We start from the raw sequence: 144,179 nt of genomic DNA on the forward strand, positions 1-144,179 counted from the left end.
AGCTTACCTAGCTAAAATAAAGAGAAATGTACCTGTGAAATAAATCCTAACCTTAGTTACAATTACACCTAACACTACACTATACTTTAATAAATTATTCCTATTTAAAAATAAATACTTACCTGTAAAATAAACCCTAAGATAGCTACAATGTAATTAATAATTATATTATAGCTATCTTAGGATTTATATTTATTTTACAGGTAACTTTGTATTTATTTTAGCTAGTTAGAATAGTTATTAAATAGTTATTAACTATTTAATAACTACCTAGCTAAAAGAAATACAAAATTACCTGTAAAATAAATCCTAACTTAAGTTACAATTAAACCTAATACTACACTATCATTAAATTAACTAAATAAACTACCTACAAAGAACTACAATGAAATACAATTACATAAACTAACTAAAGTACAAAAAATAAAAAAAGCTAAGTTACAAAAAATAAAAAATTAAGTTACAAACATGTTAAAAATATTACAACAATTTTAAGCTACTTACACCTAATCTAAGCCCCCTAATAAAATAACAAACCCCCCCAAAATAAAAAAAATCCCTACCCTATTCTAAATTACATAAATTTCAAAGCTCTTTTACCTTACCAGCCCTTAAAAGGGCCATTTGTGGGGGCATGCCCCAAAAAGTTCAGCTCTTTTGCCTGTAAAATAAAAATACAACCCCCCCCCAACATTAAAACCCACCACCCACATACCCCTAATCTAACCCAAACCCCCCTTACAAAAACCTAACACTAATCCCCTGAAGATCATCCTACCTTGAGTCGTCTTCACTCAGCCGAGCCACCGATGGAACTGAAGAGGACATCCGGAGCGGAAGAAGTTAATCCTCCAAGCGGCGCTGAAGAAATCTTCCATCCGATGAAGTCATCATCCAGGCGGCGCTGAAGAAGTCTTCGATCCGGCCGATGTCATCTTCAAAGAGGCGCTGAAGAGGTCTTCTATCCGGGCGAAGTCATCTTCCAAGCCGGGTCTTGAATCTTCCTTCCGCCGACGCGGAACCACCTTCTTCACCGACGGACTACGACGAATGATGGCTCCTTTAAGGGACGTCATCCAAGATGGCGTCCCCTCAATTCCGATTGGCTGATAGGATTCTATCAGCCAATCGGAATTAAGGTAGGAAAATCTGATTGGCTGATGGAATCAGCCAATCAGATTCAAGTTCAATCCGATTGGCTGATCCAATCAGCCAATCAGATTGAGCTCGCATTCTATTGGCTGATCGGAACAGCCAATAGAATGCGAGCTCAATCTGATTGGCTGATTCCATCAGCCAATCAGATTTTCCTACCTTAATTCCGATTGGCTGATAGAATCCTATCAGCCAATCGGAATTGAGGGGACGCCATCTTGGATGACGTCCCTTAAAGGAGCCGTCATTCGTCGTAGTCCGTCGGTGAAGAAGGTGGTTCCGCGTCGGCGGAAGGAAGATTCAAGACCCGGCTTGGAAGATGACTTCGCCCGGATAGAAGACCTCTTCAGCGCCTCTTTGAAGATGACATCGGCCGGATCGAAGACTTCTTCAGCGCCGCCTGGATGATGACTTCATCGGATGGAAGATTTCTTCAGCGCCGCTTGGAGGATTAACTTCTTCCGCTCCGGATGTCCTCTTCAGTTCCATCGGTGGCTCGGCTGAGTGAAGACGACTCAAGGTAGGATGATCTTCAGGGGATTAGTGTTAGGTTTTTGTAAGGGGGGTTTGGGTTAGATTAGGGGTATGTGGGTGGTGGGTTTTAATGTTGGGGGGGTTGTATTTTTATTTTACAGGCAAAAGAGCTGAACTTTTTGGGGCATGCCCCCACAAATGGCCCTTTTAAGGGCTGGTAAGGTAAAAGAGCTTTGAAATTTATGTAATTTAGAATAGGGTAGGGATTTTTTTTATTTTGGGGGGGTTTGTTATTTTATTAGGGGGCTTAGATTAGGTGTAAGTAGCTTAAAATTGTTGTAATATTTTTAACATGTTTGTAACTTAATTTTTTATTTTTTGTAACTTAGCTTTTTTTATTTTTTGTACTTTAGTTAGTTTATGTAATTGTATTTCATTGTAGTTCTTTGTAGGTAGTTTATTTAGTTAATTTAATGATAGTGTAGTATTAGGTTTAATTGTAACTTAAGTTAGGATTTATTTTACAGGTAATTTTATATTTCTTTTAGCTAGGTAGTTATTAAATAGTTAATAACTATTTAATAACTATTCTAACTAGCTAAAATAAATACAAAGTTACCTGTAAAATAAATATAAATCCTAAGATAGCTATAATATAATTATTAATTACATTGTAGCTATCTTAGGGTTTATTTTACAGGTAAGTATTTATTTTTAAATAGGAATAATTTATTAAAGTATAGTGTAGTGTTAGGTGTAATTGTAACTTAGGTTAGGATTTATTTCACAGGTACATTTCTCTTTATTTTAGCTAGGTAAGCTATTAAATAGTTAATAACTATTTAATAGTTATTGTACATGGTTAAAATAAATTGAAAGGTACCTGTAAAATAAAAATAAATCCTAAGATAGCTAGAATATAATTATTATTTATATTGTAGCTATATTAGGGTTTATTTTAAAGGTAAGTATTTAGTTTTAAATAGGATTCATTTAGTTAATAAGAGTTAATTTATTTAGATTTATTTAATTAATATTTAAGTTAGGGGGGCGTTATGGTTAGGGTTAGACTTAGGTTTAGGGGTTAATCATTTTATTACAGTGGCGGCGGCGTAGTGGGGGGCAGGATAGGGGTTAATAAATTTATTATAGGTTGCGGCGGGTTCATGGAGCGGCGGTTTAGGGGTTAAACTATTTATTTAGTTGCGGAGAGGTGCGGGATCAGCAGGATAGGGGTTAATAATTTTATAATAGAGGGCGACGGTATAGGGGGGGCAGGATAGGGGTTACTAGGTATAATGTAGGTGGCAGCGGTGTCCGGGAGCGGCGGTTTAGGGGTTAATACATTTATCAGAGTTGCGGCAGGGTCTAGGAGCGGCGGTTTAGGGGTTAGTAACTTTATTGAGTTGCGGGGGGCTCCGGGGGCGCCGGTATAGGGGGTAGAACAGTGCAGTTTAGTGTGAGTGCTTAGTGACAGGCTAGCAATAAAGCTGGGAAAAAGCCGAAGGGCAGCGAGATCGGATGAGTGATAACTGTCACAGTCCGCTGCTCATCGCCCCGCGGCTTTTTGACAGCTTTATTTGATAACTTAGGCGTATTTTTTCAGGTCCGCGGCGGCGAAGGTAGGCGAGCTTAGGCGGACGTATTGGGCCGGCGAAGCCAGAAAAGTAGACGGCTTGATAACTAGCCCCCTTAGCATTCAATCTCCAAGCAGTCAGCTTCAGAAAGACTAAATTTGGATGGAGGAAGGGACCCTGAAGTAAAAGATCCTTCTTCAGAGGCAATTTCCATGGGGGAAATTACTACATCCTCACTAAGTCTTGGCTCACCTGATGTGTTCATCTATTGCCCAGTAGAGTACTGAATCTCTGGACATTTGCAGGGGACTTTTTGCACTTTTATGTCCTAAATTCTCTAAAAGTTGTTCATTATTAGAGGTTCTGTGTTTTGTTTGTGGTATGGGCTATTGTATTTCTTTATAATGTTTGTAAGTGTGACTATTCACAAAAAAGGCTCATAAATACTGTTATGTTTGTATTTATTTTGATTTATTTCAGTTTAATTAAAGTGAACAACAGAGTGCATTAAATAGATAGAAAAATCAAAATTAAACGTGCATGATTCAGATAGAGCATTTCATTTTAAGATACTTTTAAATTCACTTCTATTTTCAAATGTGCTTCTTTCTCTTGGTATCCCTTGTTGAAAAAGAATACGCGCATAGCCTACACTAGTGGGAGCTAGCTGATGATTGCTACTTGCACATATTTGACTCTTGTGATTGGCTAACTAGATGTGTTCAGTTAGCTGCCAGTAGTGCAATTATGTTCCTTCAGTAAAGGATAATAAGAAAATGAAGCAAATTCGACAATAGAAGTAAACTGGAACATTGTTTAAACACATTATTTATACTTACCTGATGATAAATTACTTTCTTTCCTGGCATGGAGAGTCCACAAATCCATTCAATTACTAGTGGGAATTCAACTCCTGGCCACCGTGGGGAGGCAAAGAACACCCCAGCAAAGCTTCAAGTATCCTCCCATAACCCACAATCCCCAGTCATTCAGCCAAGGAATTATGGAAAGAGAAGACACAAAAGGTATAGAGGTGCCTGAGGTTTAAAAAAATGACAAAAAGCCATTTTAAAAAAATGCAGGTCACGGACTTTCCATGCCAGGAAAGAAAATAATTTTTATCAGGTAAGAATAAATTATGTTTTCTTTCCAATGGTATGGGGAGTCCACAAATCCATTCAATTACTAGTGGAAACCAATACCAAAGCTAGATTCCACAGAATGGAAGGGAGGGATACACAAGACAGGTGAACCTAAACAGAAGGCACAGCCACTTGAAGAACTTTCCTCCCAAAAGAAGCCTAAGTTGAGGCAAAAACATCAAATGTATAACATTTGGAAAAAGTATGCAATGATGACCAAGTGGCCGCCTTGCAAATCTTTTCCATGGATGCATCATTTTTAAAGGCCCAAGAGAAAGCGACAGCCCTAGTGGAGTGAGCCGTAATTTTCTCTAGAGGCTGCTGTCCAGCTGTCTCATAAGCCAACCGAATAACACTTCTCAACCAGAAGGAAAGAGTAGAAGAAGAGAGCTTCTGACCTCTTCATTTACTAGAGAAGACAACAAAAAGAGCAGAAGATTGATGAAAATCTCTTGTAGCCTGTAAATAGAACATTAAAGCATGCACAACATCCAGATTGTAGAATAAGCGCTCCTTCTTAGAGGAAGGATTAGGACAAAATGAAGGAACAACAATTTCTTGGTTAATATTGCGTTTCAAGACCACCTTAGGTAGAAATCTTATTTTAGTAGGGAGAACCGCCTTATCCGCATAAAGAATAAGATAAGGAGAATCAGACTGTAGAGCTGAAAGCTCCGAAACTCTACGGGCAGAGGAGATTGCCAGCAGAAACAAAACCTTCCAGGACAATAACTTGATATCAACAGAATGCATAGGCTCAAATAGAGCCTTCTGCATAACTTTAAGAACCAGATTAAGACTCCAAGGAGGAGCAATAGACCTAACCACAGGCCTGATTCTACCCAAAGCCTGGAAAAAAAGATTGAACATCTTGCAAAATTGCCAGACTCTTCTGCAGAAGAATCGACAGAGCCAAAATCTGACCCTTTAGGGCAGTGTTTTTCAACCAATGTGCCTTGGCACACTAGTGTGCCGTGAGAGATCCTCAGGTGTGCCACGGCAGACTGACAACAGTGTGACATATTTTTTAAACTTTGCTTGTTTTTTACTCCCAGTGCAGGGGTAGTTTGTAGGAGGCATGGCATAACAGCACAATACATACAGTATGTGTGTGCTTGTGTGTATGTGTATATATATATGCTGTATTAGGCTACGTGTGATTTTTTTTAAATTTTGGGATGGTGGTGTGCCACAGGATTTTTTTATGTAAAAAAGTGTGCCACGGCAAAAAAAAGGTTAAAAATCACTGTTTTAGGGTACTGACTGATAAACCCATCTCCAGGCCCTCCTGAAGAAAGGACAGAATATGGGGAATTCTCACCTGATTCCAAGAAAAAACCCTAGTTCCGCACCAATGAAGGTATTTATGCCATACCTTATAATAAATCTTGCGAGTAACAGGCTTACGAGCCTGAATCATAGTCTCAATAACTTTCACAGAAAAACCTCGCCTGGACAATACTTAGCATTCAATCTCCAAGCAGTCAGCTTCAGAAAGACTAAATTTGGATGGAGGAAGGGACCCTGAAGTAAAAGATCCTTCTTCAGAGGCAATTTCCATGGGGGAAATTACTACATCCTCACTAAGTCTTGGCTCACCTGATGTGTTCATCTATTGCCCAGTAGAGTACTGAATCTCTGGACATTTGCAGGGGACTTTTTGCACTTTTATGTCCTAAATTCTCTAAAAGTTGTTCATTATTAGAGGTTCTGTGTTTTGTTTGTGGTATGGGCTATTGTATTTCTTTATAATGTTTGTAAGTGTGACTATTCACAAAAAAGGCTCATAAATACTGTTATGTTTGTATTTATTTTGATTTATTTCAGTTTAATTAAAGTGAACAACAGAGTGCATTAAATAGATAGAAAAATCAAAATTAAACGTGCATGATTCAGATAGAGCATGTCATTTTAAGATACTTTTAAATTCACTTCTATTTTCAAATGTGCTTCGTTCTCTTGGTATCCCTTGTTGAAAAAGAATACGCGCATAGCCTACACTAGTGGGAGCTAGCTGATGATTGCTACTTGCACATATTTGACTCTTGTGATTGGCTAACTAGATGTGTTCAGTTAGCTGCCAGTAGTGCAATTATGTTCCTTCAGTAAAGGATAATAAGAAAATGAAGCAAATTCGACAATAGAAGTAAACTGGAACATTGTTTAAACACATTATTTATACTTACCTGATGATAAATTACTTTCTTTCCTGGCATGGAGAGTCCACAAATCCATTCAATTACTAGTGGGAATTCAACTCCTGGCCACCGTGGGGAGGCAAAGAACACCCCAGCAAAGCTTCAAGTATCCTCCCATAACCCACAATCCCCAGTCATTCAGCCAAGGAATTATGGAAAGAGAAGACACAAAAGGTATAGAGGTGCCTGCGGTTTAGAAAAATGACAAAAAGCTGTTTTAAAAAAATGCAGGTCACGGACTTTCCATGCCAGGAAAGAAAATAATTTTTATCAGGTAAGAATAAATTATGTTTTCTTTCCAATGGTATGGGGAGTCCACAAATCCATTCAATTACTAGTGGAAACCAATACCAAAGCTAGATTCCACAGAATGGAAGGGAGGGATACACAAGACAGGTGAACCTAAACAGAAGGCACAGCCACTTGAAGAACTTTCCTCCCAAAAGAAGCCTAAGTTGAGGCAAAAACATCAAATTTATAACATTTGGAAAAAGTATGCAATGATGACCAAGTGGCCGCCTTGCAAATCTTTTCCATGGATGCATCATTTTTAAAGGCCCAAGAGAAAGCGACAGCCCTAGTGGAGTGAGCCGTAATTTTCTCTAGAGGCTGCTGTCCAGCTGTCTCATAAGCCAACCGAATAACACTTCTCAACCAGAAGGAAAGAGTAGAAGAAGAGAGCTTCTGACCTCTTCATTTACTAGAGAAGACAACAAAAAGAGCAGAAGATTGATGAAAATCTCTTGTAGCCTGTAAATAGAACATTAAAGCACGCACAACATCCAGATTGTAGAATAAGCGCTCCTTCTTAGAGGAAGGATTAGGACAAAATGAAGGAACAAAAATTTCTTGGTTAATATTGCGTTTCAAGACCATCTTAGGTAGAAATCTTATTTTAGTAGGGAGAACCGCCTTATCCGCATAAAGAATAAGATAAGGAGAATCAGACTGTAGAGCCGAAAGCTCCGAAACTCTACGGGCAGAGGAGATTGCCAGCAGAAACAAAACCTTCCAGGACAATAACTTGATATCAACAGAATGCATAGGCTCAAATAGAGCCTTCTGCATAACTTTAAGAACCAGATTAAGACTCCAAGGAGGAGCAATAGACCTAACCACAGGCCTGATTCTACCCAAAGCCTGGAAAAAAGATTGCACATCTTGCAAAATTGCCAGACTCTTCTGCAGAAGAATCGACAGAGCCAAAATCTGACCCTTTAGGGCAGTGTTTTTCAACCAATGTGCCTTGGCACACTAGTGTGCCGTGAGAGATCCTCAGGTGTGCCACGGCAGACTGACAACAGTGTGACATATTTTTTAAACTTTGCTTGTTTTTTACTCCCAGTGCAGGGGTAGTTTGTAGGAGGCATGGCATAACAGCACAATACATACAGTATGTGTGTGCTTGTGTGTATGTGTATATATATATGCTGTATTAGGCTACGTGTGATTTTTTTTAAATTTTGGGATGGTGGTGTGCCACAGGATTTTTTTATGTAAAAAAGTGTGCCACGGCAAAAAAAAAGGTTAAAAATCACTGTTTTAGGGTACTGACTGATAAACCCATCTCCAGGCCCTCCTGAAGAAAGGACAGAATATGGGGAATTCTCACCTGATTCCAAGAAAAAACCCTAGTTCCGCACCAATGAAGGTATTTATGCCATACCTTATAATAAATCTTGCGAGTAACAGGCTTACGAGCCTGAATCATAGTCTCAATAACTTTCACAGAAAAACCTCGCCTGGACAATACTTAGCATTCAATCTCCAAGCAGTCAGCTTCAGAAAGACTAAATTTGGATGGAGGAAGGGACCCTGAAGTAAAAGATCCTTCTTCAGAGGCAATTTCCATGGGGGAAATTACTACATCCTCACTAAGTCCACAAACCAAGTCCTGCGAGGCCACACTGGAGCTATTAGAATCACCAAAGTCTGCTCCTGTTTGATATGAGCTATCACCCGAGGAAGGAGGGCAACCGGAGGAAGCAGATAAATTAGACTGAAATCCCATGGCACTACCAGGGCGTCTACCAGAACTGCTTGAGGATCTCCTGATCTTGCTCCATATCTTGGAAGCTTGGCATTTAGATGAGATGCCATCAGATCTAGCTCTGGAACTCCCCACTTGAGGGTTAATATTGAGACACTTCCAGATGGAGATGAATGAAACGTCTGCCTGCTCAGATAATCCGCTTCCTAGTTGTCCACTCCTGGGATATGAATGGCAGAGAGATGACAATTGTGAGACTCTGCCCACTGAAGAATGCAAGTCACCTCCTTCATAACTAACAAGCTCCGAGTTCCTCCTTGGTGGTTGATATATGCCACCGAAGTGATGTTGTCCGATTGAAATCTGATTAACTGGACTAAACTCAGTTGAGGCCAAGCTGATAGAGCATTGAGAATTGCTCTCAATTCTAAGATATTTATAGGGAGGGCAGACTTCTCCTGAGTCCAAAGTCTCTGAGCTCTTAGGGACCCCCAAACTGCTCCCCACCCTAACAGGCTGGCATCTGTGGTCACAATCTCCCAAGATGGTCTCAGGAAACAAGTGCCTGAGACAAATGGTCCTGGGAGATGCACCAAGACAGAGACATCCTTGTCTGAGTGTCTAAAAAATCCTCTGAGAGAGCTCCGAGTGGTCTCCATTCCATGGATTGAGCATACATAACTGTAGAGGTTTCAGATGGAAGCGAGCAAACGGAATAATGTACATGGATGCCACCATGAAACCAATTACTTCCATGCATACAGCCAACGGTGGACGAACAGAGGACTGAAGAGAACGACAGGCCTCCAGAAGCTTACATTTTCTGACCTCCATCAAAACATCTTCAATACTGAGTCTATGATTGTCCCCAAAAAACATACCCTGGTACTTGGCACCAAGGAACTTTTCCCTAGATTCACCTTCCACCCATGAGAGCAGAGAATAGCTAACAGAGAATCTTTATGGGATCTTGCTAACTGAAAATATGGTGCCTGGACCAAGATATCGTCCAGGTAAGGAGCCACCGTAATCCCAAGAGATCTGGCCACAGCCAAAAGAGCCCCAAGAACCTTCGTAAAGATTCGAGGAGCAGTGGCAAGGCTGAAAGGCAGGGCTACAAATTGGAAATGTTGATCAAAAAAAGCGAACCTCAGGAACTTAAAATGTTCACTGTGGTTAGGCACATGAAGATATGCATCCTTTAGGTCTATAGTGGTCTATTAAGTTTACTAGCCCATTTTAGGAGCCTCTGCAACAGATTCAGAGTCATCCAAAGTAGCTAAAACCTCCTTAAAAAGTAAACAGAGGTACTCCAGTATAAATATAAAATTAACCCACTCAGAATCTATAGTACTAGGAATTCTGAATCAGCGATCTCGCCCTCAGAAGCTGCAGAGGAATAATCCTCGCTAAATAACTAAGAAAGACTAACCAAATCAGTCTTGGTGGAATCCGAGCCCATGGAAATGTTCTTAGATTTCCTCTTCCCTTTACCAAAACTAGGTAAAGCACTTAGGACTGCAGAAGTAAACTGCACAGCAAAATCTTTAGGCAAACAAACACTTCCAGAGACTGACTGAGAAGAACTGCAGGGCACTGCATGTGAATATGTCAAAGACTGGGACATGTTAGCAGAAGGCTGAGAAAACCCCTGAACAGCATTATCCGGATAAAAAGAAGGCTCAGATAAGGAATCCTTATCTTTAGATAATAAAACCTTATTAAGGCAAGGGGAACAAAATTGCACAGGAGTTATAACCTGGGCGGCTGCACAATAAAGACATTTATCAAATCACAGAGAAAGCTTGGGATCGGCTTCCATAGAAAATAAAATAGCCCTTTATTTCCCCAATACTCTAATTTGAATAAAATTCTAAGCATAAATAAATAATTATTAAAACCAGCACCTCTACACCCCAGCCACGCTGGAGAGACTCACCCAATCAGGAATCCAATCCACACCAGCAGATAAATCCTGTTTAAACTGCAGATCCTAGAAAGCTGCAAACATTAGAGAGAAGCGACAGGAAGAAAAAATTATCTAATGCTAAAAAATCTGGTCTGTCTCTTTGAAAATCCGGCTACCAAACAGCCGGCTAGAAACAAACTGTTGAAGCACTCGGGAAGTAACAGAGTGGTCACATGATCACAAATTCAAAAGTAAGGTGTGGCCCAACAACTTTCTTAAAGAGATATTACCCAAACTAAATAAAAGGTAAACTTCTACAAACAAATCCCCAAAGCCAAAAAAAAAAAAAAAAGCCTTCACATGACAGAACAGTGCCCTGAACTGGTGCCCAATAAATCCCCAACCTTTAAATGGGATATGCAGTCCCATAAGGATCCATTTTTTTTTTAAAAACAAGGAACTCCTAAGTGCTGCATCCTTCTCAACTAGAAGGTAAAAGCACTTACCTGTGGATCCGCTGTAGGGCAGGTACAGCAAACAGGTTTGACAGAATCCTCACTGACATAGACCTGTAGATAAAGAAAAAACAGAGTAACCAACCCTGGTTTTCTATAAAGGGGTAGCAAAACTGTTGGAAGGTAAACAAAGATCACCTCGCCATCTTCCAACTGCTAAAAGTCACCATTACTCTTGCTAAAGAGAATTACATGGACACCAATCCTTGCTTGCAGGGAAAAGTACCCATTAAAGGTTGAACAACTTGATTTCTTCAGACACCTTCTTCGCACATCACCTACAATGTTACACAGCAAAGAATGACTGGGGATTGTTGGTAATGGGAGGATACTTGAAGCTTTGCTGAGGTGTTTTTTGCCTCCACCTGGTGGCCAGGAGTTTAATTCCCACTAGTAATTTAATAGATTTGTGGACTCTCCATGCCATTGGAAAGAAATTGTATGCTCTATCCGAATCACAAAAGAAAATGTTGGAGTTTCCTGTCCCTTTAAATAGTTTATTTATACAATATATGCTGCTGTTTCTCTATATCATAACAAGTTTAGGAATACTTATTTTACATTATATTTCATATAAAATTCAATATAAATAATACACATATGTATTCTTTATCTTGATCAAAAGGCTCTATGCAGTACATTGTTATTGTAAAGTGTTTTATAGGTTTGAATGGCAATAATATGAGGGAGCGTCTAGTTGAATTCTCTAAGCAAGGTGCAATACCAAACTACAAACAATACATTTTCACACACATTCATCTTGCAACTGTTTCATTATAGAGATGAAAAATCATAAAAACATTTTCAGATTACAAAATAGGCTCATTAAATTGCAAAAGCCCAGTAGAAATATATATGTTTGCCATGTGCTTTGAGAATCTGGTTTTTAATGTCCTTCCAATGAGAGACCAGTTTAATAAAATGAATAAATACATAAATAAATATATAAACCACAGCAGGTATTCCCCTAAGAATGAGGGTACAAGACCTAACAAGGGGGGGTCACAGACACACCCATAATCCTGCCCACTATCCATCTGCGAACACACAGCTTCCCATCACAGTACCGCCCACAAAACAGTGACGGCCCCCTTAACCTCCTGGTTCCCTAATACCTAGCCACAAATATTGGGAGGTAAACTATTACAATATTAGAAGAGGGGTAGGCAAACTACAGCCATTCATGAGGCCTGTCGTGTGATTGTGTATTGCCTGCAAGCTGAGAATGTTTTTTTTATGTTTTTAAATACTTGAAACAAATCAAACGAAGAGTAATATTTTGTGACACGACAATTATATGAAATTCACATTTCATTGTCCATAAATAAAATGTTATTGGAACACAGCTATGTTTATGTATTTTCTATGGCACATGCGGCACCTTTATTACTTTGCTCTGCTGCTCGGCGCTCTACAATATACGTCAACACAATATTCCCAACTGAAAGGCAAGCAACAGTCAAAAAAAAAAATGAAAGCGGAATCTCAACAACGCAGATTTTCTTTACAAAAATAAAAGGGAAAATGAGGCTGCCACTAAAGTAAGGTTCCTATTGGCTCATTTGTTTGTCATTTATTTTTAATTTAATTTTGTGAAATTAGTTTTTTCTCTTGTTATAAAAGTACCTGAATAGGCCTAGATTATATATTATTATTATATATTATTATATATGTAAACATATTAGTGCTATTGTGCACTACCACTGTTCAGGTTAAATCAATAAGACTTTTATTTTTGCTCTTATATTACATATTATGCAGCTTTTTTGCCCCTGTCAATGAGGATGAAGTTTCTGCCCTTATACTGTCCTCCCACCTCACTACCTGTCCACTCGACCCCATCCCCTCACAGCTACTCCCCTCCCTCTCTTCTACCCTCACCCCCATACTTACACACATTTTCAACCTCTCCCTCAGCACTGGTATAATTTCCTCATCTCTAAAACATGCACTGGTCACACCTATCCTCAAAAAACCTTCCCTCGATTCAACCTCCCCTTCCAATTACCGCCCTATTTCCCTACTCTCTCTTGCCTCAAAGCTCCTCGAAAAGCTAGTTTACGCACGTCTATCCCATTTCCTTACACTAAACTCTCTTCTTGACCCACTGCAATCTGGATTTCGTTCCCATCACTCTACAGAGACAGCAATTGTCAAGGTTACCAATGACCTACTTACAGCAAAATCCAAAGGCCACTTCTCTCTGTTTATCCTCCTTGACCTGTCTGCAGCCTTTGACACTGTTGAACACCCTCTTCTGCTCCAAATCCTCCAATCCTTTGGCATCTGTGACACAGCTCTCTCGTGGTTCTCTTCCTACCTGACTAACTGTACATTTAGTGTAGCCTTCTCCGGAGCATCCTCTGCCCCATTACCACTTTCTGTTGGGGTACCTCAAGGCTCTATCCTTGGTCCCCTTCTCTTTACAATCTGCACGTCGTTACTAGGTTCCTTAATAAAGTCCCATGGGTTTCAATACCATTTGTATGCTGATGACACCCAAATCTACCTCTCTGCACCAGACCTACCTCCTTCCTTACTAACCCGTGTTGCTAACTGTCTTTCTCACATCTCATCTTGGATGTCACCTTAAGCCAAATCTCTCCAAAACTGAACTCCTTATTTTTCCCCCTTCTTCCAATGTCTCCACCCCCAAAATTTCTATAACTGTTGATAATTCCATCATTACCCCTACCCCGCATGCCCGATGTCTTGGGGTCACACTTGACTCAGATCTTTCCTTCACTCCTCACATTCAGTCCTTGGCTAAAGCCTGCCGCTTCCACCTTAAAAACATCGCTAATATTAGACATTTCCTTACACAAGATACAACCAAGATTTTAATCCACTCTCTCATCCTCTCCCGCCTCGACTACTGCAACTCCGTCCTCTCTGGTCTACCTAGCTGCCGCATAGCTCCTTTACAATCCATTATGAATGCCTCTGCCAGGCTCATCTTCCTTACTCGTCGCTCTTCATCTGCTGCACCTCTCTGCCAATCCCTTCACTGGCTTCCTCTTGCCTCTAGGATTAAACATAAAATCCTCACCCTGACATATAAAGCTCTCAATTTGCACTGCTCCCCCCTACATCTCAGAACTTGTCTCTAGATACTCTCCCTCCCGTCCCCTTCGATCAGCTCAGGATCTCCTCCTCTCCTCCTCTCTTGTTACTTCTTCACATTCCCGCTTATAGGACTTCTCCAGACTGGCCCCCAACTTGTGGAATTCCCTGCCTCGCTCCATAAGACTCTCCCCTAGTTTTAACAGTTTCAAGCACTCCCTAAAAACTCTACTATTCAGGGATGCATACAACCAACACTAACCTTTCCTAACTCCACTGCTTTCCCCTTGAGCCCCTTAGAGTGTAAGCCTATGGGCCCAGCTGTTTACAGATCGCTTCATAAGAGCCGACTACAAAAGTGAAACTCTCGCAGGGCCCTCTACCCACTTGACCCCTACAAAAGCTATCCTGTACATCGACTATGTTTACAGCGATGCGGAATCTGTTGGCGCTCTACAAATACCTGTTAATAATAATAATAATAATAATAATATTACAAGTTCAAAGTAATATATTAGCGCTTGAACAAAAGTCTGGGGCGCACTAAAATCTGCATGTCAGATAGTGTGAGCTAAATCCCTCACATAATAGACTTATATTGTGGGTGCACTGAAAAACTCAACTATCACATGAGTGCTAAACCGAGGGAGCTCTAAGTTGATGGTGCGCTCAGCCAAAGGTCAAATAGTAGAGTTCTTCACTAACTTTAAATTTGTGGTAAGGAACTGAAATATATATTGAAAACACTGCTCACACACATATATACATGCACACTTATACATGAGCACACACACACACACATTATTAAAAAAAAAAATTTCAATTAGTAAACCTTTATTTTACATTTAATATGTATAAATATAAGTGAAATAGTTTTTTTCCATTTAATTTACAGGCGTTTTGTGTGTATTCAAGTGTTAACGCTGTAATTCAGGTCTCCAAAAATACTACATATTTCAGCACTATTCTTTGCTGTGCTCAAGTACAACACTTAACTCACCACTTGTAATATCTGGCTCATTACAGGAAAAGTTTGCGGTATTAAAATAGCCCTTTTTATTGATTTTTGTAGACTTTACAAAAAAGGGGGGCAGTCCAAAATATAGAAAAGAAAAAACAGTACACCTGTGGTTTTCTAATAGTTCCTGATTACTGTGCACTTTGAAAACCCATCAGATACGTTGCATTCACTAAGATCAGCAGAATTCCAATAAAAAAATAAATATTTTTCAAATAATTTTTTTCTCAATTATTGGATTTAACATTTAGCCAAAGTGAGCCAATGACAAGAAGACTGTATGGCTATCAGCAGCTAGCTCCCAGTCTTGCATTACTGCTCTTGAGCCTACCAAGGTATGTTTTTTCAACAAATGATATAAAAAGAATTAAACAAATTAGATAATAAAAGTGAATTAGAAAGTTTATAAAATTGGGGTTTCATGCCCCTTTAACTTAAAAATAATAATTTAGCTGTCCCATAAAGTGAAAACAAGCACATGTGCACCCATCATCAATATGAGCATGTTTAATTGTTTTCTTTTGTACTGGCTGTGCATACTATTGGCTAGATTTATCAAAACTGAGGCATACAGGGTCGCGTATACGCGCCCCTGTATGCCTCAGCTTGCCTGTGGCGGGGCGAAATTACCCGCAGGTAATCACCATTGCACATGAGCACAATTTTGCGCTCTCATGCAATCCCGCCCCCTGCCCGTGCACAGCCAATCATGTGCGGGCAGGAGCTGTCAATCTCCTTGGTCAGACTCGTCCGCAGAGATTGAATTTCGCCACCTTAAAGGTGGCCAAGAGGTTAGGGAAGCGGCGGTCTGGTGACCGCTGCTAGTTAAATTACGGCGAGCAAGTTCTTGTGAGAACTTGCAGTCGTAGGGTTTTGATAAATCGAACCCTATGGTCCATAGTTATCAAGTTCTATCGGACCTGATCCGACAGTGCGGATCAGGTCCGACAGACCTCGCTGAATACGGCGAGCAATACGTTTGCCGTATTCAGCATTGCACCAGCAGCTAACAAGAGCTGCTGGTGCAACGCCACCCCCTGCAGACTCGCGGCCAATAGGCCACCAGCAGGGGGGTGTCAATCAACCCGATCGTACTCGATTGGGTTGATTTCCGGCGATGTCTGTCCACCGGCTCAGAGCAGGCGGACAGGTTATGGAGCAGCGGTCTTTATGACCGCTGCTTCATAACTGCTTTTTCTGTCAAGCCTGCAGGCTCGCCAGAAACACGGGGCATCAAGCTCCATTCAGAGTTTGATAAATATGCCCCTATGTCTCTGTGTAACCAGAGTCTGACATATCTCAGAGAAAACCCAGTAAAAAGTCTGCAAAAAAACGTCATATTCTTTTCTTTCTCCTAATTGTATACAGAGTGGCTGGGAGGTCTGATCACTGTGTCTCCTGCATCTCCCTCCTCAGGGCAATTGTCCCCGCTTCTAAACTACCCCAGCTCCGCCCATGGCAAACAATGACTCCACCCAATCCCACCACAACATGCTCTAGTCCAATCTATGTCAAACCTGCAGCCCCGCCCCGCCTATTGCAACTCCAGCCAACAAACACAGTGATCCACTGCCTTTCGCCTCCCTGTCCTTAAAAGCCTGAAGTGTCCTTATTTATTGCAGATATCATTTATTCAAACACCCATGCTTCTAATGTAATAGAATGCCATAGAAAAGAAAGAAAAAAACATTTAAGGTGATTTCAAAGATTTGCATGGCAAATACTAATAGGCTGGAATGGGGCAGAGGTTATGGCTGCGGCAGCATATGAATCTATGTTAATTTAATTCCCAGTATTATCTAGTTAGGTAAGTGTTGGAACACCCACCTCCCACGCGCCTTACTTGTTCCCTGTGTCATCACTTTTTATTTTTATTTTTTTACTAACTCCCAATGTGTCGGTTAGAGGTTTGTGGTTTTTCAGTTTCAATATAAATGACTTGCTTTAAAGGGACACTCAAGTTAAAATAAACTTTAATGATTGAGATAGAGCACGCAGTTTTAAGACACATTCTAATTTACTTCCATTATCAAATTTTGCACTTTTTATATTCACACTTTATGGGGAACACGATCGTGCTGAGCATCTGCACAAGCTAACAGGGTAAATGTATACTAGTCTGTGATTGGCTGATGTCTGTCACATGATATAGGGGGCCAGAAAATGTGAGGAAAAAATACATTTGTCAGAAAAAATCTACTGTTTATTTGAAATTCAGAGTAGGTGTTAAATTGTTGTCTTTTTATTATGCATGTGTTAATTATGCAATTCTACTGCATTGAGTGGTAAATATTATTATATGTATTTTGCCTATAAATACATGGTAAACACATAGTAAATCACTATTAATTGTACATTTCGGAAAACAAAATGAGCATATAAAGTAAAAACATAACATTTCAAGAAAGTTGTTTTCTAAGTATGAGATTTAGGTGTAAGAATTTCAGATTAACCTGAAGGTGCATAAACTCTTGCGCGCAAGAGATAAGGGGTTTATTGCAAATTTTTGCACTCGTCAGGTTTACCACTGGTATTACGAGTTGAAAGTAAACGTGATCACTTGCACCTAACTTGTAATACCACCTCACATTTGCGCTCCACTTGTAATCTGGCCCCTATTTGTACACAGATCTTTTGCAATGTCATTATTTAATTTCTGAGGAATATATTCAAGAATACTTTATGTTCAGTTTAAAGGGACATACAAGCCGAAATAAGACTTTCATGATTCAGAAAGAACTTGCAATTTAAGAGATTTTTCATTTTATTTTATTGTCATATTAACTATGTTCTTGTAGGTATGCTATAAAAGGTATGCAATAATCTAGCCATCATTATATTGCTCACAGCTAGAGGTTTGTATGACGACCCATTCTCATAATACTTATTGGAAGTGGTTAAATGTACTTCACATAACATAAACCACATTCACTACAGCATTTTTCCAATATAAATGGTAGATTTCTCATTAGACCTCTCTGTGAGGGACATGTCTGCTTTGAATTAATACTGTTTTTTTTATTTATCTAGGGAAAGTTTATTAATCATAGGATTTTCAGTGTAAATCTGTGACGTGCAGCTTTCTTTTAACATAGTAATGAACACTGTGGTGCACTGGAATCCAATAATTCCATTCATTAAATCATTTCATGTTATGATAGTTCAATATAACGAAAAGAATTCTGTGCTCCACCAAAAAAATCCATCTCAATAGCCACAAATTGATGCTGCAATCCCAGCTTTGGCAAATAGTCCATTAATGAATAAGTCAAATCAACAGTAACCGAACTCTGTAGTTCACATCCATAAGGAAATAATTACAGTTGTTTTTAGAAGAGGTTTATAGTACTCATTGCATTGATTCACCTTTTTTTTTGCTGCAAATCATTTGTACATTGAAGCTATAATTCACTTCAAATAAATGAGGTTTTCTGTCTGGCTTATAGCTTCATATTAAAGGGGCATTGAACTCTCATTTAATGTGTTCCCAATGGTCCATTTTAGCTTCTGGAGTGTATTTAATTGTTTGCAAAAAAAGCTACATTACCTGTATTTGTTATTTGAAATAGCTTTAGTCTGTAGTATCCCCCCTATACAGAATATATGAGTAACAAACATTTTCTCTGTAGAAAAGCTATCTAAAGAGAAGACTAATTAATCTATCATTGGAAGGTATGAGGGAGACAGATATTTTGCATGTGAAATACCTGGTTGTGCTTTTTCAAGCCCCCTAGCCATAATTAGAATTTCAGTACCTAACATAAATACCATTAACAGGTCTGTTTTACTGGCAGGCTCAGCCCATTATTATGGGTACTGTATGTCTTAGGTGATGATTTTAATGACAAAAAAACTATTTCAAATACAGAAATAAACACAACGGAACAATTAATACTCTGTATTAGGTATAAAAAGACATTAAGGGTAAACAAATGTTATAGTTAAGTGTCGCTATAATAGCAATTGCACAATGCTTACGCTATAGATCATTAAAGGAAAAGTGTTAAACCTCTTTGGCTGCAAAGCACTGTAGGGATGAGTGGACGTTTGACATTTAAATTTAAATGAGTGGAATAAAATCTGTCCTGTCATTTATATGTTTCTTTAAAATAAATGCTTTTTTTTTACATTTGCCTAGATTTCATAAAATGTATATTCTATTGGGCCTACTAGAGCCAAAAGCATATAAATCTGTGTGACTTTTTGAATACTCCCACAACAAAATAATCCATAAAACAGAAATGACTTTTAGTTTCTTGGATTTGCTAAACAAAATAATACATCTTACTTTCAAGTAGATTCTATCTGAAGTATAAAAGCTCCTTGATAATTCATTAGTTTTGTGAGTCTGTAGCACTGTTTTATCCCACACCTCTGCTAATTGTCTGCATTTGTTTGACATCAGGAATTCAACAGTTGACAGGGGGATTTTGAATCTCAGCTGTAAGATATTTTATAAGCATTTTCTTCCCTTACTCTTTTCCCAAATAATTTATTTTTAATTTACGGAGAAGTTTTTTTCTTGGAAATATGGAATTTGAAGAACATTCCAAGAATTGTGAGTTTCTTAGCCATAAGTGTAAGAACAAAACATATTTTTCTATCATTAGTTTTATTTGATTGTAATATGAGGATATTACTATGTAGTTAGTTCACTTTAAAGGGACATGAACCCCATTTTTTTGTCATGATTCAGATAGGGCATACATTTCTAAACAATTTTACAGTTTTCTTCTATTCTCTTGGTGTCCAATCTTGAAGATGCAGCATTGCACTTTAGGGAGCTGTACACATTGGTAAGCCAATCACAAGAGGCATATATGCATAGCCATCAATAAGCAGTAAGCTCCCAGCTCCTTATCCTACCCAGGTATGCTTTTCAACAAATGATACCAAGAGAATGAAGCAAATTAGATAACATCAGTAAAATGGAAAGTTGTTTAAAATTGCATGCTCTATCTGAATCATTAAAGAACAATTTTGGGTTTCATGTCCCTTTAAGCTGAACATGTAATTTCATATTAAGGAGTTGATCCCATGTGCATGTGTTTTTTTGCAGAGAATTATATTTTAACTTTGTCTAGTGTGTTTTTCCAGTTATTACAATCCCAAAATGCTTCGGATGTTAATGCCCTAAATCTCCCAAAAACAACACAAAGGGCCAGATTACAAGTGGAGTGCTAAATATTGGTTTCTTTAAAACGCTAATGTGCGCTGGTATTACAAGTTTGCATTGCTGGGAAGTATTGTGCTCACGAGAGCGCGCTTCCAAAGGGTCCAATTGGAGCCTCATTCTGATGCCGTCATACATGGCACAGAACCAAAGCGCAGCAAAGGGGGTAAGTAGCGCAGCGATGGCAGCTAGTAAATATATATGTATATGCTTATATACATATATATTTATGTGTTAATATGTCTATATACACATATTAACAGATAAATACAGGTAGCCCTCAGTTTACGCTGGGGTTAGGTTCCAGAAGGAATGGTTGTAAATCGAAACCGTTGTAAATTGAAATCCAGTTTATAATGTAAGTCAATGGGAAGTGAGGGAGATAGGTTCCAGGCCCCTCTCAAAATTGTCATAAGTAACACCTAATACATTATGTTAAAAGCTTTGGAATGAAGACTTTAAATGCTAGACAGCATTATAAACCTAATAAAATAACCACACAACACAGACTTCACTTGCATTTTTCTTGAAACAGTTCTTTCTATGCATTCCAATCTGGACTGATTTATAGACAGGAAGATCTTGTTCCTCTGAAATTTGCTTGATAGCTCAGATCTGGATAAACTGATTAATTTCAGCTTGCCCTGCTTTGCTGCAGCACAAGCTGACAGCTCCACCTACTGGCTATTTTAGTAAATGCACTGCTTCTCAATGCTTTTCAATAGCAGTCACATGACTGGAAAAAAAGGTTGTTATTCTGAAATGGTGTAAATTGAACTGTTGTAAAACGAGGGCCACCTTATATATGTATATATGTTTACTGGGAACACACAGTTCCCATAGACCGCAATGTAAAGGCACTTTTCATTGTCGTTTTATTTTCTAACACCCCATTCCCGCCACCTTTACCCCCCAAATACTTCCTAGTGTAGATATTTAATTAAAAATAAAAATGCTACAATTTGTATTTTTTAATAAAATACACTACACTGTATTTTGGGGGCATTTGGGCACATTTATAAAATTAACCAGAGATCTGATCTCTGGTTAATTTTATAAGCGCTAATTGCTACTGGGAGCTCTCGGTAGCAATAACCAGCCACTTGTAATGGCTGATTATTTATTGTGCGCCCGCAAAAAGGTCAAATTTGCCCGTTTGCGGGCTCGATAAATTAGCGATCCACTTGTAATCTAGTCCAAAATCGTTATTTACCTTGTTAATCTTGAAGTTGTTTCATCGAAAAATAAAATGCCCATAATTAATGAAAAACAAAATGGCGATTTCATCTGTATAGAGATTTCATTGCAGAATGATAGGCCCTTATGTTAGCTGTTGTATTTCTTAGGAGAAAAATAACCCTGTAAAAGTGTAAGGTTTAGGTAAAAACATTTGTGATCACTATCATTATTTATTTTGCTTGCTTTTCCTGCAATTTACCCTGAAAACTGTGTGTTTTTTCACTCCCCACTTAATGCATTCTGCAGGATTCAGAGCCCTTACTCTATAACTTTGCATACAGTGATTTAATGGTAAGTGCAAGTGCTTATTATCTGTCTTGAGCTCATACTTCTCAATATTTCCTGAACAGAAAAGTTACAGCCAACCCCTGTTTTGTGGGTAAAGCCATGAGAGGGTAGGTCTGTGCCATAGGCAGAGTTGGGCTGAGTTGTAGTTTCACTGGTTGGACCAGGGCAGTCCATGTAAACTGGTGCTTTTGCCCTATCCAGGGAAGCTATGGAGGGGGCAGCGGGTTGACTTCCCAACCTGTGACTATACTGCAAGATCCTGGAAAGATTAGAGAAATGCCTTAATTGGCCAGAGCTTTATTAGTAGCATGGTGGATTCCCAAAATGGCAGGGTGGTACCACCCTGCCATTTTCAGACTCCACCGGGATGCAGCTTCACTGCATCCAGGTGAATTATTTTGGCTGCGCACGCAGCCAACATTCTGTTGGCTACCTCGCTCTGCTAACATTCCATTGAGGATGCATGCGCAACTGCGGACATTACAAACGCAATTATAGTATAGATAAATACACGTGTACACGTATATAAACATATATACATACACATGTACACATATTTAGACACATATATATATATTTATATTGTATACATTGGAGCCCTTTCCAGTCAAACACCTTGACATATACATATATCCCTTTTAACCCATTTCAAAAAACATTTTTTTACTAATATTTAAATTATATGAATGTAATATGTTATTTGAATTTGTTTTTGATGTGTTTTATGCATTTTTTTTTAACCCTTACACTTTACTTCTGGTCTAAAGCTGTGCAATATATTCTAGCGCAATTTTGGCTTTCAATCAAGCGCAAACTATAACTTTCAACTTGTAATCCATTGAAAGTATAGGTTGCGCAAAAGCGTTGTCGGCTGTACTAGAACATCTTTGGTAAATGTGATTTACCATGAACTTGTAATATCAAGCTGCACTATCATTAGATCGCCACTTGTAATTTAACCCTTAGTTAGAAGGTAACAATCTCTTTTTTTTTTTGTTACTGTATTTTTTAAAACCATAGACTTTATTTTATGTTCCATTAAAACAAAAATAATCATAATAAAAATAAAAGGGAGAGGGTGCCCTGCAATTAAATATATCCCTCATGGTTTATAGCAAGAATCAGAGGATAAGTTAACACTACTAGCACTAAGACCTAGCTCACATCCTGCAGTTTAAGTAAATGAAAACAGACAGAGTCCCATATATGGATACTAGGATTTTTCCCTTAAAATGTCTTAGTTCCTGTTCAGAAGTTTCCATTGACGCTTCTCCTATAGGGACAGCAAGCAACAGTGATGAATGAATTTAAGAAACTTACAAAATTATTTCTTCAAAGATCCTGGAAAGAAACAAACTTCTATTTTAGATAAGGTAAACCTATAATTTCTACTTGCATTGTTTTATAGGACAAATGTAAAATAGTGATTTCAATAACTTCTTTGAATTCTTAAAATACCTTCCTGAACCATGAAACCAATAGATTTTTTTATTGCTGTGATTGTTGTGGTATATTTGTATGGTGATAAATATAGATTTTATTATAGTGAGCTGAAATAAATTACAAAAAACACACATATATTCATTTTACACTGGATGCATTTTTGGATCAGCCAAAATATAATCAATGTATTTCTTGAAAGTGCACTGTGAAATGAAATGTGTTGTAACTGGCAGCAAAGTGGTTAATGCCAAACATCAAAATAAAATGCATCAGTCTAGCGCAAGAGACGACCACTAGTTGCTATCAGAGATAAATGCTGATAAGATGTCTAAGTGTATCATGTTGTTTTATATATATATATGTTGGTATAATATGGTTTTATTTATTATATGATAATATACTTGCATTGTTATATTTTAGTAACTAAATATAAAACATAGTGTACAAAGAGATTGAAGGGGACACTAAACCCAATTTTTTTCTTTTGTGATTCAGATAGAGCATGACATTTTAAGCAACTTTCTAATTTACTCCTATTATCAAATTTTCTTCATTCACTTGGTATCTTTATTTGAAATGCAAGAATGTAAGTTTAGATGCCGGCCCATTTTTGGTGAACAACCTGGGTTGTTCTTGCTGATTGGTGGATACATTTATCCGCCAATAAAAAGTGCTGTCCAGAGTTCTGAACCAAAAAAAACCACTTAGATGCATTCTTTTTCAAATAAAGATAGCAAGAGAAAGAAGAAAAGTGATAATAGGAGTAAATTAGAAAGTTGCTTAAAATTGCATGCTCTATCCGAATCACAAAAGAAAAAAATTGGGTTCAGTGTCCCTTTAAGGGAAAGAAATTGAAAATTGGCCTTGTCCTTAAGGGGTTAACATTGAAAAAATAGGTTATTTTATTTGTTTGAATCCTATAATGTAAGATTTTTTGTTTATTTTAAAGGGATACTGAACCCAATTTTTTTCTTTCATGATTCAGATAGAGCATGCAATTTTAAGAAACTTTCTAATTTACTCCTATTATCAATTTTTCTTTTCTTGGTATCATACAAGCCGGCCCATCTTTGGTTCAGCACCCTGGGTAGCGCTTGCTGATTGGTGACTGCATTTATCCACCAATCAGCAAGTGCTACCCAGGTGCTGAACCACAAATGGGCCGACTCCTAAGCTTACATTCTTGATTTTTCAAGAAGATAACAAGAGAACAAATAAAAATTGATAAAAGGAGTAAACTATAAAGTTGCTTAAAATTGCATGTTCTATCTGAATCATGAAATAAATATTTGTGTTCAGTATCCCTTTAATTGTCTATATTAGTTGTTCCCATTGGAAATAATGGTAACAAAGCAGAATTCAATACTTGTCCAAAACTGAATATCTGCATGGACAACATTCGGACAACAGAATGTCTTACAAAATCCAAAAAAAAAATTTCCCCCGTGCACATGTCTATTAAAAAGATTGTTACAACCACTGCTGTCATATAGTTCTCAGGACACATGCCCACACCTGAGCCTATGTATGTTCTTCAGGATACTATAAAGCTGATTTGATAAGAAAAGGAAAAAGGAAAATTGTTTACAACTGCATGCTCTATCTGAATCATGGCAGATTTATTTTGAGTTTCATGTTCCTTTAAATTGGCACTATTGGATTGCACTCTGTAAAATAAAGATCTATGAATTACTGTTATCCTTTGAAATCATCATAAAAGTTGAAATTCTGGAATTCCAGATTTGTTTGTTTGTACCAACATTGTTAAATCCAAAAAATATTCTTTCACATTAATAATAATAAATAAGTGTAATCTTCCTTTATAATAACAAAAATGTAATAATAATTTGATTATTAAAGGGGTGATTTTTTTATATTGCAGTAGATTTTTTTTATGTCATCAGTTATTAAAAGTATTGGTCACTAGAAGAGCTTTTTGAAGGAGAACTCTAGTTTAATAGTAAACTGCTGTAATTTGCTTAGCATTTTATTATCCTAACAAAAGCTCTTTGCTTTGTGTATAACTCGACACATAGTTAAAGTGACATTGTACTAGAAAATGTTCTCCTGTTTAATGTGTTCCCAATAATCTATTGTACCTGCTGGAGTGTATTAATCTATTACAAATAGCTACATTATCTTTATTTTGTCATTTGAAATAGCTGTTTTTGTTTGTTGAAAACTGTAACTATACTGAAAATTCCAGTGCTTCAGTATTGGTTATAGAAAAACTATGTAAGCAAGAGGAATCAGCAGAAATCAACCTCAGCGAGAGTGGGGGAGAGAGACTGCACCTCTATTGAAATGATGTTCTTGCAAGAGCTTTGAATATAATGAAGTCTTATCAGCTGCTTACCTTGATACATTTTCCTGCATTTCCACTAATAAACAAGAAATGATTGTTCAGTGAATAGGGAGTGGCATATGCACATACCCACCTATTACTGCATGTGTTTTCAGGGGTGGCAATGCATTGCTCTTAAAGGGACATGAAACCCCCCAAAAATATTTCATGATTCAGATAGAGCAGGTTTAAATAACTTTCTAATGTATTTCTATTATCAAACTTTATTTGCTCTCTTGGTATCTTTTGGTAAAAAGCAGAAATGTAAGCTCAGGAGTGTGCACGTGTCTGGAGCACTATATGGCAGCAGTTTTGTAAGAATATTATTGATTTGCAACAGCAATAGATAGCAGCACTATTTCTGCCATGTAGAGCTATAGACGCCTACCTAAGTATCTCTTCAACAAAGAATACCATGGGAACGAAGCAAATTTGATAATAAAAGTAAACTGAAAACATCTTTATAATGTTATGCTCTGTCTGACTCACTAAACATCATTTTTGGGTTCATATCCCTTTAAAGTGACACTGAACCCAAATATTTTCTTTTGTGCTACAGATAGAGCATGTAATTTTAAGCAACTTTCTTATTTACTCCTATTATCATTTTTTCTTCGTTCTCTTGCTATCTTTATTTGAAAAAGAAGGCATCTAAGCTATTTTTTTGGGTTCAGACCATGGATAGCACTTTTTTATTGGTGGGCGAATTTATCCACCAATCAGCAAGAACAACCCAAGTTGTTCACCAAAAATGGGTCGGCACATAAACTTACATTCTTGCATTTCAAATAAAGATACCAAGAGAATGAAGAAAATTTGATACTAGGAGTAAATTAGAAAGTTGCTTAAAATTGCATGCTTTATCTGAATCATGAAATAAAAAATTTGGGTTCAGTGTCCCTTTAAGGACCAGGGCTATTTTTACATTTCTGCGGTGTTTGTGTTTAGCTGTAATTTTCCTCTTACTCATTTACTGTACCCACACATATTATATACCAATTATCTCGCCATTAAATTGACTTCCTAAAGATACCATTATTTTCATCATCTCTTATAATTTACCATAAAAAATTATAAAATAGGATGAAAAAATGGAAAAAAACACACTTTTTCTAACTTTGACCCCCAAAATCTGTTACACATCTACAACCACCAAAAAACACCCATGCTAAATAGTTTCTAAATTTTGTCCTGAGTTTAGAAATACCCAATGTTTACATGTTCTTTACTTTGTTTGCAAATTATAGGGAAATAAGTACAAGTAGCACTTTGTTATTTCCAAACCATTTTTTTTTTTCAAAATTAGCGATAGTTACATTGGAACACTGATATTTGTCAGGAATCCCTGAATATACCTTGACATGTATATATATTTTTTTTTTTAGTAAACAACCCAAAGTATTGATCTAGGCCCATTTTGGTACATTTCATGCCACCATTTCACCGCTAAATGCGATCAAATAAAAAAAATTGTTCACTTTTTCAAAAACTTTTTCACAAATATTAGTTTTCTCACTGGAATTATTTACAAACAACTTGTGCAATTATGGCACAAATGGTTGTAAATGCTTCTCTGGGATCCCCTTTGTTCAGAAATAGCAGACATATATGGCTTTGGCGTTGCTTTTTGGTAATTAGAAGGCCGCTAAATGCCGCTGCGCACCACATTTGTATTAGGCCCAGCAGTGAAGGGGTTAATTAGGTAGCTTGTAGGGTTAATTTTAGCTTTAAGGTAGTGTAGTAGACAACCCAAAGTATTGATCTAGGCCAATTTTGATATATTTCATGCCACCATTTCACCGCCAAATGTGATCAAATAAAAAAAATCGTTCACTTTTTCACTAACTTTGGGTTTCTCACTGAAATTATTTACAAACAGCTTGTGCAATTATGGCACAAATTGTTGTAAATGCTTCTTTGGGATCCCCTTTGTTCAGAAATAGCAGACATATATGGCTTTGGCATTGCTTTTTGGTAATTAGAAGGCCGCTAAATGCTGCTGCACACGTGTATTATGCCCAGCAGTGACGGGGTTAATTAGGTAGCTTGTAGGGAGTTTGAAGGGTTAATTTTAGCTTTAGTGTAGAGATCAGCCTTCCACCTGACACACCTCAATATCGAGGCATCACTGCAATACCTTGAAAGCGACTGGAAGCGATCAGGATTGCTTCCACAGCTGGAAACCCTTAACAACGTACAGGGTACGTCACTGGTCTTTAAAGACCAGTTTATGTAAGACGTACCCTGTACGACATGCGTCATTAAGGGGTTAAAAGAATTTATAATTCCTGTATGATTAAATCCAGCATTTAATGCCTGAACATCTGTCCAGGGGACATTGGATAAATAAATGAGAAGACCCCCCTGTACATCATTACAAACCAAGGAGCTTATTAGACAAACAATATAACTCCTTTCCCAATTCCTGCACCTTTTTTGGTGCCAAACAGTATAAATGAATGAACAAATCAATTTCATCTAGCAATCATTTGCTTTTCAGCTGTTTTATCCAATAATGTATTTGGCTGTTTGTATAGCAAACAACTTGACAAATTAGCATAATTCCGACAAATTTGTATTAATTCCGCCCTAAACACTCAACAGAAACTGCTCTTGCTAAAGTAACAAATGACCTGTTATCAGCTAAAGCAAAAGGCCATTACTCCTTACTAATACTTCTTGACCTGTCCGCAGCTTTTGACACAGTTGACCATCCTCTCCTCCTAAAAATACTACATTCATTTGGCATCCCAGACACAGCCATCTCCTGGTTTGCATCATATCTGTCAACTGCTCATTTTCAGTTTCCTTTAACAACATATCTTGTGATCCTATGCCTCTCTCAGTTGGAGTACCGCAAGGCTCTGTCTTGGGCCCCTTGCTTTTCTCTCTTTATACATCCTGCCTTGGAAAACTTATAGCCTCCTTTAGATTCCAGTACCACCTATATGCTGATGAAAACTGAACAAAAACTTGAGAAGCACTCGAGCGGCAGCAGTTTAGTGCATTTATTCAGAAATTCCAGTTATGGACAAAACGAAAATGGTGCTAGAAGCAACAACATAAGGGTAGCATAACCCAAGTAAAACAGAGTTTGTTAGAACTGGAGTGTCAAAGTGAACGGCTTACGCGTTTCGGCCTAAGCCTTACTCATAGCCATTTTAAAATAAGCACGGATTTTGCGTGCTTTAAAACCTCACCCCAGTGTTGATATGCCATCAGGATCCCCACCTGTATTTACTGGCCAATCAAAAGGTCAAACATGTACACACCCCCACTCCAATCACTCGGGTAAACGAACTCATGCGCACGCTAATCACCTAAGGGAAATGCAGACAGCCCACTGTAACCTAACAACCGGGAGTGCATTCCCACGTGTCAAAAACATTCAGCCTCTCAGTCTCTCCGCCAAATGCTGTTTATTGAACAGCCCATAAGTATAGAGGATCTCCAGGATCGCAGCATACTATTAGTCAAATGTTAACATAGTACTTACGGCGCAACAAGGTGACTGAGAGGGCGAATGTGTGGAGATAGAATGTGCATAATGGCAAGTAAATTAACACCCTCCAAGATACGGTGAAAGAAAAGCCTCGAGATAATAGTAGTCTAGTTCTCACATACCAAAAGGAACATTGCAGACATTCACATCTAGTGCCGAAGGGTAATATCTGTCCAAGTGCACATGAAGGGAAAGGGGTGCAAGAATACAATCCTCATGCAACGGAAGAAACCAAGGATTATATGTGGCTGTGGGGGGAGAAGAATGTCAAAGATGTGGATATATAATGCAGCTCAAGGGTACTTAAAAAGTCAATATTGGCTCAAGGCCTGAGTAATTAGGCACTCTGAATGCCCTTATACTATAAGTATTCAATATTTGAGTGGTTTTGATTGATACTTTCCATTAGGATTCCCTTCTGTGCAACACTTTTTTGACACAACCCGTTTTGGACTGTTTCCACACCAACTATTTCTCCCTCTTCATTTTTATTGTATATGCTGATGATACCCAAATCCTCTCCTGATATCTCTCCCTCTTTACTCAACCAGATTTCTGATTGCCTCTCTGCAATTTTCTCTTAAATGTCTTCACACTACCTCAAACTCAATCTGTCCAAAACTGAGCTGCTTCTTATCCCCCCTCTTCGTGACATCCAACACCTGACATTTCTTTGATGGTTGGAGACTCTATTCTCAACACCTCCGCTGCCTTGGGGTCGCACTAGACTCAGAACTCACATTCAACCCACATATACAAGTGCTTACCAAATCCTGCCGTTCACACCTATGCAACATTTCCAGAATTCGTCCCTTCCTTACTCTAAAAACTGCAAAAATACTTATTCATTCCCTCATTTTGTCATGCATTGATTATTGCAACCTACTCCTAAATGGCCTTCCAAAACACCGCCTCTCCTCCCTCCAATCTATTATGAATGCTTCTGCTAGACTCATTCACCTAAGTCGACGATCTACATAAGCTGCTCCGCTCTGCCAGTCTCTACACTGGCTCCCCATACACTCCAGAATACAATTTAAAGTATTAGCCCTAACCTACAAAGCACTCAACAGTCTAACTCCCAACTATATTTCCTCTCTCATCGTGAAATATTCCCCATCCCGTCCTCTTCGATCAACCTCTGACCAACGTCTCTACACTCCTGTTATCTCTACGTCCCACTCCCGCCTCCAAGACTTTGCATGTGCTGCTCCTGTCCTCTGGAACTCTCTACCCCACTCCATTAGACTGTCTCCAACCTTGTATAGCTTCAGACGCTCCTTGAAAACCCACCTATTCAGAAAGGCTTACCATCTCTCCTCCATCCCACATCCGAACCAAACTAATACATGTGCATGAACTGCCTGACTCACTGCTGCAAATACAACCGATGTAACAAGCTACCCCAACCTTATGTCTCTGCACCCTAAACCTATAGACTGTGAGCTCTCCGGAGCAGGGCCCTCTTCCTCCTGTTCTAGATTTGTTTCGTTTTGTTATGTTTTGTATTTTATCACAAATCTTTGTCATTGTATACCCCTATCACTGTACCCAGCGCTACAGAATTTGGCCGCGCTTTACAAATAAATGATAATAATAATAATTAATCCGAAATCCAAATGCACATCTCTACTTTTTTTTAATGTTTTACATTGTCGAACACTTGAGGGCAGCTGTGGTTTCAGCAATATATTAATTTTTTTAAAATATTGTTTCACACACTGCTGAGATCATCTAGGTATTTAATCTTGGGTATTAGAGAATACCATTAGATCAACATTAAATTGATCATTTCATTACTTTGTAAAGCTATTTAAAATTGCATGTTGTCTCTGAATCCTGAAAATATCATTTTGACTTTCATGCCCCTTTAATAAATATTATCCCTGGTAACAGTAAGAAGGACAATCCACAAGGGAAGACAGCACCACTCTCAAAATTGGGGCACGGAAATGGAAATTAGCTTGACATGACTAAGAACCAATTGCTGGTTTGAAACAGTGTTGCTGTATTATGGACCCTGTTTAAGTTAATAAAGTTTTTTTAATTTGTTCATTGGAGGCTGGAAATCTTTGATTGATGACAGTAAGAAGGCACAGGCTTGATAATGCATTAATAAAGTCTAAACACAATGCTTTGAGGTTGAATGATCACACTGATATCTGACCTCCCTTTTATATAAGGAGAATGCTTACTCATCTGTTCAATATTAGCAGAACTGTCCTACATTGTGACCCAGTCATGCTGCCCTCCCTGTATGCGCTTCCTTGAAAAAAAAAAAAAAAAAAATCTGCTGGCATTCTGGTCAATGTTTTCTTTGGTTTTAAATTATGTTTCTGTACTGCATACAAATAAAAATTCACACATACACACACATATATATAATAATACATCCATAGAGTTATTGTATAGACAATTAGCACATCTAGGCAAGTATTCCTGCTAGGTTTTCCTCAGTAGTAAGATATGCAAATTAGATATACAATATCTCATGCTTTTTGCATCCAGTACTGTTTTTAAACTAGAATGAACCCCTTTATGGGGTAGGTGCCTTACAAACAAACCACTTCTGGTCAGCTGTTTCGATTTTTTTTTATTTTTTATTTTTTTTAATATTTTTATTGAGGTGTTAAAGTGAAAACAAAAAGAATACATGGTACAGGTAAATAAGACTTGGTTTTGAAAACATAGGGTAATCACTACACGGTTGGCCTATTAAATTTCACAATGTTCAAACAGATAATCACTCAAATATACCAATATAAGATAACCTCAGATTTTTGATTTAAGGAGAATCCCCTTAAAATATAGTATGCAATCATAAACAATGGCTTCCCTCCATGATAAATAGAGGCCTCTCTTGGACCTCCTGTATATAGTTAAAAACTTAGTAGGGAACAGTTAGGGGATACAAAGAAAATAACTGAATGGGCCACTTTTGGACCCCAATTGCAAGCAGTTGGTTTGGGGAATAGCAAACTGTAAGCACATTTAATGACTATGGAAATGCAATCAATTAGTCTCATATGAAGGAACTATAGGTGTACAAGACATATGGGCATGGATAAGATAAGTAACATAGCAAAATAAGTGTAGGGGTGCATGGGTCAGGGAGATGTCCTGGCTATTCCTATCAAAGAGTTAATTCGGTTAACGGCAGAAGGAGTCATTTGCTATAAAGGATAAGGGATTCTTAAGGGTACATAACTGTGGTATAATATGCAGCAGGTGTTGCTGTTGTGGAGGCGTTCAGGAGAAAGATTATAACTTAAACTTAACTAACGATTATGTAATGGTAGTGGTAATTAGGAATACACAATCAATTGACAAGAATAATAAAAATACCAACATATAAGATTCACTGGACAATCCCTATAAAATGGCTAACAATAATGTAATGCTAGTGGATCAAGAGTATGATGGCTTCCTTGCCTAGATCAATGCTGCACTAATAATCTGTAGGAAATAGTTTGTATAATAGCTACCAACATTCTGAACTTGATTATTGGCAAGGAGGCTAGTAAACTAAAACAAGGATTATGGCAAGGCAATGTTAAGAAAACAGCTGCTATTAGATAAATAATTTACCCCTGTGGAAGTATATACAGTAACTGTTAGACTTAAGGTACACAAACATCATAGTATCAGCAGAAGAACACATGCAACATAAGCCAATACAGTAAAACTTAGCAAGATAAGAGAATACAACCGTTGGGGCTTAAACAAAGCATTGGGACATAGTTGTTCAAACCCAGTTATAAAGAAATGAGTAATCATATACCCCGCATTTAAGCAGCAATAACATCACCCGGTTTAGCCCACGCCAGTCTTATAGTCTTTCACGTTGCCGCATGAGCCAGCCCGGTTTCCACGGCTGAGAGGGGAGACAACATGCTGTGAACGTCCCATTCCCTTCTGGTCAAAACTGTCATTGTCGGTAAGCATCTCACCCTCTGTAGAGTAGATGGAGCATTTAGTCTGTGGGCTGATCGTCAGAGATTGTCCGTTGTTAGTAGGGCCCCAGCTTCCCTGAGGCATCAGGAACTCAGAAGGCAGTGTCGATTCAGCTCCGATCATGCCAGTATGTGCTACATGTTGTAAGACCTGTCTGTATACTGTGGGTTCGGTCGGGTGCAAAACTTTGAGACTGTGCTTACCCTCCACAATCCAGGTCGCTCGTTCCGGTCTATCACTGGACTGTTCTGGCTGATTATGGGGAGTCCAAAGTACGTCCGCAATCTGGGAGACCTGCTGGTCCACTTTCACAGCACAGTAGTGGGGGGCCAAAGATGGCGAGTGGCGGGGCTCCAAGCAGTCATCACTGATATGAAGTGTCTTATCCAATGCGTTGCACCCGTTATGTATAACTTTCCGAACTGAGTTATAGGCTTCATGCAGCATTTCTGTGAAGGCTGCCTGGTGAGAATCAAGGAGTGCGCTGAGTTCCTGTAAAACTATCTCCATCGCCGCCATTGCTGACACTAGTTCCGTTCTCAGGCTCTTAGTTTAAAGTGCTGAGGTAATGTTTAGAGGTAAGGTTAAGGAAAGGATAGGGTGAGGGCAACAATAATATGCTGCTATTAACCCAGAATCAATAGAATCCCGGGGGGGGTCATAAGTGCGGCAGCCTTGACAGTACAGATTAACTGAGTCACAGTGCAGGCCTGCTTGCCACGCAGTCAGCTTCTATGCAGTCTAGCTGAAGAGCATAGGAAGGTCCGTCTATATAATAATGTCTCACCAACTCCACCTGGCAAACATCAGGGCACCTAACATACGGTGCTAGGCACGAAAATTATATTTTTGGAAGGAAATATTATAGTTAAATCCAAGTTGGAGTCAGGAGCTCTGCATATACACGTCTTTCCGCAACAGCTGTAGGCTCCGCCCCCCAGCTGTTTCGATTTTATTAACTCTCATCAGCAGAATATAGGTTTGGTTTCCTGCTTGCTGAAGCTTATTTCCAGGGAAAAGGCAATATTCATTTAACTTATGGTGGAGATAAAAGCATCAGATCCAATTCTTCCATACTTGCCTAGATGTGCTAACTTGTGTCTATACAATAATTCTATAACCTTTGCCTTTATAAAATGAAGGGTTTTAATTTAATCCTTTTGTCTCCACCATAACTTAAATGAATATATATATATATATATATATATATATATATATATATATATATATATATATATATATATATATATATATATGTAAAAAGGAGTTGGTATATGCACTCTCACCACCGTCCTGCAGCTGCCAGGGTGCTATTGGTATTGCTATTTGGGGCCACAGAAGTCAGAAGAAGGGATGTCTGTGGTCCTGAAATGTCACAAATAAAGTATTACTTTGATGTCAGAAGTCCAGTGATTGCTTTTCCTCTCATTTGATATATTTATATATACACACATATATTTACCTTATCAGATGGTGAATAATCAAGTGGCAAATTATTCACAAACATTTACTTCCTATTAGTTTCAAAATTAAAATAAGCATTAACCTATTCTTTTTTTTATGGAAAAAAATATTTTTTAACATACTTAAATCACATCCCTTTTGTAATAGTGTCAAATTCACACTCTTTCCAATTTAAACCCTGTCCCCTTTAACTCGGTTATACAATCTTCTCAACTAGAGAAGTGAAATAGTGTAGCAGTATCTACTAAATATAAATTAAACTCATTGCATATGTCAGTAATTAATTTACCACTGTCATTTTATACATTTCTTGAAAAACCTATGTTTGTGTTTTTCACACAGCATGGGACAGTAAAAAAAAACTACATTTAGCCACCAATAAGCAAGTGTAACCCAGGTTCTGAAGAACAAATGGGCCGGCTCCTAAGCTTTACATTCCTGCTTTTTACATAAAGATAGCAAGAGAATGAAGAACGTTACTAAAAGGGACAGTATACACCAATGTTCATATAACTGCATGTAATAGGCACTGCTATAAAGAATAAGATGCACAGATACTGATATAAATATCCAATAACTGTTTAAAAACTTACTTAGAAGCTCTCATTTTAGCTCTGTTGAAAAGGTAGCTGGAAAGCCCACTGCTAGTGGGAAATAAGACCCTCCCCTCCCTCCCCCTTCTTTTGCATATGAAAAGACCCTTTACACAAACGGGAGCAAGCTGGAGAAGGTAGCTGACGGTATTCTCCTAAAATTTTGGGGCTTGTTTAGGAGACTAAAAATCAGAGCAATGTTATTTAAAAATAAGCTAAACTATACATTTTTAAAAAAAACTTTATTGGCTATATAAATAGATCATCTACAAAACGTATGCAAAGAAAAAATGAGTGTATAATGTCCCTTTAAAATTGCATGCTCTTTCTGAATCATTAAAGAAAAAAAATTGGTTTAGTATCCCTTTAAGCTAACATAAAATTAATTCATGTTGTATACTTTATTCCTCTAAAGACCCTTGTTATATATGAGTGTGTGTGTGTGACGTGCTATGTCATTGCAATAACAACTAGTGAAAGTGACTGTATATCTCTGAATTTCACTAAAAGACAGATTTCTGTTTCAACATCTTGCAAATGGTCTGTTAACATCTGTTAATCGTTGCAAAACAAGGCTTTTTATGTTAGATAATTACTTTCATTTGCTTAATCTTTAAATGAGTAAAGTTCAAAAGCAAATGAGATTTTAATTATGCTTCTGAACTAGATATGATAAGGCTTTTGGAAAACACCTAAAACATACTGCTGGGATTAGTTTCACACTTCCATAATTAAACCTTTTCATTCATTAGTAACAGAAAGAAAAACTGAATTAACAGTAACATAGTTTTCAATTAAGTATTTGTTTCAAATAGGACTTTTTCATGATGTATTTTGCCTTAGGACACACACCACAAAGAGAAAGTATATCAGACGTTCACAAATAGCAGGCAAACCCTAACTGAAAACTCACAAACTATTCTCATAGGGGCATAAGAGTCAAGGTTAATGATTCAGATAGAGCTTAAAATTTTAAACAACTTTCTAATTTACTCCTATTATCAAATGTTCTTTATTCTCTTGGTATCTTTATTTGAAATGCAAGAATGTAAGTTTAGATGCCGGCACATTTTTGGTGAACAACCTGGGTTGTCCTTGCTGATTGGTGGATACATTCATCCACCAATAAAAAAGTGCTGTCCAGAGTTCTAAATAAAAAAAAAAAAGCTTAGATACCTTCTTTTTCAAATAAAGATAGCAAGATAACAAAGAAAATTGATAGGAGTAAATGAGACAGAGCATACCATTTTAAGAAACTTTTCAATTTATTTTTAATTTCAAATTTTATTTGTTTTTGTTGAAAAGTGTATCTAGGTAAGCTCAGGAGCTGCAATGAAGTACTGGGAGCTAGCTGGATACACGCGCGTGCCGTTTGTTACTAGCTCTCTAAGGACTCCATTATCTAAAGCTCTCTGGGCTGGTGAGATTATTTAAAGGGACACTCAAGTCAAAATAAACTTTTATGATTCAGAAAGAGCATGCAGTTTTAAGACACAATTTTGCACAGTTTTTTTTAATATTCACACTTTCTGAGGAACAAGATTCTACTGAGCATGTGCAGAAGCTCACAGGGTATACATAAACTAGTCTGTGATTGGCTGATGTCTGTCACATGATACAGGGAGCTGGAAAATGGAGGGAATGCATTTTCCAGAAAAAAAATCTACTGCTTATTTGAAATTCAGAGTAGGTGTTATTGAATTGTCTTTTTATTATGTACTTGTTAATTATACAATCCTACTGCATTAATGGTTCTTTAAGAATGCTCGCCAGTTCTTTTATTTCCCTGGTGGAGACCCATAAAGATACTATTTACCCTCATAACAGGGCGACTCGCTAAGGGGCGTATACTGCATTTTCTTATGGGAAGGAGATGCCTACATTACAAAAGTGCACAATGAAAATCATTATCTTAAAACTCATACAAAATTAATAATTGAAACATTCACGCAAAATATACTGAAAAAAAAACTGTATTGTTAAGGTGCATCAAAAATCGTAACAAAATTGTTAACCAAAAATCGTATTTTTCAGAAATGTGAAATTTGTATGTAAATTACACAGGAATAAATTGTATTAAATATGAACAGTATACATTTTTATTTACTTACACTGGATGTGCAAAAAAACACATAGAAATTTGTACTTATAAGCACAAAATAGAAAGTGTAATCATAAAATGGGCTTAACATGGGCGTTCCATGGGCGTTTATAAAATTGCCTCTCAAATCCAAGAGAATTTATCTAAATATTCCTTCCCTACAGATCTCACAGTTTTTTCTTGCAAACTAAAAGGTGGGGAAGTTGTGACAAAATTCGCAAAATACTTAATACCCTAATAAAAAAACACATGTATACAAAAATAGAGAAGGTCAGTTGTAAGATTCTATATGCAGAAAGCAGCACAATGTGATTTGTTTTTGATGCAGAATTTCATTTTTAAAGAGCGCCCCCTGCTGGCTCCTAACTTCGCTCTACCCAGTGAAGTTTCCTTTTCTAGCGAGCTCCATTGCTTTCTATAGCAGACATCTTGCCACTTGCAGGAACTGCCCCTTTTTAAGATAATTCACAAGGACAGCAAGGGTTGGTGCAACAAACCTTGTCTGAACCGAAGTTTAGATCAACAGTCACTAGCGATAATTTAACATGTGCCTGATGAGCAGATTCGCCCATTTATGGGCACATTTAAAAATTTGCGCTCCAAAAGTTAACCAGAGGTAAGACCAGAGGTAAGACCCCTGGTTAATTTTTAAAATGTCCCCCAATTGCCCCCATTTAAAAATATAGCTGCACAAAGCAGTGAGCGGGAGTGGGGTGTTAGAAAAAAAATGGCACTGAAAAGTGCCTTTATATTGCGGTCTATGGGGGCTGTGTTATTCCTATACATATACTGTATATATAGTATGCATATGCTTATATACATATATATATATATATATATATATATATATATATATATATATATATATAATATGTGTGTGTGTGTTAATATATGTGTATACACATATAAACACACACACACACATATATATATATATATATATATATATAATAGTAAAAATATATTGGTCAAATCAGCTCAAAGATCCACCTGGATTAATGATGTAATAGAGAAAACCTATACCCCTGAGTGCTTTCAATGGATGTATTTCTATTATGACAGTTTTAGTTTAATATATTATGACTGCTGTTTATTCCCCCTACCATGGCCTTGGTTTTTGTTATTTTAATGTTTAAGGGGTGTTGCTATATTTAAATTAAATATTTAGATAGTCCAATAAATTATTCACTTTTCTGTATCAATCTAGTGCATTCTGATTCTTTGCCTGTTGGTGTGGTTTATTTTGGACTACTGGACACCTATTTTCTGATATAATTGTATGGTATTTATATGAGAAGTGCTGGTTAAAGGGACAGTCAACCATAGAATTGTTATTGTTTTAAAAGATAGATAATCCCTTTATTACTCATTCCCCAGTTTTGCACAACCAACACAGTTATATTAATGTACTTTTTACCTCTGTGGTTACCTTGTATCTAGGAACCTTCTTCCATCCCCCTGATCACATGACTGTGACTGTTTATTATCTATTGTCTTGCAGATAGCATTGTTTTGTGCTAAATCTTAAATAACCCCCTGTGCCTGAACACAGTGTTATCTATATAGCCCACGTGCACTTTCTGTCTCTTTGTGTTGAAAAGAGATTTAAAAAGCCTGTGATAAGAGGCAGCCCTCAAAGGCTTAGACATTAACATATGAGCCTACCTAGGTTTAGTTTAAAGTAAGAATACCAAGAGAAAAAAGCAAATTTGATGATAAAAGTAAATTGGAAAGTCGATTAAAATTAAAAGTCCTATCTGAATAATGAAAGTTTAATTTATACTTGACTGTCCCTTTAAGGAATCCTTTCTCTTTTCTTTATCTTTATCTTTTTCTATCAATTTCACTTTCCTGTATTCATATACATATATATTTAAAATTTGCTACACATCACTGCGCTACTTACCATGTCTGACGGCATCAGAACAAGGCTCCCATTGGAGCCTATCGTATCACCCTCTGGTAAACGAATAGCTACCACCTCGTGTTTGCAGTGCGCTCAACTAGTAATACCAGCGCACATTTGCATACACCTGTATTACTGAGTGGATCGCAAATTTGCGCTTTTCTTGGAATCAAGGCCTAATTGTGTTCAGCTGGCTTACAATAATGCTTTGCTTCTCTGGAGATGACTTTAAAGGGACAGTCAACCATAGAATTGTTATTGTTTTAAAAGATAGATAATCCCTTTATTACTCATTCCCCAGTTTTGCATAACCAACACAGTTATATTAATGTACTTTTTACCTCTTTGATTACCTTGTATCTAGGAACCTTCTTCCAGCCCCCTGATCACATGACTGTGACTGTTTATTATCTATTGCCTTAAATTTAGCCTTGTATTGTGCTAGATCTTAAATAACCCCCTGTGCCTGAACACAGTGTTATCTATATAGCCCACGTGTACTTTCTGTCTTTGTGTTGAAAAGAGATTTAAAAAGCATGTGATAAGAGGCAGCCCTCAAAGGCTTAGAAATCAGCATATGAGCCTACCTATGTTTAGTTTAAACTAAGAATACCAAGAGAAAAAAGCAAATTTGATGATAAAAGTAAATTGGAACGTTGATTAAAATTCCTATCTGAATAATGAAAGTTTAATTTATACTTGACTGTCCCTTTAACACTTTAACCTTTGCAGGGGATAAAGACATAATTATGCCTAAGCAATAGGTAAATAATAACATACTGTTTCTCAGAGTACTTCAAACTTTTTCCCCAAGACCCAGTGCCATGATACCACATACCGCCGTGACTCTATTTTTATGCTTGGTCTGAACATTTCTGCAGTAATATACATCATCTAGATAGCTGCAATTTTTGGCAAATTTACTAAAATGTGTGTACTGATTATAGTCAAACTTGAAAGTGTTGTAAAAGTTAATAACACACACACACACTCATGCAAAACACACCACACACACTCATACAATATACACACACAACACACACATCACACACACTTTCATACAACACACACACAACACACACTTAACACACACTCTCATACAACACACACACAACACACACTTAACACACACTCTCATACAATATACACACACAACACACACTTAACACACACTCTCATACAATATACACACACAACACACACTTAACACACACTCTCATACAACACACACACAACACACACTTAACACACACTCTCATACAATATACACACACAACACACACTTAACACACACTCTCATACAATATACACACACAACACACACTTAACACACACTCTCATACAATATACACACACAACACACACTTAACACACACTCTCATACAACACACACACAACACACACTACTAGGGTTGCCACCTCGGCCATGGTTTCCTGGACACTTATGAGTTATACATGCTGCAGGGTGTGCAGGGAGGGACATGGATACTGCTGTCCAGAGTCACTATTAGTGTGCTCTCCAGGTGTGCAGTGCATGTTCCCCTCAGCATACCCTGCAGCATGTGTAACTTATAAGTGTCCAGGAAAACATGGCTGAGGTGGCAACCCTACACACTACACAAACTCATACACCACACACACTCATACAATATACACACACACACCACACACTCATACAACACACACTCATAAAACACACACATCACACACACTCATACAACACACACCACACACACACTAATACAATATACACACACACACCACACACTCATACAACACACACACCACACACACACACCACACTCACTCATACAACTCTCACATACACACCACATATATTATCATACAACACAATATCATACGACACACTATCATACAATACACACACACCACACACTATCATACAACACAATATCATACAACACACTATCATACAACACACACACACACATACAACACACACACACACACCACACACACTCATACAACACACACACAACACACTATCAAACAGAACAAGCACACACCTTACACTATCATATACAACACAAACACTCATACAACACACACACACCACACACACTCATACAACCCTCAGACACACACACCACACACTATCATAATAACACACACTCTCATGTAACACACACACACACTCATATAACACACCCACAATCTTGTAAAACACACTACACACTCTCATACAACACACACTGCACACTCTCATACAACACACACTGATACAACACACACTAATACAACACACACATATCACACGCACTCATACAACACACACAGACTCTATTTTTGAATTTTTTAATTAGTTATATACAATGGGTTAATAGGGATTGCACTTACAAATACAGTGTAAGCTGCTGAACCAGTTCCAGAGATTTTTGGAACAATTCACTGAAACAAAGGCATGTTAACCGATAATCACAATAATAATCTCTAGGAGTTGTGTTTTTGCAATTGTCTGCTCTCTTAATCATTATATGTGGGTAGTTATTAGCCACAGAATGTTACCACAAATAGGACTTTGTTATATTCTCTGATACTGTCTTTGTAGTTGAAGGAAAACAAGTTATGTGTTCAAGCTTGGAAAATCCCAGCGTGTATGTGTATTGTACGTAAAAAAAAAAAGGATAAAGGGTGTGTAGATTTCTTAAATACATCATACAGAGTCAAGTACAACTCAGTTACCCACGTGATCCAGCATTAAAGGGACATGAAACCCACATTTTTTCTTTCATGATTTAGAAGGAGAATTCATTTTTAAACATCTTTCTAATTTACTTTTATTATCTCATTTGTTTTATTCTCTTGATATTCTTTGCTGAAAAGCATATCTAGATATGCGCAGTAGCTGCTGATTGGTTGCTGCACATAGAAGCCTCATGTGATTGGTTCACCCATGTGCATTGCTTTTTCTTCAAATAAGGATATCTAAAAAATGAAGCAAAATAAATAATAGAAGTAAATTGTAATGTTGTTTAAATTTGTATGTTCTATCTGAATCATGAAAGAAAGATTTTGATTTTAGTGGCCCTTTAAGGGTGAGACTTTACCTTCTTTATTATGGAGGATAAAAATGTCCTGCCATAAATTTTTCCTATGAACCAGATTCAAACATTCAATTGCACCCTTGAGTAGATACCAAAAAAATTAACACCTACCCACTCAAACCAACAACTACCATAACCCAGAAGTAAACCCATAGTAAATTAGAAAGTTGCTTAAAATTGCATGCTCTATATGGATCATGAAATACAAATTTTATATTAAGTAGCTCTTTAACTCCCCTAGACAAGGGTTAGATAGATGGTTCCTGAAATTATAACCCTCTTGTGCCTGGTAAAGTCACTTACCATTAACATATGCACTCACTGTTGGGAACTCCACAACATATATCTTAAGAAGTATATTTATTGGTACATATAGTGTTGGGCAGACAACATAGAGTAATATATGATAGGGAATGGATTGCAAAGGATGTGGAAGTTGTGTTTCTATCTATATTTTATTTCTACATTTTCTCATTAAAACATGGTGCATGTGATACAGTATTTATTTTAAGAAGAACAAGTCTGTCCAAATTTATACATTGGATTTTATATATTTTTAAGAACATTTAGGGGAATGCTGTAGTGCAGTGTTTACCAACTCCAGCCCACAGGATCCTTAACAGGCCAGATATTCATTATATCTTAAAGGGACAGTAAACCTTAAAAATAATGTTATATAATTCTGCACATAGTGCAGAATTATATAACATTATTTAAGTGCTATAGTTCTAAAACCATTTTTTACCTTTTAAAATGTAAAAATGACAGCGCTTTTACAGACCCGCTCTCTGCTGAGCGGGTCTGTAATATTTAGTCAGCGCATCGGGCCAGCTGTATAGTCACAGCCCGGCCCGATCGCGCCATAAGACTAAGTGCAGCTCGCTCCTGTGGAGCGAGCTGCACTTAGTCTTATGGCGCGATCGGGTTATAATGGCGCGATCGGGCTATAATGAATATCTGGCCCACTAAGGGTCCTCATGACTGGGTTTGGAAAGCGCTGCTGTAGGGGAATGCTTTATGTTTTGTATTTCTTTAAGAAACTTACCATTTGTTATATCTCTCCTTCTCTGTAAGTCTACAATGCTAATGCATGTTACAGTGTATAACATTCCTCCATCTCTGTAATTTTCTAACACTGTTGTTTTTCAATTTGTCCTGTATTTTTGTGGGGGGTAGCAGATAACAGATGTTCTCCAACCCAACAGGAAGGCAGGCAATGATGAGAGTTTGAAAGGATTAAAACTATCACACACCCTCTTGCAAAACATCTAAAAACAAATAATCAAAATATCTCCCCTTAAAGGGACAGTAAACACTTTATTATTATTATTATCATTTATTTATGTAGCACCGCAAAATACTGTAGTACTGAGTACAGAGATAGAGGTATACAAGGACAAAGAATTGTGAAAAATACACAAACTTAACCGACTAAAGAAATCAAGTACAGGAGGAAGAAGGGCCCTGCTCTGGAGAGCTCACATTCTACAGGTTGAGGGTGTTCAATAATTATTTTGGTTAGGACAAAAAACAGAGGATAAATGGTAAGCCTCATTAAATAGGGGGGTTTTCAAGTAGTGTCTGAAGCTATACAAGGATGGAGACAGTCTTATGGAGCAGGGTAGAGAGTTCCAGAGCACAGGAGCAGTGCGTGAGGCTGGAGAATAATGTTAGGATAATAGGAGTGGAGAGATGTAGGTCAGGAGTTGATCAAAGAGGACGGGTCAGGGAATATTTGTAGATGAGAGAGGAAATGTAGTTGGGAGTGAGACTGCTGAGCGCCTTCTAAGTTAGGGTTAATACTTTAAATACTATTCTGAAGTGTACAGGTAGCCAATGTAGAGACTGGCAGAGTGGAGCAGCTGATGTAGATTAGCAACTTAGGTGTATAAGTCTAGCTGAAGCATTCATAATAGATTGGAGGGAGGAAAGGTTGTGTTTAGGAAGGCTATTTATAAGTAGATTGCAATATTCAGTGCATGACAAAATTAATTAGTATTTTTGTAGTTTCTTGAGTAACGAAAGGACAAATTCTGGAAATACTGCATAGGTGTGCATGGCAGAATTTGGTATGCGCTGTTGTATATTTGGGATGGATGTGATTTCTGAGTCAAGTGGACCCCAAGACAACGGACCTGAGGTTAGGTGTTGAGAATAGAGTCTCCAAATATCATTGAAACGTCAGGTGTTGTATGTCTCAAAGAGGGAGGGGGGAATAAAAATCAGCTCAGTTTTAAACAGATTAAGTTGCAGGTAGTGCAAGGACATCCAAGAGGAAATTGCAGAGAGACAGTGGATAATCTGGTTAAGTAAAGAGGGAGACATATCAGGAGAAGAAAGATAGATTTGGGTATCATCAGCAAATAAGTGGTACTGGAACCTAAAGAAGGATATCATTTTTTCAAGAGAGGATTTTTAGAGAGAGAAAAGCAATGGACCCATATCAGAGCCTTGCAGTACTCCAACTGAGAGAGGCAAAGTATCAGAGGATATGCTGGAAATTGAAAAAGAGCTGTTTAAGAGATATGAAACAAACCATGAGAGGGCTGTGTCTCAGATCCCAAATTAATGTAGGATTTTTAAGAGAGGAGAGGATGGTCAACTGTGCTGAAAGCAGCAGATAGGTCCAAAAGAATTAGTACAGAGTAGTTTACCTTTTCTTTAGCTGATAACAGATCAATTGTTACTTTAATGAGAGAGGTTTCTGTTGAGTGTTTAGGGCGGAAACCAGATTGTAGTGGATCAAGTGTGGAGTTAGTTGAGAAAAATTGAGTTAGGCAATTATAGACTAGTCGTTCCAATAATTTGGAAGCAAAGTTAAGTAAGGAGACCAGCCGTTAGTTAGAAGGGGTGGAGCGATCAAGCAAGGGCATTTTTAAGATTGGTGTGACACATGCTTGAATGTATCAGGAAATGTGCCAGCGGTGAGAGACTAGTTAAAGAGACAAGCTAGGGCAGAGGTTAGTGAAGTAGTGAGAGAGGGAAGAACTTGTGAAGTAATAGGATCAAGTGGACAGGTTATGAGATGAGCTAAAGAAAGGAATACAGAGATGTCTGCCTCTGTTACAGGAGGAAAGTTGCAAAGAGTTTTGTTAATAGAAGGGGTGGGTAGGAGGGCTGGGTTTGAGGGGGTGAGGGCTAGGTGTCTTTTCTTATTGTGTCGATTTTATTTTTGAAGTGATCAGCAATAATCTGAGCTGTGAGTTTGGTAGTTGGCAGAGGTGCAGGCAGACATAGAAGAGTGTTAAAGGTTGAAAACAGCCTTCTGGGGTTGGATGCAGGAGTTATCACTAGGGAGGAGAAAAAGACTTGCTTGGCCAGGCTGAGGGCAGAGTTGCATGACTTAAGGTTGCATTTATAATGCAGGAAATCAGCACGGGTGTGTAATTTCCTCCACTTGCCGGTCAGGAGTCTGTGAACATCACTGAAAATATTGGGTCTGTTTGGTGTGCCACAGTTGTCTTTGAGTGCATAATGCATAGTAAACAGTGGAGGGTGCAGCTTTGTCAAGTGTTGATTTTAGTGCTGAATTATACTGTAAGGCCACAAGGTCTGGGCAAGAGAGGGATGAAATGTTGGTGCATAAAGAATTCAGTTGCGTAGTAGAGAAAGTTAGTAGATAGTGGTCAGAGAGAGGAAAGGGGAAGTTAGAAAAGTTGGAAAAGGCACAAAGATTAGTAAAGACGGAGTTGCCTTCACAGTGGGTTGAAGATGTTGTCCATTGGAGAGGCCAAAATAGGTAGTAAGAGATAGAAGTTTAAAAGCAGCAGGCAAGTTAGATTGTAAGATGAGAGAAGGGACATTACCAGAAAGGATGTGGGTGAGTCAAGATTTAAAGTGGTTTAGAAATTGTGATGCTGGGCCTGGGACCGATAGATAACAGCAACAAGGAGAGCTACAGGGGAGAAAATGCAGATAGAGTAAATTTAAAAAAAAAAAATAGAAATAAAGAGAGGGGGTGAAGGAATGCAGTGGGAAGTAAAGTATGGAGACAGAAGAATGCCTACTTCCCCTATTTATCTGTCTCCTGGTCTGGGAGTGTGACTAAAGTGCAGGTCACCATAGGACAGAGAGGTTAAAGCAGTTGTGTTAGAAGAGGAGAGCCACATTTTGTGAGGGCTTATAGGTTAAATGATTGTGAAATGAATAGGTCATAAATAGATGTGAGCTTATTGCATACAGCATGCATTCCAAAGGGCAGAAGAAAATTGTGGGGTATTAACACAGTTAATAAGGTTTTGGAGGTATCATTCAGGGTAGTGAGCAGAGGGAGGCAGAGGGTGGACCTGGGTTACGTGAGACATCCCCAGCTGCAAGGAGAAGAAAGATGGTAAGAGAAAAAAGATGAGTGTGTCTTATGTGAGTGTCTAAGCTTAACATCAGTGGAGCATGGTTGTCTGAGTGATGTGAGATAGGAATAGAGTACATCTGTGTTGTAGAGGGGGGAAAGGTAGAGGAGAAGGAGAAATATGATTAGTCTGGGCGCTGTTTGTGAAAAGTAGAGCTGTGACTTTAAGGAGAATGGAGGAGAAGATAAAGCCAGACAGGAGAAAGTATTGTATGTTTAAAGGGACAGTCAACACCAGAATAATTGTTGTTTAAAAAGATAGATAATCCCTTTAAGTCCCCAGTTTTGCATAACCAACACAGTTATAATAATACACGTTTTACCTCTGTGATAACCTTGTATCTAAGCCTCTGCAGACTGCCCCCTTATTTCAGTTCTTTTGACAGACTTGCATTTTAGCCAATCAGTGCTCACTTCTCTGTAAATTCATGTCCGTGAGCTCAATGTTATCTATATGAAACACATGAACTAATGCCCTCTAGTGGTGAAAAACTGTCAAAAGGTATTTAGATTAGAGGCGGCCTTCAAGGTCTAATAAATTAGCATATGTAACTCCTAGGTTTAGTTTTCTTTTTTTTTTTTTTTTACTTTTATTGTAAACCAACATTGGATATAGAACAACAAAAACATAATAGGATAATAAAATATGCCTCACAGGGCCTATTATCCAAATACAAAAACAAGAAGAAAAATTATCCATATTTTAAACAGCTAATAAACAGTTTTGTAAAGCTTCAATATAATATGTGCTCAATGCTGGTATTTTGTATGTAATCATAAAAAAAAAAGAAAAGAAAAAAACAATACAAAGCAAGACCAAGCAAAACAATATAAGGAATAATTAATAAAACAATAAAGAGAAAAAAAAAAAAAAAAAAAAAGGGGGAGGGGGAGAAAAGGAGAATCCTAAATCTTCTATCTAACTCAGGGGTATATCCTAGCCTAAGGAAGTAATGCTATTACCTAGGGTCATATTATTTTATATTAGTTTTAATCAAGCCAGTTACTGGGAAAATATCCAGCATATATATTCATTTGAACAAACTCTGAATTTATTAGAGGCTTAACTAATTGTCTTTGGGCTTGAATTGGCATAGTTTTAATAACCACTAACCATTTTTTAAAATAATTTTCTAATTGATCGTTCTTTACATTAAGAATCTGCATCTGTTCTATTGTACATTGGGCTATTATTATTTTTTTAAATTGTGCAAAACTGGGGGTTTTATGGGACTTCCATGATCTTAAGATAAGATTGCGAGCAATAAAAACCATAGTATTGATTAAATTATGATTTAAATGGTACTCCGAGTATTTAAGCAAAAAAAACACATTTATTGAGGTTATCTTAAAATTTAAATGGAGTACCATATTTATCCAATAATCAATTTTAGCCCAGAACTGGGCGATTTTCGGACAAGACCAGAAACAATGAAAGATATTAGCATTACTGTTACTGCACCTTGTACACAGGTAATATAGACGTTGAATAATAATTTTAAATGCGTCTCCCGCCAAGATGTCATAACCGTTGAGTTTTCGGTAATTTTAAAACTGTCAGATATATCATGGATTGTAATATTTGGAAAGTACAATTGCCATTTAATTTGAAGAAATTCTAATTGTGCATTTGTAGAAAGGGCGTTCAGCATAGTATACAATGGGGAGATGGAATATATGCCATTTTGATATAATTTAATTCTAGGGGTAAGATCCCCTAGGGACCAATTTAAGCTATATGTTTGTTTCAGTTCATCAATGTAATGGCGTATCTGTAAATATGCGTAGAAATCTCTCTTTGTAAGACCAAACTTACTACAAATATCAGTAAAGGATTCCACATAAGAATCTGATCTAATAAATTGGCTGATCCATTTTAAGCCTTTATTTTCCCATTCTAAAAAAATAATGTTAGAATAGCCAGGAATAAACTTGGGATTACCCCTGATTGGCAGAAACTCAGAGACATAAGGGAGTATATGACATTCTAAACTATACTCTTGCCAAGCCCTAATTATATTTTAAAAGTTATTAAATTGCACACCATAGATGGTAATTGAGTTAATGGACAGTGTAAAATTGCTTTAAGACTAAAGGGAGCTATTAAGTTAGATTCACATTGCAAAAGAGAAATATATTCTTTTTCCGTGATCCAGTCTAACGCTATTTTTATTAATGTTACTACGTTATAGTGCTTAAGATTAGGAAATGCTAGACCTGCCGCTAATCTAGGATTCATTAGTCGTTTTAATGCAATGCGTGGTTTAGTACCTTTCCAGATGAACCGTGAACATAAACCATTAAATAATCGAATATCGGATTGATATAGAAATACTGGGATATTTTGGAGTAGATACAAAATTTTAGGGAATAAAATAGTTTTAATTAACATTGCCCTAGCTGTTAGAGAGATAGGTAAATGTGCCCAGTCTTCAAGGTTTTTTTTACAAAACTTGAATACTTCCGGAAAATTTAAGTTATACCAGTCTTGAGGGTTCTTACCTAGAGTTATCCCTAAATATGTAATTTGTGCTGTCTCTCTAAACGGATGACTAATCTTATTCCCAGGTAGTTTATTAATCCATAAAAGTTCCGACTTAGAGAGATTAATCCTATATCCTGAGATTGTACCGAACAATTTAATATCTAATAATAATTTTGGGAGACTCACACTGAGATTACTAAGATACAGAAGTAAGTCATCCGCATAAAGTGACAACACAAACTTCTCCCGACCTACCATTATACCACTTAAGTTCTGACGTAAAAGAATCGCAAGGGGTTCTATCGCAAGATTAAAAAGAAGCGGAGAGATTGGGCAGCCTTGTCTAGTTCCTCTCTGTAGGCTGAAACGCTCAGTTAATGAACCGTTGACAATGATTGAAGATACTGGTTTACTATATATCGATCTGATACAATCAACAAACTGACCTGCAAAACCAAATTGCTCCAAAGTAAAAAAAAGATGTTCCCAACTGATGTAATCAAATGCTTTCTCCGCATCTAATGTTAATATGGCTAGGTCTGTTGTACATTTTTTTTTTAAGGTGTTTGAACTTATTCCAAAAGAAATCTAATGTTAACATCAACTTATGTATATTTTTAACTGGATTTCTACCAGTCATAAATCCCGTTTGGTTTTCATGAATTATTTGATTAAGATGCGGTTTAAGTCTATTAGCTAGAATAGCAGTTAAGAGTTTGTAATCGCAGTTTAGGAGAGAAATTGGCCTATATGAACCCGGCAGTTCAGGATCTTTATTTTTCTTGAGAATTAATGAGATGTTAGAAGCTGTGAAATAAGATGAGCATTTAGTATCAGAAGAATAATAAAAATTAAATAATTTATGTATTGTAGGGGCAATCTGGTCTTGCAGGATTCTATAAAACTCCGCAGGAAGAGAATCGGGTCCTGGAGCCTTATTCAGTTTAGCCGACTGAATTCCATCTACAACCTCTTCTAAAGATATAGGAGAGTTTAATTGTTGTATAATGGCAGGTGAAAATTTAGGTAGTGTAATTTGATCCCAAAATAATTCTCTCTTGTCTGGTGTTAACTTATCTGCTTTATATAAATCTTGAAAAAACTTAAAAAAAGTCTTCTCAATATCTATATTATTTGTAAATCTATCTGTGCCATCTTTTATCGCAGTAATGGTATGCTTATTTGTAATCTTAGTAATCTTTGCTAGATATTTTGCAGATCTGCCTGTATGACCTCCACAAAGTACCCTCTGTTTAATATCCTCTTGTGTTGTTTTTTGTTGTAAAAAAACATCTCGAGCTGATTTGGCATCAGTATATTTCTGCCATAATACTTGTGTTTGACTGGCTACATAAGCATTATAAGTATTTTTAACATTATTAGATAGTTGGGTTTCTTTATATCGTGTTTTTTTTTTAAGCAAACAGAGATATGCTTTAATATCCCCCCGTAACACAGCTTTGGCCGATTCCCAAAATATTTCAATTTTTCCCAGGTATGATAAATTCAATTTATAGAATTCCCCCCAATTATTCTTAAGCCAGTTCTGAAATTTAACATTGTTTATTAAGTACTTAGGGAAAAAAAACGTGTTAAAGTTACGTGTTTGGAGGTCTCTAGTATTAAATTCTAGGGAGATAACGGCATGATCTGAGATTGCAATTTCTTTAATGTCTGGTGTCATGTTCATTCCACTAAGCACTTCTGATACTAAGAACATATCCAATCTAGAGAGTGTTTGATGTCCTTTTGAAACACACGTGTATGCTCTAGTATCCGGATTATGCACACGCCATATGTCCTGAAGCCCTAATTCAAAACAGAATTTCTGCAATATACGTTGCTTCCTATCTCTTCTAGAAGCTATCTTGGGACTTAACCTATCAAGATTAGGCATAGATATTATATTCATGTCACCTGCAATTATTAAATTTTGGCCGGCATATTTTGACAATTGTACTGACAGACCATTCCAAAAATTAAAATCCAAATTATTCGGACCATATATATTACACAAGACGAACATTATTTTGTTGATGGTTATCTCAAGAACCAGATACCGGCCTTCCGGATCTATTTCACAAGCTTCTATCTTATAGTTTAGATTCTTATTAAGAAGGATCGCAACCCCTCTCTTCCTACCATCATAGGGGGCAGCAATAACCTCCCCAACCCATTTCATTTTAAGTTTAGGTGTTTCCAGATCTTTTAAATGGGTTTCTTGGATCAATATAATATCGGGCTTATATCGCCCAAGATGTTTAATGATCATTTTCCTTTTAATCGGGGAGGTTATACCCCCCCCCACATTCCAAGAAAGGAATTTGAGTGGTTCGGTTCCCATTAAATTAAAAAAGGGCTACAAAATGGGGAATATTGTGAGAGAGAAAAAAACAAAAAAAAACCATATAACAAATAAAACGTATAAAAACAAAACAATACATTTTTAAACTCCATCTCAGTGTCTTGACTCCTTTGAAGTACAGCTTAGATTAAACCTATACTAAACCAAATGATCTGCAAAACGTATCAGCTTCCGCTACACTGTTCAAAGTTGTAGTCTTCCCCTCCCTTAAAACAATAAGCTTGGCTGGATATATTAGCCTTATATCAAAATTAGCGTTCATAAGTTTGAGAAAAAAAGGTGACATCTCTCTCCTTTTTACTAATGGTTCATTTGAAAAGTCTGAAAACAACATGATTTTATGCTGGTTGATTAGAAACGGATTAAGTTTCTTATAGTGCCTAAGATATAGTGTTTTATCTTGGAAATTTAGAAACTTAATAATAATGGGTCTGGGCTTGCTCTTGCCATCAGAATTAGGACGGATTGGGCCTACTCTATGAACCCTTTCAATATGCACTGGTTGGGGCAATTGTTGGATGTTCAGTAGTTGGGGGAGACTAGAGGAAGCGAATTGCATTAAATCCTGGTATTCAGGTATTTCAGGGAGGCCAATAACCCTCAGGTTATTGCGTCTAGATCGGTCCTCTAAGTCCTCTACTCTTGCTTGTAATATAGATAATAATTTTACATGGGATGTTACAATAGGATCTTGTAAGTTAAACCTGTCCTCTAGTTCTGACATTCTAACTTCGGCTTCATCTAATCGTGTGGAAAATTGTCTCACCTCATTTGTTAACCCATTGATTTCTTGTTTAATTTCTTGTTTAAGTGAATCAAATTGAGGAGTGACCATTTTAGATATTTCTGAAACTAATTCCATCATGTCGCAATTAGATATATTAAGACCAGCTTTATCTTGGGAAGTATCTGCACATCCCTCTATTTGTTTGTTGCCTTTTCTATCTCCCCTGAGTTTGGGGGGCATGATTGGAGAACTACCTTTTCCCTGGGAGATAAATCTCTCCATGGACACAGCCCTTAAAAAAAAAGAAAAAAAAAAAAAAACCAAACGTGATAATGTGCAATTATAAGTGTGATTTAACTTATTTTACAACTATATTACTCCAAAACGTGTCATTGGTATATCTTTAGTGAATTGTGTCGTGACAAACAGTTACCTAGTCTAAGGTAACATTAAGTTAGTTATGTTTCTAGGAAAATTTGCTAGAAACATACATTTAGCAAATATATGAGTTACTATAATTAGTATACTACAAGTGAATAGGAAAAAAAAAAAAAGCGAAAAATGTGAAATTCGTGCTATTAAACAGAAAATAGGGCCATGTACTAGTTTGAAAATACGCAGGTAGACAGGTCCAATATCAATAAATGCTTATTCGATGGTGTACAATAAATGCTAAGGATAATACAATATTATCAGTATTTCTAAGGAAAGAGCAATGCCATTTATTACTCTAAGGGTTTTTAAGGCTTTTCCCCCTTTCCCTTTTTTTCTTTTCCTTCTTTTCCCCTTAAAAAAGGAAAAAAAAAAGAATAAGCTCTTATGCAATCTTAAGCATTAAGTACATATTACATACACGTATCGTAAAGTCCCAGATTTAGGTAAATATATATAGCGGGGGGGGGGTGGGGGAGCAGGGTGTCTCTTCCTGATATAAGAGTGTTTCAGTTGCTGGTTATGTAGACAAGGAAAAAGACACCACAAAACAGTTCCCCTGGTTAAAGTTATTGTAAGTCAATATCCCAATATACCATTTTCATTTTGTTTTTAGCGGTATATGGGGATTAGATATCTACACTTGATGTTAGGCATCCGTGTAGGGGGGCTCTTTTATTCCCCAAAATCCCACAGTCTGTAGTATGAAGTGCTTTGGACGTAAGACACCCTATGCATATACCTGTAGCGTCTTACCCGCTTCAGCTCATAGATTTTACAGGGCTTGTACCTTAAATTCCAACGCAGAGTAACCTGTATTTTACTCAGGTCCTGTGGTCTTTGTGGAAGCAGCGCCAAACGTCCTTCGTGTAATTTGGCTCAGGTTTTTAGTGCACCAGCCACTGGGAGCCGCGGGACTTACCCGTCCCCCTTCTGGTCAGTTATGTATACACAATCCGTATACCGCGCCTGCCGTGTTTGGCAGGCACAGGGAGAGCGCCTCTCTTGGTTACTTCACCGCGGATAGCTATCCCACATAGCAAAGCTTAGGTCAACGGCTGTAAAGCTTGTATCTTATGCCCCGAACCAGGTCAGGGTAAGGATCTCTCTGATGTCGAAATCTTAGCAGGGATAACACCGGCAAACTTCCCCACTGTTTGGGGGGAGGAATGATGCCTCCACCAGGGAGCCGCGATATCAGCCCGTCACCTTTCCGGGTAGTGTAAGTAAAGTCCGGTGACAGCGTTTGCCGAAACCGGCTGTGGAGGACCCCTCCTCGTCTCCTCACCTCGGAGCCCTGTTCCGATTAACTGTAGCGGGGTCTGATAGTCCAGAGAGAAAGGCACCGGTGGAGTTGCTTGAACCACTAAGCAGTGGTGTCTTGGGATCTTCCAGCTCGCAGACTCTGATAGTCACTTGCTCCAGCCCAGTCGACTCTCTCAGCTAGCCAAGGAGCACTGCGTAGTGGGGAGATGAAAATTGCTCACACCCGGGAGTCGTGCGAAGTTCCAGTTCACCTGCAGCACCTGTAGCACCTGCAGCACCTGGTAGCTCCGCCCCCAACAGGAAGATCACCTCACATTCCCTAGGTTTAGTTTTCAACTAAAATACCAAGAGAACAAAGCAAAATTGGTGATAAAAGTAAATTGGAAAGTTATTTAAAAATACATGCCCTATCTAAATCATGAAATGTTTTTTTTGGACTTGACTGTCCCAGGGATATTTAGGGAGATTAGAATTTAGAAAGTAGCTGTTTATAAGTTGTCCCCTCCTTTGTCTTACTTATTGTTATAACTCACTACACTTATGAACTAACACACTTACAGAACTACACACATGCTGCAACGATCTAACAAGCAAACTTGATCAAACAAGCTAGGGGTATTCAAGTTAGGTAATAACAGTAACATGGTCCTAATTATCATACGTCATAAATAACACAAGGCCTAAACAAGAAATGCAGATGGCACTTTTCTTATCACAAGTAGAAGACAGTTCTTAAGGAAATAAAAAATAGCAATGGTAATATTGTGTGATTTTTATATAAAATGTTTTGTTATGCATAATGTTGCAATATATTTTCATTATGTATTTTGTTGCCTTTGCGTGTAATTTAGTGCTGAAAATTGAGCAACTCTATAACATAGCTGTCCCTAATTGGTTTTATAACAACTGCAAAACAGCCGTGTTGTCTGTAGACTAAAGCCCAGATTGGCTCCTCTAAATAAAGCAAATTGTAGGTGGAGTATGGACATTGAAAGATAATTGCAGTAAAACTGATGTTAATTTGTTTAAAAAAAATAAATAAGACTTGGCTGATGTGTTATTCTATAGCAAAAAAAAAGATTAGAAAAAACTTGCACTGAAAAGAACCCTTTAATCTATAGCACCACAACAGAAATGTCTTGTAATTAAAAAGAGGTTTACTGTCCCTTTAAATACCTCCAGTCCTACCTTCAGGAGCCTCACTTCCTGCACACTACTTTATTACCATGCTGTGTTCAGGTGGTTGTCTTGTGATTGAAATTGTGCTGTGTTCAAAGTTGACATCAATACAATAGTGTCAATGCACACAGCCCTCTAGCTATTGGACATTGTAAGTCACATGCTCAAGTGTCTGACTCCTCAGCATGCCCCAAGTGCAGCTAGGAATGTCTTGTGATGTGACCTGTATTTATGGCATTCACACAGAGACAGTGTGACACTATATTTCAAGCCTGTTCTCCAGATCAAACTATGGATCAGTTACCTCACAATGTAAAATTAAAAATCAGATTGAGCAAATCTTATACTGCATGACCATGCTCTAAACTCTGCAAAAAGTTCACATCCGCAAATCGCAATATCTAACATGTAATGTGGTTCTGTCATATTACAATCAAAAGATGTTATAGTATTGTTACAGAACCATAAACAAAATCTAGATTCCAAAAACTATTCAGGTTATATATACAGAATTAATGTAGATCTGTAAGTATAGAAAGGACATTAAACCTATTCTTTTCATGATTCAGATAGAGAGTAACATTTTAAACAACATTCAAATTTGTTTCTATTATCTAAATTGTTTCATTCTCTTGGTATCCTTAATTGAAGGAGCAGCATTGCACTACTGGGAGCTAGCTAAACACATTGGCAAGCCAATGACAAGAGACACGTGCAGCCACCAATCAGCAGCTAGCACTTAGCACATGAGCGATATCGGATATCACTTTACTGCACATGCGCATAGTAGTCTGTTATGTGAAGGGTATAGCGCTATCTGACATACAGATATGTGTGCACCTTCAGCCATTGCTCTATAAAAACTAATTTTAAATTTGTAATATGAGCAGAAAAATAGAAGTGCTATTGATTGCGCTTGATCGGTGGTAAAGGGACGGTAAAGTGATAATTATACATTCATGCTTTAGACAGAGCATATAATTTTAAACAACTTTCCAATTTACTACTATTATTTAATTTGCTTCATTCTCTTGTTATCCTTTGCTGAAAGGTTTAGCTAGCTAAGCTCAGGAGTAGCAAAGAACCTAGGTTCTAGCTGCTGATTGGTGGCTGCATCTATATACTGATTGTCATTGGCTCACCCATGTGTTCAGTTAGAAACCAGTAGTGCATTGCTGCTCCTTTAACAAATGATACCAAGAGAATGAAGCAAATTTAATAATAGAAGTAAATTGGAAAGTTGTTTAAAATTGTATGTTCTACCTAAAAGAAAAATGTTCTACATAAAATAAAAATGTTGTGTCTTTAATGCACAGTATTGCTAATATTTGTAATCTTGTAATCTAGTTCAGAATAAGATACCTTAAAATGGGGTCAGTGTTGTACAGTAAGAGAGATAAATAGGGGCATTTAAAGGGACAGTTTACTTTAATTAAAAAAATAAAAAAGATAATCCCTTTGTTACCCATCCTCTAGTTTTGCATAACCAACACTGTTATATTAATTCACTTTTTATCTCTGTGAGTACCTTGTATCTAAGCCTCTGCAGACTGCCCCTTATCTCAGTGCTATTTACAACCTTGCATTTTAGCCAATCAGTGCTGACTCCTGCATAACTCCACTTGAGTGAGCACAACATTATCTATATTGCACACAGAAATAGCTCTGTCTAGCTGTGAAAAACTGTGAAGCAATGTAAAATGTGCTGAGATAAGAGACGGCCTTTAAGGGCTTATAGCTTTAAAAAAAAAAATACCAAGAGAACAAAGCAAATTTGATGATAAAAGTAAAGTTAAAATTGCATGCTCTATCTGAATCGAGAAAGTTTAATTTTGATTTTTTTATAAAGCAAAAATGAGATACCCCTTTTTTACCTTGGTGTCTTATTGTACAATAAAGGACACAAAAAACATGATTTCCTTACAAATGTAGGCACGGTAACACCTTTATGATTTGCTGATGCAGCCCATCTCTTCTATAATTGATAGTATTCCTTTTAGCATGGCTTGTACTACTAATCTTTTGGCACAAATAACTGATAACAATAACAATAATGCAGGAACTAAAGGGTGCTTTCCCACAAGCACTGGTATCAGTTTGCAGTTTGGAATTTCATGCATGTACCTCACTTCTACACTTACTGAAAGGTTACTAGCATTATGGTAATTAACAATAGCACAGGCTGTTTAGTTTACATCACCCTGCTCAGGTGTTTGTCTTGGAAAGCACCTGCTTGCATATACCAGGAAAAAATGCAGTGAAACTGAAACTTGACATAAAATGACATCATTATTAGGATACTAACAAAGATAACAGGGAACAGTGGTATCTAACAACAAAGACATCTAGAAATACAAAATCCCCCTGTGTGACATTTATTTTTTAAAGTCATATTAAATATCATGCCCCTTAGTAAGAGGCACATGTAAAATGTGTTTTGACTGGTTCATTTGAATGACCAACTAGCTAGAAAATGTTTTTAAATTCTAGCAAGAGAGGAAAGCTTCAGAGAACTGAGCACTAAATATGCCCTAATCTGAATTTCCCACTTACCATAACATCCTCTGTAGTGGTAGATTAAAGCGACAGTAAAGCATGCAATTTTCCAATTTATTTCTATTATTTAATTTGCTTTGTTCTTTTGGTATTCTTTGTTGAAGAACAAACCTAAATGGGCTGATAGGAGCTAAGGAGCGAGCACATTTCTTTAGCAGTCTATGGCAGCAATGTTTGTAACTATGTATAACATTGCTATAAATAATGTTGCAAACACTGCTGCCAGATGACTAAAGACACGTGCACGGTCCTGAGCTCACCTTGGATTACTCTTAAACAAAGGATACTAAGAGTACTAAGCAAAATTAATAACACAAGCTGAAAAGTTATTTAAAACCGCTTGTATTACAAGTTGAAATTAAGCACGATTGCTTGAGCGCATTCACGATTTACGCTAGAATTATTACCGCGTCCACAGAGCTCTGGTTAACTGTTTTACGAAACAAAAAAGTGTCACAAAACACATAAAAAATGCATTACACAATACAGTTACACTCATAATAACATCATCTAATAAAAATTATTTTATAAAGTGCATTGTAAATCACTTTGTCCCTATGTTTTTCTCAGAGTTACTGAGCACAATCAATAATCTATGAGTGCTGGCACCTATTTGTTTTAGCCCTTTGCAGTCAAGGAGATGAAAACATGTAAAATCATATTTATGTAATATTCATTTTTAATAAAGTATTATAATGTGTATTTACTGTAAATATTTCACAATCCAATGTTCTGCACATAGCAGAATATGTTCTATGTATTGATAGATATATATTCCTATATACATCTGTGTATATCAATACCTATATATAATCGTGTATATATAGGTATAGATATATATATTGTACCAAAAAACATCATATATATGTAGAAATATGTATGGATAAATAGAACATATTCTTCTATGTGAAGAACATTGGAATGGTAAATACTCATATTTTCATGTTGGGTTTGTGCACTTGTGAATATGCGATCGAGTTTGCGCACAAGCAGGGTGTTTTTTTCCCACTTGTTTGCTCCATTGACCTCTATGGGGGAATACGTGAGCGCTTGTGATATTCTAACTTCAGCTTTTTGCGAGCATCATGCAAGAACTGTTTGTTATCAACTTATAACATGAGCGCTTCCCAACGCGTGTAAAAAAGCTTGCTTCTCGCAGAGTTAGTGCTCGAGCAGGAACGTTAAATAATGCTCCACCTGTAATCTGCACCACAATTTGTACCCAGTTTTAAAAACATTTGAACTTTTTCTTCAAATGATAATTTGGTTCAATAGCCCTTTAAATGGGACAGTAAACACTATGAGGTGATATAAAATATACAATACTTTCTTATGCATGGTAAAACAACTTTACAATATAATGTACTTTAAAGTTTTTCCCCCTTTTCCTGTAATTTAATTGTGAAAATTGAAAGAGCTCTTGGCAGACTTCACAAACCTAATCCTGCTACATATATCTCCTTAACGGACAATTTGTTAGCTTATCCTTTCTGCTGATGCCAAACAATGAAGATTTTGTTATGACAGAGACAACCCCAGTTATCTCCTCCAAATAAGTTAAAGGGACAGTAAGGTCAAAATTAAACTAGTGATTCATATAGAGCATGCAGTTTGTTTTGTTCTCATGATATCTTTTTGTTTAGAGTTAACCTAGGTAGGGTGATAGGAGCTTAGGCGCGTGCACGTGTCTATGGCAGTCTATAGTAGCAGTGATAGTAACTATGTATAACATCGCTATAAACAAGGTCGCAAACACTGTTGCCAGATGGCTAAAGATACATGCACGCTCCTAAAGTCACCTAGGATTATTTTTTAACAAAGGATAGCAAGAGAACTAATCAAAATTGATCATTGAAGTAAAATGGAAAGTTGTTTAAAAATGTGTACTCTATCGAATCCATTAAAGTTTAAAGGGACACTCAATCAAATTGAAACTGTCATGATTCAGATAGAGCATGTCATTTTAAACAACTTTCCAATTTACTTCCATTAACTAAATGTGCACAGTCTTTTTATATTTACACTTTTTGAGTCACCAGCTCCTACTGAGCATGTGCAAGATTAAGTGTGTATGCGTTTGTGAATGGCTGATGGCTGTCACATGGTACGTGTATGCATTTGTGATTGGCTGATTGCTGTCACATGGTACAGGGGGAGTGGAAAAAGACATGACTTTTAAAATTGTCAGAAAATAATCTACTACTCATTTGAAGTTCAGACTAAGTGCTATTGCATTGTCTTGTTATCTTGCATTTGTTGATTATGCAAATCTACTGTGTTGACTTTGCGCTCCCTTTAAGTGCTGAATGAAGTTTGATCATTGAAAAACAATTTGCAGCAAACAATATGTTAATCTGTGTTGGGTCTCTGTTGATATGTCAATCTATTGGAAGGCTGCAAAGAAATGTGCTTGCTATCCCTTTAAGCAACAGTTTACAATAGGTAATTATGTGTGGCACTGCAGGTCATCCCCATAACCTTTTTAAGTTAATTTACAAAAGCCAGAGACATCTCTTTTCAAGTAGGTGTTTACTTTTTATGGAACCAGAGGCAAATAAAAAAAACAGGAAATGCTCATGGGCTAAGAAAACATGAACCATTTCTTTTGTTGTAATCTTAAAGGAAGACGTTGTCCTCTTTCCCTTTAGTGGTGTGAATTCCCCATAAACAAACTGCTGCCTGGGAAAGCATTTTCTGCAGGAGGTACTAAAAAGCAGATTTAAAATTGTATGGGGCTATGAAATAAAAAAATAAAAAGCCAATGGGAAAGCAGAACATCATTAACATTTATACATTGTTGCTGATAACTATTGAGTAAGCTTGCAAGTTGTTACTGCCTTGTATGAAGCTTAAAGGGACACTGAACCCAATTTTTTTATTTCGTGATTCAGATAGAGTAGGCAATTTTAAGCAACTTTCTAATTTACTCCTATTACCAATTTTTCTTCGTTCTCTTACTATCTTTATTTGAAAAAGAAGGCATCTAAGCTATTTGTTTGGTTCAGTACCCTGGACAGCACTTTTTTTTATTGGTGGATGAATTTATCCACCAATCAGAAAGGACAACCCAGGTTGTTCAAAATGGGCCGGCATCTAAACTTACATTCTTGCATTTCAAATAAAGATACCAAGAGAATGAAGAAAATTTGATAACAGGAGTAAATTAGAAAGTTGCTTAAAATTGCATGCTCTCTCTGAATCACAAAAGAAAAAAAAATTGGCTTCAGTGTCCCTTTAAATAAAGGGACAAGAAACCACAACATTTTCTTTCATGATTTGGATAGTTCATACAATTTTAAACAACTTTCCAATTTACTTCTATTTTAAAATTGGCTCCATTCTCTTGTTATCCTTTGTTGAAGGGAAGACATTGCACTACTGGCAGCTAGCTGAACACATCTAGTTAGCCAATCACAAGAGACAAATATGTGCAGGCATCAATCAGCAGCTAGCTCCCACTAGTGTAGGATATGTGCGTATTATTTTTCAACAAGGGATTCCAAGAGAACGAAGCACATTTGAATATAGAAGTGAATTTAAAAGTGTCTTAAAATTACATTCTCTATATGAATCATGCAAGTTTCATTTTATTATCATTTTGTGTCAATATACAGTATACTAAAAAAAACAATAATCAACAATCATCATTCAGATAATCATATTTGCTTTGCCAACATGGCTGAAAGATTTAAAATGGGATTTCTTTAAATGTGAACTAGGCTTGCAGGAGATTTTTAGCCATGCGGAAAGTTAAGATTTATAGTTCTACTAATGATAAAAAGGGGACGTGATAAGAAAACACTACTTGGTCCAAGAGTGACCTACTATGTTAAAAGGGGAAAAGAAAAAGAGGACTATAACCTATTGTTAACACATTTGATCTAGTATGATATGTACATTTGAAGATTTGTATTGTATATCTCATCCATCGTATAATGTATATTTTTTGTCCTCAATAAAAATTATAAATATAAAAAAAGGGACGTGATTAAAAAAATGTTTTTAGAATGTTGTATGACAAATTCTATAAAACGTATTATATATAGTAGGGGTGTTAAAGGGACACTCAAGTCAACATAAACTTTTATGATTCAGAAAGTGAGTGTAGTTTTAAGAAACTTTCTAATTTACTTCTATTATTACATTTTGCACAGTCTTTTTATATTCACACTTTCAGGATAATGAGCACCTACTGAGCATGTGCACAAGCTCACAGGGTATGCGTATACTAGTCTGTGATTGGCTGATGTCTGTCACATGATACAGGGGGCCGGAAAATGGGAGAAAAAATGAATTTGCCAGAAAAAAATCTACTGCTTATTTGAAATTCAGAGTAGGTGTTAAATTGTTGTCTTTATTCTACCGCATTAGGTGGTCCTTTAAGAGTTAATGTCATTAGAAAGCTCTACTCAAATGGCTCAGAATCTGTTGACAGCTTTTCTTACCAATGTTCCCTGTGCAGAAAGCTTATTAAAAAGATTGTAATATACCCAGGTTTTTACCGATGCAAATGAGGTACATGCCCAGGGTAAAAGTTTGGGGTCCAACAAGTTTGAAAATAGTAGGAAAGTAAAAATAAAATGTGCATGATTCAGATGTCATTTTAAGACAGTTTTAAAGTTACTTCTATTTTCAAATTTTATTTGGCCTCTTGGTAGGCTACTGGGAGCTAGCTGGTGGCTACACACATTTGTCTTGTCAATGGCCCACCAGATGTTTTTAGCGAGCTCCCAGTAATGCACTGCTGCTCTGGCTTTGACTTTAACTGTGCATTTAATCCCTTTAAATGGCTCAGGATCTGTAAGCAGCCAATCTTACCAGTGTAACTATGAAAAGAATACTACAATGATTGAAATAAGCCCATGGTGCAGCTTTTGCCTAGAGCAGATAGTTCTGTGCCTAGGGCAGCAATATTTGGGGGCAGCAAGTTATAAGGGCTAGTTTTATGGTGTGATTCCCTCTGAAACCTAGAATAATGTTATTACAAAGCACAATGATCCCTGTTTTTTTTAGTGGGAATTCATGACCCCTCCGTGTGACCTGGCCTCTGGTTATGTGGAAATATATTATGTTAATATATATACATTTGTTGGGGATGTGGTACTGAGGTCAGTAAAAAAAATACACCATTAATTATACTGTATTATATAAATTCAATTGCTGGGTAGGAAGGAGACTCTTCTCCCCAAGTTTCATCAAACACAAAGCTTAGGACCACAATGAAACCTGCAACACTGTTTATCTGGCACCTAACTTATGCACAACAATTGTTACATAATGTTGTAGTCCAGAATTTGTTTGTGATACCCAATTACTCTTCTACCTCTGTCCATCTGCAACACACATGATACACATCCATGTAACTCATCCACGCATCTGAAATTTGGGAAGACTTTGCTCCTTATCTGAGCAGTTGGTTCATTCCTGTTTCTTCTGGGAGGTCTGTGGCACATGGGTAACAATAAACAATATCATAAAGATTTCTAAATGATTGCTTTTGTAACTGGATATATACTGTATGTTTTATTTTATTTTCCAATATTTATTTTCCAACCTTGCAAGTGAAAAAAAATCAATGAGCTGAGCTCACACCTATTCTGTACAACTGGGTCATTCCTGACATCCCTAGTAGGGAAAAATGTATCTGTTTGTACTCATTTTGTGGCTCCTGTGCAGTATAAATATACAATACTATTTGTTTTGCTGCCTTAAAGGGACACTGTGCTATAATTCCCCCCCCCCCTAATGTGTTCCAAATGACTTGCTACTGAGTATTAAATGTATGGGGAATTGTTGCTTCATACTCATTTTTATATTTGAAATAGCTGGTTTTGCTCATTAAAACCATCACCTATTGTTCTACCAGACATGTCCATAACAATGGGCTGAGCCTGCAATGAAGCAGGCCTGCTAATATTATCTATTTTAGGTATTAAAATGCCAATTATGGCTGGGGGATTAAGCCAGCCAGCTATTTCACATGCAAAATATCTCTCTCTCCTTCATACCCCCCATTAACCATTAAATACACACCAGCAGGTAAAATCGACCACTGGGAACACTTTCAGGTGGAGAAAGTTTTATATTATAATCTTCCTTTAACATACGGCTAGATTACGAGTTTTGCGTTATGAGGGGTGCAGTTATTGCACCGCTCACTTACCTACAGCGATGGTATTACAGGTTAGATTAGGGTTAGAGCTAAAGAGCTAAATGCCAATAGGATTTTATTTGGGGGGTTTGGTTGTGTGGGTGGTGGGTTTTACTTTTGGGGGTGGTTTGTATTTATTTTTTTTACAGGTAAAAGAGCTGATTTCTTTGGGGCAATGCCCCACAAAAGGTCCTTTTAAGGGCTATTGGCAGTTTAGTTTAGGCTAGGGTTTTTTTTATTTTGGGGGGCTTTTTTTATTTTCATAGGGCTATTAGATTAGGTGTAATTAGTTTAAATATCTGATCATTTGTTTTTTATTTTGTGTAATTTAGTATTTTTTTTTTTTGTAATTTAGATAATTGTATTTAATTTATTTAATTTATTTAATTGTAGTGTAAGGTTAGGTGTTAGTGTAAGACAGGTTAGGTTTTATTTTACAGGTACATTTTGTATTTATTTTAACTAGGTACTTAGTAAATAGTTAATAACTATTTAGTAACTATTCTACCTAGTTAAAATAAATACAAACTTGCCTGTAAAATAAAAATAAACCCTAAGATAGATACAATGTAACTATTAGTTATATTGTAGCTAGCTTAGGGTTTATTTTATAGGTAAGTATTTAGTTTTAAATAGGAATAATTTAGGTAATGATAGGAATTTTTATTTAGATTTATTTTAATTATATTTAAGTTAGGGGGTGTTAGGGTTAGACTTAGGTTTAGGGGTTAATAAATTTAGTATAGTGGGCGCGACGTTGGGGACGGCAGATTAGGGGTTAATAAATGTAGGTAGGTGGCAGCGATGTTAGGGGCGGCAGATTAGGGGTAAATAATATTTAAGTAGTGTTTGTGATGCTGGAGTGCAGCGGTTTAGGGTTTAATATGTTTTTTATTGTGGCGGCGATGTCGGGAGCAGCAGATAGGGGTTAATTATTTATTTTAGTGTTTGCGATGCAGGAGGGCCTCGGTTTAGGGGTTAATAGGTAGTTTATGGGTGTTAGTGTACTTTTTAGCACTTTAGTTATAAGTTTTATGTTACAGCTTGGTAGCGTAAAACTCATAACTACTGACTTTAGAATGCGTTGCGAATCTTGCAGGATAGGCTGTGCCACTCACTTTTTGGCCTCCCAGAAAAAGCTTGTAATATCGGCGCTATGGAAGTCCCATTGAAAAAAGACTTTGCGCAAATATGTGTGCCAAAAAAGTGTGCGGGACAGCTGTACCTACAAGACTCGTAATAGCAGCGGTAGTGAAAAAGCAGCGTTATAACCCATAACGCTGCTTTTTTGCTCATAACGCAAAACTCATAATCTAGTCCAGGGCCGTCTTTAATATTGACTGGACCCCGGGCAAACATTTTCTTGGGCCCCCCCCTCCCATGCAATTTCGCTCTCCACCCCAACATCCCAAAAAACAACTAAATCAATTTATTTTTATTTATTTTTTTAAATTATTAGCCCAGCAGTGGATCATCCACTGCTGGGCTAATCATTAAAAAAAATTTGCAATATGTGAAACTGGACCTAAGCAGTACTAATAAGTAAATAAATATATAAATTCCTCCACTTTGGATTAATTTAATATGCTTTTGAATGTGATTCTGGTGTGAGGTTAGCTGGTTAAAGAGATTTAGAGCAGCCAACAGGAGCAAAGCAAGGTAAAGACTGAGGCGGAAGCATAGAGGTGCAGACAGATATAAGTTTACTGACTGGAACAGTAGAACTACTATGGGAAGCTGTAAAATCTGAAACAGAGAGAAATAAAAACTATAAAAATAAACCTTACCTTAATGTGTGAAGTATCAGCATGACACTATACATCAGCCACAGCAGCACATGTCACTACTTTGCTAGGAACAAGTTCCCTCTCATCCTGCACTAGACAATGCTGCATGGGGGAGGGGCATGTGTACACTCACTTATTCTTCCCACTGACACCTTTCTACAAAGCACTGTTTTCCTAACAAACTTCAGTTAGTTGACCTTAGAGCCACAGCAGAAAGAGCAGGGATAAGGGGACCAGCAGACTGCATGTTGTCTGCCCAAGGCTGCATGGATACAGACGAGTCACACAGCCTCAAGACTGAAGAGAGCAGTGTGTGCAGCTGCACAGATACTCAAATCCTCACGTGCCTGACACTCCAGCTTTCGACTGCATGCGCCTATAGTCAGCCCTACCCAGAAACAATCCCCACCACCAGAGCAGTTACCTGGTAACAGTGGTGACCCCAGCAGGACCTTTTCTGATGCAGTGGGATTGACTGGATGCCTAGTTAAGGCTTAGCATCCAGTGCTGCACAGTGCACATCTAAAACAGCACATGGCACTAGCTTGGAATGTCACATGACATTGGCACGGTCTGGCACCTTTTCTCACAAATAAATATAAGCAGAGAACGTTTGACTGTGACAATATTAGGACTGACTGTGTGTGTCCCCCATGTTAGGTTTCTTTAAGAAAACCTAGGGATGCCCAAACCCTGGCAAGGAACACTGAGACCCATAACGCAGAATGCATTAACTCCTCCCTTAAGTCAGCCAGCTATTGTTGACTATAAGAGAATAAAGGAAAATTACTTTCGGAGAAAGTAGGAAAACTTTCGGAATAGACTATAGTGGAAGATGAAACAATAGTGAGGCCGGACTATGTGCAACTATTTCCTGTGGGAGAAAAAGCAACCTGATTCAGGCTTGATTGTAAGCAGAGACAGGAAATAAAATCTAAATTTGGGTTCTTCATCAATACAGAAACATGAGAAAAATGGTTTATTAGAATGAAAATGACTTTAAAATTTTCAGTACATAAAAACAAAAATGTTTTCTCTGTTTAATTTTACAAATGTACCCCAAATGCTCCCAAAATTAAGTGTAATATATTTTATTAAAAAAATAATGATAGTAGCATCTTTATTTTTTTTTATAAAATAACTACAAAAAAGCACTTATATAGGGTTACATGTGGCGGGAGTGGGGTGTTAGGAAAAAACGTCACTAAAAAGTGCCTTTACATTGCGGTCTATAGGAACTATGTCTTCGTAGTAAATATATATGTATATGCTTATGCACATATATATTTATGTGATAATATGAGCAATGCTTCCTAGCAATACGAACGCTAATTCGAGTTCGCCTTGCGCTCAACATGTAATACCAGCACATTACTCTGGAGCGCAGATATCGCTTGTAATCAAACCCTAAACGTTTTATTTAACAAATGTATATAAAATATAAAAGAATTAAAAACTGTGTTTCCTTGTGTACATTTCCATGCATCTCAGCATATGTACATATGTGTGCAGCATGCATGCATGTGTATGCTTGTGTGTTTTCATATGTGTGAGTACATGTATATATATGTGCTGCATTCATGTGCACGTGTGTGAGTGTGTCTGTGCTTGCATACATGTGTGTGTGTATGTGTACTTGCATGTGTGTGTTTGTTTATACGTATGTGTGCTGCATACTAGACATGTGCAGCCGCGAAAAATTCGGTTCGGTTCGGATCGATTCGGACCGATTCAAATTTCGGTTCGGATCGATTCGAATTCGGAAGAAATCGAATTAATTTGTTTCGGATTCATTCGGATTCTTTCGGATTCGAAAAAATTCGGTTCGCATTCGTTTCGGTTCGGTTTGATTCGAATTGATTCGGATTTTCGGAAATTCGGTCACTGTAAAGTGGGATGTGCTGTGTATTACACTAGTATACTACCGAATAAATTCGAATCGATTCGTATTTATTTGGTAGATTCGGAACTACCGCAACTCGGAAATTCGAATCGATCCGAATGCTGAATTTGAACAAATTCGTCCGAATTTCGATTCGGGCCGAACCAAATCGCACATGTCTACTGCATACATGTGTGTGTACAATACGCATATGTGCTGCATACATGCATGTGTGTGCGTATATGTGTACTTGCATGTGTGTGTGTTTATACGTATGTGTGCTGCAGAAATGTATGTGTGTCTTTATCTGGAAATTTTGCAAATCTTTGACAATATTATCTATATTCAGTAGCACAAATGATCATTTATGCAGTGATGTACTTGTAGAATAAATATTTCAGTACAAATGCTTAACTAATGTTTGTTAGTTAATGTTTATAAGTTGGCGCTTCTACACAAGTGGTCTCATCAGTAAATTCACTGATGATGTCATATTATTTAATAATAACATCTATGAGGTCATATCTGATGCAATGGACATGTCATCAACAAAGCACACAGGGAAAAAGACATTGATATTTTCTAAACTTAAAGCTATGAATTTTTCAATTTTTGTGCATTTTAATGAGAATTTAAACAGTGGTTCAACAAACCGTTTGTCATTTAATTCCCATAGTTATTCTTACCTTATTTACAATTATGCTAAGATCAAGAATGTTTCAGCTAGTGTTTAAAAAAATAAAAATCCTCATTTAATGCCAAAATATCAAAAATCGCTATTTGGTATTAAAATTACACAATTCAATATTTAACATTACAATATACAGAAATTTCCCTTTCCAAATAACAATAAAAAATATACTTAAAAGGACAGGAAACGCCAAAAAAAATGATTCAGGTAGAACATGCAATTAAAAACAACTTTCAAATGTATTGTTATTATCAAATATGCTTCATTCTCTTGTTATCCTTTGCTGAAGGAACAGCATTGCACTACTGGCAGTTAGCTGAACACATCTAGTTAGCCAATCACATGAGACAAATGTATGCAGGCAACAATCACCAGCTAGCTCATAGTAGTGTAGGATATGTGCATATTCATTTTCAACAATCGATACCAAAAGAACAAAGTACATTTGAAAATTAAAGTGATTTAAAGGGACACAACTCAAATTATTTAATTTGTGATTCAGATAGAGCATGACATTTTAAGCAACTTTCTAATTTACTCCTATTATCAAATTGTATTCATTCTCTTGGTATCTTTATTTGAAATACAAGAATGTAAGTTTAGATGCCGGCCCATTTTTGGTGAACAACCTGGAATGTCCTTGCTGATTGGTGGATAAGTTCACCCAGCAATAAAACAAGTGCTGTCCAGAGCACTGAACCAAAAAAAAAAAAGCTTAGATGTCTTCTTTTTCAAATAAAGATAGCAAGAGAACGTAGAAAAAATGATAATAGAAGTAAATTAGAAAGTTGCTTAAAATTGCATGCTCTATTTGAATCATGAAAGAAACAATTGGGGTTCAGTGTCTCTTTAACAGTGTCTTAAAATTGCATGCACTATCTGATTCTTGCAAGTTTAATTCTGACTTTGCTATGGACAGTATACTATAAAATAGTTTTTACCTTATTATGTTTCCCATTACTTTTTTTTACCAGATGCAGAGTATAAAATGTATGAGATTTGCTTTTTTAAGGCTTATTTGTGTATAGGAATTAGCTAGTTTTGTGTTTTGAAGCCACAACCTAATAAAATGGGCTGAGCTTGTAGGTATAATCAGATCTCATTACTTTATCACATTGTGTACATATACAGGCTTCTTTATCTTATATCTGTCCATAAACCAAAGACCAATACTTGGAGAGAACAATGGAAAATTAAAATTGTATTACATATCTCTTCATTACCCCACTGGGAGTGTAATTTCTTCTGTTGGCTGTGTTTACAAAGCTTATCTATAACTTGGGCCTAAGGCCAGAAGCTTTTGGAAAAGGTGGGGGTGCCACAGGCTAAATCAACTATGTCAAATGCCAATATAAGGGTAAAGAAAATATTGTAAATAATTTAATACACTCCAGCAGGTAAAGCGGATCATTGGGAAAAAATTAAAGGGGAGAACATTTTTGAGTATACTGTCCCTTTAAGTCACTCTGCTAATAGTGCATGTACACATTGTTTAGCCATCTACATAGAATTAGGATAAAACAACCATTGATTTTTGTCACTATATAGAAAGCTACAGAATAAATTTGCTTTATTTATTTTGACTTTTTAAATAAAATTTAAACTAAAATGTCATTACAATTCAGAGTTACTGGACATCTATATGATTATTATTATTATTATTATTATTATTATTATTATTATTACAGGTACAAAACCCTTTAACCAAACTTCTTGGGACAGGAAAAAGTTTGGATCTTGGATTAGTTTGGATTTTAGAATATTTGTATATTTGCATCTGTAAAATAGGACTAAGTGTAAATGACAACATCTTATGGCATTTAGGCAATATTTATATGTCATAATATATGTCATACTTCAAGCTAAAGGTAGTTTTATATCATGTTTAATACCTTTGTATACACAGTGCCATCAGAAAGATAGTACAGTACTGTAATCAGAAAGGTAACAGTTGTTTAAATACCTACAGACAAGCATTTGCATTGTGCAGAGAAGATTGTGTCTTACTGATGGGGGGAAATGCAAATGTTTAGTAATTTAAAAATATATATATTCATGAAAGTCCGGATTTGGGGATTTTTACCTGTATTATTATTATCATTTATGTTAAAGTCATATGCTAATTTCTAAGCCCTTGAAGGCCGCTTCTTATCTTAGTGCATTTTGATATTATTTTACAGCTAGACAGCACTTGTTCATGTGTGCCATATAGAAAACATTGGGCTCACTCCTGTGGAGTTATTTTTAAATCAGCACTGATTGGCTAAGATGCAAGTCTGTGAAAAGAGACGAAATAACGGGGCAGTCTGCAGAGGCTTAGATACAAGGATGTTTGAAGCAAGCTTCCAGTGGTGCATAGCAGCTCTAAAACCAACTTTAGCTATGTGTTTAATCCATTTCAAGGGGTTAAAAGGACAGTCTATTCAAAATTAAACCTTCATGATTCATATAGAACATGCAGTTTTAAACAACTTTCCTATATATTTTTATCATAAAATCTACTTTGTTCTCTTGGTATTCTTTGTTGATAGCTGAATCTAGGTAGGTTCATATGCTAATTCCTAAGCACTTGAAGGCCGCCTCTTATCTGAATGCATTTGACAGTTTTTCCCAGATAGATGGCGTTAGTTAATGTGTGCCATAAAGATAGCGTGCTCAAGCCCGTGGAGTTACTTATGACTGGCTAAAATGCAGGTATGTCAAAAGAACTGAGATAAGGGGGCAGTCTGCAGAGGCTTAGATACAAGGTAATCACAGAGGTAAAATGTATATTAATATAACTGTGTTGGTTATGCAAAACTGGGGAATGGGCAATAAAAGGGATTATCTATTTTTTTAAACAATAAACATTCTATAGTAGACTGTCCCTTTAAAAACAGTTATATGACACAATAGTGCAATAAAATGATGCTTGGTTTGGCTATTTCTATTACTGCGCTATAGCTCAGTGTATTGTATTATATAATGTCATTATATCTTTATATTTTTCTCACCCAGAGCCATGCGCCTATACCTCATACTGTTCCTGGCAGTGGTGAATGAAGGAACCTCCTCCCATCGACCCTTGGAAGAATCTCCGTGTTTAATGGTATTTCCTTCTATTATTGCTATTATTTTTATGTTGCTATATTCGTATCTTGGCACTGAAAGCTTTAGTATTCCAGTTAATCTATTAGTTAAAACAATCCTAGTAACTAAGGTTTTGTGGCTGAAAATAGGTTTGAGGTTGCTGATGTTTGTTTAATTTATTTAATCAATCTGGTAAATTAAAAGGACATGAAACCCAAAAACTTTCCAATTTACTACTATTATTTAATTTGCTTCCTTCTCTTGTTATCCTTTGCTTATCTAGGTAAGCTCAGGAGTAGCAAAGAACCTAGGTTCTATCTGCTGATTGGTAGCTGCATATATGGGGGCCTATTTATCAAGCTCTATATGGAACTTGGAGCCCCGTGTTTCTGGCGATCCTTAAGGCTCACCAGAAACACAAGGTATAACCTGTCCGCCTGCTCTGAGGAGGCGGACAGCGATCGCCAGAAATCAACCCGATCCATTACAATCGGGTTGATTCACACCCCCTGCTAGCGGCTGATTGGCCGTGAATCTGCAGGGGGCGGTGTTTCACCAGCAGTTCACAAGAACTGCTGGTGCAATGCTGAATGCGGAGAGCGTATTGCTGTCCGCATTCACCGATGTCTGTCGGACATGATCCGCTGATCGGATCATGTCGGACAGACATTTGATAAATAGGCCCCATATACTGATTGTCATTGGCGCACTCAACTGTTCAGTTAGAAACCAGTAGTGCATTGCTGCTCCTTCAACAAATGATAACAGGAGAATGAAACAAATTAGATAATAGAAGTAAATTAGAAAGTTATTTAAAATTGTATTATCTATCTGAATCATGAAATAACATTTTTGGGTTTCATGTCCCGCTAATCTATTGAACTATTCTTTGACTTTGACATATAAAACTTCACTAAAACTTACTTTAAAGGGACACAAAACCCAACATTTTTCTTTTATGATTCATAGAGAATACAATTTTTTTCAATTGATATCTATCATCTAATTTTCTTCATTCTTTTAGTATTCTTTTTTGAAGGAGCAGTAATGCACTACTGGGAGTTAGCTTAAAGCCAATGGGACATTTATGAGCAGCCACCAATCAGCAGCTTCTGAGCCTACATAGGTATGCTTTTACACAAAGGACAAAAAGAGAACAAAACAAATTGAACAATAGAAATAAATTGTAAAAAAGTTATTAAAAATTGCATTCTCTATCTGAATCATGAAAGAAAATATTGGGTTTCATGTCCCTTTAAGCTGTGTGACGGTAATGGTTTTATAGGGTTAAAAAATAAGAATTCATTGTTAAATGCACCTCTATAGACAGCTATTGTTTGCTATAGGTGTTGACCTAGAGAGATTGCTCTATTTCTACAGAGCAGAAATAGATGGGCAGAGGTACCGATGCAGAGAGGAGCACTCTGTGGCCCTCTCTGCATCGGGCAGTGGTGGTGCCGATTGCTGGTGGTGTGGGAGGGTTGAGAGTAAGGCAGGTGGCCCATCGCAGGAGGGGGGACAGGAGCGGGTGGGACCGCTACACTATTGAAGCAAAAATGTTTTCAGTGGCAGTGAGTGGGGTTAAAAAATAAGAATTCATTGTTAAATGCACCTCTATAGACAGCTATTATTTGCTATAGGTGTTGAGCTATAATGCAGGGTAGCATTGATGGTCTTTTTGTAAATGGCTTGGCAATAATCTGTATTTTTTAGTGCTAATGACAGCTCAGAGCCGTCATTAGCACTCAACTACCTTTTTTGCAATCTGGGGGCCCCCACCCAGGCGATCGGGCCTGCATAGTGACAGGCATCGCCGGGGCTTCCCGTCACGTGCGGTGACGTCACGCGCAATGACGTGATGACGTCACCGCAAAAGTTTATTTAAAATTGTCAATACAAAGTATAGGGAAAGGGGGCATGCTGCTTAGAAACCTGTATCTCAGGGACCTAAGCAGCTACAGACCCCCAAGACCATTGGAAAGGTAATCGCCTAACCTTTCCAGTGGTATAAGTCTTGGGGATCTGGGAGAAAAAATAAAAAAGTAAAAAAAAAGTTTTTGGAAAATAGTAAAAAACAGAAAAATATTAAATTCAGCTTAGCACTGAAAGGGGGGACAAAATAGTCAAAATTTAATTCAGATGATTCAGGGAATACAATTTTAAACAGTTTTCCAATTTACTTTTATTATCAAATTTGCTTTTTTTCCCTCTTGGTATTATTTGTTGAAAGCTAAACCTAAGTAGGCTCATATGCTAATGTCTAAGCCCTTGAAGGCCGCCTCTTATCTCAGTGCATTTTGACAGTTTTTCACAGCTAGGCAGCGCTAGTTTATGTGTGCTATATAGGTAACATTGTGCTCACTCCTGTGGAGTTATTTATGAGTCAGCAGTAATTGGCTAAAATGCAAGTCTGAAAAAGGGCTGAAATAAGATGTCAGTCTACAGAGGCTTAGATACAAGCTAATCATGGAGGTAAAAAGTATATCAATATAACAGTGTTGGTTATGCAAACTGGGGAATATTCATTAAAGGGATTATCTATCTTTTTAAACAATACAAATTCTGGAGTAAACTGTCCCTTTAAAGGGGCATACATGTGCATTGTTGCTGGTTTCAGTTCCAAGGCACCAATGCACTACTGGGACCAACTAAACGCATCTTGTGAGCCAATGACAAAAGGCATATTTGCTGCCAGCAATAACCAGTTAGCTTCAAGTGGTGCACTGTTGCTCCTGAGGCTGCCCAGGTAAGTTTTTTAACATTCAACAAACAAAGGGAATTTTATACTAGAATTAAATTAAAAGGTCTCTTAAAATTGCTCTTTCAAAACCATGAAAGTTTGATTTGAACTTTTATGTAACTTTTACCCCTTAACAACCAGCGCTATACCCTGTACGACGCTGCTGTCCTGGACCTTTCGCTGCCGCTATCTCACTAAAAGTAGCGAGATCGCTCTATTTCTACATGAAGTGCAGAAATAGATGGGCAGAGGTACCGATGCAGAGAGGAACACTCTGTGGCCCTCTCTGCATCGGGCAGTGGTGGTGCCGATTGCTGGTGGTGTGGGAGGGTTGAGAGTAAGGCAGGTGGCCCATCGCAGGAGGGGGGACAGGAGCGGGTGGGACCGCTACACTATTGAAGCAAAAATGTTTTCAGTGGCAGTGAGTGGGGAGGAGGGGGAAGAAGGGAGAGGGGTCTCTTATAGTGGAGGGGTGTTTTGAGGGTGGGAAATCAATCTGGGAGGGGGTTGGGGTAGTAGGGTAATGAGGGGGGGGGGCAGCTACACTACAGAAAACAAGATTTTATTGTTATTATTACATTTTAAAAAAAAAATGGATAGATAACTGGGTACTTGCAGACAGCTGCCAGTACCTAAGATGGCAGGAATTAGTTAAAAGGGGGGGGGGGGGTAGATAGCTTTTTGTGAGGGATCAGGGAGGTGGGAAGGTAAGGGGGTAATCCTACACTAAGGAAAATAATAATAATTACAAAAAAAAGGTGTAAAACTGCATACTGGCAAACTGTCTGCCAGTAATTAAATTAACAGTTTACCCAAAATAATTCTCCCCTTTAAATTGTTCCCTATGATCCATTTTACCTGCTGGAGTGTATTAAATTGTTTACAAGTAGCTCCTTTACCCCTATTTCAGTATTTTAAATATCTGATTTAGCCTGTGGTATCCCCACCGATATTGAAATTTTGTATACTTGAGTCTCAGCTATTGAAAAGCCTAAGTAAACACAGCCAGCAGAAGAAATTACACTCTTAGTGGGGTGCAGGATAGTTTAAGGAATAAAATGTTAATTTTCCATTGTTCTCTCTAAGTATTGAGTATTGGTTTACAGACAGATATAAGATAAGGAAGCAAGTGTGTGTATACAAAGTGATAACATAATGAGATCTGATATTATCTGGTACCAAAAAGCAATGACAAAGCCATATATGTCTGCTATTTCTGAACAAAGTGGATCCCAAAGAAGCTATTACATTAAGTTGTGCCATAATTGCACAAGCTGTTTGTAAATAATTTCAGTGAGAAACTCAAAGTTTGTGAAAAAGTTAAAGATTTTTTTATTTGATAGCATTTGGCTTTGAAATGGTGGCATGAAATATACCAAAATAGACCTAGATCAATACTTTTGGTTGTCTACTAAAAAAAAAAATAACATAATTTATGTAAGAACTTACCTGATAAATTCATTTCTTTCATATTGGCAAGAGTCCATGAGCTAGTGACGTATGGGATATACATTCCTACCAGGAGGGGCAACGTTTCCCAAACCTCAAAATGCCTATAAATATACCCCCACCACACCCACAATTCAGTTTAACGAATAGCCAAGAAGTGGGGTGATAAGAAAGGAGCGAAAGCATCAACAAGGAATTGGAATAATTGTGCTTTATACAAAAAAACCATAACCACCATAAAAAGGGTGGGCCTCATTGACTCTTGCCAATAGGAAAGAAATGAATTTATCAGGGAAGTTCTTACATAAATTATGTTTTATTTCATGTAATTGGCAAGAGTCCATGAGCTAGTGACGTATGGGATAGCAATTACCAAAGATGTGGAACTCCCCGCAAGAGTCACTAGAGAGGGAGGGATAAAAATAAAGACAGCCAATTCCGCTGAAAAATTAATCCACAACCCAAATCAAAAGTTTTAATCTTTATAATGAAAAAAAATGAAATTATAAGCAGAAGAATCAAACTGAAACAGCTGCCTGAAGTACTATTCTACCAAAAAATGCTTCTGAAGAAGAGAAAACATAAAAATGGTAGAATTTAGTAAAAGTATGCAAAGAAGACCAAGTCGTTGCTTTGCAAATCTGATCAACAGAAGCTTCATTCTTAAAAGCCCAGGAAGTAGAAACTGACCTAGTAGAATGAGCCGTAATCCTCTGAGACGGGGATTAACCCGACTCCAAATAAGCATGATGAATCAAAAGCTTTAACCAAGATGCCAAAGAAATGGCAGGAGCCTTCTGACCTTTCCTAAAACCAGAAAAGATAACATATAGACTAGAAGTCTTCCTAAAATCTTTAGTAGCTTCAACATAATATTTCAAAACTCTTACCACATCCAAAGAATGTAAACAATTTTCCAAAGAATTCTTAGGATTAGGACACAAGGAAGGGACAATAATTCCTCTACTAAAGTTGTTAGAATTCACAACTTTAGGTAAAAATTAAAATGAAGACAGCAAAACCGCCTTATCCTGATGAAAAATCAGAAATGGAGACTCACAAGAAAGAGCAGATAATTCAGAAACTCTTCTAGCAGAAGAGATGGCCAAAAGGAACAATACTTTCCATGAAAGTAATTTAATGTCCAAAGAATGCATAGGCTCAAACGTAAGAGCCTGTAAAGCCCTCAGAACCAAATTAATACTCCAAGGAGGAGAAATTGGCTTAATGACAGGCTTGATACGAACCAAAGCCTGAACAAAACAATGAATATCAGGAAGATTAGCAATTTTTCTGTGAAACAGCACAGAAAGAGCAGAGATTTGTCCTTTCAAGGAACTTGCAGACAAAACCTTATCCAAACCATCCTGAAGAAACTGTAAAATCCTAGGACTTCTAAAAGAATGCCAAGAGAATTTATGAGAAGAGCATCATGAGATGTAAGTCTTCCAAACTCGATAATAAATCTTTCTAGACACAGATTTTTGAGCCTGCAACATAGTATTGATCACTGAGTCAGAGAAACCTCTATGACTAAGCACTAAGCATTTAATTTCCATACCATCAAATTGAATAATTTGAGTTCCTGACGGAAAAAACAAACCTTAAGATATAAGGTCTGACCTTAATGGAAGTGACTGAGGTTGGCAACTGGACATCTGAACAAGAACCATATACCAAAACCTAAGCGGCCATGCTGGAGCACCAGCAGCACAAACGATTGCTCCATGATGATTTTGAAAATCACTCTTAAAAGAAGAACCAGTGGCGGAAAAATATAGGCAGGTTGATAACTCCAAGGAAATTTCAATGCATACACTGCTTCCGCCTAAGGATCCCCGGACCTGGATAGGTACCTGGGAAGATTCTTGTTTAGATGAGATGCCATCAGATCTATTTCTGGAAGCCCCCACATCTGAACAATTCGAAAAAACACATCTGGGTGAAGAGACCATTCTCCCGGATGTAAAGCTTGATTAACAGAGATAATCCGCTTCCCAATTGTCTATACCTGGGATATAGACCGCAGAAATTAGACAGGAGCTGGATTTAGCCCAAGCAAGTATCCGAGATACTTCTTTCACAGCCTAAGGACCAAGAGTCCCACCCTGATGATTGACATATGCCACAGTTGTGACATTGTCTGTCTGAAAACCAATAAACGTCTCTCTCTTCAAAAAGAAGCCAAAACTGAAGAACTCTGAGAAACGCATGGAGTTCCAAAATATTGAATGGTAATCTCGCCTCTTGAGATTTCCAAACCCCTTGTGCTGACAGAGATCCCCAGACAGCCTCCCAACCTAAAAGACTCGCATCTGTTGTGATCATGGTCCAGGTTGGATGAACCGAAGAGACCCGTAGAACTATATGATGGTTATCTAACCACCAAGTCAAAGATAGTTGAATATTGGGATTCAAAGATATTAAAAGTGATATACTAGAATAATACCTGCACCATTAATTCAGCATAAAAAAACTGGAAAGGTTTCATATGAAAATGAGCAAAGGGAGTTGAATCCAATGCTGCAGCCATGAGACCTAAAACTTCCATTCATATAGCTACTGAAGGAAATAATAGAGACTGAAGGTTCCGACAAACTGAACCCAATATAATTGTCTCTTGTCTGTTAGAAACAAAGACATCGACACAATCTATCTGGAAACCTAAAAAAGGTGACCCTTGTCTGAGTAATCAAGGAGCTTTTGATAAAAAGATCCTCCAACCATGTCTTTGAAGAAACAACAAAAGTTGAATCGCATGAGATTCTGCAGAACAAAAAGACTGAGCAAGTACCATGAGATCGTCCAAATAAGGAAACACTGAGAACCTTGAAAAGATTCCTAGAGCTGTCGCTAGGCCAGAAGGAAAAGCAAAAAATTGGTAATGCTTGTCTAAAAAAGAGAATCTCAGAAAATGAAAATAATCTGAATGAAAACAGAATATGAAGATATGCATCTATGGAATCTATTGTAAACAAATAATGCCCTTGCTGACCAAAAGGCAGAATAGACCATATAAACACCATTCTGAAAGATGGTACTCTTATATGACAATTCAAAAAGATTTTCTATCTTTGGGACAATGAATAGTTTTGAAAAAAAAACAAAACCCCGTTCCTGAAATGGAACTGGTAAGAATACCCCAGATAACTCCAGGTCTGAGCAGCGCCTTGAGACCCCAACGGGCGACCAACCGTGCTTCACAAGTACCCAAAACATACAGGTCTGAAACACACTTCAGGAAAGTGTGAGCCTTTACTGGAATAGCTGGAATATGCTAGAGAGAAAAAGACTTCTCACAGGCGGTTTTACTCTGAATCCTATTCTGTACCCCAATCTAAGAAGTTTGGACCGAATTGAACCAAACAAATTTAAAAAAGTCTTAACCTGCCCCTTACCAGCTAAGCTGGAATAAGAGCCGCACCTACATGCAAATTTGGGGGCTGACTTTGATCTTTTAAATGACTTGAATTCATTCCATGTTGAAGAAAGCTTCCAATTATAAACATGTTACTTGGAGAAGAATTAGGATTCCGTTCCTTATTAAGAACAAAAACTAATATAAGCTTAAGATTTACTCTTAAAACTTAATTTTGAAGCAAAAAAACTCCCTTCCCTAGAATAACAGTTGAAAGAATTGAATCCAATTGTGAACCAAATAATTGATTACCTTGGAAAAAAAGAAATATGGATTTTAGAAATCAAATTAGCATTCCAAGATTTAAGTCACAAAGTTCTTCTAGCTAAAATAGCTAAAGACATAGATTTAACCTCAATTGTGAAAATATAAAAAAAAATGACGATACAAATGAAATTATTAGCATGTCGATCAACTTAACAATGCTAAACAAATCATAATCTGATACTTGTTGCACTAAAGTATCCAACCAGAAAGTTGAAGCAGTTGCAACATCAGCCAAATAAATTGCAGGCCTAAGAAAAGGACCTGAAAATAAAATAATTTTCCTTAGATAAGATACAAGTTTCCCATATGAAGGAACTTTAAAAAATAAATACTATTTTCTATAGGAATAGTAGAATGTTTAGCAAGAGTAGAGATAGCCCCATTAACTTTGGGGATCTTTCCCCAAAACTCTAAACTAATTGCTGGCAAAGGATACAAATTAAAAACCTTAAAGAAGGAATAAAAGAAGTCCCAGGCCTATTCCATTCCCTAGTATCAGGAACTGGAAAAAAAAACCTCTGAAGAAACCACAGGAGGTTAATAAGCAGAATTTAAATGTTAGTCTTAAAATCAAAAGAACTAGTCTCCTCAATATCCAATATAATCAACACCTTTTCAACAAAGAACGAATGTACTCTATTTAAAAGTAAAAAAAGTAGATTTGTCAATATCTGATGAAGTATATTCTGATTGAGATAAAACATCATCAGAGAAGGATAATTCAGTGTGTTATCGGTTATTTGAAAATTCATCAACTAAATGAGAAGTTTAAAAAAGACCTATAAATTTTATTAGAAGGCGGGATGGCAGACAAAGCCTTTAGGATAGAATCAGAAAAATATTCTTATAAATTCCTAGGTATATCTTGTACATTAGATGTAAAAAGAATAGCAATAGATAATGCATTAATACTAATGGACTCTGTATGTAAAAGCTTATCATGATAACTTATTACAAACCATAGCTAAAGATAAAAATTCATAACAGAAAAATAAATGAACTTAGCTTTGGTAGGACTGATAACAGTCATCAAGAATCCAACAGTATTTTCTCATACAGGAACAGTTTTTGAGATATCTTGCAAATGTAAGAGAAAAAACAACATATAAAGCAAAATATCAATTTCCTTAAATGACAGTTTCAGGAATGGGAAAAAAATGCAAACAAAATAAGCCACTGAAAACCAGAAGCAGAATGAAAATAAAGACTTAAATAATATCAGAAATCTGGCGCCAAGTATGACGCCCACAACTGACAAAGTATTTTTTGGCTCCAAGAACGTCTGTAACAGACACGAGCGTCATAGATGACGCAACAATGTGAAAATTCTCGGCGCCAACTAAGACACCGGAAATGACGAAAATACGTCAACAAACGTAATTCTCGCGCCAAAAAGTCTTGCGCCAAAAATGACGCAATAAATTATAGCATTTTGCGCACCCGCGAGCCTAACAGCCCGCAATTTAGAAAGAAAGTAAATTTAAAAATTTCAGGTAAGAAACATTATTTTTTTTTAAGCATTTCCCAAAAGATGAAACTGACAGTCTGTAAGAAGGAAATATGCTGATTAACCTGAATCATGGCAAATATAAGTATAAAACATATATTTAGAACTTTACATATAAACCATAGCTGAGAGTGTCATAAATAAAAGGAAATATACTTACCAAAAGACACTCATCTACATAAAGAAGATAGCCAAACCAGTACTGAAACGAGAATCAGTAGAGGTAATGGTATATAAGAGTATATCGTCGATCTGAAAAGGGAGATAGGAGAAGAATCTCTACGACCGAAAACAGAGAACCTATGAAATAGATACCCGAAAGGATGACCATTGCATTCAATAGGTAATACTTCCTTCACATCCCTCTGTCATTCACTGCACTCTGAGAGGAAACCGGGCTTCAGCATGCTGCAAAGCGCATATCAACGTAGAAATCTAGCACAAACTTACTTCACCACCTCCATAGGAGGCAAAGTTTGTAAAACTGAATTGTGGGTGTGGTGGGGGGTGTATTTATAGGCATTTTGAGGTTTGGGAAACTTTGCCCCTCCTAGTAGGAATGTATATCCCATACGTCACTAGCTCATGGACTCTTGCCAATTACATGAAAGAAATATAGTTTTGAAAGGTAAATAAAAAAATAAAACAAGGCTCTATTTTTGTTTAAATGTAGTGATGGCAAAAATGCTAAAAATGCTCTGGTCTTTTGGAAGTCTTAGTGGCTGATTTAACATGCTGCGAATGCAGCTGTTTCCGTGGAGACATAAATTAAGAAGCAGCGGTCGTACCTTAACGATCGGGATGATTGACACCCCCTGCTAGCAACTGATTGGCCGCAAATGTGCAGGGGGTGGCATTGCACAAGCTTTTCACTAGAAATGCTTGTGCAATGTTAAATGCCGACAGCGTATACAGCGAATTATGTCCATCCAACATTTGTTAAATTGGCCTTTGTCTGAACTGCCCGGTCCTTAAGTGGTTAAATTACTGTTCACAACAAATAGGACTAATGTACACACCTATGCATGTTTTCCAATTTACTGTGGACAAAAACTATAAAGCAAAGTGGTATTTTCTCTTATACCTCAAGACACATGGGTTTAATGTTCTTGTATGATAATTGCTTTCATTTTTGAGAATGCACATTTTTCATTTTTCTCATTAATTTCCTTTAGAGAGATTTGTGGTTTTGCAGAACAAAGAAGCTTCAATTGAGAAACCACATTCAGTCAGTTATATGATAATGAAGTCTGATAATGCAAATCACATGGGGTCATTTATGAGGAGACCAAATAAATCGTTTGTACAGTTCTCAGCATGTCTTGCTCAGGTTTATGTAAGTTATTATCGTTTGTACAGTTCTTAGCCTGTCTTTCTCAGGTTTATGTAAGTTATTATGGTTTGTACAGTTCTTAGCCTGTCTTTCTCAGGTTTATGTAAGTTATTATCGTTTGTACAGTTCTTAGCCTGTCTTTCTCAGGTTTATGTAAGTTATTAGGGTTTGTACAGTTCTTAGCCTGTCTTTCTCAGGTTTATGTAAGGTATTATCGTTTGTACAGTTCTTAGCCTGTCTTTCTCAGGTTTATGTAAGGTATTATCGTTTGTACAGTTCCTAGCCTGTCTTTCTCAGGTTTATGTAAGTTATTATCGTTTGTACAGTTCTTAGCCTGTCTTTCTCAGGTTTATGTAAGGTATTATCGTTTGTACAGTTCTTAGCATGTCTTTCTCAGGTTTATGTAAGTTATACCATTGAAACCAGCAGTGATGGTTCTAGATTTATAATCTGGGAATGTTAACAATAGCCTTTTCCAGACCATAGAATTCCTGTTCAAAAACATTGTATGTCAGCTTAAAGGGACAGTATACTGTAAAATAGTGTTCCAATTACTTTTTTTTACCAACTACAGGGTATAAAATATATAAGTATTTGATTTATAAGGTTTATTTGTGTATATCAATTAGCTGATTTAGTTTTTTTGACTCCACAACCTAATAAAATTGGTTGAGTTTGTAGGTATAATCAGATCTCATTAGTTTATCACATTGTGTACATATACATGCTTCTTTATCTTATATCTGTCCATAAACCAACCCCAGTACTTTGAAAGAACAATGGAAAATAAACAATGTATTACCTAATCTCGTCTATACCCCACTGGGAGTGTCATTTCTTCTGCTGGCTGTGTTTACACAGCTTAGCTATAGCTTGGCCCTAAGGCCAAAAACTTTCAGAATGGGTGGGGATAACACAGGCTAAATCAACTATTTCAAATGGCAATATAAGGGTAAATTAAATACTTGTAAACAAGTTAATACACTCCAGCAACAAATTAAAGGGGAGAACATTTTTTAGTAAGCTGTCCCTTTAAATGAAAATCTGAGCCATTCCAATTCATCATAGAAGACACTAGTTGAATCCTGGTTGTCAACAGTTGAAAAAACATTTCGTGACACTTTACAGCATAGCAATCAAGTAGGCAGGTTATGGAACAGTTTTATATAGCTCCTCCCACTTTGCTCCACCCACAAACACCCAAAGTAATGTGCACACAATGTGCACAAAATAATACATATTATATTTAATCTGTAAATAGCAGGATATTTACAGTTGCCAGTTTATCAAATTTATATAATATTTTATTATTTTGCTATAATATGCAAATATATACTGTATGTAAGATTCCCACAGCAACAGACATCCATGCCAAGCTCATATCTCAGGGTAGATTTTTATAATGTGACACAAGCTCTTGGCAAATAAAACCACATGACCAGGGGCAGATATGGCAAATATGTTTGAATTACTAAAGTCCCTTGAATTAGTTAACAATATAGCATAAATGTCATACCTCCCAACATTTCCAGAAGTCTTCCTGGCATGCAAGATGTTAAAAAGCACCAATTTTAATTTTGTGGGTGGGTCTACATCTGGAGGGATAGGATGGTAGGTGGATCATGGGCAGAGTTGCAGATGGTCAGTGGGCGTGTCAGCGCAATCTGTGAGCATGACTGAGTGGTTCATGTTTATGGCTAATGAGTTACAATCAATGGCTGCTGGCAGCTAGCGAGCCAGACCTCCTGACCCGTGATAAAAGATATTCACCCAAAACAAGTTAAAAACAAATACATTGATAACATTAGCATCGATTTCATATAATTCCTATTCATTTTGCCCAGTATTACTGATATTATATTTGGGGCATTTTATTTTTCTGCCCTCTGCCAGCCCATGCCTAGAACACGATGACTCGATTTTGAAAATTGAAAATGGTACATTTGAACTTTATGTAATGCTAAAGCTGGCAGTGCCATATGCTCTATTTTTTGGGGTCCAATTTCAACTTTTGAGAGAATAACGATATAAACAGTATGCAGTATGCAGAGGCTTTATTACTACTTGTATCAACTCCCAAACTACTAAAGTCCTGCTTACTGGCAGACAATGGTAGCATTTCTTATACGGAGGTTTAAGAATTTCAGAATAATTTGTGCCCAAACAGAAACTGGTTAAAGGGACAGTCAACACCAGAATTGTTGTTGTTTAAAAAGATAATCCCTTTATTACCCATTACCCAGTTTTACATAACCAACACTGTTATATTAATAAATATACTTTTTACCTATGTGATTAACTTATATCTAAGCATCTTCTGACAGCCCCCTGATCACATGACATTTTATTTATTATCTATTGACTTTTGTTTTAGCCAATTAGTGCAGTGTCTGCCACAAGCTACGGGTGTGATCATAATGTTATCTATATGACTGACATAGATTAGCTCTCCCCTGTTGTGAAAAGCAAATAAAAATGCATATGATAATTAATTTCTAAGCCTTTAAGGGCTTAGAAATTATCATATGAGCCTTTCTAGGTTTAGTTTTCAACTAAGAATACCAAGAGAACAAAGCAAAATTGGCGATAAACGTAAATTGGAAAGTTGTTTTAAATTAAATGCCCTATTTGAAACATGAAATTTTTTTTGGATTTGACTGTCCCTTTAAGGAAATTAATCTGCAGGTTCCTAATCCCTCTGCACTTCACAGTAATTACAAGTAGCTTTGAGGTATTTTCTTGAAATATATAAGAAATATAATCATACACTATGCAAGACTCTGTAGTTAGGTATTATTGAAGTATTTATAAAATATAAAATTTACACTTTTACTGATGATAAAAAGACAGTTTTATATAGCCAGGTATTTAAAGGGTCATGAAACCCAACATTTTTCTTTAATGATTCAGATAGAGAATACAATTTTAAACAACTTTCTAATTTACTTCTATTATCTAATTAGTTTTATTCTCTTGGTATCATTTGTTGAAGGAGCAGCAATGCACTACTGGTTTCTAACTGAACACATGGGTGAGCCAATGAAAATTGGTATTTATATGCAGTGACCAATCAGCAGCTAGAACCTAGGTTCTTTGTTGCTCATGAGCTTGCCTAGATAAACCTTTCAGCAAAGGATAACAAGAGAAGGAAGCACATTAAAGAAGAGAAGTAAATTAGAAAGTTGTTTAAAATTGTATTCTCTATCTGAATCATAAAAGAAAAAAATTGGGTTTCATGTCCCTTTAACCTCTCCCTTTGGCCTTGCTTGCTGCCACTCCTCTAATTGGCGGCTTTTATTTCCCTCTATTACTAGCCTGAAGCAAAGTTGCACAGTCTACAGCTCCAACAGTCCATTGGTGTAAGCACAAATGACCAAAAACAAGACATTTTGTGTCCCTTTACATTTTTGGGGGGATAATGGGACAAATGTATGAAAATAAGGACAATCCCAATTAAAGGGGATGTCAGGCCTGAAGTCTCTACTGCATACATGATTAATGCTGTTTTGAGTACCCAATTTAAAATGGGGAATGCTAACTTATTAAATGTAGTATATTGTAGTTTCCCATCATCCTGCAATGTGTATAATCAAGTTTTGTTCCTCTTGTGCACGGGCAGGGGGCGGTGTTGCACGCGAGTGCAAAATAGCGCTCGTGTGCAATGCTGAATTCCGCCAAAGGATTGCTGCCCACCAGAGGCGAGCTTGGGCAGACAGGGGCGCATATGTATTGTATGCCCCTGTCCTCCATCTCTTTTATTGCTCATCTTTAGAGTTAGATGTTCCATGTCAGACAAAAATCTATTAAATTTGAAAATAAAAAAATGTACAGCTGTTGTTTACACCCATTTACAATACGGCAGATCTGTATGTCCTTTTCATACCCATACATATGTTTTGGTCAAGGTGTCTGGGTAATTAATCTACATCACAACCAATGTAGCTACAGAAAGCATATTATTATTATTAGTAGTAGTAGCGGTAGTATTATTAGTATTATTTGTATGTGCCATATTTCCCAAGAACGTAGCAAGCAACATTTATATCTTATAAAATAATTACTTTTGCAAAAATATTTATAATTACACTGCTGTGAATTTCGAATTTGACAATTATGTCCTTTTATTCCATCATTTTCATGTTCCGTTATTTAGACTATGTATATATCCTCAGTGCTACAGAATTTGGTGATGCTATATAAATTAATGTAAATAATAATCATAACAACAATAATAGTAATAATAAAAAGCTTCACATAACTGAACTCTGCAATCAATTTACTGATTGTGATACTAAGCCCCTGTGAAAATGCAGACTCATCCCCTCTCCAGAAGGCATTACAAGAAATGTTGTTTTTGGAATGTAAAGCCCCTTTAAACTTAGATGTTTACCATTCCATCGCTACTTCCCTCTCAGCATCTGTTGCTAAACTATGAACTTTATCAAACATCAAAGACAGTAACAAAGCAAAGACTGGAAGAATGTGTTTTATGTGCTATAATCTGGTATAACTAATGTCTCTTACATACAAAATAACATCATTAATATTTTAGTGTAACCTCACTCTGGGAAATGAAAAACAATGAAAAACATATGGTAAATAAATACATCTAAATTGAGTAATGTTGCCAGTCATGGGGTTATATGTAATAAAATGTCCAACTGTAAAAACAATAACTCATTAACTGATGCAAAAGAACAGTGTATGAGTGTTTTAGTGTCACAATAAAATAAATAGTAGTTAGTAGCTATTTTATTAGTTTATTGTTTATTTAATATAATATTTGTTAAAAAAAAATATTCTACTGCAGTTTGTAGTTACAAAGTAAACATTATGGCCTCCATTACATATGCAGCGTCACCCACAAAATCCTCCGTCGCCAGATTTTACGTGATTTTGGTATTACTTATACGGCGTAGCATACAAGTTACGCGCGTATATTTCACCCTTCGGACGTAATTTTTTTAGCCATTGACTAACATAGGAAAGCCGCGCAATTTGGTATCCAATATACAGCGTAAGGACTTACGTGGCAAAAATGGAGAAATCTTACTCCATTTTTACCTCGCCATAAAAGGCAGCCATAGCAAGCCTTGCGCCGAGTACGGGAGCACCGTAACTCACGAAAATGCCTGCAAAAAACATATAACGCATGCGCAATGTCTATCAACATGTCAACCGCAATCCTCCACCGCAATAACTAATAGTCTATTAACCCCTAAACCACCATAGTCCACAACGCAATAAACCTAACCCCTAACCTAACCCTCCATAAACCTAACACCCCCTAAATGAACTAAAATTACCTAATTTGCAAAATACTAACATTACTATTAAATTTAAAAAAAACTAACACTACTTTAAAAAAAAAAAAAAAAAAAAAAAACAAGTATAAAATTGCGGATATAGGGGTTTTACGTGTTGGGCTTATTTTTGGGAGGCGTTTTAGACTTTTACGGGAGATCTGTTATTTTCTTTACTTTTATTAGGTGCCGGCAGTTTCTAAAGTGCCGTAAGTCACTGGCGACTCCAGAAATTTGTATTTACTCTCATTTCTGGACATCGCTAGTTTATCAGACTTACGGCACTTTATGAACTGCCGGCGGGGTTTATGTAATACCCCGATGTGCAAGGTGAAATTACGGGCGACGCAGGTTCCCACACTTGCGCCGAAACCTGCGCCGTATATTTGATCGCGCCCTATGTTCATACAATGTGATTACACAAAGTATTATACAGTAGTGTGTGTGTATGTGGGGGGTCAAATCTAATTAAGGGATATGAAACCGAACAATTTTATTTTGGGATTCAGGCAGATCATAAAATTTTTTAAAAAGTTTCCAATTTACTTATTTTATCAAATTAGCTTCCTCCCCATTATATTCTTTGTTGAAGAGATACCTGGGTAGGTATCTGGTGCACCACATTGCAGGAAATAGTGCTGCCGTCTAGTGCTCTTGCAAATGGATAATATTTTTGCAAAACTGCTGTCATATAGTGCTCAAGACACAAGCACACTCCTGAGTTTACTTCCTGCTTTTGATTTTATGTCCCTTTAAAGTAATTGCAAACCAGAGATCTGGGTCAGCAGAGTTTGGGCTACTGAGTTACTGAGGGGAATCCTGGTGAGAATAAATAAGGTAAATTGCAGTAGTGAGATCTGTGAAGTAGTGTTGGCCTGTAAGTGTGATGGGTTGTTTAGGACACAGTGGTCCAGGACTATTTAAACTAAATAGTGCTATGTTTAATCATTTAGTACAATATTTATACAAACTTTCATTACTCTGTATTTTGTTATCTGTAGTTAAAGTAAATATTTTTAATTGCATTATGGTTCATGCATTATGATTATACTTAGGATCAAGGCTTGTTTTTCATCTTTTACACTACATTTTCTTTTTGAAGCATAACAATTTGTGTTTAGTAAATGAAGTGACCCATGGATTACAAGTAAAGCTTCATAAATAATGACTGACACCAGCAATACTCCCAGGTTACTCCAAGTGCATTGGAAGGATCAGGGTCAGTGCAGTTAAGTTAAATTGCTGTGGGGGATTTTGGTATCGATAAAACTGTGCAGGGGAGTCCTGGACAAAATAACAAGACTATTTAAACTAAGTAATTAGAAATATTTGTAATAGTTGTGATGGCTTTTTGTGTTAAATGATGTTACATTTATATTTGGTCTTTAATTTTGCTAATTCAGTATCAGCAACATATTATAGTATATTTTTTTTCCAGCATAAGAATAAGTTGTACTAGGGAGATTTTTTTTATTTGTCAGTATCTGCAACCTTGTCGTTAACAGAAATGTATAGCGCTGCTCCTAAGGGCTCAATTTATCAAGTGTCAGCAGACAGGGGCGTACATATGTGCCCCTGTCGGCTGCAGCTCGCCTCTGGCGGGCAGAATTCTGTTGGCGCACAGCCAATCACGGTGGGCAGGAGCTCTCAATCTCTCTGGTCAGATGAGACCGGGGAGATTTAAATTCTCCACCTAAGAGGTTAGGGAAGAAGCAGTCTGATGACTGCTGCTTGATAAATACTGACTGCAGGTTCTTTTGTGAGAACCTGCAGTCGTAGGGCAGGAGAAGGCTTGATAAATCGAGCCCTAAGTGGCAGAAGAAGTCCTTTTGAATGTTAAAGGGACATAAAACTGGAAAAAAGATAATGTACAAATGTGTTACAGTATTTTATTATTTATTATTATTTATTTATTATTGCACTGTGTATTATGTTTAACCTCTGCAAAATCAGCTCCTTTGTAACAATATTATTGGGAGCTATCTGAACATATCTGTGAACAAGAGACATATGTGTGTAACAACCAATCAGCAGAAAGCTCCCAATCCCTCATTGCTGCTCCTGAGCCTAAGTATACTTTCCAATAAAGAATATTAAGAAAACAAAGTTAATTTGATAATAAAAGTAAATATTTACTTTCATGTGACTTTAATCTGCAGGGATTATTTAGAGTTCCCCAAGACTTCAAATTATTTTGTAAGATTAGAGTATCTGTGCATTATTTAATCCTTTTTTTGTTTTATTGTTTTGCAATCATGATTTATTCTACACGAATAGTAATGTCAAAATGAAGCTTTCATGATTCATTGCATACAATTTAGGACACCTTTCAAAGAATTTTTTTTTTTTGGATTCACGCTCGTCATACACACTGATTTACTATTGCAGATAGGTGTGTGTAAAGGGGAGAGTCCTGTGGGAGGAGCGTGTTGGAGGTGATGGTGGAGGTGTTGCACGCTTTAACTCACCTGTGTGGAGACTGTTAACAACCCATACCTCCCAAGCCACATAGCCTTTTTGCTGGGTAGCCAAGATACCTGCGTTGCCCGGCCAGAGGAAGAAAAAAGGTGGCGTAAGGACACTCTCAGAGCCTAAATCAAGAAGGGGCTGATTGGGACCAGCCTATGTGTGTGTCCACAAACCTCCAATGCCAGCATACCGGGACTGCAGCCAAAACCTGACAAATTGACAATCTAAACTCTTGGACCGCTGCGGTCCGCTACAGAACTGCACAGAGAACTCCAAAGATACCTGAAGGTGAAAGAGCCAGCTCAGGAGAGGAGAGGAGGTGCCCGTGGTGGCCCAGGTCCGTGGGCGGAGGGCGGCAGTGGAGGCTTTCGTGCGGCTGCAGGCGTCCCCCTGGTGGAGAGGGTGGGAGACGGAGAGCGTCGGTCGGACCAGGCTGGAGGAAATCGACTGGAAAGATCCAATACGGCTAGACGGAGACAGCTTCCCCCCTTTCGACAAGCCGGCGACTTGCTCTGACGTCACGCTCCAGCGTCGGACATAGCCTGAGTCCGGAGGCACCGCATCAGGTCGGATAGCTGTGGGAGCGCTGAAAGCCCCGGTGAAGGAGGAGGATACCAGAGCTCTGTAGCGAACTCGCCGTGAAGAGGAAGGGGGGTGAGTACAGCGCTTCTTTGACTAAAAAGGCTTGGTTAACAAATAGCTGCAGAAGAAAGAGGCTTATAACCCCTAAGTTTGTTGGGCATTTGAAGTATCGGTGAAGCTCAATATAGAGGGGATATTCTTGTGTGCGGGTTATAACCTTCTCTGTTCACCTCAGATTATTGGGGGCTGTTTAAATCAGACTTGTCCTGGAGTTAGACTGATTATTTTGAATGATGCAAGTTTAATTAATCCCTGGGACAAAGCAATTACATATAACCCACAGGAAAGCAGAGTTTTGACGATGAAAGCGAAGATAATGCGGGTCCTCTCTATCTAGCTTTTTGTCTCACCTGTTTCATTGAAAAGACCATACTGTCAACATTTAAAGAAATAAAGGAGCAAATTAGAGAAAAGAAATCAAGAAAAGCATAGTCTAAAAAGCATTAGAGCATGACAGTTGGAGTTCCAAGGACATATTAATATCTTGCTAAGACAAGTCCATAATATATCTGGTACCCTCCTATGGGTGCAAGACTTTACTTGTTTTGAAGAATGAACTCAGACAGCTAACTGAAATCTTATTCTGGGAAATTTAGGGATATTTGGTGGTGGATGATGTAACCCTGTGATAATAGATAGTAGATACTGAGCTGTAAAGTATAACCTATCTGTCAGGTGTAATCTCCCTGTGTTAACTTTCCAGAAGCTATAGGAAGTGGTTTAAATACTATAAATTGTGTCAAGCCAAAGTATATGCTGTGATAAAATGTTATGTTCTATGTAATAGTTATGAATTGTACGCGGTATAGTCTAAAGAAAAAATAAGGAAAAAGAAAAAGAAAAAGAGAAAAAAAGGGAAAAGGTTAGGAAAGGGGAAAGGAAAGAAAAATCTAACTTTTCCCATATCGTGTTCAATTCAAAAGAAGGCTGTATTATATTCTAAGCCCGTGTATGGTGCCCTAAGCTATAAAAAAAAATAAAAAAAAAAAAATGTTCTGAACATTTTTGAATAGATAAGAGAAACAAACATATTTTCTAGCTTGCGGCACAGTATCAAGCGGAAAAATGTGCTTAAAGAAATTAGGAAACATAAGCCAGACATTATATTCTTGCAAGAATTACATCTTAAAAAAGTAGAGATAGGAAAGCTGAAAATGAATTGGATTACTGAAATAATCGCGACACCATGTGAAAAGCGAAAAAGAGGAGTAGCGATAATGTTTGGGAGGGAATTATCATATACGATAATTAAACAGGAATTAGATCCGGAAGGGAGGTACATTTTGCTGCAGTTAAAATTACATGACCAGACCTGGACGCTATGCAAATATCTGGGAACCTAAATTCTGGGATAAATTGAAAAAGGTCCTATCTCCATATATAGCTCAGAACCTGATTGTCGCAGGGGACTTTAATAATACGCTGTGCCCGATTTTAGACCGATATAAAATTCGTCGGAAAGCGGCCAATTATAGGGAAGCTAAGCATTTGCAGAGCTTCACCGGTATACTAAAACTTCGGGATGTCTGGCGAATTCAGCATCCTGATACTCGGGAGTTTACATGCGAATCGGGTGCACATAAAAACTTCTCCCGAATAGACATGTTCCTAGTAGATGACCAGATTATGAAACATAAAATCGAATCTCAGATCTCGGAAATAGTTATTTCTGATCATGCGATTATTGATATAAAGATTACGTTGAATGCCCCCCCAAAAAAATCAGTCAGTACTTTCCGCTTTCCTCATTATATGATCAACAATATACAATTTGAAAACTGGTTAAAGCAAAAATGGAGGGAGTACTACGCGCAAAATCGGGAGTATGAAAATAAAATAGAGGTGTTGTGGGAGGCGGGTAAAGCCGTTATTCGTGGAGAGGTGAAAGCATATATGATCAAAAGAAATAAGAAAAATAAAGATAGAGAAAACCAGTTGATTAATCAACTCAGAAATAGCTACGTCAAATATCACAGAGCACCCAATAAAGACACCTGGGACAAATACAAAGAAGCAAGAGTGGAAAGGGAATGCTTTCTAAGAAAGACTGGAGCACAGGAAGAGCTCAAAAATAGAGCTAAATTCCAGGGTTTTCAGGGTATATCCGCCAATCATCTGGCCAGGTTGGTTAAATTCAGGAAGAAATCAAACCATATCCCTACTATTAGATCAGACGAGAAAATATGTACTAATCCAGAGGAAATTAGAAAAATATTCTACAACTATTACTGCAGACTTTATGCCAAGGAGGAGGTCAATCAAAAGCAGAAAGAGCAATTCTGGATGGGGTTGGACATCCCGCAGATCTCACAAGAAGCACTACAGTTTATTAATGCCCCTATAACTGAAGTGGAAATATTAGCTGTCATAAAAAGGGCTAAGTCTGGCAAGGCGCCCGGGCCAGATGGCCTATCTGCAGAATTCTATAAAATAATGGCTACAGAGATATCCCCTATCTTATCCAGGTTATTTAATCAATATTATCTTCAGAAAGATATGAACTCAAGCTATTTTTCTGACTCAGTAGTTACCCTAATCCATAAAAAAGAAAAGGATCCAACCAATGTCGCATCATATCGTCCGATCTCCCTCCTGAACCATGACTATAAAATATTAATGTCCCTCATTGCAGATAGATTGAAAAAATCTATTTGTGATATCATACACCCTGACCAGGCAGGTTTCATCCCAGGAAGGAACTCAGTAAGAAACATGCATAGAGTACTTACTACTTTGGACTACCTTTATCAGATCGGCCAGGACCCTGTGAAAAAATACCAAGGGAAAGATATAGCATTGGTCACTGCCGATCCTGAAAAGGCTTTTGACTCAATTATCTGGGACCATCTAATAAATTCACTGAGGAAGTTTGGTTTTTCGGGTGCCCTGGTCGATCTGATTGGATTAGTATATAACAAACCTAGATCTCAATTGCTTATCAACGGGGAACTATCACATTACATCATTCTGGAAAGAGGGACTCGTCAGGGTTGCCCTCTATCACCACTACTTTTTGATATTGCACTAGAACCATTAGCGATATATCTTAGAAAGTATCTTCCACCGGTGGTAATAGGGAAGCAGAAAGTATCGATATCTCTTTATGCTGATGATTTACTAATATTCTTACAAGATTCGAGATGGAGCATACCCCGCTTTATGGAAATAATAAGATTATTCAGTTCATTCTCCGGATATAAAATCAATATAAATAAATCAGAAATTTTGTGGATTATAAGAGATAAAAACAGCTATACAGGTAATTTTAAAGTAGCGCAAAGCATTAATTATCTAGGTATAAATATCAGCAAGAACCCCGCACATTGGTACCAGCTTAATTTTAAAGAGCTATTTCAGAACCTACATTATCACTTAGCAAAATGGAATCTATATTATTTATCTATTTCAGCCCGGGTAAATGTAATAAAATCTATTATATTCCCAAAATTTTTGTTTTTATTACAGAATTTACCTTTACTACTGCAAAAAAATGATATCGATAGGTATAACAAGGCCTGTGCTCTGTTTATCTGGGGGAAAAGGACGTCACGTATTGCTTTTAACAAAATGGCGCAGATGAAGCTATATGGGGGCTTTGCTTGCCCTAACATAAAACATTACAATATAGTTTCTTTGGTTAAATTTGGGATATATTGGCTCAGCAGAACAGATTACATTACATATTATGACCAGGAGACAGAATTAATTAAACCATTTAATTTACAGGCTATTATGCATTATCCATACAAACAACTACCAAGCAATGTCAGCAGACTAGCGACTATTGCAAATATCGTGCTTGCATGGCAGAAATATTGTAAAATAATGGGTATAGAATTCCAGATATCTAATCATCTTCCGTTATGCGGTAACCCAGCCTTCCTACCAGGATATAGTAATGAGATATTCAATATTTGGGAAAATAAAGGCCTGATATATGTATCACAATTGAAAGAATCATTAATAGGGCCAATCAGATCATTCGCAGATCTGGCAGGGGAGTTCGATCTATCATCTAAACATTTCTATGCATACCTACAGACTCGCCATTTTTTAAATGATCAATCTGGTACCAGTATATTATGGTTCAGGAGGGAGAAAGGCACATCGAAATGATCAAACAAAAATTTGTAAGGTACTTTCCACAACTTCAAGACGAAGACATAACAGATAGTTTAAAGAAAACATTAGAAGCCACAGATAGAATCAATCTAAGGGAGTCTCAATACAAGGTAATTAACAATTTTTATCTAACCCCCGCCAGAATTGCTAAGTGGTCCCAACTCCAGCAGATCTGTCCCAAATGTCATAGACCAAACTCGAATTTAATGCATTATTTTTGGAGCTGTCCAAAGGTCACGCAATTTTGGAGTAAAATCCAATATTGGATAAATAGAAATCTAAGCGACAGGACAGAAATAGTTGCAAAACATGTCTTCTTTTTGCATCCAACACGTAACATCGGAGACAGAATATTTATAAATACGGCGATCCTCATCGCAAGAAATTAATTATGTAAAAAGTGGAAGCACAAAAATGCTCCATCCTTAACGGAATTTTTGAATCATATGAGGAGTCAGATTATGATAGAGACCATAGGACTAGATAAGAGGGCAGAGAATCAGGTTGTAACATTTTTTAAGAAGTGGAAAAAGTATATGTACTTTTTACCTGTTACAGTGCAAAATCATATATTATCTACATTTCAAGACTCTATACCTTTCTTAGAATTAATTGTAAATGGTTCATTACCTCCAAATTGGATACGTATATAACAAAGTCTTACAACACTAGAGGTTTTTTTTTTTGGTTTTTTTTTGTTTGTTGTCCTGTTTTTTTTCTTTTTTCTCTTCCCTCCCCCTTGCCCCCCCCATGGGCACTGTTTTTAATACGCTGGCGATTCTTCTTGGGTCTTTTTTCTGTGCTAGCTCTAGTATATAACGGAGGGGTTATTTTTAGCTCCTTGGTGAAGAAATAAGTTAAATAAGAGTAATATTGTGCAGGAGAACTCAGGAAAATGTCTAAGGAACTGCATAAATTATTTGAGGTGTATATTTGTATATATAGTTGTTCCTTATAAAGAATACAAGAAAAGAGAAAATGTTATAAGATTGGGAGAAACGAAAATATTCCAGTAAATTTAAGCGGCAAAACATCGGGAAAGATGTATTTATTGCAAGTAATGTGGGAACATTTTTTTGTGTATTTTATTTTATTCAAGATGTAATCCCATATTGATTATATAAGATGAAGATGTATATGGATTTTCTTTTTGTATTGTAACAAATTTTTGTTCAGCTTTCTCTCCCAATAAAAAAAAAAAAAAAAAAAAAAAAAAAAAATTTCAAACAATTTTTATTATCAAATTTACTTCATTCTCTTGGTGACCTTTGTTGAAAAACTGTGCTGGTATGTGGGCCACAGTGAGTGAGTGTGAGTAGCCTCGTACCAAGGGCTAGATTAAAGTGAAAAGGAACAACAAAGAATGGCACTATCTGAGGCTTTCCCCCGTATGTACGTATTGGAGCGGGTACAGTTACCACACAATATAAGTATTCCAAATAAAGGGGGATGGTGCTTATGCATAAATTACAAATTACAGAAAAACTGTGGAAAAAAGAGAATTCCACCTAGAAAGGATGCATATCTATAGCACTCTGCGCCCAGACTGAAGGTGGGAGTAACCTAGGTAGGGTAAAACTTAACTTTGATTAAAAATTTAACTAAAATAGGGTTACCTACAAGTTAAAATTCCAGGATGTGGGTGTCCGATCAATGTATATTGTGGTATGAACAAATCATCAGTGTGGCCTTATTATGCCCATTCAATTCTATACCACTCTAGATTAACCATATTCTGTACAACATTATGTTGTGTATTGTATCAATGTACCATCTAGAGAGTGTTAATTGTGGGTGAGTTTGATATGGATATAAGTTAAAGCATTGAAAAATGATACAGTGTAGATAACAAATTAAGCAATGTTTATTAAGTTCACACTATTGAGTGTTAGACAAAAATATATGCAATTTTTAACCTGAAAGGGCAAGCTACGAATAGCGTGACCTAGGTTGGCACAGATAGCTCTCTGTGTAGTGAGGTAGAGCTGCTAATAAATTCTAGATGATAGACTTTTGTTATATATGTATTTGTGAAGCCTTCACCCAATGTGATAAAATATCACAGTTACTATATAATGTGTCCATTCGACTATTACTATAGATGGAGATCTCAGTTGTTATGTGATATTCAGATTAATAGTGTTGCCTAGCAACCTCCAAATCACTATAAGGAACTGTCTTTCATTTGTAAAGACTGGGAATTCAGCACTCTTTTAGAAGAAAACAGGACACTTGTAGACATTTACTATCAAAAAAGTGGTTTTATTGTGCAGGTCGCGGGTCCGGACAATGTCAGATCCACATGAGCAAAGGCATAAAGTTATACATACCATAACCTAATATATATATATATATGTATATAATCACGCTATATTGAAGTTCATGGGGGAATACGTAAACGTGGTCCAGGTATTCAAAGTTCAACTTTTTGCGGGCATCAGGTTTTTACTCACGTGCTAACTTTTTTACTTTCTCATAATACGAGCAGAACCCAATGCACAAAGAAACTCAGTTTAGTTAAATTAATCCAGCTCCAAATGAGCAGCAAGCTTTGAGCCTTTTATTATAAGATTAACTAATTCAGGGCCAGATTAGGAGTGGAGCGGTAGTTTGTGCTCACGTTTGAGCGTTAAAACAGGTAGAAGTAATTTTTTTTGTGCTTGGAGATTCACGCTCACATTAAGAGTTGAAAGTAATAAGATTGTGCACTGCGTTCATTATGTTGTGGCAAGAAATATACTTCGAGAAGTCACAAATGCAAAATCACTTTTCCCCCATAGACTTCAATGGACCACCCACGCAAGTTGTGCAAATACGATTGCGGTTATTTAAAAGCACGACATAAAAAGATAAAATTGCATATTTCATAATCAAATGTTCTGCACATAGCAGAATATGTACTATTTATTCTTAATATGATATTTAAATATATATCTAACTAGTACTAAAGCCCGTGTACACGGGCCATTTTTTGCAGTACAGCGGTCCCACCCCTTGCTCTCTCCCCCCTCTCTTTTGCTTTCTCTCCCCCCTCTCCTTTGCTCTCTCTCTCCCCTCTTTTGCTTTCTCTCCCCCCTCTCCTTTGCTCTCTCTCTCCCCTCTTTTGCTCTCTCTCTCCCCTCTTTTGCTCTCTCTCTCCCCTCTTTTGCTCTCCCCCCCACCCTCTTTGGCTCTCTCCCCTCTTTTGCTCTCTCTCTCCCCCCTCTTTGGCTCCCCCTCCCTTTGTCTCTCTCCCCCCCTTTGTCTCTCCCCCCCCCTTTGTCTCTCCCCCCCCTTTGTCTCTCTCCCCCCCCCCTTTGTCTCTCTCCCCCCCCTTGTCTCTCTCCCCCCCTTTGTCTCTCCCCCCCCCTTTGTCTCTCTCCCCCCCCTTTGTCTCTCCCCCCCCTTCGTCTCTCTCCCCCCCCTTTGTCTCTCTCCACCCCCCTTTGTCTCTCCACCCCCCCTTTGCCTCTCCCCCCCCTTTGTCTCTTCCCCCCCCCTTTGTCTCTCTTCCCCCCCCCTTTGTCTCTCTCCCCCCCCCTTTGTCTCTCTTCCCCCCCTTGTCTCTCTCCCCCCCCTTTGTCTCTCTTCCCCCCCCTTTGTCTCTCTTCCCCCCCTTTGTCTCTCTTCCCCCCCCCTTTGTCTCTCTCCCCCCCTTTGTCTCTCTTCCCCCCCCCTTTGTCTCTCTCCCCCCCCCCCCTTTGTCTCTCTTCCCCCCCCTTTGTCTCTCTTCCCCCCCCTTTGTCTCTCTTCCCCCCCTTTGTCTCTCTTCCCCCCCGCTTTGTCTCTCTTCCCCCCCCTTTGTCTCTCTTCCCCCCCCTTTGTCTCTCTTCCCCCCCCTTTGTCTCTCTTCCCCCCCCCTTTGTCTCTCTTCCCCCCCCCCCTTTGTCTCTCTCCCCCCCCCCCCCTTTGTCTCTCTTCCCCCCCCCTTTGTCTCTCTTCCCCCCCCCTTTGTCTCTCTTCCCCCCCCCTTTGTCTCTCTCGCCCCCTCTCCTGCTTCCTCTCTGGCTCTGTGTTCACATCGCGGGACCCCGCCCGGCCACGCCCCTCGCGACGCCCGGCCACGCCCCTCGTGACGCCCGGCCACGCCCCCATCGCAACGCTCCCGTCGGCCACAAACAGCTGTGAGGTCTGGGGAGCGCGTGGCCGCTTCTCACGCAGCAGACCTCACAGCTGTTTGTGTACCTCGCGCTCCCTATCTCACAGCTGCTTGTATGCTGTGTACCTCGCGCTCCCTATCTCAAGGCCAAGTGTTTGTCTCTACTGCGCATGACGGCTTCAGACAAACACTTGGCCTTTTATAATATAGGATGGATTTTTGCACAAATATATATAAATACATAGTTATATATAGGTATAGATATATAAAGATATATATATATATATATATATATATATATATATATATAGGAATATCTATTTAAAAATACATAGAGCATATTATGCTATGTGCAGAACATTGGAATGTATAATATTTACAGTAATACACAGTATAATGCTTTATTAAGTATGAATATTGCATAAATATGCTTTTTCCTGTTTTCATCAGCTTGACTGCAAAGGGCTCAAATGCACTTATATTTATATATGTCTATATATGTATACACTGTGCTCAGTAACTTTGAGAAAAGCAAAGGGACAAAGTTATTTACAATGCTTGATATATTTTGCAGCCCCCTCTTGTCAAAACTAGAGTATTTACATGATGATTACAAATATTAGCTGTTATGAGATGGTAGGGGCGGTGGTACTCAGTGAGTACTCCCCCCAAAAAATCTGTATATAAACACATAAATACATATGTACACACATATATACATACATACATATACATATTTAGACATATGTATGTATGTATATCTATGTTAAAGCCCTTTGCAGTTCAATATCATTTGTATGCCTATGATACCCAAATCTACCTTTCTGCACCAGACAAATCTCTTTCCTTGCTAACCCGTATCACTAATTATATTTCTCATATCTCATCTTGGATGTCCTCTCACTACCTTAAGCTAAATCCAGCCAAAACTGAGCTTCTTATTTTTCCCCATTCTTCCAAAAATCTCTACCCTCCATTTCTCTATAACTGTTGATAACTCCACTCGACTGCTGCGACTCCGTCCTCTCTAGTCTCCCTAGCTGCTGCCTAGCTCATTTACAATCCATAATGAATGCCTCTGCCAGGCTCATCTTCCTTACTCATCGCTCTTCATCTGCTGCACCTCTCTGCCAATCCCTTCACTGGTTTCCTCTTGGCTCCAGGATTAAACACAAAATCCTCACTCTGACATACAAAACCCTCAACTGCACTGCTCCCCCCTACATTTCAGACCTCGTCTCCAGATACTCTCCCTCCCGTCCTCTTCACTCTGCTCACAATCTCCTACTCTCCTCCTCTCTTGTTACTTCCTCACATTCCCGTTTACAGGACGTCTCCAGACTGGCTCCCATCTTGTGGAACTCCCTACCTTGCTTCACATGACTCTCCCCTAGTTTTAATAGCTTTAAGCGCTCCCTACTCTACTATTCAGGGAAGCATACAACCTACACTAACCTTTCCTAACTCCATTGCTTTCCCTTTGAACCCCTTAAAATGTAAGTCTATGAGCTCAGCTGTTTGTAGATCACCTTCATAAGAGCCGACTACAACAGAGCAACTCTCGGAAGGGCCCTCTACCCATTTGATCCCAATAAATGTTATCTTGTTTTGCGCCTATGTTTATAGTGCTGCGGAATCTGTTGGCGCTCTGCAAATACCTGATAATTATAATAAGAAATTGTAGCTGGAAACAGCTGATATTTAATGGAATATCTACATAGACATACAGGGGCCCATTATCATCAACCATCAGTCCATGGTTCCTAAGGCAAGTTGTGTTTGCTAATCCAAGTTTATCATTTAAAAAGGCTAATTGATAATTATAAAACCCTTTTTGCAGTTAAAGAAGCAATAAAACTGACCTTCATTAGACTAGTTGAGTATTTGGGGCATCAGCAATAGTGGGTTCAATTACAGGCTCAAGATGGCCAGAAACAAAGAACTTTCTTCTTAAACTCATCAGTCTATTCTTGTTCTGAGAAATAAAGGCTATTGCATGTGAGAAATTGCCAAGAAACTAAAGGTCTTGTACAATGCTGTGTACTACTCCCTTCACAAAGCAGCACAAACTGGCTATAACCAGAATAGAAAGAGGAGTGTCTAGTTTGAGAAACAGATGCCTCACATGTCCTCAAATGGCATCTTCATTAAATACTACCCGCCAAAACATCAGTCTGAGCATCAATAGTGAAAAGGTGACTCCGGGATTCTGGCCTTCTAAGCACAGATGCAACGAAAAATCTTAGATTGACCAATAAAATGAAAACATTAAGATGGGCAAAAGAACACAGACATTGGACAGAGGAAGAATAGAAAAAAGTGTTATGGACAGACAAATCAAAGTGTGAGGTGCTGGAATCACAAAGAAGAACATTTGTGAGACGCAGATGAAATGAAAAGATGCTGGAGGAGTGTTTGAGACCATCTGTCAAGCATGGTGGAGGCAATGTGATGGTCTGGGGTGCTTTGGTGGTGGTAAGGAGGAGATTTATACATAGTAAAAGGGTCATTGAAAAAAAAAGGCTATCACTCAATTTTGCAATGCCATGCCACAACCTGTGGACGGCGCTTGATTGGAGCCAATTTCCTCCTACAAAGTACAGCTCCAAACATATGAAAGAACAATTTAGGGAATAAGAAGTCATCTAGTATACTGTCTTTAATGGAGTGGCCAGCACAGTCCCCAGGTCAACCCTATTGAGCTGCATATTTCAGGAAGCATGGGGTAAAATTTCTTCGGTTTACCCAACAAACTGACAACTAGAATGCCAAAGGTCTGCAAGGGTATAATTTCTGCACATGGAGGATTCTTTGGCAAGAGCAAAGTTTGAAGGACACAATCATTTCTCTTAAAATTCATTATTCCTAACATTGTCAATGACTATAATTTCTATTCAAACATACAGTTATTAAGATCCATGAAACATCAGATAATGCTTGCTATTTTAATATATCCTGCTGCCCTGCTTGAAAGGACCATATTTTTTGCCAGTGGCCCAAATACATTAAACATTTCTGCATTGTCCTTTGTCTGGAACTCATTATGTTGCATTTGTTTTGTTGTTTTAATTAAATCATACAAATTTTAAAGTGATGGGGTGAGAGGATTAGGCAAATGTGTGTGTGGTTCAGAGGAGGATTGATTGCAGTCATTTTATTGTGTATTTGTAGAATATAACAATGAAATGTAAATTTTGCTGGATAGAACTGACAAAGCTAAAGTGTGAGGGCTTCTAGCTACATAGATAAGAAGAAGGGGTTAGAACAGATATGGGGCACACATGAAAAAAAGTGTATAAAGAAGAAAACAGAAAAATATGTAATAATGAATAAGAATATTTTAGGACTACGAAGGGAGTCACTGGTGTTTTGTGAGCACAGGCATGACAGATGTAGGTTGAGTCACAGGAGTTCTGTGATAGTGGCTGGGACAGTAATGGGTGAACGGACTATGGGCAGGTCCAGAGCAAGTATTGGGAAGTGTAGGCTAGTAATTGTTTTCATTTTCCTGTGCATAAATATGGAGTGTCTGCTTCTAGGAGGATGCACCACCCAATAAGATGGTGGCTTAATAAATTAATTTCAGGTCCAGATGGAGATAAATAAAATTACCTGCATAAAAAATGTAATATGAGACATCATCCCCCATCACTTAATGATTACATATGCCTTGTGGTGTGTTACTCGTGGACTAAACCACTACTCTATGATACTGTTGATAAAGAAGTTAAAGCCACATAATGTGCTTGCTACTGCTAAGAAAAGTGTTAAATAATTTGTTAAACCCTTTTTATGGCTAGATTTGCTATGTGGAATGTGTTATGGGAATTACTGGCAATATGAGGGTCAAATGCTTGTTGTTTGTGTGTTTTACTGGCGATATGGTTTTTAAATCCTTGTACTGTGTAAGTTACTGGGTATATGAAGTGTAAATTACTCCTCTTTATGTGTTAGTACCAATATATGAGCTACATCCCTGGACTGTTTGTGCTGCTGGCTAGAAGAAATATAAATCCCTGAACTATGTTTGTTACTGGCAATAAGGGGTTAAATCACTATATGGTGCTTGCTGATTACATTAAGGGGTTACAACACTGCACTGTGTGAGTTACTGGCAGAAATATTTTTAAAGTGTTGTGTATAAGAAGTTTCTAATCTGCTCAGCTGTTGGAAATATAAATGCGGCAGCTGTGATATTGAATTGGTGAGGTCAGAAGTGTCACACATTTTGCTCAATCAATACAGTTTGGGAGCTTTCTGCTGTTGTCCCTTCTGTCACTTTCCTCACTCTATTAAAGTCAACATTTCAAAAAATAAAAATGTAGATCCATACCCTGACTATCAATCTCTCCTTTAACCATCCAACCATAGGTCCACCCCCTTAGCAGCCAAACGCCATTCTGTACCCTATGCCTCCCCAGGAACAGCAGAGCAGAAGACCCCTCTTTGTGTTCAGTCATGTGCTTAAACCACCAGACATCGAGGCCTATGTATCATAGGTCTTGCGGACCTGATCCGACATATTCAGCATTGCACCAGCAGCTCACAAGAGTTGCTGGTGCAACGCCGCCACCTGCAGACTCGCGGCCATCGGCCGCCAGCAGGGGGGTGTCCATCAACCTGATCGTACTCGATCGGGTTGAATTCCGGCGATTCCTATCCGCCTCATCAGAGCAGACTGACAGGGTTATGGAGCAGCGGTCTTCGGAGCTTGATAGATAGGCGCCATCATTTTTTGTAGCTTATACTCAAACCAGGATTTCCCTGCCTCTCCTCCTTCCTGTGCAGCCCCACTTTATAAATCAGAATCTTAGGAGGTGTGGTCTATGAGTTTTATTTATTTTAGTCATTTTTTTATATTTAAAGGGACATAATACTGTAAAATTGTATGTTTTATTGTCTGGAATGTTGTTTTGTTTTTTTTTACAAATAGCTGTTTTCCTTGATTTTTTTTCATTATGAAATATTTGGTTTTGCCTTTTAAAACCACCACCTTTACTGAAAATATGTATACTTTTGTATTTTATAAAGAAAGCATATGTAAACAAGAATCAGCAACAGCCCAACTGGGGATGGGGGTAACTGATACTAAAATGTTAATTTTCAATTGCTCTAAGTATCATGTAGAAGTCTTTATGTATAAATATCAAGATAAGTTAAAAAGTATGTGTGTGTATAGAAAAATATTTAAGATAAGGCTGTCTGCTCTTTCTTCAAGTTTAAATTGATTTTGTTTTCCATGAGCAAAAATAGCAATTTCATACACAAACATAAACCTACAAGAGCAATTTCCAATAAATGTTATACTCTGCAACGATTTACTAATCGGTAACACATTAAGGGAAAACTATTTCACAATAAAATATCAATTTAAAGGGACATGAAAATTAAAATTAAATGTTCTTGGTTTAGATAGAGGGGCCAATTTATTAAGGGCCAAATGGCTCTGAATACATCTGTTTCCGCGCGAGCCTTCAGGCTCACTGGAACCAGGAGTTAAGAAGCAATTCAGGCTGTGGACAGCAATCCGCCCAATCCTATACGATCAGGTTGATTGACACCCCCTGTTAGAGGCCGATTGACCGCAAATCTGCAGGGGGCGGCATTGCTCAAGCAGTTCACCAGAACTGCTTGTGCAGTGTAAAATGCCGACAGCATATGCTATAGCGAATCATGTCCGCCCGGGGTATGAGAAATCTACCCCTGAGAATGCAATTTAAGAGACCATTTAATGTATTTCTATTATAAAATTTAAGTAAGAAACATTCAAATATAGATTTTTTTTATGGCAGATAAGAGTCATAGGCCCAGCAAGTCTGCCCGATATTTCCCAAAAGTATAAACTTATCTAGTTTGTAGGATAGCCTTATAGTGCCATAAAACTTTTTGAGTTATGTGCATATTATAGAAGGGTGAACTGAGGTAAAACAGTGTGTGAAAAAAAAGTGTAAAAAAAGCTTATAAGTATTTTAATAACATTTCCAAAAATCTGCAAAATGACTTACGCTTTAGTGTTGCCAAGTGTAGCCTGCTCCAGCCCCCCCCCCCCCTTATCAGTGTATTACTTCAAGTCCTGATGTATCATGTAACAAATAATAATTACTTATGCAGGTAAGGGGAGTTTGAGGAGGGGCATTACTGCTCTTGTTTATTGCCAAGAGGCTTGCTTGTTTCCATGGGGATAATGTCACATGCTTTGTGAAAGCTTCAGCATTATACTGTGCACTGCATTACTCAGATGTCATGTGACCCTGCCCCCTACCATGCACGTGCATGAGTGTATTCAGCAGAAGCTATTGCCTGGATAGCACCTTCCATATATGGAAATGCCCAGGGGGAGCTTGCTGCAAACAAATCTATGCCTGAATTAAAGGGATTAAAACAGAAACGGTTTTGCAGGTAAGCTTTGGCTGCATTATATATTTGGAAACTTATGTTAGTTCATACTGTTTTATGTCCCTTTAAGCTTACCCCAGCCATTCTTAAAGTGCCCCACAGTGTTTGTCATTACCACCTCTTGTGAAAGTTTACTCCATGGGGTAGATTTAATCTACCCCCGCAGTTATCAGATTGCTGGAAACAAAAGTTAAGAAGCAATAGTTGTAAACCGCTGCTCCTTAACTCGTCCGCCACCAGTGAGGCGGCGGACAGCAATCATCCTGATCGTATCCGATTGACACCCCCTGCTAGCGGCCGATTGGGGCAGCATTGCACAATCATTTCACTAGAGATGCTTGTGCAATGTTAAATGCCGACAGTGTATGATGTCGGCATTTAGCGATGTTGGGCGGACATGACCCACTACAGCGGATCATGTCCGTCCGACATTTAATAAATCGGCCCCATGAATCAATCACCCTTTCTGTAAAGAAGTGCTTCCTCAAATTACTCCTGAATCTATTACCCTTCAGCTTGAGATCATGACCCCTTGTTCTTGAAATCTTATCCCATGCATTCTTAAAGTCCCCCACAGTGTTTGTCATTACCACTTCTTGTGGAAGTTTATTCCATGAATCAATCACTATTTGAGATCAAACTGGATTGGGTACACATCTCATAACCCTGCAAAACTCACAGCCCAGGCAGCTAGTTACCAGCACTCACAGTCAGCTGTATAGCTTTTAGTGACTCAGGCAGTTAACCCCTGTGTATATAAAATTAAAAAGCAGATTACTGCTGCACAATACATAAGAGTGGCAGAACAGGTCAATGGCAGCTGGTGCGATTACACTCTCAGACTATTTGTGTGAAGTAGATATTTTTCTACTCTAAGGATTATCATAAGCTCAATGAGTTATAGTCATGGGGATTTCATCTGTTTTTCTGTGGTGCTGCCAAATCCAAATTACATTGAAGGAAGATTTGTACAACCATATAGCTGTCTGTAAATCAGCATCTCAAAAATTAGCTCTTTTGATTGTCATCTTTCGTAATGTTTTACAGCATATGAGTATAAGTAGGGATTGGCGAATGTTTCTAAAAATTTGAAATTTAAAACGAATTTTGATACATTCGTTCATTCTAATCGAATTTCAAATGTTTATATAACATTCTAACATTCTATTTTCGAATTTTCGAATTTTTCAATCAAATTTTAAAATATTTGTTCGAATTATAGAATGTTTAGCTATGTATTCATTCAATTTCGAAATAGTATTTCTAGTATACAACTGTGTTTAATAAATGTAATATTCGAATGCTACTTTCGAATTCGAATTTCACATTCGAATTCTAAATAGTATTTCTAGTCTAATACTATATTTTAAATGTGACATTCGAATTCTAAATAGTATTTCTAGTCTAATACTATATTTTAAATGTGACATTCGAATTCTAAATAGTATTTCTGGTCTTATACTGTATTTTATAAATGTAATATTCGAATTCGAATGTGACATTCGAATTCGAATGTAACATCGAATTCAAAATAGTATTTCTAGTCTACAATTGTGTTTTATAAATGTAAATTTTGGAATTCGAATGTGACATTCGAATGTAATATTCAAATTCAAATGTAACATTCGAAAACTGTAAATAACATTCAATAATAGAATTTTTAAGAATATAAACACATTCGCCCATCCCTAAGTATAAGCAGAAAGCCAGTACCTTTATGTGTTTGTGATTTTATTTTACATACCCAAAATAAATGCTCTCACTCAGTTCTAATGCTGCTTTTGGTTATGTTATGCCACTGGAGCTCATACTGGACTGCATTTAAATTGCTAGCCCCCCTAGGCACAGATAAATTATTCTCTAAGTATTCTGAAATGTAATATTATAGCATTATACTATAAAATACATATAAATAAAATATTGTAAATACAAGTATAATGTACCTACATCTCCACAGCTTTAATAGTAAGTTATTATGGTTGTTCTATATTAACAATATAGATCACAGACATAACTAATATATAAGCGTTCCATGGGAGTTTCAAGGGACTTCTATGGGAGTAACCCATATTTTAATGGAGATAAGTTGTGAGTTTTAAAAACTCTATTCTCCATGTTAGATGAACCATTTCAGACCTTTGTCTCTTCCAGTTTTTTGTTAAAACCATGAATCATTTTGAAGATTCAGTTTCCAAGCCAGATCCAATTCTGGTAAAGGACAGATCTAGCCAGGATCACATTTTCCCAGGGTTACAGAATACGTTTCATTCCGAACTTTTTAGAAGGATCTCTTCTGTTTCATGTTCCAAAAGACCCTGTGAAAGTAGACACTTTCTTTCAGTCCAACCTCAGCCTGGTACTTATGGGTGTCTTAGTTTAGGTCGCAGATTCGGAGCATGAGCAAGGATTTTAATCCAATTTTTTCATTGCACCTAAGAGGAACATTTCAGGCCTCCTCTGGGTTTCTATGTTTAACCAAGATACTTAGACTTTCATACTTTCAAAATGAAAACTAATCCTACCATTTTGCCCTAGTCCATCTGAGTCGATTTATGTACACAATAGATTTGAAGGATACTTTCCATCAAATGCCTATTCTCAAGGTCCTCCACCAGTTCCTAAGTTTTGCCTTTCTAGAAAAACACTTAGCAGTCTGTGACTCTTCTTTTTGGACTAGTTACAACTTCCAGAGATCAGGGTATTTCATTGACTCTATGGGGCCGATTTTGAGCCTATGCATAGCTTAGACATTTTTCTTCCATCTTGGAAGGTATTGTTTCCTTTTAAACAATCTCTTCTGCCATTATTTGCCCCTGTTTCCGTGCAAGCCCCTGTTCCTGCTCCATAACTTGTCCGCCTGCTCTGAGGCCACGGACAGAAATAAACCCGATCGAATACGATCGGGTTGATTGACACCCCCTGCTAGCGGCCAATTGGCCACAAATCTGGAGGGGTCGGCATTGCTCCAGCAGTTCACAAGAACTATTTTGTTCTCCTTTCTCAGCTATATATGAGTGGGATATCAGAGAGGTGAGTGAGATTAAAAGCTCTTGGAATGTTGGGTATCTTTGAGATTTTTTAGACGTTGTTAATTAATCTCAACACTACTGTAGTGTCAAGTGTATTGGTAGAAAATTAAAATATTATGAATATAAATATTTGAATAAAATGTTATAATCTCTATATAATTTTCAGGGGTGGACTCATCAGCCAGGAAAATAGGACCTGGCCTGAGGGCGCAGCATGTAGGTAGGCACACAAATTGCATCTCTATGGCTCCTGGTGTGCTGCTTAAGATGAGACAGACAGCTGCCCTATCAGTAACTAAGTGTGGGTTTAGTGGGGGCCCTGGCCCCAGAGTGAGGAGTGAGGGGCCTTGTGCCTGGATGTAGGGTTTGTTGATCGGTGGGCCCTTAAGTAGGGTGGGGCCTACCAGGGGTTTGTCTCTGTGAGGGCCATCGAGTGTGAGGGCCATGGAGTGTGGTGTTTGGCTCTGGAGGTTGGGGGCCCTGTCTCTGACCCTTGACATTGGGGGGTCCTGGCCCTGGAGGTTGGGGGCCCTGTCTCTGACCTTTGACGTTGGGGGTCCTGGCCCTGGAGGTTGGGGGACCTGTTGGGGGATAGGCAGGGAAGCTACCATGTTCATTTGCATAAAATTGAATAAATGTGGGTCAATGTGAGATAGTGGGTGCCCTTCCTTAATTTTTGCCCACTGCCCTGATTGGTCTCAGTCTGCCTTTGTAATATATGTTAAATAGCAAGTTAGCATTTGTTTGCAAACAAGTAATGTTGAATGTTCATCATACCTTCAGGGGCCGAATTATCAATGTGCGGGTGGACATGATCTGCTGTAACGGATCATTTCAGCCGCACATCAATAAATGCTGACAGCATACGCTGTCAGCATTTTTTATTGCACAAGCATTTCACTAGAAATGCTTGTACAATGCCACCCCTTGCACATCGCTAGCAGGTGGTGTCAATCAACCCGATGCAATCGGGAGGATTGCTGTCTGCCGCCTCAGAGGTGGCGGACGAGTTAAGGAGCAGCGGTCTTAAGACTACTGCTTCTTAACTCCTATTTCCGCCGAAAGGCTCGCACGGAAACAACTGCATACAGCTCCATACGGAGCTTGATGAATCGGCCCCTACGAATGAACATGTCACACATTTGTCATTTCAATGAATGTTCAATGTATAAATCTAACCCTAGTTACAGAAACCTCACTTTTTTTATAGATTTTCAGTATGTTTTAAAGATTGCAGAAAAATACAGTTATATGAAGATTTGAAGGGGCATATTTATCAATGTGCGAGCGGACATGATACGAAGTAGCGTATCATGTCCACCGCACATCAATAAATGCCGACAGCATATGCATTGCCACCCCTGCAGATTCGTGGCCAATCGGCCACTAGCAGGGGGTGTCAAGCAACCCGATCTTATTCGATTGGGTTAATTTCTGTCCACAACCTCATAGCAGGCGGACAAGTTATGGAGCAGCGGTCTTTAGACCGCTGCTTTATAACTTTTTTATAACTTCTGTTTCCGGCGAAATGTCCCGAAATCTTACTTGATCCACTGCAGCACTCATATTGTTGCAAACATTATGCCACTCACCACTTTCAGTTTGATTACTTCTTATCTCCATTGAGCATGATGCATACAATATTCTAAAGACTAAAAAAACACAAAATATTCTAAATGACTACACTAAATGTAACAATTAAATTACAAATAGGTTGTCTAGCCCTTTACTATTGGAGAATGAGATGGTAGCTCCACTACAGCATACCAGGTATAGTATGCTACATATTTAAAATAGATACTGCAACGTTTTGAATTTATCTCAAAGGATAACTTAATGTCTTACTGTTAACAGCCAACTATGAATTTTTGCAGGGAATGACCACAAAGTTATTTCAACTTTGACACTCAAAATGGGCAACTAGTACCTGCCATTTGTTAAATTATATTTCTATGAGTGTTTTTACATTTGAGGAGATATGAGAAAGTGGGATATACCGCATCAGAGTTATTTTGCCTATATGCAAAGTCAACACACTATGTTGAGGATTTCCATAAGAACTCTACTGACTTTTGGAATCCCTCACAGATAGAATTTTTATGTCGTTTGACACAACAGGGTGGCCATTCTATATCCTGTGCAAATAACGTATTGGTTAATTACAAAAGTATGGAAATACTTAAAAGGACATTAAACTGCTGTACACAGCTACAAAAGAATAGTAACTAATCACTACGTTTTTGTATTGTATCCTTTTCCTGCAGCTCTTTACAAATCAGTTCTCCTGTTTCAATAGCTTAAATGTGCTAGACATTGAAGCTCCGCCTCTTAGTAATGGGGGCTGCCATCTTGGAGTTCAGGTATTCTTACAGCCTGTGGCAGAAGCTCAGCACACTCACAGATCAGTTATGTTGCCTATTTTTTTACAGCTATATAATGAGCTTCAGGTTAGGGTGCACAATACAAAGCAGGGGCTGTACATTTTTGCTTTTTTACACAGTTTTACATTTACAAAAAATATATTTTTAAAAAGCACTCAGCAATACTATAGAGCAATGCAGCCACATCAAAAATGTAAAGCTCCTGCTTGGTATCACACACCGCAAACTATGGACATGCAGATAATGTTTTCTGATCAAGTTTGCTGCACTTTATTTTATCCTGCTTTTAGATGTCTGTATGTGCATTTAAAGGGACAGTCAACTCAAAAAAATTTATTTTTTAAAAAGATAGATAATCCCTTTATTACCCATCCCACAGTTTTGCATAACCAACACAGTTATAGTAATATACTTTTTACCTCTGTGATTACCTTGTATCTAAGTATTTTCTGACAGCCCCCTGATCACATGACATTTTATTTATTGTTTATTGACTTGGATTTTTTCCAATTAGTGCAGTGTCTGCCACAAGCCATGGGCGTGAGCACAATGTTATCTATATGGCCCACATGAACTAGCAATCTCCTGTTGTGAAATGCAAATAAAAAAGCATGTGATAATAGGCTGTCTGTAGTGGCTTAGAAACAGGCAGACATTTAGAGGTATAAATGTTATAAAGTATATTAATCTAACAATGTTGGTTGTGAAAAGCTGGGGAATGAGTAGTAAAGGCGTTATCTATCTTTTTAAACAATAACAATTTTGGTGTTCACTGTCCCTTTAAGTACAAAATAAAGATATAAAAAACAAACAAATAGGAAGTCTGTTGAAAATAGTTTTGACTGTTTATTTTGTATATACAACAATAAAGATTCAACAATTTATTTTTATTTGAAATTTATCAAATGTACGTGTTGTCTTTCTTCTATTTAATGTAAAGTCTTTTTGTGAAAGCTTTCTTGAAACAGATTATCAAAAATACTAAAAATGTGATTGCAAGAGACATGCTAATGTTTAACAATTTTCTCTTTTTTTTATTTCTTCTTCAGGAAAATATGACAGCATTTTGTCAGGACAAATCTCTTCAAGAAATCCCCCTGGGACTTCACCCAAATGTCAAAACACTTGACTTGTCTAAAAATGAGCTTCAGAACATCACAGAATATCCACTCGCATTTTATCTTTCTATAGAGGCTCTTGATTTAAGTGACAACAAAATTAGCTTTGTTCAGCCAGGCGCATTTACTTGCATGTCTAACTTAAAGAGGATACATTTTTCCGGTAACTATTTAGATAGATATATGCAATATAGAGTGTCTGGAATTGGGTTATTGCCCCATGTACAATACCTGGACCTGTCAAGAAACAGCCTGTATACAGACATGACTGGACACTTTTTAGAAGAAGCCCCATCACTTCAGTATTTGTTGTTACCAGACAACAGCATAACAATGATAACACCAAATACTTTTCATGGATCTCCACTGTTAAAAGAGGTGGATCTTCATAATAATATTGTCATGGACATAGAAGATGGATCTTTTGAGCACTTAAAATATCTTACAAAGCTTAATCTTGCTATGAATTCTATCAGCTGTGTATCCGATTTTAACCTTCGACAGCTGCACAGTCTCAACTTGAGCAAAAACAGTATTGAAATGTTCTATACATCAGATTCAGACGAGGAATTTAAACTCGAATATCTCGATCTGAGTGACAATAAACTCTTTCGTTTTCCTGTTTTACCGAGGGTGAACAATCTTGTTTCCATAGATTTATCACAAAATTTTATACACTTTGGTGCAGAGACTTCTCAGGATGATAACGAGTGGCTGAATGATCCTTTCCAAATGGAGATTGAAAGTGAAAAAATGAAAAATGCAAGCACTGTAATTTTACCAAAGCTTACCTATTTAGATTTAAGTTACAATGAAATAAAATACATACCAGAGGATTTCTTTATTACGTTACCATCTCTTAGGTTTTTAAATCTTAGCAGAAACTGTCTTGAGGTATTTTCTGTTGACCAAACTGTAACATTGAACTCATTGGTCATACTTGACTTAAGTGGCAATACTCTACGGAATATATCACTGTCACCAACTTCTTTTTATAGTTTACAGCAACTATACCTACAAAATAACCTTTTACAGACTCTAGAGTCAACCATTTTCCAAGGTTTAAGAAGCATTTTGACGATTGACCTCCAAAACAATAATATAAGTCTTTGCAGCCCAAGTTTGGGTATTGTAAAACAAAGAACTGAAGAAGAAGATGGATGTGTATCCTTTTTCAACATTCCTACACTACAACATTTGAACCTTAGACAGAACATGATGCCGTACGTACCTCAATTTGCATTTATGGGGACTTCATTGGCTTTTCTTGATCTGTCAATGAACCAAGGACTTACAATTAGACCAAAAGCTTTGTCAGGATTGGAAAATTATCTTGAAATGCTGCATGTGGAAGAAAATTCTCTACAAATATTGAATGTTGATTTACATTATTTTGTTCAAATGAAATATTTAAACCTCTCTGGAAACCAGTTGACATGGCTACCAATGTGGACGAAGGATTGCAGCTTAGAAACACTTGATTTAAGTCACAACAGTTTTAGTAATTTGCAGCTTTGTAATATCCCTGTTTTGGAAAAGACTTTAAAAACACTCTCCTTACATGGAAATCCACTTAGCTGTTGTGAAAATTATTGGATTACACATATGATCCAAAGATCTCTAGTAACTATAAAAGCATTGGATTTAACAATGTGCAACTACTCAAAAGGTTTAGAGAATCAAAAGGAAACATTAGTTGGACACATCAGGTCTGATATCTGTGAAAAAGAAGACTTGAACAAAATAAATATAATAACCATTTTAACTTTAGTGTTAGTATTATCAGTTATTGTTATCGGTCTGACCTCATTCTGTTGTTATCGAAGACAAAAATTTAGTCAACAATTTAAAGCTTAAACGGAATGATATATACAATATCATAAAGTGAACTATGTCTATGATGTTTTACCAGCTAGTACTGTGTACTTTTTTTTACCCTTTTATTGTAAGAGAGATTTACAGTGGACCACTCCAGTAAAGCTAAGGAGTTAAAGGGACATAAGGTCAAAATTAAACTTTCATGATTCATAAAGAGCATGACATTCTAAATTACCAATTTTCTTCTACTATTTCATTTGCTATATTCTCTTGGTATCATTTGTTTAAAAGCATACCTATGTAAGCTCAAGAGCAGCCAAGCAGAACTGGAAGCAACCTGCTGATTGATGGCTTCACACATATGATTCTTCTAATTGGCCCACTACATTTGCTCAGCTACCTCCCAGTAGTGCATTGCTGTTCCCTCAAAAAAGAACACCAGGATAATAAAGCAAATATGATTATACAAGTAAATGTAAATCGTGAAAGAAAAATGTGGAGTTTCATGTCCCTTTAAAATTATATTTCTGTGACTGCTGTTTTAAGTTAAAGGGACATGGAAGTGCCAGATAGAGGGTGCAGTTTAAAAAATGTTCTAATCTACTTCTATTGTCAAGTTTACTTATTTCTCAATCCTTTGTTGAAGCCTCACTTCTTTCAATTACAGAATACCTATATATGCTCAAGAGTGTGCACGTGTCTGCAACAGCATATGTATTGTATGCATTGTAACACTGCTGCAATATAATGCCGAAGGCACATGCATGCTTAAAAAGCCGACCTCAGTATGCTGTCATGGAAAGGAGACTAATACAATAGGAACATTTGATAGAAAATTAAATTGGAACTTTTTTTTTTTATTTTGCCACCAAAATCATCACATTTTACATCTGCGTCTCATGTCCCTTTAATAATCTGCATATGAGTCATTTTTACGATGATTTTGAGAAGAAATTTTATATAAAAGCCTGGAGACTATATTATGAAGGATTATGGGTATATATGTAAACAAACACAAAACTAGGGGAGATCTTTAAATATGCGCTTATTCCACTTCATTATATTACATTTACTAAGAATTGTATTTAAATACTTTAGGCTAGATTGGATTGAAGCCATAGGTGAGATTACAAGTGGAGTGCAAATATTAACACACAATCTGGCATTACAAGTTGATGGGTAAATATTTTAATCAAAGCATCTTAACAGAGCTAAAACTTTTTTTGAGTGTCTATACTTTTAATGGATAGTGCAGGAGCACTATTAGCGAGCTCATTGTATTACAAGTGATAAATTAAGTGTTGCACTCAAGTGCAATCCAAAATACCACAGTAAAACGTATCGCCTTTTAAGACCATCAGCTTTGCGCACCCACTGCTCAGCACACCATTGGTTTAGCGCTTGAGCGTTATCCAACATGAAATTTACTTTACGCCCCCCTAGAAGTCTATTGCGTGAGAGATTTAGCGCACTAACATTATCAGGCATGAAGATGTCAGCTCGCCCTTACTTTGTACTAACATGAGCTCAAAAATAAAGACTTTATTAATTGCGCTTGAGCAATGTTAACGCACAATAGTGTTCATATTTTTGCATTCCACTTGTAATCTATCTCTTGGGGGCCCATTTATCAAAGGGCTTGCGGACCTGATCCGACACTGCGGATCAGGTCCGCAAGACCTCGCTAAATGCGGAGAGCAATACGCTCTCCACATTTAACATTGCACCAGCAGCTCACAAGAGCTGCTGGTGCAACGCCGCCCCCTGCTGACTCGCGGCCAATCGGCCGCCAGCAGGGAGCTGTCAATCAACCCGATCGTATTCGATCGGGTTGATTTCCGGCGGTTCCTGTCCGCCTGCTCAGAGCAGGCGGACAGGGTTATGAAGCAGCGGTCTTTAGACCGCTGCTTCATAACTTGTGTTTCTGGCGAGTCTGAAGACTCGCCAGAAACACGGCCCTTCAAGCTCCATACGGAGCTTGATAAATGGGCCTGATAATGTTTAAAACCATCAAATTAAAGGGAAAGAAATCAATACTAGCAGCTTTCTCCTTAAAGCGTGCAACTAATAGGCACAGCTATTAATGTCTATGTGACATGCAACCTGTATTTATTAACAACAACAATGATGTTGCTATGAAATTGTTTGCTGTCATTAAAGGGACATTATACACTGTTTTTTTATTTCCATAAATGTTTTGTAGAGGATCTATTTATATCGGCCATAAAGTTTTTTTGTTTTTTTAAATAGATAGTTTTGCTTATTTTAAATAACATTGCTCTGATTGCCAGACTCCTAACCAAGCCCCAAATATTTAGGAGAATACTGATGTATACCTACTCCAGCTTGCTCCTGTTTGTGTAAAGAGTCTTTTCATATGCAAAGTAAGGGGGAGGGGGGGGGAGTGTCTGATATTTCCCACTTGCAGTGGGTGTTCCAGTAACCTTTTAAACAGAGCTAAACTGGAAGCTTCTAAGAAAGTTTTTAAACTGTTTTAATACTCTATTTTTATATCAGTATCTGTGTTTATTATTCTTTATAGTAGTGTCTATTACATGCAGTTATATGGAAATTGGTGTATACTGTCCCTTTAAGCTGACTCTAACCTTTCTTTTCATGCTGCTATGAAGTCTTTATTACCAGCTGCTGCACTTGAAAAAGGTGAGCAGAAGAAGGAGGAATATATTTTAAGTCCTGTATTAAATGTTTTAAGAAAATGAAAATAATTTTTTACATGAATATTTTTAATTCAGTTTTTTTCGGCCATATTGGTCAATATACACCAAGGGGCCGATTTATCATCGGTCTGTCCTACATGATCCGCTGTCGCCATTTATCATTGCACAAGCAGTTCTTGTGAACTGCTTGTGCAATGCTGCCCCCTGCAGATTTGCGGCCAATCTGCCACTAGCAGGGGATGTCAATCAGCCCGATCATATGAGATTGGGCGGATTGATGTCCGCAGCCTCAGAGCAGGCGAACCAGTTAAGGAACAGCGATCTTAAGACCGTGGCTTCATAACTGCTGTTTCCGGCGAGCCTAAAGGCTCGCGTGGAAACAGGAGCATCAGGGGCCATTCAGGCCTTGATAAATCGGCCCCTAAGTAAGCCTTTTATTATAACATTATTGATAAAATATGCCCTGGATGGAGACACAATTTACATCAGCATAAAAAGCACCCCACCAACTTAATATAGTTTTAATTAAATATATAAAAAGTGCAATATACAATGTGATTACAAAACAAATAGAATGCTGCCACTGTTCCAGTCTCTACTTATAGATCCCTTCAAACTCATGAGCCCTCACTTTAGCTGCAGAAGCTTGAAATAAAACTCTTGAGAAAGTTTGCACAAAAACGTAGAGGAATTTGATGCTACTCAAGATTCCTCAGGCAAAGTGCAGCCAGGGGTGTTTCTGGGTAATCTCTTTTTATATATTTAAATCAAAGACTTTTTAGATTACTTGTATTAAATTTGGATGCAGGATTACCAGTGAGTGTTCCTGGAAAAGCTGTGGGATAGGTCTGTAAACAGATCTAAATTAAACTCCATGGTCTTGTAACTCCTGTCAATAATATGTCCCCACGAGACCACAAATGAGACATGAGTGCCTTCAACTCCTGCCCATACCAGGTCATCAATAAAAACCTCAGGCGTGTAGCTGTTATTACCTATTTGCCCACCTCTATGTTCTCATTAATTTAGGGTCTTGTTTTCTTACATTCATTTTACTGGAGATGTAGTTGAAAACTATGCTGTCTAATTTGATAATGGACGTTCATTGGGGGACTGTTTTTTTTATTTTGCTTACACATTGTTTCATTCTTATTCTACATTAAGAACCCACTATTTTTTAAGAGTGGCTCCTGTGGTCTTTTATAAATGAAGTCTACCCCTTTAAATGTAAGGCAAGTATACCATAGCCATTTCATGTGCAGATGAAGTTAAAGGAACATTAAGCTCAAAATTAAATCAAATTACTTATTTTCTGCTCTTTTATGTAACATATGACTGGAGTGAATCTTAATGGATTCATAACTTTGAGCCTACAGCATTGTATACATTGATTGCTTGATCAGCACAAGATCTAATTTATAGCTGTCCCTAATTTTGTGCAATATGGGCTAGATTTATAAAGCTGAGGCGGACAGGGGCGCATACCATTGCACACGAGCGCTATTCTGCGCTTGCGTTCAATCCCACAGCCAATCACGTGCGGGCAGGAGCTGTCAATCTCCCCGGTCGGACTAGATTGTGGAGATTGAATTTCGCCACCTTAGAGGTGGCGAAAGGTTAGGAAAGCAATGGTCTGATGACCGCTGTTTGTTAAATACAGTGAGCAGGTTCTCTTGTGAGAACCAGCAGCTGTAGGGGCTCAAAGACTGGCGAAAGCCTTTGATAAATGGACCCCTAAAGGGGAAAAGGTAAACATGTTCAAACAGATTTTCAAGGGGTATGGCACTGGACTGCAAAGCATTGCTAGTCTTGCTGATGAAATTATAGTTTTATATGATTTTAAAATACTTGCTTTGCATTTAGTATCAGATATATATGCTATTCATTTAAAAAAAAGGATTCCAAATTTGAAAACTAATGATACCTTGATCTTTGCTGGATGGCTGTCGCCCTGCTAAAGTATTTTTATTTTCTTTTGCTGGCAGATCTAAGCCGTTTAGGACCAGATTACAAGTTGAGTGCAAAATTAAGCTTTCGCTATATTTGAGCTCCACTCGTAATACCAGCACATGCATTTGTGCGCTGGTATTTGAAGCGGCCTTTAATATTGCAGAAATAATTTTCAAGAGATTTTAAAGACATTTTTATATTCACATAGTATATATTAGCAATTAAGCATTGCCTTGCAGAAAACCCTGTATATAAATTAGACAATTTTTAATAGTTTTTAAACATTATTTTGTTATTGAGGAACATATACCTTGAAATGTCTCTTGATCATGTTTATTGTATCTTTATCATATCTTCTTTGCTGCAACCAATTAGGGACATATATAAATGACCATTATGCATCGTTCAAGCAATCACTGTAAAACAAGTCCCAGGAAAAAACAAGCAAATATTATAAAGGGACATTAAACACATTGTAATTGTAATATAAAATATTAATTATGAGTAGTAAATCAACTTTGTAATATACTTTAATTATTCATTTTAACACCTCTCTGTCTTCCTGTATTATAACTCTATGGCCCCTATTTAATAAAGGTCTGTCGGACCTGATCCGACAGTGCGGATCAGGTCCGACAGACCTCACTGAATGCGGAGAGCAATACGCTCTCTGTAATCAGCATTGCAGCAGCAGCTCTTGTGTACTGCTGGTGCAATGCCGTCCCCTGCAGATTCGCGGCCAATCGGCCGCTAGCAGGGGGTGTCAATCAACCTTTAGAGCAGGCGGACAGGTCATGGAGCAACGGTCTTTAGACCCTCAAACTTCTTCCGGAGTTTGATAAATGGGCCCCTATAAATTAAGGGTTTTCCACATCTGAGGATTGTAAGTGTGCACTGTATACATCATTCACCTTACCCTACTACATAGTTGTGCCTTATTCTCTGCAACAGAGAAAATTAATATTATAACAATACCGATGATTTTACTAACAAAATGACAGTGGTCAGATGTGTCTACTCCTAAAAATTCATAATCAGCTGCTCCAAATATTGGTTGAAGTTTGGCAGCTGAAAAACCACTGCAGCAAACAAGGTGTTAATACATAAAAAAAAAACCATACTTGCCTAGTATGTTAATTAATTGTATGATAGCAGAACAATATTGTAATTACAAGGTATGTCTCTTAAATAAAGCATATTACATGTTTTTCTATTCATGATTAAACATTGTTTAGCAAGTTGTATTTAATTTCGTTTAAGGGTTAATCTTCATGAAGCTGAACAAAATCTGTTGTGTTTAGATTGTGTTTAGCTGTTGTATTTGGAATTTTCTATTGACACTAATGAATGTTATCCCTGTGACACATTTATACTTCATATTGTAGAGAGATGACTTTACACTGCACTATGTGCAGAAGTTAAAGAAGAGAAATGTAGCTGAGATAATTGTTTACCTATAGTGTATGAAGGATTTAATGCTATCGGAACTCTGTTCTTGAATGTATTTTTGTTTTATTATTATTTTCTGAATGTATTTTGCATAAAATAAACATATTTTAATAAAGGTGTTTGTTTTGCTTATAAATTATAATTCTGCTTGTCAGTTCAAGTTTATAAAAATAGTCATTAATTAATGTTTTATTTAGCAATAATTACCATGACAATCTATTTTCCATTTTCTTAAACAACCATTTAAAATGTAATTTCTCACTAATTGTTATTGTTTAAAAAGATAGATAACGCCTTTACTACCCATTCCCCAGCTTTGCAAAGCCAGCATTGTTATATTCATATATTTGATAACATTTAAACCTCTAAATTTCTGCCTGTTTTTAAGCCACTACAGACGGCCTCTTAGTACATGCTTTTTTTTATAAGCTTTTCACAACAGGGAGTGCTAGTTCATGTGGGCCATATAGATAACAGTGTGCTCTCTCCCGTGGAGTTGTGTGTGACACTGCACTAATTGGCTAAAATGCATGTCAATAGATAATAAATAAAGTCATGTGATCAGGAGGCAGTGCACATTCCCAAATTATTTAAAAGTGAAATGCGTTGAGTAAAATGAGAAATGAAATGAGCAACATAAAGTACAAAATGTGTCCAGAAAAGTGCTCAATGCGAAAATTCTAATTGTACCAAGTGGGCAACAGTAGAAAGGGACAGATAAAGAGGATTAAACTATGCTATGTGCCACGTGTGAGGGTAAATAAATAAATAAAAACGTCTGGCCCACAATCATAATAACATCAAGGTTGAGAAACAAATATAATATAAAGTAACAGTAGTAAAGCTCGAAAACAAGTTGCTAGCAAGTTAAAGGGACATCAAATAAATAAAAATATTTCATGATTGAGATAGAACATATAATTTTAAACCACACTTTAATATACTTCTATTATCACATTTTCTTCATTTTCTTGCCATCCCTTGTTAAAAAACAGGAAGGTACGTTTAGGAGCGTGCACGTGTCTTCAGCACTATACGGCAGCAGTTTTTAAACAATGTTATAGCTTAGCATGAGCACTAAGATGGCAGCACTATTTCCTGTCATGTAGTGCTCCAGAAAAACACGAGAATGAAGAAAATGCAATAATAGAAGTAAATTGGAAACATTTTTAAAATTGTATTCTCTATCTGAATCATGAAAGAAAAAAATTTGGTTTCATGTCCCTTTAAATAATTGTCATTTAACCATGCAATTTCTAAAGGTCAAATAACCCATTAACTGAAAGGAGAGACTCAAACACTTAAAATGAGAGTGATCAGGTTTGTTTATTTACTTTTGATAGAATGAGTGGCACCAGTCACCAGTTCTTTGCCATTTGTGTTTATGGTAACTTTCTATGATTGTCACACGCTGGACTCTTTTAACTTCTGGAGAATTGAGACAAAGCTGGCAGTTAACCAAGTGAGAGGAAAGCAGAGAACAGCACAGGCTCCCTGTCCGTTATAAAAGGGATCAGAGTTTGCTATAAAGAATCTGTTGAGACTGCAGAGGATCCTTCTCAACAATGAAATACAAATGGAATTTATTCTCGGCTGAAAATCCTGGCAAGTGAAAGAAAAATACCTCTTATAATGTTTTTTTCAGCTGTATAGTATTTGATGTGCTACCTAATAATTATTAGGTTAAAGAATATTAAAGGGACACTGAACCCAATTTTTTTTTCTTTCGGGATTCAATTTTAAGGAACTTTCTAATTTACTCCCTTTCTCAATTTTTCTTCGTTCTCTTGCTATCTTTATTTGAAAAAGAAGGGATCTAAGCTAAGGAGCCAGACAATTTTTGATTCTGGACCTTGGACAGCACTTGTTCATTGGTGGGTGAATTTATCCACCAATCAGCATGAACAACCCAGGTTGTTCACCAAAAATGGGCCGGCATCTAAACTTCTTGCTTTTCAAATAAAGATACCAAAGGAATGAAGAAAATTTGATAATAGGAGTAAATTAGAAAGTTGCTTAATCTGAATCACGTAAGAAAAAATTTGGGTTCAGTGTCCCTTTAAGTATTAACCATATCACTCATGTAAAAGAAAGAAATATTACCAGTGGCGGTACTAGAACTTAATATTTGGGGGGCTAACTGGGGGCTAACAAAGGTGGTGAAGATACAGTGCACATAATATATGGAGCCCTTTGCAACTCAATGGTGTGCTACGTGTGCATTTGTAGGTACACAGCACTCCTCAGCACCCTGACTGACCCTGCTAACACATGATTGGTCGGGCGAGCAGGGGCGGTGCTGCACAATGGCCATACAGTGCACTTCATACATGAGTCCCTAAGTGTGATTGCATAGTCTTTTTACTATGCATTTGTTTATTATGCAATTCTACTGTATTTTATGGTCCTTTAAACACTGTACTCTAAATAAATTGCTATGGAGCTTGAGGGCCTGTGTTTTTGACGAGTCTTCAGACTCTGATGAGGCGGACAGAAATTGCCAAAATACAACCCGATCGAGTACGATCGGGTTGATTGAAACCTCCCTGCTGGCCAGTGGCGTAGCGTGGGGGGGGCCAGAGGGGCTGTTGCCCCGGGCGCATAATTATGGGGGGCGCAAAAGTCTCACTCTCAGTCATTAGTCAACTTCTTTAATTGTTTGTCAGTGTGTCGTCTGTCTGACTCGTCATGGTCTGGTCGCCTCCTATAATCCCTAAATCTACTTATCCAACTCTCTCTAGTCTGAACGTTACCCCTGCTGTGCTGCTGTCTGTTTACAGTTTATGCCACTAGCACAGCACGCCGGGTCCTGACTCCTCCCACTCCCAGCGCGCGCAGTTCAAGAGGGACCGAGAGTGCAAGAAGTGGAGGGGAAGAGCTGCTGCCTGCCTGAGGTGAGGACTGTTAAACATGGAAAGCATTTTTTATGTATAACATTGCTAAAAGCAATATTGCAGAAATGCCGCCATAGATGTAGATACCTGCCTAGATTTTCTGAATCAAGATAAAATGAGAATGAAGTAAATTTGATGTACAACATTTTTTGTAGTTTTTTTTTTCTTTAAAAACGAAGGTATTATAGACACAACTTAAAAACGTTATTTTTCTAGCAATCTAAACTTTTAAAATGCATTACAATGGTATATCGCCTTCACGAGTGTTGGTGCACATTTCAAGCATTACGCGCATAACAAAATATTTTACTACAAACCGCCTACCTGAGCACTATACTTACGGCATCATCACATAACACTTTGAGCTCAGGGATTTGAGCCTTGCGGCTCACCATACAAGTTTCCTGGGAAGCGTCTGGTTTCTTAGCAACATAAAAGTATTCAACAGAGGAGAGAAACAAGAATCTACCGGACGAGGCAGGCAGCAAGTAAGGAGCTTAACGCTACTGGTTTAGAGATAATAACGTAAGAAGAAGGATCCTTAATCAAGCGTTTGGAAGTAGTACAATTAATTATTAAAACTCACTGTTATCAATGGCTGCCAAGATAGTCAAATATTAAATATTCTATGCATAGAGAGATCGAACTGTGACAAATGGTCACCTGAACATTATTTTGAAATCTGCAATATTTGCTTCTTTGAATGTGGTTCATAATTGTTTAGTACATACAAGTGGAGGTAGTTTCCACGTTAAATGGTGTTTAGCTTTCTACTTCAGCAGGTATATTATGACATTGCACCTGCAGCTGAACTGACCCATGCATGTAACTTGACCATAGGGCATGTGTGCTTTTGTCGCTGTTTAAAACTTGCGAGTCAGATCCAGTGTATTCATTGTTGGTAACATCAATGAAATAAAATATTTTTGCAAGACTGAGAATATAAGATTCATTTTGTATGCTGCGATGTTCAACTAACATTTACTTTAAAAAAAAAAATCATATAACATGAATAAATAAGTTTACACAACTCAATAAAATGTACAAACATATAAAGTATTGTATTTTGTTTGTAACATGCTATCTTATTCTGTTTGGGAGTTTGCAGTAGGCTATCATCAATTGGATTATATTCCTTTCCACCAAGCAATTCTAAACCAAATTTAAAGATAATTGGTGTGTGTGTATTGGCTAGCGTGTCGTGCCTGCCCTGCTGCCCGTGACTTTATTAAGCCTGGTGGTAAGTAATTTGGGGAGGAGAGGAAAGGGATGTCTGTGGCAGCAGCTTATACTGGGTGTTAATTGGTGAATGGGGTCTGGGGATGAGATCAGCTTTGTTTGTTTTAAAACAAAAACCTGTCTCCTACGTTGTTGAGCTGGCTCCTAGATTCAAAGCAAATTTGCCAATCCCTACTGTACTGTTGGAAGAGACTCAGTCAGTGCTAATGGGTTAGGGGGGCGCAATTCTTACCTTGCCCTGGGCGCTGACAACCCACGCTACGCCACTGCTGCTGGCGGCCCATTGGCTGTGAGTCTGCAGGGGGCTCTTGTGAGCTGCTGGTGCAATGCTGAATACGGAGAGTCTATTGCTCTCCGCATTCAGCGATGTCTGTCGGACCTGATCCGCACTGTCGGATCAGGTCCGACAGACATATGATAATTCGGCCTCATTAAGTAAAAACTGTGCATTTCCTTGTGCTTTTATTTGAAATAAGGACAAGTGTATGAACTATAGAACTTTCAGTTTAAAATGGGCCTTTTGTGAATCTTGTAAGCAACCATTTTACAATACAATAGCAATCCCAGTGAACTTTGCTGAAATCTAGGTCAAGTAAACCACAGAAATAAACAGACTGATATGATAAGTTGTTTATGATTTTTTTCATAACCACAAAGCATACTTTCTAAATGTCCTAATTTTTCTGGTTGACAGTTCCAGTTTTTGGCCTTCTGTCCCATGGTATAATTTTCCTGGGTGTCTGTCTACATTAAAAAACAAATGGCTCATAAGTGTGGGTTTGTCAAGGAATTCTGTGTAGCCATCAGACATGAGGACCTTGTTGATCTAATGCTGTATGTATTTGTCACATACTGTGCCATCTCCTGCCATTTACATTAGAACAGCAGAATAATAATACTTCCATAACCTGTTTACTTCCATGGAATGTTCCCTTAAATGTGATGATTTATAGCACTTCCCTTTTATGCAATTGATCTCTTTTTATTCAATTACTGTCTTCGTCCTTTGTCATTCTAACCTTTCTCAAAATATACTGATTTGTAATTAGTATTAATAGATATTAAAATAAAATGCCAAAAACAAAATAGAAAATGTTTGAGGTTTCTCAGTGTCATTGCTGTTATTATTCTTTGCATTTTGTAATGAAGTATTTAAACTTGTTGTTGTTAGGCATTTATTGGTTGACATAAACCAATGGGTAACATAAACACATGGTGAATGTGTAGGATACTAGAATGAATTGTAAGTTCAGGATGAGGAAACAGAGATGAAAAGATTGTGAGTGGTTCTACTTGCATAGATAAGGTCAAAGGGGGCCGAAAGACCGATAAGGGAAAAAGTATATATTGCAAAACAGACATTACATGATCCATACATTTCTCTATTTCCTTAACAGCAGAGGGATTCCACTTCATACAGTACCTATAGTTCTGCATTTATCAATCTGAATTTGTCCTTTGCGTTCGCATTTACTATAAACTTGTAATACTCGGACACAAAAAACAGAATATATCCAATATCGCTAGCATTCAACAGTTATAAACTAGCTCATAATCAACACAAGCCTATAACATTTTAGGACAAGAACCCAGACTCAGGTGCGACAATTACCACAAATAATAAATTTAGGGGATAAAGTCAGGAACTTCTCCTCACTGTGACCCAATGATCTCAAGCTCTCCACGGCGAGGTACCTAAAATAATTTTAGAAACACAAACTTTACCTTGAGAGCTGTTTAACTCACTATAAAGAGTTATGTATGGGAAGGAGAGATATTACAATGGGCCAGATTATGAGTGGTGCACTAACTTGCGCGCAAGCAATATTGGGGTTATCGTGGTTGTTTGCATGCGTCAGAATTAGCATGCTCAAATATAAAATTGTTGCACAAAATACATTAAAATTTTATTTCAAAGTTCAGTTACACTCCTAATAACAACAGCTAATAAAAATGATTGAAAACAAAAAAGTTATAAGAACTCAAAAATATGAAGTGTTATTATTTATTATTATTCTTTATTTATAAAGCACCAACAAATTCCGTAGCGCTGTCCATGAGTATGAAAATAAAAGTACAACAATGATACAACATTTTTAAGACACAGGACAAGAGGAAAATGAGGGCACTATTCCCCTGGGAACAGAACAGGATTTGGGGACTGCAAAGGTGAGAATGATGTTAGTGCGGAGTTAGATGAGGGCAATTATTAGGCAAGTGGAATTTGTTTGTTACTGAGTTGGGTGATAGGCTTCCCTGAACAGAAAGGTCTTTAAGGAGCATTTCAGATGTTAGAAAAAAATAAAAAGGACTGGAAAGGGCTTTAACATAGAGAAACATGCACCAAGACCTGTCTGGGGTTAACTGCCTGTGACTCTGGGGACAGCACAGCTTCCTGTGAGTGCCAGTGGCACCCAGGGCTGAGCATGTTGCAGGGTCATGGGATGTGTACCCGGTCCGGTATGAGAGTTCAGTCCCCTTCCGTGTTTTGTATATGTCTAGGGTGATTACATATGCCTGTGCACCCTTCACTTGTTCTCAGTTTGTTTGGATTTGAGAGCTTGCATTGTGTGGCTGTTTTAGGGTCCCAGGTATTGGAAAGGACCTTGACGTGGTACCTGGGCTTGTCCCATTTGGCCAGATGCGGTAATTAACCTTTCCATTTTTGCTTTTAAATCTTAGCTGAGAGCTTGTAAGTGAGTGCTGGACTTTCTCTGTGTGTTGTATTAATTTGTTTTGTAATTTTCCCTATGGTTCTTGCACCCAGACCTGTCTGGGGTTAACTGCCTGTGACTCTGGGGACAGCACAGCTTCCTGTGAGTGCCGGTGAGCACCCAGGGCTGAGCATGTTGCAGGGTCATGTTATGTGTACCCGTTCCGGTATGAGAGTGCAGTCCCCTTCCGCATTTTGTATATGTCTGGGGTGATTACATAAGCCTGTGCACCCTTCCCTTGTTCCCAGTTTGTTTGGATTTGAGAGTTTGCATTGTGTGGCTGTTTTAGGGTCCCAGGTATTGGAAATGACCTTGACGTGGTACCTGGGCTTGTCCCATTTGGCCAGATGCGGTAACTAACCTTTCCATTTTTGCTTTTAAATTTTAGTTGAGAGCTTGTAAGTGAGTGCTGGACTTTCTCTGTGTGTTATATATATATGAGAGATTTATATATTATTTATTTATTTTACCAAACTATTATCATATATATGAATTACTAGAACATAATCTTCTATGTGAAGAACACTGGAATATGTCATGTCGGGTTAGTGCACTTGAGAAAATGTGATCGGGTTTGTGCGACTAGTTGGGTGTTTTTACCACTTTTCACGCTCTGTTGAAGCCTATGGGAGAATACCTTAATGGGGTCAACTTGTAATACTTGCGGTACCTGACGTGTGCAAAAAGCTGAAGTCAAGTGCAGTTATTGTGCGAGCGGGAGCAATAAATTGTAATTAGCCCAATATAAGCACTCCAATTGTAATCTAGCCCAATATAAGGTCTAAAAATATCTGAAAGATTTTGTGAGATTTGATCATCGGGCACCATGTCTTAACTTCTGCTCTGTCTGTATAAACCCTTAGCACACCCAGCCTCTTGCCTTAGATCTGATCTGCCATTCGCTTCAAATGGAGTAAAAACCATTTTTTTTATTTTTATACAGACAGGGCTAGATTACAAGTGGCGTGCTAAGGAGACGAAAAGCAATATCATGTCCAAAATAAACTTGCGCTGGTATTACATGTTGAAAGTAAATGGGTGCGATCAAGTGCAAACAGAATTTGCCCTCGTCAGGTTAGCGTAACTGAAGACCTAGCGTAAAGTGTAAAGGCTAAAAAAAATCTGCACCAAACACATCATAAATACTTTATATTGAAGTTGTGAACTCATAAATACACTCCCTGATAAAAAATATTCACATGAATAATAATAAAAATATTTTAAGGGTTCAAATGGGTGTATATACAGTAAAATATATATATATATATATATATATATATATATATATATATATATATATATATATATATATATATATATATATATATATATGTGTGTGTGTGTGTATGTATATGTATCTGTGTATTTATGTGTTTATATATGTGCCTATACATACATATATACATACTTTTAATTAAATGTAATATTGTATACAGTTCAACTGTAATTTTACTGTAAATATGTAACATTCCAATGTTCTTTACTTATTTTACTTAAAAAGAAAATGTTCTTAGTATTTTTAAAAATATATTTATATATATATATATATATATATATATATATACCTGAATATATTCATATAGATAGATATTTTACAATTTTTTTTTAATATATATACAGTATGTATATATATATATATATATATATATTTATAAATAAATATTTAAAATAAAAAGATTTTCTTCTTTGTGAAGATCATTGGAATGTAAAATATTTATAAATACCTTCGGGTTTAGCAATGTAGGTCTAATGCGATGTTGGGCTAACTTGCGAGCTATAAGTGTTAGGTTTTTTCTTCACGTACTCCATTGAAGTCTACAGGGAGAAGAATCTAACATGGTTGGGATATCCGAAGTCCAGATGTTAGCGTTCATCAGGTTTCGCTTGCTCACAAACAATTTAATTTCAACTTGTAATATGTATATTAATCCGCCCGTGTTAAAAATTTACTTTGAGCGGTGTTTGTGCTCAAGCGAAAAATATATTTAGCATGCCACTTGTAATCTGGCCCACTGGTTTTTCAATCTTCTACTGTATGATTATTATTCTCTTTAACAATAAATATGTAGAATCAATAATATTACAACATTTCCTTAAAAAAATTATTCATCTATATACTCATCTATTTTGTTTATGAAAGGTGTGTTGCCACAATGAATAGGATCACCTAATACTGAAAGATATATTAGACTCTAAACTGAAAAACAAGGATATGATATGCAGGAAGGTGAGAAGTTCAAATGACTGGGATGAAAACGATTAATTGCTATTCAAGGGGATATTACATAGAATTAATCACAGGATTTAAAACAAAAAAAAATATTCATTTTCTGGAATTATATTTCCTGAACATAGTTAGGGAATAAACAGCTGATTCAAATAAAGAAAAACACAACAGATATTAGAAGCGGTGCAAATCTGTCAGATACTCCACACACAGGCCTCTAGTTATAAAGCCGTCAACCTCAAATATGCTGGAATTCTGCAGCGTATTTGTGGCGAGGCTGATTCGCTGTAGTTATCAAGCACTACAGCCCGGCAAAAGTAGAATATAGTGACATAAGCTTCAATCCGCCGGACTCAGTCCGACACAGATCGATTCTTACATCACTCCAGATGTTCCGAACGCAAGCTCGGCACAACCTGACTACTTTTGCTAGTTATCAAAAAACTAGCAGGTACGCTCGCCACTATTCCGGGCCAGCGTACCTGGTTTTCAATCCGCCACCCTGGAGGTGGCGGATCCCTTAGGAATCAATGGGAGTCTGACCATAGCGTAAGCTCATGTTCGCTGCTGCCCAACATCCCATTGATTCCTATGGGAAGTGTGTACACCTAACACCCTAACATGTACCCCAAGTCTAAACACCACTAATCTGCCCCCCACCTTACACCGCCGCAACTAAATAAATGTATTACCCCCTAAACCACCGCTCTCGGAGCACACCGCCACTCTAATAAACTTATTAACCCCTAAACCGCCGCTCCCGGAGCCCACCGCAACTATAATAAATATGTTAACCCCTAAACCGCCGCTCCCGGACCCCGCCGCAACTATAATAAATATGTAAACCCATAAACCGCAGCTCCCGGACCCCACCGCAACTATAATAAATATGTTAACCCCTAAACCACCGCTCCCAGACCCGCCGCAACTATAATAAATATATTAACCCCTAAACCACCGCTCTAGGACCCCGCCGCCACCTACATAATACCTATTAACCCCTATCCTGCCCCCCCTACACTGTCGCCACCTATAATAAATTTATTAACCCCTATCCTGCCCCCCCTACACCGCAGCCACTATAATAAAATTATTAACCCCTAAACCTAAGTCTAACCCTAATACCCCCTAACTTAAATATTTATTAAATACATCTAAATAAATATTATTCTTATTAAGTAAATTAATCCTATTGAAAACTAAATACTTACCTTTAAAATAAACCCTAATATAGCTACAATATTACTAATAATTATATTGTAGCTATTTTAGGATTTATTTTTATTTTACAGCCAAAATTTCAATTTATTTTAACTAGGTACAAAAGCTATTAAATAGTTATTAACTATTTAATAGCTACCTAGATGAAATAAAGTCAAATTTACCTGTAAAATAAAAACTAACCTAAGTTACAATTACACCTAACACTACACTATCATTAAATAAATTATTCCTATTTTTATTTATTTTACAGGTAAATTTGTATTTCTTTTAGATAGGTAGTTATTAAATAGTTAATAACTATTTAATAACTATTCTACCTAGTTAAAATAAATACAAAGTTGACTGTAAAATAAATATAAATCCTAAAATAGCTACAATGTAATTATTAATTACATTGTAGCTATCTTAGGATTTATTTTACAGGTAAGTATTTATTTTTAAATAGGAATCATTTATTTAATGATAGTGTAGTGTTAGGTGTAATAGTAACTTAGGTTAGTTTTTATTTTACAGGTAAATTTGACTTTATTTTATCTAGGTAGCTATTAAATAGTTAATAACTATTTAATAACTATTGTACCTAGTTAAAATAAATTGAAATTTGCCTGTAAAATAAAAATAAATCCTAAAATAGCTACAATATAATTATTAATTACATTGTAGCTATATTAGGGTTTATTTTATAGGTAAGTATTTAGTTTTAACTAGGAATAATTTAGTTAATAATAGTAAATTTATTTAGATTTATTTAATTAATATTTAAGTTAGGGGGGTGTTAGGGTTAGACTTAGGTTTAGGGGTTAATAATTTTATTATAGGTTGCGGCGATATAGGGGGGTAGGATAGGGGTTGATAAATTTATTATAGGAGGCGACGGTGTAGGGGGGGCAGATTAGGGGTTAATATGTTTAATATAGGTGGCGGCGGGGTCCGGGAGCGGCGGTTTAGGGGTTAAACAATTTATTTAGTTGTGGCGGGGTAGAGATCCGCAGGATAGGGGTTAATAAATTTATAATAGGTGGCGGCGGTATAGGGGGGGCAGGATAGGGGTTAATAGGTATAATGTAAGGTGGCGGCGGGGTCCAGGAGCAGCCGTTTAGGGGTTAATACATTTATTATAGTTGCGGCAGGGTTTTGGAGCGGTGGTTTAGGGGTTAATACATTTATTATAGTTGAGGCGGGGTCTAGGTGCGGCGGTTTAGGGGTTAATACATTTATTATAGTTGCGGCGGGGTCTAGGAGCGGCAGTTTAGGGGTTAATAACTTTATTTAGTTGCGGGCTGCTCCGGGGGTGCCGGTATAGGGAGTAAAACAGTGTAGTTTAGTGTGAGTGCTTAGTGACAGCTTATCAATAAAGCTGGGAAAAAGCCAAAGAGCAGCGAGATCGGATGAGTGATAACTATCACAGTCCGCTGCTCATCGCCCCGTACTTGGTGCGCAGCTTTTTGACAGCTTTTTTGATAACTTTGGCGAACGTATTCAGGTCCGTGGTGGCGATGTGAGGCGAGCCTAGGCGAGCGTATTGGGGCTGTCGAAGGCAGGTAAGTAGACACGTTGATAACTAGAGGCCACAGTCTCTAGTCCATAAATATCCAAATCCAATGAGACAGCAGCACTTAGCAATTCTTCATAATCCACAAATTTCTTGGGACACCAAGGTGCAAAATAGGACAACGTTTCGGACCTCTAGTCCTTAGTCATGACTGACTAAGGACTAGAGGTCCAAAATGTCCAAAACAGCCAATAGAATGCAAGCTCAATCCTATTGGCTGATTGCATCAGCCAATAGGATTTTTTCACCTTTAATTCTGATTGGCTGATATAATTCTATCAGCCAATCAGAATTCTGCAAGAAGACGTCGATAGAAGAGGATGCTCCGCACTGGATGTCTTGAAGATGGAGCCTCTCCGCGCCGGATGGATAAAGATAGAAGATGCCATCTGGATGAAGACTTCTGCCCATCTAGAGGACCACTTCTGCCGGTTTGGATGAAGACTTCTCCCGGCTTCGTTGAGGACTTCTTGCCGCTTGGATGAAGACTTCTCCCAGCTTCATTGAGGATGGATGTCCGGTCTTTAAAACTGTAAGTGGATCTTCGGGGGTTAGTGTTAGGTTTTTTTAAGGGTTTATTGGTGGGTTTTATTTTTAGATTAGGGTTTGGGCACTTGAAAAATAGCTAAATGCCCTTTTAAGAGCAATGCCCATCCAAATGCCCTTTTCAGGGCAATGGGGAGCTTAGTTTTTTTTAGTTAGGATTTTATTTGGGGGGTTGGTTGTGTGGGTGGTGGGTTTTACTGTTGGGGGGTTGTTTGTATTTTTTTTTACAGGTAAAAGAGCTGATTTCTTTGGGGCAATGCCCCGCAAAAGGCCCTTTTAAGTGCTATTGGTAGTTTAGTTTAGGCTAGGGTTCCTTTTTATTTGGGGGGGGGGGGGGCTTTTTTATTTTGATAGTGCTATTAGATTAGGTGTAATTAGTTTAAATATCTGATAATTTCTTTTTTTATTTTGTGTAATTTAGTGTTTGTTTGTTTTTCTAATTTAGTTAATTGTATTTAATTTATGTAATTTATTTAATTGTAGTGTAATGTTAGATGTTAGTGTAAGACAGGTTAGGTTTTATTTTACAGGTACAATTGTATTTATTTTAGCTAGGTAGTTAGTAAATAGTTAATAACTATTTACTAACTAGTCTACCTAGTTAAAATAAATACAAACTTGCCTGTGAAATAAAAATAAAACCTAAGCTAGATACAATGTAACTATTAGTTATATTGTAGCTAGCTTAGGGTTTATTTTATAGGTAAGTATTTAGTTTTAAATAGGAATTATTTAGGTAATGATAGTAGGTTTTATTTAGATTTATTTTAATTATATTTAAGTTAGGGGGTGTTAGAGTTAGGGTTAGACTTAGGTTTTAGGGGTTAATAAATTTAGTATAGTGGCGGCCACGTTGGGGACGGCAGATTAGGGGTTAATAAATGTAGGTAGGTGGTGGCAATGTTAGGGACGGCAGATTAGGGGTTAATAGTATTTAGCTAGTGTTTGCGATGCAGGAGTGCGGTGTTTTAGGGGTTAATATGTTTATTATAGTGGCGGAGATGTCCGGAGCAGCAGATTAGGGGTTAATAATTTTATTTTAGTGTTTGTGATGCGGGAGGGCCTCGGTTTAGGGGTTAATAGGTAGTTTATGGGTGTTAGTGTACTATTTAGCACTTTAGTTATGAGTTTTATGGTACAGCAAAACTCATAACTATTGACTTTCAGTTTACGGTATCGATCTTGGCGGTATAGGCTGTAACGCTCACTTTTTGGCCACCCAGGCAGACTCGTAATATGGACTTTTGGAAAGCTGCGGTAATTACGTTGCGTTACGGCCAAAAAAGTGTGCGGTGCCCCTAAACCTGCAAGACTTTTTCACCCATACCGAAAAAACTCGTAATTTAGCCGTTTATTAATAAATGTTATTCCAAATAAAAGAGAAAATGCTTTACTGATTTTTTTAATGATATACATTAATACACATAATAGTTTCAAATAGAATAAATAAAAGATCAAGTAAAATTATATGCTACTGTGATATTAACTTTTTGTGTTTTCACTCATGGTTCTAAAACTGTTTTTATCTCATGACCACGCTACTTGTGTTTTAGCTTAAGGTTATATTGATTTATTTGCTGACTACTCATAATGATGTCAATAAATACTCCTTTCGGCAACCAAGGAATATCCAGAAGATTCATCAGGGGTCAGACTAGGGTCCAATATCAGAATCACAGACCAGGCTTTACAGCAAAAGGGGCAAGCAGAAGAATAATCAGAAGTTCTGTTCTGGAAATCAGCAACCAGTTTATCAGTGTATAAATTAGGCCACAGACAAAGTTGAGGTGAAAGCCATAAACCAGGATACACGCTAAAGTCAAAGCTAGGAGAGCAGACCAGAAACAGGAACGTGAGGACTTCCTTGAAGAATAACCAAGCACAGACTGGCATTAGCAGGAGCCTTTTCAACACTTCCCTCATATGTATTAGCGCCAAAACAGCACAGTCACGGACACAAAGGTCACAAATAGCGCTATCCTTAGCACAGGTAAACAGTAGGGATGAGTGAATGTTTTGCAACATTAGAAAAAATTAAACAAATTTTAACACAATCGTTCATTAAAATGGCTCCAAGCTGCTTACCATGGCAACAGTGAATACCTAATTAAATCATAGGTCTATGGCACAAAATAACGAGGGTTGGGCATTCCCTTCATTGACCCTAAAACAGATAAAGGTGAAATCCTGCTATTTCAAATAAGTGTTCATGTGTGCTTCCAGCTGCCAGGCAATTACCAATGACAATGACAAAAACTTTAAACCATTTTTTTAGATAGTATGGTGATGTTTAAGAAGTCTTTTTCACACACACCCCCCCTCACTGTATAACCCTTATTTGAGTTTCAGGGCTCAAAAATGCAATTCTTGTTTCTGATCTAATAAAAAAACAATGCAGATATTCAAATAGTTAGGAGTTTAGACAGGGCTAGGCGCATGCATACATTATCAAAATAAGTTAAGTTGCCTCTTTATTAAATTAGATATGTGGCTAGTTTTGAAAAAAAATAATAAAAAAATAATAATACATTTTAACTTCTTTTTTTCAATTTAGTATTTTTTATTGAATAATATAAGTACTATATTTTGGTGGTTTGAGAAAGTGAACAAATGCTACAGATGCTGAACAATTAATTTGTGTTTGAAACATTTAGGAAATAATCGTCTAGATTACGAGTTGTGCATTAGGCTTAAAAAGCAGCATTGGCCGGTCCTAATGCTGCTTTTTAATGCAGAGTCTGACAAAAAGTGAGCGGTACACCTCTCCTGTCAAGCCTGGTACTGCATTTTAAAGTCAGTAGTTAAGAGTTTTACACTACAACGCCGTAGCATAAAACTCTTAACTAGAGACGTCCGGCGAGGGAGGAGCTGACAGACACGCTGCTTGCTGCACAGCTCCATGATGGCTATGAGTCACCCAACCAATACAGCGTTTACCCTCTGCTGAGACCCGCTTACCCAGCCTGGTTCTGGGAGAGAGTCGGGGAGTGAGGCTTGCGTCTGAAGCCTCAGCATCGGAACAGTCCCGCAGTTGGCGGTTTTTGCCCAGAGGTAAGGAACCACACACTCCACTCTGAAGGGGCGCAAATTAAGCACTGTGGATTGGCAAATCATGGCGGCAATAGATTAATCAGGCCGCTGAGACAGAAGGAGCCGTAAGAGCCGGTGGATACACTACATACCTTAGCCGCTGGTAGGTCGAGGCTTCCACTGGGTGGAGGGATCCGCTAGTGGCGCTTCCTCCTCGCGGTGAAGAAGCTGAGACAGAAGTCGCTGCTATCCACTGGGCCAGGAGGTTATTGGCTGACACACAGGCGGAATACAGCTAACAGGTAGCCCTGAGATTACCCCGAGGAGGTGGAGGTCACAGTAACAGTAACTACTATATGCAAGAGGAAGACACAGCAGTATGGAGTAGCACCCATTTGAAGATCTTAACCTGCTAAAAAAGCAAGTTTATAAAACAGCTTGTTTGCAGCATTACCTGAGAAACACGGATGGGAATATAGCTGGAGTAAGCTGGCCTAACATGTACTTTTCTATTATGCTGTTTGTAAAATCAGGGGAGGCCTTAAATTGCTAAAACAGTATAATTGTTTTTTCATCCTACTCTCTGGACAGTATTCTAAAGGCAGCCATTTAAAATATCTGGTGGACGGTAGCTGGTTTGTTTACCTATCTAGCAAAATCTATAGGTTCTTTGAAGTTATGGCCGCATGTTTGGACACTGCAAGTCAATCAGATGATTTACCCTGAGAAGTTTTTCTGAATATTCATGCTTTTGCAGTTTCTATTTGCAGAACTTTGTTATATCCCAGGACTGATTATATTATGCTTCGATAAAGGGATGTTTTTTTTTTTTCTTATTTGCCTATATGCAAATACGTACATTTGTTTGAAATAATTTCTGGGATATTGCAACCAAAGATTGTTGCTATTATTTAATTCTTCGCCCTTATTAAGTAACAAATTGGTGCATGGGGTTTGTGTAGATAGTGTAAGTATAGGATAAAAAATAAAAAAAAAAGGAAAAATAAAGGAAAAAAGGGAGAAGAGAGAGGAAAAAAAAAAATCTTTTGTAGAACTTTATATTCCTCATTGTCTGCAGGATAAAACATTTTGTGGTTTAGGATAAAGACTCTGAAAATTCACTTACTTAGTGCACTTATATAACAAGGGAAAAAAAAAAAAAAAAAAAAAAGAGGGGGGGGGGGGGGGGACAAGAATACACATGGATAGGAAGGCTATTTTTGACTAGCCAGATCACTTTTTTTTTCTTTTACGTTTTGTTTTTGTCACATCAGCTGTGTTGAATTCATAATATTTTTATATTAATATATAATTTTCACTTATTTACACTTCTTAAATGCCTATGGATAGGTATATTACTCAAGTTAAGCAAAATTCTCCTAAGATGCCTCCAAAAATAAAAGACAGGAGGAATAAGAATACAGATGTCCCTACAGAAGGGCTGGCGGACACGTCTTTATCTACATTAGATACACAATCTTTATTGTCACAACTCTCAGATATGTTTACTCCACAGTTTGACACTATTAAGAAGGAGCTTAATCATATATCTTCAGAAATTGTATTTTTGGCTAATGAAGTTAAACAATTTGCAACAAGAATGAATGAGGTGGAGGGTAGAATCTCAGATTTAGAAGATCTAGTCAACACACATGAAAGTATAGTTATGAAACAGGATGATAAGATCACGAATCTACAATTGCGCCTGGAGGATCTAGAGGATCACTCCAGGCGCAATAATATTAGAATTGTAGGCCTACCAGAAACTTCTCAGTATGAAGACCTTTTGAATTTCACATCAGTTGTGCTCCCGCAAGCGCTAGGAATTCCATCAAACCAACTCCCCTTAATAGTAGAAAGGGCGCATAGGGTAGGGCCTAGGAACTCTGGGCAAAGTAGTCATACTCGAAGTAGAATGTGCATTTTTAAGCTTTTAAGGTATCAGGATAAGATGGAGTTATTGAAATTATATAAGAAAATTGAGTCCTTTTTATTAGATAATAACAAGCTGCTGTTATTCCAAGATTTTTCCCCAGAAACCTCTGCTAAAAGGAAACTTATGGTACCGTATTGTACAAAAATAATCCAGAAAGGTTTAAAAGCATGGATATCATATCCTGCTAGGATTATAGTCCAAGACATGGATGGTAGGCGGATAATCAATAACTGTCAAGAAGCTCATGAATTTATAGAGGCTATACAGTAAAGACATGCTCTCTCTTAAATAAACACTGAAAAGGTAACATGGATAGGGTTAATATATCCTATAAAAGAAATGGTTTAGTTAGATATGTCTATAAGAAAATGTATGGCTATATGGTTTATTTTTGTTATAAAATCTGGTTATGCTGGTCAATCACTCTATATATAATAATGAATCAGTTTAATTTGTTTTTTAATTTAGGAGGGGGTATTTTTAGTTTGTGTTTTTTTTTTTTTTTTTTCCTCTCTCTCTCACTTCAACTCTTCCACCCGGGTCGGCCCTCTTTTATCTATTGGTCTTTGGAGGTATAATGGATAGGAGCTAGATGACAACAATATCGGTTAATTTAAAAATCTTGTCCTGGAATGTGGGGGGTATTACCTCCCCCAGGAAGCGTAAACTTATTGTTAAGTATTTAGCGAAATTTAACCCAGATGTTGTCATGTTACAGGAAACACACTTAAAGGAAGCAGAATTACCTAAATTAAAATGTAAATGGATAGGTGAATTAGTAGCAGCCCCTGCAGTGAAAAGAAGTTTGAGAGTAGCAATTTTACTTCATAAAAACTTAGATTATAAAATTAATAACATTCAAGTTGATTTGGAGGGTAGATATATTATCCTACATATACAATTGAATGGACGTGATTTTGTTTTGTGTAATGTTTATGGACCAAATAAATTTTCAGTAGACTTCTGGGATAATATTAAACAAAAGTTATTTCCTTTCTCAGGAGGGAATTTAATTTTAGGGGGGATTTTAATATGTCTATCTGCCCTGAATTGGACAGACTGTCATTAAAGAATAGCAGGGAATACCATAATAGTGCAAAATATTTTAAGAAATGTATTCATGAATTAAGGTTAGTAGATATTTGGAGGTTGAAAAATCCGGATCAACAAAATTTTGCATGTGAATCAAAAGTTCATAAAACTTTTTCTAGAATAGACATAGTTTTTATCTCCAAATTATTGGCTACCTGTAGGTCAGAGGCAAGTATCGAAGATATCGTTATATCTGACCATGCGATAGTTTCAGTTACTCTGTTGACAGCATCATCTGCAAAAGGCCAGGCTCACTCATTTTTCTTTCCACGGTTCCTAGTGAATAACCCAAGATTTATTAATTTTTTAAAACAGAAATGGAAGGATTACACAACATTTAATATCGCTCAATTTAATAAAATTGAGGTGTTTTGGGAAGCTGCGAAGGCGGTAATAAAAGGGGACATCAAGTCCTATCTCTCTATCTGGAGGAAAAAAACTTTGGCATACGAATTGCAGTTAGCTGCACAAACGAGAAATGCTTTTAGATATTATTGTATCCATAGATCTCCTCAAAATTGGGATAAGTACTGCAAGGTTAGAAGGGAAAGGGATATTTTTCTGAGGAAAAGATCACACCAGGAAGAACAGAAAACAAAATATCAATTTAAGGGCAGTTACGGTAATTCGGCTAAATTTCTTGCTACATTGGTTAAAATTAGAAAAAATAAAAACCGTATATCAGCCATTAGAGGTGAGAATGCCATATATACGGATTCGGTGGATATTAATAGAATATTTTTTAATGTTTATCAGCAATTATATTCAGAAACAGAAGTGAACTCTGATAATTTTACAAATTTCTGGATGAAAGTTAAATTACCTAGAATTATGGAGGAGGAACTTCATGCTCTAAATCGACCAATTTCAGAGGAAGAGATTTTAAAAGCGATCCAAGCAGCAAACAGTAATAAGACTCCGGGACCAGATGGCATCCCAGTTGAATTCTACAAAATGCTAGCAGAAGAAATGAGAATTCCTCTAGGCAGCTTATTTAATTATTATTTTTTTGCTGGAAATAAAATGTCTAGCAACCTTACCGCAGCTCGTATTTCCTTAATTTTTAAAAAAGGCAAAGACCCTTTGGATCCTGGGGCATATAGACCTATATCAGTTCTTAACGCAGACTATAAGCTATTGACATCTATTATAGCTGCTAGACTTATGATATCTCTAGATAAAATCATACATTTAGATCAGACAGGATTCATGAAAAATAGAAACTCGCTTAGAAATATTCGTCAAGTTACGGCGGTGTTGGATTATATCTGGAATTTAGATAGGAATGGAAGAGAATATAAAAGGTATAGCGAGAGAGCTATACTTACGGTCGATGCTGAAAAAGCATTCGATGCAGTCAACTGGAATTATCTATTTATGGCAGTGCAGAAATTTGGTTTTAGGAATCAATGCCTGCAATTTATTCGTAACCTCTATAATGCCCCTATATCTTATTTATGTGTCAATGGTATGTCATCCCCTAAGATTGAGTTGAAAAGAGGGACACGACAGGGTTGTCCGCTGTTGCCCTTACTATTTAATCTGGCTTTAGAACCATTTGCAATTCTTTTAAGGGATAGTTTAGCTGGGTTATTGATGGGGGGGTCATACTTTAAAAATATTACTGTATGCAGACGATCTATTGATATTTATAGATAACGTGCATAAATCTATCCCCTTGATCGTGCGGATGTTCGATTTTTTTTCTTCCTTTTCCGGGTATAAGATTAACTATAACAAAAGTGAATTATTGGTCTTTTCTGAATCTAGATTAAAGCTACTGCCGCATCCATTTAAAATGGTTGACTGTTTTAGGTATCTGGGTATTATCTTACATAGAAACCCCGAAATTTGGTACAAACTGAATTATGGCCCGCTACTGCAAAAAGTTAAAACTGACTTGGATTTATGGTCCTAATTAACTATCTCTCTTACTGCTAGGGTCAATTTGATAAAAACAATTATTTTCCCCCGAATATTGTATTTGCTCCAAAATCTTCCTTTATTCTTATCTAATAAGGATATATTAGATCTACAGCGATGGCAGTCTAACTTTATCTGGGGGAAAAGGAAACCTTGTATTGCGCTTAAAAAATTAATGTTAAAACGGGAGACGGCAGGACTAGCTCTTCCAGATCTAAGACTTTATAATTGGGCCTCTTTGGCTAAAATCGCCTTTGAATGGATTACAGAATTAAATCGTTTTACTTCATTAGATTTAGAGATATTTCTAGTCACACCATTTGCATTAAAGGCTATTTTGCATTGCCCATTAAAGAAACTACCTCTTAATATTATGAAATTAAGGTCGATAAAAAACATTGTTATTGCATGGCAGAAGATATGTAACTACCTTAAGGTATCCCCAGCATTTTCGGAGTTTCTCCCCATTGTAGGAAATCCTGAATTTTTGCCAGGTATTGCCCAAGGGGTTTTTAGAAAGTGGGCTGAGCTTGGTCTTTCCTATGTATGTCAAATTTTTGGTTCTGATAGATTAATGACTTCGGAAGGACTATTTCAGAAGTTTAATCTTCCAAATTCAAATTTATATGCTTATTTCCAATTGCGACATTTTGTTTTTTCACAGAAGTGGGATAGCAAGGCCTTATCGGATTGGTCAGATATTACGAATATCATACGTAGATTTGCGTCAGGATTTACACCAATTTCTTTAATTTATGACGTTATGTTGGCTAAGCAAGGGGATCTGCATGAAAATAATTTATATAACTTTTGGAAGCGGTGTTTTCCAGACCTAGAACAGAATAGGATAAAACAGAGTTTTGGGATGATAGATAAGGTATTGGTATCTACAGCATGGAAAGAATCACATATGAAACTTATAAATAATTATTATCTCTAACTGGAGAAAATGTCCAGGTTCTATCCTCTACAAGCTTTGTCTGTTCTCGCTGTGTATTTCCTAAAGCAGACATCCTACATTTATTCTGGTTGTGTCCAAAAATACAGCAATTGTGGTTAAAGATTTGGTTTTGGTATAGTAAATGTTATCAAGATTATAATAAGTATACGGCGGTGGACATATTTTTTCTCACAAGCTCTGATTATAGGTCTAAAAGGCACTCTAAAATTCTGAATATTATTACTTTAATTACAAGACATTTAATACTGAAGAGCTGGAAAGATCATGTGGCACCTAGTTTCTCAATATTTCTTAAGGAAATACAATACCAGATATTATATGAATCATACCATACAGTCTTTTCAACAGAAGCAAAGATAAAAATCTTCTTGCTAGACTGGTTACCTGTGGTTAAATCCTATCCACTTTATATACAAAGACGGATCTTAGCCCTCTTTCTGAACTCCATCTCGTTTGCTGAGCTGGTTATATCCAATGTGTTTCCTGCAAGCTGGCTTTCAACTGTAAGGGAAGTGGATATATGAGGGTTACTAGAAATAAGTTTGATATGTAATTGTATGGGAGGATGGAGGGGGTAGTCGGACCCGGACGCGGAGGGGCCCGAGTGAGAGATCCCCCCATACGGGGATGTTGGGGTTTTTTTTGTTTGTTTTTGTTGGTTGGTTTTTTTTTTTTTTTTTGTGGGTTTTCATAGTCAAGAAAATTATCATTAGGTAATTTTATAATAGAGTGTCCATTATAGTTTTTGTGTTAAGTCATTAAAAGGTAAAAAATTCCAGCAAACCATGCAGGACAATAAATTTGTTACATATTGGCGATGAATATTTTTATTTTATATCTGTTCTTTCAATGCATGCCAAAATTCTCTCTTTTCGCTTGTACATATCAAACTGTACTAAGCCCCGTATGGCTTATGAGTTATATTGAATGCCTATGTATTGTTTGCTGGTTATAAAAAAAATTAATAAAAAAAACCCCAAACTCTTAACTAAAGTGCTAAAAAGTACACTAACACCCATAAACTACCTATTAACCCCTAAACCGAGCCCCCCCCACATCTCAAACACTAAAATAACATTTTTAACCACTAATCTGCCAAACCAGACATCGCCGCCACTATAATAAACAAATTAACCCCTAAACCGCCGCACTCCCGGATCGCAAACACTAGTTAAATATTATTAACCCCTAATCTGCCTTCCCTAACATCGCCGACACCTACCTACATTTATTAACCCATAATCTGCCGCCCCCAACGTCGCCACCACTATACTAAAGTTATTAACCCCTAAATCTAAGTCTAACCCTAACCCTAACACCCCCTAACTTAAATATAATTTAAATAAATCTAAATAAAAATAACTATCATTAACTAAATTATTCCTATTTAAAACTAAATACTTACCTATAAAATAAACCCTAAGATAGCTACAATATAACTAATAGTTACATTGTATCTAGCTTAGGGTTTATTTTTATTTTACAGGCAAGTTTGTATTTATTTTAACTAGGTAGAATAGTTATTAAATAGTTAATAACTATTTAATAACAACCTAGTTAAAATAAAGACAAATTTACCTGTAAAATAAAACCTAACCTAAATTACACTAACACCTAACACTACACTATAATTAAATGAATTCCCTAAATTAAATACAATTAAATACAATTTAATACAATTATCTAAAGTACAAAAAAAAAAACACTAAATTACAGAAAATAATAAACAAAGTACAAGATTTTTAAACTAATTACACCTAATCTAATACCCCTAACAAAATAAAAAGCCCCCCCAAAATAAAAAAAAACCCTACCCTACACTAAATTACAAATAGCCCTTAAAAGTGCCTTTTGCGGGGCATTGCCCAAAAGTAATCAGCTCTTTTACCTGTAAAAAAAATTACAAATCCCCCCCCAACATTAAAACCCACCACCCACACAACCAACCCTACTCTAAAACCCACCCAATAGCCCCTTAAAAAAACCTAACACTAACCCCTTGAAGATCACCTAACCGGGAGAAGTCTTCATCCAACCGCGCCGAAGTCCTCAACGAAGCTGGGAGAAGGCTTCATCCAAGCCGGGCGAAGTGGTCCTCCAGATGGGCAGAAGTCTTCATCCAGACAGCATCTTCTATCTTCATCCATCCGGCGTGGAGCGGGTCCATCTTCAAGACATCCGACGCGGAGCATCCTCTTCCAACGAAGTCTTCATACTAAATGACGGTTCCTTTAAGTGATGTCATCCAAGATGGCGTCCCTTCAATTCCGATTGGCTGATAGAATTCTATCAGCCTATCAGAATTAAGGAAGAAAAAATCCTATTGGCTGATGCAATCAGCCAATAGGATTGAGCTGGCATTCTATTGGCTGATTGGAACAGCCAATATAATGCCAGCTCAATCCTATTGCCTGATTGCATCAGCCAATAGGATATTTTCTACCTTAATTCAGATTGGCTGATAGAATTCTATCAGCCAATCGGAATTGAAGGGACGCTATCTTGGATGACGTCACTTAAAGGAACCGTCATTTAGTAAGAAGACTTCGTTGGAAGAGGATGCTCCGCGCCAGATGTCTTGAAGATGGACCCGCTCCGCGCCGGATGGATGAAGATAGAAGATGCCGTCTGGATGAAGACTTCTGCCCGTCTGGAGGACCACTTCGCCCGGCTTGGATGAAGACTTCTCCCGGCTTTGTTGAGGACTTCGGCCCGGTTGGATGAAGACTTCTCCCGGTAAGGTGATCTTCAAGAGGTTAGTGTTAGGTTTTTTTTAAGGGGGTATTGGGTGGGCTTTAGAGTAGGGTTGGTTGTGTGGGTGGTGGGTTTTAATGTTGGGGGGGTTTGTAATTTTTTTACAGGTAAAAGAGCTTTGGGGCAATGCCCCGCAAAAGGCCCTTTTAAGGGCTATATGTAATTTAGTGTAGGGTAGGGCTTTTTTTATTTTGGGGGGGCTTTTTTATTTTGTTAGGGGGATTAGATTATGTGTAATTAGTTTAAAAATCTTGTAATTTCTTTATTATTTTCTGTAATTTAGTGTTTTGTTTTTTTAACTTTAGATAATTTTATTTAATTGTATTTAATTTAGGGAATTAATTTAATTATAGTGTAGTGTTAGGTGTTAGTGTAATTTAGGTTAGGTTTTATTTTACAGGTAATTTTGTCTTTATTTTAACTAGGTAGTTATTAAATAGTTAATAACTATTTAATGACTATTCTACCTAGTTAAAACAAATACAAAATTGCCTGTAACATAAAAATAAACCCTAAGCTAGATACAATGTAACTATTAGTTATATTGTAGCTAGCTTAGGGTTTAATTTATAGGTAAGTATTTAGTTTTAAATAGGAATTATTTAGTTAATTATAGTAATAGTAATTTTATTTAGATTTATTTAAATTATATTTAAGTTAGTGGGGGTTAGGGTTAGACTTAGGTTTAGGGGTTAATAAATTTAGAATAGTTGCGGTGACGTTGGGGGCGGCAGATTAGGGGTTAATAAATGTAGGTAGGTGGCGGCGATTTTAGGGATGGCAGATTAGGGGTTAATAATATTTAACTAATGTTTGCGATGCTGGAGTGCGGCGGTTTAGGGGTTAATATCTTTATTATAGTTGCAACAATGTTGGGGGCGGCAGATTA

The 144,179-nt window shown here is 37.3% G+C and overlaps 1 protein-coding gene across 1 annotated transcript; it reads left to right on the forward strand.

The window, feature by feature from the left end:
* The first annotated feature begins 22,977 nt into the window (after positions 1-22,977).
* On the forward strand, positions 22,978-119,313 carry LRRC32 (leucine rich repeat containing 32). The gene is made up of 3 exons (XM_053708697.1): positions 22,978-23,114; positions 70,980-71,070; positions 111,235-119,313. The coding sequence occupies exons 2-3, from the start codon at positions 70,984-70,986 to the stop codon at positions 113,158-113,160; spliced, it is 2,013 nt and encodes a 670-aa protein (XP_053564672.1). The 5' UTR covers positions 22,978-23,114; positions 70,980-70,983; the 3' UTR covers positions 113,161-119,313.
* Positions 119,314-144,179: the final 24,866 nt, after the last annotated feature.

Source organism: Bombina bombina, chromosome 3 (assembly GCF_027579735.1).
Source record: "Bombina bombina isolate aBomBom1 chromosome 3, aBomBom1.pri, whole genome shotgun sequence".
In the NCBI taxonomy this organism is placed as follows: Eukaryota; Metazoa; Chordata; class Amphibia; order Anura; family Bombinatoridae; genus Bombina; species Bombina bombina.

Excerpts from the sequence above, each read along its gene's own strand:
- LRRC32 (XM_053708697.1), top strand. The coding sequence starts at position 70,984 with ATGCGCCTATACCTCATACTGTTCCTGGCAGTGGTGAATGAAGGAACC. Across the intron at positions 71,071-111,234 it reads AAGAATCTCCGTGTTTAATG|GAAAATATGACAGCATTTTG; the intron begins GTATTTCCTTCT and ends TTTCTTCTTCAG.